The sequence below is a fragment of the Acomys minous genome (genome assembly GCF_964271855.1).
Source record: "Acomys minous genome assembly, chromosome: 3".
Taxonomy (NCBI): domain Eukaryota; kingdom Metazoa; phylum Chordata; class Mammalia; order Rodentia; family Muridae; genus Acomys; species Acomys minous.
This window is the reverse complement of record NC_140485.1, coordinates 70,520,849-70,664,121: the sequence shown is the minus strand read 5'-3', so window position 1 is coordinate 70,664,121 and position 143,273 is coordinate 70,520,849. Positions and strand designations below refer to the sequence as shown.

At 47.1% G+C, this 143,273-nt stretch overlaps 4 protein-coding genes across 5 annotated transcripts; 1 reads left to right on the top strand and 3 right to left on the bottom strand.

Moving 5' to 3' along the window:
- Nucleotides 1-24,330: 24,330 nt before the first annotated feature.
- Nucleotides 24,331-26,679, bottom strand: SLPI (secretory leukocyte peptidase inhibitor). The gene is made up of 4 exons (XM_084775169.1): nt 26,520-26,679; nt 25,761-25,922; nt 25,141-25,290; nt 24,331-24,580 (listed from the first exon to the last, which is right to left on the bottom strand). Exons 1-3 carry the CDS (start codon nt 26,641-26,643, stop codon nt 25,142-25,144), a joined length of 435 nt encoding a protein of 144 aa, XP_084631295.1. The 5' UTR covers nt 26,644-26,679; the 3' UTR covers nt 24,331-24,580; nt 25,141.
- Nucleotides 26,680-70,188: 43,509 nt separating this feature from the next.
- On the bottom strand, nt 70,189-85,718 carry MATN4 (matrilin 4). The gene is made up of 10 exons (XM_084774423.1): nt 85,350-85,718; nt 82,524-82,637; nt 81,262-81,831; nt 80,731-80,853; nt 77,381-77,503; nt 77,132-77,254; nt 76,917-77,039; nt 73,044-73,457; nt 72,797-72,949; nt 70,189-70,390 (listed from the first exon to the last, which is right to left on the bottom strand). Exons 2-10 carry the CDS (start codon nt 82,600-82,602, stop codon nt 70,212-70,214), a joined length of 1,887 nt encoding a protein of 628 aa, XP_084630549.1. The 5' UTR covers nt 82,603-82,637; nt 85,350-85,718; the 3' UTR covers nt 70,189-70,211.
- RBPJL (recombination signal binding protein for immunoglobulin kappa J region like) lies at nt 83,924-97,442 on the top strand (the record flags this gene model as incomplete). The annotated part of the gene is made up of 12 exons (XM_084775212.1): nt 83,924-84,066; nt 85,318-85,420; nt 86,603-86,805; nt 89,622-89,692; nt 89,870-89,985; nt 90,226-90,400; nt 91,988-92,125; nt 92,658-92,767; nt 93,009-93,161; nt 94,611-94,766; nt 94,905-95,008; nt 95,110-97,442. The coding sequence occupies 12 exons, from the start codon at nt 83,924-83,926 to the stop codon at nt 95,384-95,386; spliced, it is 1,749 nt and encodes a 582-aa protein (XP_084631338.1). The 3' UTR covers nt 95,387-97,442.
- A 9,008-nt stretch (nt 97,443-106,450) lies between these two features.
- SDC4 (syndecan 4) lies at nt 106,451-126,768 on the bottom strand. Of its 2 annotated transcripts, XR_014778070.1 has the most exons (6): nt 126,618-126,768; nt 113,994-114,132; nt 112,385-112,431; nt 111,374-111,569; nt 107,155-108,383; nt 106,451-107,121 (listed from the first exon to the last, which is right to left on the bottom strand). XR_014778070.1 is itself a non-coding variant. In XM_084775981.1 (5 exons), exons 1-5 carry the CDS (start codon nt 126,690-126,692, stop codon nt 108,232-108,234), a joined length of 609 nt encoding a protein of 202 aa, XP_084632107.1. In that variant the 5' UTR covers nt 126,693-126,768; the 3' UTR covers nt 106,451-108,231. The 2 variants fall into 2 exon arrangements, 1 of the variants encoding a protein (XP_084632107.1); XM_084775981.1 differs by having other exon boundaries at nt 106,451-108,383.
- Nucleotides 126,769-143,273: the final 16,505 nt, after the last annotated feature.

Genomic DNA, 143,273 nt, shown 5'->3' with positions numbered 1-143,273 from the left:
TCTTGGAGGGTCTTCCTTGTTGAAGAATGGAGGCATGGTCAAGTCCTAAAAACTTTTGCGGCCTCAATTCTCTTCCCAACTCTGGACTGGAGTGTCTTCTGGAAGTAGACCAATCACTGTGGTGATCTCAAAGTAAAAGGAGAGATTGTTGAGAGTGCTCTGATGTCATCGTGTCCTTGGAGAATTCCAGGGAACAGAACCAAGACTCCTACTGAGCAGGGAGAAGGAAGCTGGCACTGGCAGATAAGAAAGGCCGTGGCCCCTCATGAAGCAGGCAAAGCCATTTAGGAGCTATATAAGGGAGAAGCTCAGCTCAGCTCTCAGCCAAGGCCCTTCCTGGCAAGATGAATCCCAACAGCTTCTTCCTCCTTACTTTGCTCCTCGTTCTGGTGACAGAAGCAGCTGCAAGGAGACCCTTTCGTGAGTGGCAATTTTGTTCTGGGGGAAACGTATTTGGGGAAAATATTCTCAAATTGGTCCCAGCAGTATACAGAATCCTGTGTTTCCAGGGCTTCTGTCCCTGATGGAAACTCACTCTTTTCAAGCCTTAAGCATAAGCCTTGTGTGGATGTCTGTAACTTGATGAGCAAAATGTTGGTAATGAGGGCTCCAGGGGAATGTTGGACATCAGGTGACACAATCATCCTTACTGTCACTTGGAAAGGGCCATTATACAAGTAGATCATTCCACTTTCTAGCGAGATGCAAGGGCCAATGGCTTTACAGATGAAACAGCAACAGATGCATCCAACCACAGGTCCATAACTAGAGCTGCAGCACAGGCCCCTGGTAGTGTTCTGATGCACAAGTAACCAGAAACCCTGGAAAGACAGACATGGAGAATGACACAGGCTTTTCCCTCAACAGAAAAATTCCCACAAGCATCTGAAGATTCCAGTGAAAACTTTGATGTAAAGATAAGGGGTGGCAGCGGCGGATCAAGTTCTACCAATAAAAAATACAACCGAATTGAGAGCTCATGGGGTACCTTTAAGGCAAAAAGTCCAAGAAGTACCATGAATGAAGAAGTCTATGAGGAAAGGAAGCATAGAAAAAATATGGGTGGCATGGGTGATAGCAGTTCTATCTACAAAACAAAAGAAGGAATGAGCTCTTTTAAAAGTAGGATGAAAACCCGGAGAGGACGTAAATAATGTGTTTACCTGAAGACATGGACCAATACGAAGGTACGTAAGTCAGTTATCAGGTGATGGTCTAGAAGTTACACATGGCTATTCCCTGTGTTATTGTGGGACTGTGCACACCAGGGCCTCTGGTGTGAGGGAAGGTGAGGAAAGCATCTGGCAGAGCAGAGAAAGCTGTGACTGTGTCCTGAATCCCTGCCCTTAGTGTGTATCATCAACTGTGGTCTGCACAGTCCAGCAAGTGATAAAGTCAAGTGTGCACCATAAGCACAAGCATATGGGGAAGCCTGTAATAGAATCGTGTCATTTCTTCTGTTGTGCTTAGTGAAAGTTAGTTTCATGCTTATTGTGGTACAAAGTATTGTAGTATATGCAATCCCCTTTTGTCCACACAGCAAAATAAGGAGCAATTATCTCTTTCAGAGACCATAGCTCCAAAAATTATTTTATTCTTCCCTCCTAACAGTCGGGAGGGGGAGGAGAGGAGGGAGGAGAAGAGGAGGAGGAAGAGGGAGAAGCCCCTACTTGGGACACACCAGAGATGAAAAATAGCAGTAACCTGCAGTAAAGGGACTTACACGGAATATTCTCTCTGCCCTCCCTTCCTACTTCACAGATTGTCTTCTCTTTCCTTCGGTGTCACTGAACTGAATGACTTCTGTGATGTCTGCAGACTCTCATGGGGTCCTAGAAACAGCCCATGCATCTCTTGGAGTCTTAGAAACAGCCCATGCATCTCTTAGTGTCTTAGAAACAGCCCATGCATCTCTTAGTGTCTTAGAAACAGCCCATGCATCTCTTAGTGTCTTAGAAACAGCCTATGCATCTCATTTCCCCCTCACACTTGTTTTTCTTAACATTTCTAAACCTAATAATGTTCAAATTCAATCATTTCAATAAAAAAGATACTGCTCTGCATCATTATGTCCTGAAATCTCTTCAATCTGCAGCATAAGGCTGGTCAAGATTCCTAAAGTTAGCAGTTCCACAGTTGAAAGAAACAACCTTCTAGTGCCAGTATGATGAATCATATTCAAAGACATTTTTCCTAAACTCTGAGTAGAAACTTGTCTTTCAATAGAAGACACTATAGCTCTGCCAGTCACTGGATGTACCATTAACCCTCATCCTTGTTTGACCTTCCTTTTAGTGGGGCTTCGTACTGGTAACCTAGGAAATATCAGAGACTGTATGGTCCAATGGGACATAGCAAATACCCCATCTGCCAATGCCCCCAGCTCCATCAGACCACAGCAGCACACTGTGATACAGGTTCCTTTAGGATTCAGTTTCCCTAAGTGTAATATATCAAGTACCTACAGTGCCACAGACCAGCTCAGTGAGGGAAGCTTAGAGGTAGGCTGTGCCATAAGTCAGCAGGGACATACAAAGCTGTGGCACTGGATGGGACCCCAGCTAGCACTGGTGGGTTGGAAGGAAGGTGAAGAAGGGGAGGTTCAGAAAGACTCATGAGGGCAGACCTTGAGTAGGGGTGTGGAAAACCTGGCTGAGTGGCTCATGCTTTCTTTTTTCATTCACTATGATTTTTTGCCTATGTTGATCACCTTGAAGTGTCTGGAAAGTATTCCTAGTGTGCTTACCTTAAAAACTGACATTATAGCTGGCCAGTAGTAGTGCACCCCTTTAATACCAGCACTTAGGAGCCAGGAGGAGGTGGATCTCTGCATTCAGGGCCAGCCTCATCTGCAGAGTGAGTTCCAGGACAGCCAGGGCTGCACAGAGAACCCTTATTTGAAAAAAACAAAAACTTGAACTTATGAACAGGAAGGGAAATGAAAAAGGGCAGGGGTAAAAAGGTTGGAATTAATCTTACACTAATAGGCTTGGATGAAAAACCCAGGGTCATGAGACCCATAGACATGGATAGAAGAACTTGTTCATGAGGATTTGGGAGAGAAGTGATATGGTGTTAAGTTCATGGATAAAATGGGCTTGTAATGATGAAATATTAGAAGCAACTTTAGGAATATGTCACTGTGGACTGGTGGACTAGAAGGAATCAGTTGATGAGAGATTTCCTCATAGCCTTCTGGAAAACATCATCTCTGACACTGGATTCTAAGCAGATGATAAGCAGGTGGCAGCCTGAATGTGCCTAATGACACTGGTTGTAAAGTAAAAACTATTACTATGGTAAATTCTATCCAACATATACTATGGAAGGAGAGAGAAAGAGAGGGGGAAATATACACCAATATCACTGATGAACTTAGACACAAAAGTTCTCAAAAAATAAAAATATAACCCATCATCACCAAATGGCTTCACACTAGAGATGCATGAACATTCAACATGTGTAAATCAATAAACACAATCCACCACATGAACAGACTCAAGGGTAGAAACAACCTGATCATGTCATTAGATGCAGGATATGATAGGGAAGACACAATGACAAGGAAAGCCCACTGCTGGAGATGTAGGAGAGATGAAAAGTAGACACAAGAGGTAGAAACCATAAGTGTCCATAGGACATTTACACTGTCAGGTGAGAAAGTAAAAGCCATGCAGAAGGAAAAGAATATTCCCTCCAGGTGTGAAGCGAATTACACTCATCTAAAGAGAAAGCAAGCAACAGGAGCAACGGGAGGCGGTCTACTACTGGTTAACCTCACCTTCTGACTTGGGATGGTTGACCCAGCTGGAACCAACCTCGCATGCCCACCCTGACCCTTTACAGCACTCAAACTACCAATTATCCTCTTTGGCAGGGAACCATTTCCTTGAGTGAAGTCTGTAATAGTCTAAAAATATAGGCTCCCATATGGTCCCAGACCTTGACCCCATAAACAACAACTCCTATTCATAATTGCTTTCCGTGGACTTCCTAAACTTCCTCACACACTTCATTTCTAATAAAGAAACAACCCTCTGCATGAATTTCTTCTTTGCTTCTGTAATTTCCTCCAGGGTGAAAAGTTCTGAGGTACAATGGACCATTGCAGAATAAAAGTCATATTCTTGAAGCACAGTGGCAAAGACCAATCAAGGACATATTCCTAAATTTCTGGCTAGAAATCTAACAGTCGAGATTTTACCAGTTATCATATCACCTGAGGCCAAGCCTAAAGGAGGCCCCACAATGCTTTTCCTAGTGGGGCTCCCCAGAAATGTCAGAGAGGATGTTTCCCAGCAGGCTATGAGAAAATCTCCTGCAGACAGGTTCCTTCTGTCCCATAAATCCATGGTGACATTTCCTGAAGTGGCTTCTAATATTCTGATCTTCCTCCAACATCCTTTAAGATGCAAACATTTCAGGGAGTGACATGATAAGGCTTCTACCACTTCAGCAAGAAGGAGAACATGGGCTAAATAATATCATCGGTGCAGAGGCAGGCCAACGTGACAGCTATAAGAGTTGAGGAGGTGATCTAGGATGTAAGATTTGGTGTTCAAATATCATCCTTCACATTATCTGAGAAAGACTCCAGAGGAAGTCAGTCCTCCACAAACATAAACCATCATGGGGAAATAAAAAACACTGGCCAACGAATAAATGTCTGTTTTCCAGATACATCTACATCACAAACGTGTCTGTCTTCAGTCCAGGCTTTTAAGTACTCTGTTTCTACATGGAAAAGCTAATATAGTAATAATGGTCCTTCCTTTCTAGACACTAGAAGAAGTAAGGCTGTCACACCTCTCCAAGTCAACAGGCAAGACCTGAGACAACAGAGTCACTTAGATTTGCTGTTTGCATGAGAATGTCCCCCATAGGCTCAGACATTTGCCTGCTTTGCCCTGGTTAGTAAACAAGGAGGTGTGGCCTTGTTGGAGGAGGTATGTAGCTGGTAGTGGACCTTGAGGTATCAAAAGCCCATGCCAGATCCAGTTTCTGTTTCTGTTTCTGTCTCTTTCTCTGTGTGTCTCTCTGTGTCTCTGCATGTGTGTGTATGTCTGTCTTTTTCCCTGTCTCTGTCTCTCTCTGTATTTCTATCTCTCTGTGCCTCTTTATCTACCTATCTCTCTGTCTTTGCCTCTCCCTGTCTTTCTCTGTCTGTCTATCTGTCTGTTCTCCCTCTCTCTCTCTCTGTCTCTCTCTCTGTCTCTCTCTCTGTCTCTCTCTCTGTCTCTCTCTCTGTCTCTCTCTGTCTCTCTGTCTCTCTCTCTGTCTCTCTGTCACTTTCTCTCTGTCTCTCTGTCTCTCCCTGTCTCTCTCTCTCTCTCTCTCTCTCTCTCTCTCTCTCTCTCTCTCTCTCTGTGTCTCTCTCTCTCTGTAAAGCTCTCAGCTACTGCTCCAGCACCGTACCTGCCTGCTTCCCACTATAATCATCAGGGACTATAAAACTAAAAGCAAATCCCCAAGTAAAGGCTTTCTTTTGTAAGAGTTGCTATGACCATTGTGTCTTTTCATAGCCATGGTGCAGGGACCAAGACATTAGTGCATAGAATATCTGATGCTAGAGGATAAAAGAATCATGGCTGAATGGGAGAAATGACAGAAGCCAAGTCCTTCTCAAAATATTTGAGAGATGTTTTGTGTAACTGAAGGTCGGTGGTAATGGAGGTGAATACTTGGGCAACATACACTCCTCCCCAGATGATTTTAAATACCTGTATTGCAGAGGAACCTATAAGTAAACTCCCACACCCTTCATGGCCTAAAAACAGAGAATGTCAAAAGTACAAATGGCCCAACAGTGAAAACACAAAAGGTACACTCTCCTGCCCTGTCCCTGCTCCAATAAGAGCTCAAAATATTGCAAAAATAAAATCAACAAAAATTCTGATCTTAATGAATAACACATTCACTGACCAGCTAAAGACCAAGTCTAGTTATGACATAAATGTCTTACTGAAGTTTAAAAGCAGACTGTGAGGATTCTTTTGAGTCATTTTAAGCCTTATACCCAATACCCACATGAATGGAAATGCTATGTTACAGACTTTGTGAAGATAGAAGAAATTCTCTGGTGAGGTGAGCACCTTGTAGGGAAAAAGAAAACTACCTGGCTCCTTGCCATGTTCTGAATTCCTACCCTTGGTGTTTTCAGTGGTCTCCATTTGCATCTACTTATTAGGTAAAAATGTATTTGTATGTCATCTAAAAAAATTGTAAATTTGTTGTACAATGTGTTATTGCTTATATCGTGAATTAGTATAACTCAATTTCTTATTTACATTGCTGTAAAGTATAATTGTAGCAAGTGGAGGAAGCCACAAGTGAATGAAGCCTGAATGAACAGAGAGACGGTATCCAAATTAACAAAATTAGAACAGAAAAGGTCTGTACCTTCCTCTCATGGATTTATTACAAAAGCCTCTATCCTTTCTTCCCCCATTCTCCCATACTTCTCTCACCTAGAGTCCCAATAGCAAGTCCTCACATCTATCCCAATCTCCTGGTAAGTAAAGACTTTCATTGGACATCCCTTTTGGGCTAGTGTTCAATTATAAGTGAGTATATACCATGTGAGTGTTTCTGCATCTGGGTTAACTCACTCAGTATGATCATTTCTAGTTCCATCTGTTTGTCTGAAAATTTTGGGATTTTCTTCTTTTTAATAGCTGAGTAGTATTCCATAGTGTAATTGTACCATATTTGAACACTTTCCCTTGGTGGGAGGCCTGGTGGCAATGAGAGAAAGGATAAGCAGGCTACTAAGATGACACTTCATAGTATATGACCATATGGTGGGGGGAGGCAATCCCCTTAAGCCACAGACCTAGGGGAGGGGAATAGAGTGAAAGTGGGAGAGAAGGAGGAATGGGAGAATACAAGGGAGGGGAAATTGAGATGTAGTCTGAATTAATTAATTAATTCAAACAAAAAACAAAGGCCTTTATCCCACAGCCTAGCTTCCATGGTTCCAGAAAACACTATGCAAGCTGCCAAGGGCAGGAAGCAACTAAGCAGACGTACTGGATGCAGCACCTATACCACAGCATTAACCAGCTTAGAAGTATAGCTGTAAAGGTGCATGCAGTAAGTGGCACCCACATGTCAGTGGCATTCAACAGCTGTCTAAATGGATATAAGGCTCACTTAGCAAGAGAGAAATCATTTCTGCTACTAGAGTCCTAGCCAGCCTTCCAGGGCTAATGAAGTCATGGACTTTAAAAAGCAATCCACTGCCATTGCTTTTTAAGACCAGCATAATTTCTCTAATGCTTATGCTCATACCCACAGAGGAGTGTAGCTACCCTTTCTCATCAAATGAGCTTCTCTTCACAACAAATGGAAATCATCACAGAAAACCACACTACTCAAAGCAGAGATCCACAGACCACGAGGATCCAGCCCCAACAGATACATTTGCATCACAGTTCCTTCCTCCATAGATCAAGGAACATGCCAGAAGAAAGAGTGCAAAAATTGTAAGAGCCAAAACACCAGGAAGTCTGCAGTGAAGCAGTCTGTCCTAGAAACAGCTGCACAGACAAGACCAGAATGAGAGCAATATCAGTAGACATTTTGATGTAGAAAGAGGAAATATTTTGTGGAGTTACACTCCTAAAGGAAGACTCTAAAGGGAGAAGCTCATTTATTGTTTGTCCAATACACAGTGGTCCTCCCTTGAAACCATATGTACCAATGAACAAAAATTCATTCTGCATGCATATATGTGTATGTATGTATGACACAGAAAGAGAGACAGACAGACAGACAGACAGACAGACAGAGACAGAGAGAGGCAGAGATTGGGATTACAATGCCCCTTTTGCCTTTTGGACTCATGATAATATTAGCCATAATGCTTTCCAGGGGCTAACACTGACAGCTCCCCAGGCCTGCACTCTGACAAATGTTACTAGCTCTGATTTCTCTAAAAATAATAGGTTTGTAAACAAATTATCTGATTTCATTAATGATTTATACTTTGCCATACATCCAAATAGCAGTTGCCTTTTACAAATAATAAATTTAAAAAGGACAACAATTCCTGGTTTGATTGGAATCCATGCCTGACCACTTGACTCATGTATTTGTACATGCACATGTATGTGTTTGTATATGTGTAACAAATATAATTAGATAAAGAGGTTATCAGTTTGAAAGTGGGGAGCACGGGAAGGGCTCAAGGTAGAGTACCTGAGATGGGCTGGGTAGAGGAAAGGGAGGGAGAAGTGATGTAACTCTATTTCAATTAAAAACATTTAATAAGAAAATCCCAATAATGAAAGCAATTTTTTAAATTAGATAAATGTGAGAAAGAAATTAGAAGTAAAAATAGGACTACTTAACTTTTTAAACCAGTGCAAAGGCCAGGTGTGGTTACACTTTTCTTTACCTCCGAAGGCAGAGTCAGGTGAATCTGTGTAAGGGCAAAGTCATGTGGTCTGCATAGTGAGCTCCAGAACAGCCAGAGATCTACAGTGAGATCTGTCTCAACAGAAAAAGTGGAGGACTGGGGAAATGGCCCAATAATTAAGAGCAATCACCATTCTAACAGAGGTTCCAGGTTCTGTTCCCACACACACACCAAGGGCAGCTCACAGCCACCTTTAACTCCAATTTTTGGGTTTCTGGCACCCTCTTCTCTCTTCTAGAACACTAAATACATGCAGGCACTTAGGTCCATGGAGATAAAACACACATTAAAAATAAAGACAGGTAAATCTTTTTTTTAAACAGTAAGGTGAAGTCAAAATATTGCACAATATTAAAAGATGTAAACAAGATTAGACATATGTGTGAAAGAATAGCAAATAACGTATTTTTTAAATACTGCTAAAATTTGAGTAACAGAGGGAATCACAGGGTCTGGAAAGAAAGAAAGAAAGAAAGAAAGAAAGAAAGAAAGAAAGAAAGAAAGAAAGAAAGAAAAGAAAGGAAGGCATAGAGAGGAGAGGAAGAGGGTTTTGGAGAAGTTCCTTTTTAGTTCTCAAAAATTGGACAATACTAGTTTTGGGCATGGAGTGGGGAGGGCTAGTCAAATATGTGGACCAAGTCCCATGATTAACTCTGTTGCCAAGTCTGTACAAACTGAAAGTCTGACATTTACCAGAGCCATCTTCACCCAAGTATAGTTCCTTCCTTGCACACTGGAGGCTCTGTCACTTAAATTTACAGTCTGTGACCTGTATATCAGCAGAGAGAAAATATATGTAAACCATGTATTCATTGAAATATTGATATTCAAACACATAAGTGATTTAAATGAAGCAACAGGAAAAATTGGTCTAATTTGGGACTGTATTTTATAACTTAATATATAAGGTAATATCAGTATTAATATAAGAACATGGGACTAAACAAAAAAGGAAAGGTTATGGTTTAATAGTGATGTGTTTCATGTCAACTTGACAAAAGATTCACTTTTTGTTAGCTTGACACAGCATAAAGTCATATGGGAAGAGGAAAATTCCACTGAGAAGATACCGCTATCATACTGGCACATCTGTAGAATATTTTCTTAATTAGTGATTGATGTGGGAGCACCCCTGGGCAAGTGGTCCTTCACTGTAGAAAAAGGCAAGCTGAGCAAGTCATGGAGAGCAAGCCAGTAAGCAGCAGTCCTCCATGCTTTCTGCTTCCATTCCTACATTCCTGCCTTGAGTTTCCCTTCTGTCCTTCCTTAGTGATGGACTGTCAGCCAAGACATATAATCCAAATATACCCTTGGCTCCCCTTGCTCAACAAAAATCAAACATAAACAAAATATCAGATTGTGTATACCTCCCAGAATTATATATGAATACAGGGTTTAAAAATATGAAGAAAATATCCACTAGCAATAATGATTATGGAAATACAAAGTAAAATACCAATCCCATTGCACATGCACTGTAGTGAATACTGGCTACAGAATGAACCAAGCACTGGTAAGGAGGTAGAAAATGGGACGTTTGCTTTTTTAGCACCATGTGTTCACGGTGCTGCTTCCCTCTCCTCCTGCTGCTGCCCTGAGTCACTGCTACCAGGCTCTGAGTCTGAGTCTCCTGGAAAGATTTTTGGAGGTCTTATAAGATGGCAGACATTGACAAAATATCTCGGCACTGTATCTGATCTACTGCACGGAAACCAGGGACCTGAATGGGAGCCACAGACTACAAGAACTGAAGAACACTAGGTGAGTGGTGTCCGGCACAATGCACACTACAGGAGGGTCTGATCCTGGGTCAAGCAACAGCCCACAGAGGTCTTGAACCCACTCTCCAGACTTTGGAACTGAACCCACTGCAGACTGCAGCTGGCCTCTATAGCCCAGGTGCACTATGTGGGACAATGGAACATATGGGGAATTCTCAGGGAAACAGGTGAATCCGTCCTCAGACACCCCCATCCACCCCACTCCAGTCCACAGAGAGCCCTGGAGGGCATGGGGAAGCCCATGGTGCCAGCCACAGCATACGGTTTGAATGGGTCCACACCAGAGCCAGGCAGCTGGACTCAGTGGACCAAGCCTGCAAAATTGGGCTGATAGAACCCAGGCAGGACAGTCCCCATGGTCCAGCAGGATCTCCCACACTCGGGGGAGAAGCTGGACAACCCTGAAGGGTCCAGAAGGGGGTCTGAGTTGTGGCCAAATCTCAATGGGACTGAACTACCAAAGGTGGACAATATAGACTCATCTGCTATCTAGACTGGTCTGGGCAGAAACCTAACTGAGGGCCACAGCGTTCCGGGCCCGGACAATGGGGCAAATAAATCCCAGCCCAGACAGTCTCCTACGGCCCGGCAGGGACTCCCACAATCTTGTGAGAAGCTGGACAACCCTGAGGGGTCTGGATGGGTCTGAACTGTGGCCACAACTCAGTGGGACAGAACCACCACAGTCCTGCTGTCTGAACAGGTCAGGGTGGGAACCTATCTACCCACCACAGCAGTCCATGCCTGCACAGTTAGGCAGTTAAAACCTGGCCTGGCCAGTCTCCACAGCCTGGCAGGGTCACCCACATGCTTGGGAGCAGCTGGACTGCCCTGAGGGGTCAGGACAGAAAATTAAACAGTGGCCCCCAACACAGCTGGTCTAAATCTCCTCAGTAGCATGAATGAGATCTGGCAGAAGACTACCTCTGCTGACTCAGTCAGGAGCTTAAGGTATAGAGCAAAGTATCCTGGAGCAGAAACCAGGTCACCTGCTGGTTCCAGGGAAGAACTCCCGATCCTCACAGGCAAGAGCACATGACCTATAATCACTCACCAACTATCCACTCTCAATGACCAGTGAAGGACACCAGAAGCTACCACCTAACAATAGAGATAGCAAGATGACTAAAGGACAGGTTTAGAATGCAAACAACAAAAACCAAAACAACTCAGCATCTCCAGATTCCAGCTATCCCAACAAAAGCAACCCTGAGAACTCAAACACAATTGAGATGCAAGAAAATGACCTCAAATCCTTAGTAATGAAGATGATAATGGAGGGAACAAATAAAATCTGTAAACAAATGCAGGAAGACACAGCCAAACAGGTAGAAGACATAAAAGAGGCCTATAGACAAGTACTAGAAAAATTCAGGAATATACAAACAAGATGAAAGAAATCAATAAAACAGTTCAAGATCTGAAGATGAAAATGGAAACAGTGATAAAATCACAGACAGAAGAAAAATGGGAACAAGAGACCTTAGAGAAGAAAGTAAGAAATAGAGGTGAGCTTCTTGAACAAAATCGAAGAAATGGAAGAAAGAATATGACAACTAGAAGATACAATTGTAGAACTCGAAGCAACCATCAAAGAAAATGCTAAATCTGAAAAAATGCCTGACACAAAATATCCAAGAAATCAAAGATACCATGAAAAGACAAAACCTGAGAATAATAGGCATTGAAGAGAAGACACCCATGTCCAAGGCCCAGAAAATATCTTCAATAACATCATAGAAGAAATTTTCTCCAACTTAAAGAAAGAGATGCATATAAACATACAAGAGTCCTACAGAACATCAAATAGAATAGACCAGAAAAGAAAATCTTCCTGCCACATAATAATAAAAACACAAAATATACAGAACAAAGAAAAAATATTAAAAGCGGCAAGGGAAAAGGCCAAGTAACTTACAATGGCAAACCTATCAGAATTACACCCAAATTCTCAGCAGAGATCACAAAAGCCAGAAGGGCCTGGACAGAAGTCCTGCAAACCCTAATAGACCATGCATGTCAGACCAGACTCCTATACTCAGTGAAATTATCAATAACCATTGATGGAGAAAATAAGATATTCCATGACAAAAACCAATTCAAACAGTTCCTTTCCACAAAACTGGCTTTATAGAAGTACTAGAAGGAAAACTCTGCCCCAAAGAGATAAGCCACAAGCAAAACTACACAAGAAATAGATAACTACACCATCACAAAAACACAACCACACAAACTCTCTACTGTAACCAACATCAAAAATTAAGGGACTTAACAGTCACTAGTCTCTCAACATCAATGGTCTCAATTCTCCAATAAAAGGACACAGACTAACTGAATGCATGCATAAACAAGATACAACATTCTTCTGCATTCAAGGAACACAAATCACTCACAAGGGCAAAAGGCTGGGAAAATATTTAAGGCAAACAGTCACAAGAAGCAAGCTGCTGGAGCCATTTTAATACCTAATAAAAATAGACTTTCAACCAAAATTACTCAAAAGGGATGAGGAAGGACACTTCATATTCATCAAAGGTAAAATCAACCAAGATGACATCACAATTCTAAACACCTATGCTCCAAATACAAGAGCACCCACATTTGTAAAAGAAATATTAACAAACCTTAAACCACACATCAATCCTCACACATTAATAGTAGGAGACTTCAACACCCCACTTTCACTGAAGAATAGGTCATTGAAACAGAAACTACGCCAAGAAATAACAATATTAATGAATATCATGAATCAAACGGATCTAACAGATATCTACAGAACTTTTCACCCAGATAAAAAGGATTACAGCTTCTTCTCAGCACCCCATGGAACCTTCTCCAAAATTGGTCACATCATAGGTCACAAAGCAAGCCTCAACAGATACAAGAAGGTTGAAATAATACCCTGTATCCTATCAGATAATCATGGTCTAAGACTGGGCTTCAACAACAACAGAAATAACAAAAAGCCTACACACACATGGAAACTAAACAACTCTCTACTTAATGACACCTGGGTCAGAGAAGAGATAAAGAAAGAAATTAAGGACTTCATGAAATTCAATGAAAATGAAGAAACAACATACTCAAATTTGTAGGACACATTGAAAGCAGTGCTAAGAGGAAAGTTCATAGCATTAAGTGCCTTTATAAAGAAATTGAAAATATCCCACATAAACAACTTAACGACACATCTGGAAGCCCTAGGGGGAAAAAGAAGCAAAAACATGCAAAAGAAGTAGACATCTGGAAATAATCAAACCCAGGGCTGAAATCAATAAATTAGAAACAAAGAGAACAATTTAAAGAATCAACAAAACCAAGAGCTGGTTCTTTGAGAAAATCAATAAGATTATGAAACCTTTAGCCAAACTAGCTAAAAGGCAGAGAGACTCTATCCAAATCAACAGAAATGAAAAAAGAGACATAACAGCAGACACTGAAGAATCATAAGATCCTACTTCAAAGACATATATGCCACAAAATTTGAAAATCTAAGGGAAGTGGACAATTCTCTTGATCGATTCCACTTGCCAAAATTGAATTAAGATCAGATAAACAAATTAAATAGTTCTATTTCTCCTATAGAAATAAAAGCAATCACTGATAGCCTCCCAACCAAAAAAAAAAACCCAGGACCAGATGGTTTAAGTACAGAATTCTACCAGACCTTCAAAGAAGAGCTAATACCAATACTCTACAAGTTACTCCAAAAGATAGAAATCAATGGAACATTACCAAATTCATTCTATGAGGCCACAGTCACATTGATACCTAAACCCCACAAAGACTCAACAAAAAAGGGAACTTCAGACCAATCTCTTTTATGAATATTGACACAAAAATACTCAATAAATACCTGCAAAACAATTATAATAACATATCAAAGATATCATTCACCATGAACAGGTAGGCTTCATTCCAAGAATGAAAGGATGGCTTAGTGTATGGAAATCCATCAATGTAGTCCACCATATAAACAAACTGAAAGAAAAAAACACATGATCATCTCCTTAGATGCAGAAAAAGCATTTGACAAAATCCAATACCCATTCATGTTTAAAGTTTTAGAAAGATTGGGAATACAAAGCACATACCTAAACATAATAAAGGCTATATACAGCAAGCCAATATCCAATATCAAATTGAATGGAGAGATAATCAAGGAAATTCCTGTAAAATCCAGGACCAGACAAGGCTGCACACTTTCTCCATATCTCTTCAATATAGTTTTTGAAGTTCCAGCCAGAGCAATAAGACAACAAAGGGAGATCAATGATATCCAAAAGCGAAAGGAGGAAGTCAACTTATCCCTATTTGCAGATGATATGATAGTGTACATAAATGACCCCCAAAATTCCACCAGAGAATTCCCACAGCTGATAAACAAGTTCAGTAAATTGACTGGATACAAAATTAACTCAAAAAAGTCAGTAGCCTTCCTATATAAAAGGACAATCATGCAGGGGAAGAAATTAGGAACACTACACCCTTCATGTAGCCACAAACAATATAAAATAATCTAGGAGTAACTCTAACCAAGCAAGTAAAGGACTTGTTTGAAAAAATTTTAAGTCTCTGAAGAAAGAGATTAAAGATTATATAAGAAGATAGAAAGATATCCCTTGTTCATGTCAGGAGAATTAACATAGTAAAAATGGACATCTTGTCAAAAGCAATGTACAGATTCAATGCAATACCTATCAAAATACCCACACAATTCTTTAAAGACATTGAAAGATCAATTCTCTACTTCATATGGAAAAACCAAAAACCCAGAATAGCTAAAAACAATCCTATACAATAAAAGATCCTCTGGAGGAATCACCATACATGATCTCAAGCTGTACTATAGAGCAACAGTAATTAAAACGGCATGGTACTAGCACAGCAATAGGCTGGTTGATCAATGGAATCGAATTGAAGACCCAGAAATTAATTCACACACATATAGTCACTTGATTTTTGACAAAGAAGCTTAATCTATTCAATGGAGAAAGGATAGCATATTCAACAAATGGAGCTGGTCTAACTGGATGTCTACATGAAGAAAATGTAATTAGAGTCACTTTGTCACCATACAAAACACTCAAGTCCAAATGGATTAAAGAACTCAACATAAAACTAGAGACACTAAGTCGGTTAGAAGAAAAAGTGGGGAAGAGCCTGAAACACATTGGCACAGGAGACATCTTCCTGAACAGAACACCAACAGCCCAGGCCTTAAGGTCAACAATCAATAAATGGGACCTCATGAGGCTGAGAAGCTTCTGTAAGACAGGAGACACTGTCAACAGAACAAAGCAACAGCCCACAGAACTGGGAAAAGATCTTCACCAGTCCTACATCTGACAAAGGGCTAATATCCAAAATATATAAAGAACTCAAGAAATTAAACACCACCAAACCAAATAACCCAATGGAGAAATGGGGCTCAGAACTAAACAGAATTCTCATCAGAGTAATATCGAATGGCTCAAAAACACTTAAAGAAATGTTCAACATCTTTACTCATTGGAGAAATGCAAATCAAAATGACTCTGAGATTCCATCTTTCACCTATCAGAATGGCTAAGATCAAAAATAAAAATGACACCACATGCTGGCGAAGATGTGGAGAGAGAGAAACATTCCTTCATTGCTGGTGGGAATGCAAACTAGTATAGCCACTTTGGAAATCTATCTGGTGCTATCTCAGAAAACTGGAAATAGGGGTTCATCAAGACCCAGATATTCTACCTCTTGGAATATATGCAGAAAATGCTTCACCACACAACAAGGACATCTGCTCAAGCATGTTCATTGCAGCCTCATTCATAATAGCCAGAACTTGGAAACAGCCTAAATGTCCCTCAGTTGAAGAATGGATTAAAAAAAAACTATGGTATATTTATACTATGGAATGCTACTCAGCTACTAAAAACAAGGAGCTCCTGAAATTTATGGACAAATGGATAGAATTAGAAATGATCATACTGAGTGAGTTAATCCAGAAGCAGAAAGACTCACATAGTATAGACTCACATAACTGAGCATTGGCCAAAAGGCAAGTCCCATGAAAGTCTTCACTTACCAGGAGATTGGGATAAATGTGAGGACATCCTACTGGGACTCTAGGTAAGAGAAATATAGGAGATGGGGAAATAGAAGGATCCAGAGGGTCCTATAAACCTACAAGAAGAACATCATGATGGGTGGATCAGGGTCCAGGGGGTTCTGTTCAAACCATTACACTTACAAAGGACAATACGAGTAGTAAACATCAAACCCTTACTCTGAGCTAGCCAATGAACAGGACATTTTCCACAGTTAAGTGGAGAGCAGGGACTGACTCTGACATGAACCCTGATGCCCCATATTTGACCACCTCCCCTTGGTGGAGAGGCCTGGTAGCACTCAAAGAAAGAATAAGCAGGCTACCAAGAGGAGACTTGATAGCCTATGACCATATAGTGGGGGAGTAGGCCCCCTCGGTCATATATGTAGGGGAGGGGAATAGGGTGAAAATGGGAGGGAGGAACAGGAGGATACAAGTGATGGGATAACAATTTAGTTGTAATCTGAATAAATTAATTAAATAAAATACTATATCTCTTAAATGGAAAAAGGAAAACAGAACATTTCCACAATGGAATACTACTCAACTGCTAAAAATAAGGACATCATGAAATGTGCAGGCAAATGGATGGAACTAGAAAAGATCATCCTGAGTGAGCTAACCTAGACCCAGAAAGGCATGCATAATGGGTACTCACTTATAATTGGACATTAGCCATAAAGTACAGGATAACCACATTACAATCCACAGACTTGAAGAAGCCAAGGAGGGACCAAGAAAGGATGTTTTAATCTCATTCAGAAGAGGAAATAAAGTAGACCTCTGAAGTAGATGGAGGGAGGGAACTAGATGGGAGAGAAAGTGTGGAGGGTAAAGAGGGGTAGAAGTCAGGGAGAGGACTGGGAGAGAGAATGCAAATTGTGAGGAGGGCATCTCTGGGACAGGGGAGGCTCCTGGAGTCTATGAGGGTGACCCTAGCTGAGACTTCAGCAGTGGGAGTTAAGGAGCCTGAAGTGGTTACCTCCTATAGTCAAGTAGGACTTTCCATGGAGGGAGGGGGACAACAGTCTACCCACAAAACCTTTGACCCACAATTGGCTTGCCTACAAGAAGGGTAGGGATAAAGATGGAGCAGAGACTGAGGGAATGGAAAACCTGTGATTGGCTCAACTTGACACCCACCCCATGGGAGAGAGGCAACCCTTGGCACTATTAATGATATTCTGCTATGCTTGCAGATAGGACCCGAGAATAACTGTCTTCTGAGAGCCTTCATCCAGCAGCTCATGCAAACAGATTCAGAGACCCACAGCCAAACAATAGGTTGAGCTCAGGGAGTTTTGTGGGAGAGTAGGAGGAAGGGTTGAGGGAGCTGGAGGGATCAAGGACACAACAGGAAGTAAACTACGCTGGGCCCATGGGAGCTCACAGAGACTGAACCACCAATGAAAGGGCATGATAGGCTGAACCTTAACCCCCAACACATATGCAGCAGATGTGCACCCTAGTCAACATGCAGATCCCCTTACAATGGGAGTAGAGCCTGTCTCTGACTCTGTTGCCTACCACTGGCTGCCTTTCTCCTAGCTATGCTGCCATGTCTGGACTCAGTGGGAGAGAATATGCTTAGCCCTGCTGCGACTTGATGTGCCAGGGTCGATTGGTACCCATGTGGTGTTTCTGCTTCTCAGAAGAGGAAAGGGAAGAGAGGAGACATAAGAGTAGGGCTGGGAGGAAAGGAGGGAAGGGGCTACAATCAGGCTGCAAATTTATTAGATAGATGATAGATACATAGATGGATAGATAGATAGGTAGATAGACAGATAGATAGATAGATAGACAGACAGGGAAAAAAGAGAGAAAATGAGCGTCCTCGTTCATAGCACTGACAAAGATGTAACTTAGTACAACCAGTTTCAAAAACTGTGTACAGGGTTCTCCAGAAGTCAAAAACAAATTTAAAAACTCAGCTGTGGTGGCACATCCCTTTAAATCTAGCACTTGGGAGGCAGAGACATATAGTTCTCTATTAATTTGAGGTTAGTTAGTCTACATAGCAAGTCTAGGCCAGCCAGTGCTACAGAGTGAGACTTTGATGATGATGATGATGATGATGATGATGATGATGATGATGATGATGATAATAATAATAATAATAATAATAATAATTTTAAAAGCACACACTCATAAAAAGTTACGAACAGAACTATCATTAGGTCTGGTAGTCCTAGGTTTTCATATGTATGGAAATGGATGCAAAGTCAGTATGCTGAAGAGCTGTCTATACATATATTTGTTATAGCACTAGGCATGGGATCAAGGTTGTCCGTCGGCAGGAGAAAAGACAAAGATATGTGGCATTTAAAATTAAATACTATGCAAACTTTTAAAAGAATAAAATTCTGTTAGTGCAATAATATAAATAAACCTAGAGGGGATTATAAGTGGAGAAGCTAGCTATCTACAGAAAGACAAACACCAAATCCTCTCACTCACACGCACTTGTTGAAGTAGAAAAAAATGATGGCTACAGAGTCTGAAGAATGGGAAGACACTGGTCATGACAGAACAGCTTCTGTTAGACAGAAGGAATGCATTTTTGAGGTACCATCTACAGCATGGGTGATGGGCAGCCTTGGTCATATAGGAAGGCTACTGACTTTTTTAGTTAATTTTGTATCCAGCCATTTTTCTGAAGGTGTTTATTAGCTGTAGGAGTTCTCTGGTGGAATTTTGGGTGTCACTTATGTACACTATCATATCATCTTCAAATAGGGATAATTTGACTTCCTCCTTTCCCATTTGGGTCCCCTAGATTTCCTTTTGTTGTCTTATTGCTCTGGCTAGAACTTCAAGTACTATATTATTGAAGAGCTATGGAGAAAGTGGGCAGCCTTGCCTCATCTCCGGTTTTAGAGAAATTTCCTTGAGTATCTCTGCATTTAATTTGATTTTGGATATTGGCTTGTGTATATAGCCTTTATTTTGTTGAGGTATGTGTCTTGTCTATTTCCCTTAGATTTTTAAATTTTGCGGCATACATGCCTTTAAAGTAGAATCTTATGATTCTTTGTATTTCTTCAGTGTCTGTTGTTATGTCTCCCTTTTCATTTCTGATTCCCTAGACAACCCTGACAATGGATATGCTTATTAGCGTAATTTAATTATTCCGTATTGTGTACAGATGTTAAAACACCACCTCATCCTCATTAAAATGCACAATTCCAACTTATCAATTTAAAAATTAGAAATATATTGTGCCAGGAGGTAGTAGTAAATGCCTTTAATCCTCGCACTCAGGAGGCAGGGGCAGGTAGATCTCTGTGAAATCGAAGCCAGCCTGGTATACAAAGTTAGTCCAGAATATACAAGGCTACACAGAGGAGCCCTGTCTTGAAAAAACCAAAAATAAAAAATAAAAATAAAAAAAGAAAAGAACAAAGAAATATCACATTGTAGCCCATAAATACACAAAATTATGATTTTCCAATTTTAAAAGAGCAGATACAAATCAAGCAATTAATTATGTGGGAAAAATAAAACCCAAAGAACAGCTAGAGATTAGTCTTTGATTCAGTAAACATTGTCAGAACTTTATTGGTTAGGGTTTTTTGTTTTGTTTTGTTTTGTTTACAATTTGTCTGTTATTTCTGATTGATGATTTAAATGCTCTAAAAGTCGATATAGGCTATGTGCCCAGAAACTTTGATGAATCTTAGTTAACTAGTGTTATTGAGTGTTACAAATTACCATATGAGAATGATAATACTGAAGATAAGCGTGGTGGCACACATACACCTGTAATCCCAGGGGCTAGGACATAGACACAGGAGCATCACAAGTTTGAGGCCAACCTCAGCTACATTAAACTTTGTTGCACGCGCATGCACACACACACATTAAAAATTAAATAGAAGTAAAAACATGACAGTTTTGTAGCCTTTTTCCTTATCTTATATGCCCCATTGGCACAGCATCCTGTTTCGCTTTAGATATCTTTTACATTGCAGGAGAACAGGGTTTTTGTTGTTCAAGTTTCTATGCTGGCTTTTAGCCATCTTGCTGTGTCTCGTCTTGGGAGGTATCTTCTGGAGTCCTTCACTGGCCATTGAGAGCAGTTTGTTGGTGAGTAATTGTAGGTGAATGTCCTTTGCCCATAGTGGTCAGGAAACTCTTCCCTGGGACAGGCAGGCACCCTGGTTTTGGCTCCTGAAGACTTTGCTCAACACCCTGGGCTCCCCACTGGGTCAGCAGGGGTAGGTGCTGGTGCTGTGCAGCTCCAGTATAGGTTTGAGGTGGTGTGTGTAGAGCTGGTTTTCCTATCTTTGGCTGAACTTTGAATACCCTGCCCTTGGGCCATGGGGCTTTGTGTCCTTGGCTCAGATCACTCTAGAGTGCCTGAACCGCTGTTGGCTTCTAGAAGATGTTTGAATTTCTGCCTGCTCCAACCAGGTAGTAGGGCCTAGGTTCTGCCTGCCAGGAAGAGAGCAGCTACTGACTTTTAATTGTTGTTGGTTGGCTAGATTTTTGCTGTATCTCCTGTGACCTGCCCAGCCACTCACAAGAGTGTGAGAATCCCAACGAGGCTGTGGAGCCTGGCTGGGCTGGGTCTGTTGTGACCAGTTGTGCTAGGGTAGTCCTCTGGGGCTGGCCATTTGGCTTCTGCCCAGCCCTGCTCAGAGGGCTGCTGTGGTCCTTGACTCCTGGCAGTGTCTCTGGTCTCAGATCACGCTGCTGTGGCTGTGTATCCCTGGTTTCTGCAGCTTGCGGCTTGCAGGCAGGGTCCTCACCAGGTGCTGGGGACAGGATTGCAGTCTGCAGAGTCTCCTCCTCAGAGCGCACAGCAGCTGGGGAACATACCCACTGCCATCTGGCACCCTTGTGGCACCTGGGCTTTCCATGGACTGGCATGGGGTCAGTGGGTGGGTAGGGGTCTGAGGCCTCAATCCACAAAAAACAATCATGCAGAGGAAGAGATTAGGGAAACTACACCATTCACAGTAACCATAAGCAATATAAAATATCTAGGAGTAACTCTAACCAAGCAAGTAAAGGACTTGTTTGAAAAAAAACTTCAAATCTCTGAAGAAAGATCAAAGATGACATCAGAAGATGGAAAGATATCCTTTGTTCGTGGATCGGGAGAATTATCATAATAAAAATGGCCATCTTGCCAAAAGCAATGTACAGATTCAATGCAATACCTATCAAAATACCCACACAATTCTTTAAAGATATTGAAAGATCAATTCTCAACTTCATATGAAAAAAAAAAACCAGAATAGCTAAAATAATCCTGTACAATAAATGATCCTCTGGAGGAATCTCCATACCTGATGTCAAGCTGTACTATAGAGCAACAGTAATTAAAACGGCATGGTACTGGCACAGCAATAGGTTGGTTGATAAATGGAATCAAATCGAAGACCCAGAGATGAGTCCACACACATACAGTCACTTGATTTTTGATAAAGAAGCCAAATCTATTCAATGGAAAACGGATAGCATCTTCAACAAATGGTGCTGGTCTAACTGGATGCCTACATGCAGAAAAATGCAATTAGACTCACTTTGTCACCATACACAAAACTCAAGTCCAAATGGATTAAAGACCTCAACATAAAACCAGAGACACTAAATCGGTTAGAAGAAAAAGTGGGGAAGAGCCTGGAACACATTGGCACAGGAGAAAACTTCCTGAACAGAACACCAACAGCCCGGGCCTTAAGGTCAACAATCAATAAATGGGCCCTCATGAGGCTGAGAAGCTTCTGTAAGGCAGGAGACACTGTCAACAGAACAAAGCAACAGCCCACAGAACTGGGAAAAGATCTTCACCAACCCTACATCTGACAAAGGGCTAATATCCAAAATATATAAAGAACTCAAGAAATTAAACACCACCAAACCAAATAACCCAATGGAGAAACGGGGCTCAGAACTAAACAGAGAGTTCTCATCAGAGGAATATCAACTGGCTGAAAAACACTTAAAGAAATGTTCAACGTCTTTACTCATCAGAAAATGCAAATCAAAACGACTCTGAGAGTCCATCTTACACTCATCAGAATGGCTAAGACCAAAAATTCAAGTGACACCACATGCTGGCGAGGATGTGGAGAAAGAGGAGCACTCCTTCATTACTGGTGAGAATTCCTGAAATTTGTAGACAAATAGGTTGAACTAGAAATGATCATAATGAGTGAGTTAACCCAGAAGCAGAAAGACTCAAATGGTATATACTCACTTATATCTGCATACTAGCCCAAGGGGCATGTCCCATGAACATCTTCACTTACCAGGAAAGTAGGACAGAGGGGAGTACATACTATTGGGACTCTAGATGAGAGAAGCATGGGAGAATGGGGAAATAGAAGGATCCAGAGGGTCCTAGAAATCTACACAAACATTATGATGGGCGGATCTCAGCCCAGGGGTCCTGCTCAAATTATGGCACCAGCCATGGACAGTAGGTGCAGTAAACTTCAAACCCTACCCAGATCTAGCCAATGGACAGAACATTCTTCACAGTCGAGTGAAGAGTGGGGACTGACTTTCACACGAAGTCTAGTGCCCCATATTTGACCACCTACCCTCGATGGGGAGGCCTGATGGCACTCAGAGGAAGGATAGCAGGCTACCAAGAAGAGACTTGATACTCTATGAACCTATACAGGGGGAAGAGGTCCCCCTCATACACAGTCATAAGGGAGGGTAGTAAGGAGAAAATTGGAGAGAAGGAGGGAGGAATGGGAGGATACAAGGGATGAGATAACAATTGAGATGTAATATGAATAAATTAATAAAATATATTTTTAAAAAATAATAAAAAATAATTCAAGTGACACCACATGCTGGTGAGGATGTGGAGAAGAGAAATACTCCTTCATTACTGGTGGGAATGCAAACTTGTACAACCACTTTGGAAATCTATCTGATGCTATCTCAGAAAACTGGGAATAGGGCTTCATCAAGACCCAGCTATTCCACTCCTTGGAATATAACCAGAAGACACTCCACCACACAACAAGGACATATGTTCAACCATATTCATAGAGGCCTTATTCATAATAGCCAGAACATGGAAACAACCTAAATGTCCCTCAATCAAAGAATGAACAAAGAAACTGTGGTGCTTTTACACTATGGAGTACTACTCAGCTTTTAAAAACAAGGAAATCGAGAAATTTTTGGACAAATGGATTGAACTAGAAATGATCATACTGAGTTAACCCAGAAGCAGAAAGTCTCACTGGGTATATACTCATTTATAATTGGACACTAGCCCAAGAGGCATGTCCCATGAACATCTTCACTTACCAGGAGATTGGGATAGATGTAAGGACACACTATTGGGACTCTAGATGAAAGAAATATGGGAGAACGGAGAGATATAAGTATCCAGTGGGTCCTAGAAACCTACAGGAAGAACATCAGGACAGGCAGAACTGGGCCCAGGAGTTCTGCGCCAACCATGGACAATACATGCATTAAACAGTGAACCCCTACTCAGATCTAGCCAATGGACAGGACATTCTCCATACTTGAGTTGAGAGCAGGAACTGACTCTGACACAAACTCTGCTGCCCCACATTTGACCACTTCCCCTTGGTGGGGAGGCCTGGTGGCATTCAGAGAAAGGATAGACAGGCTACCAAGATGAGACTTGATAGCCTATGATCATATAGTGGGGGAGGAGGTCCTCCTCGGTCACTGGCATAGGGGAGAGGAATAGGGTAAAAGCGAGAAGGAGGGAGGAACAGGTGGATTCAAGGGACAGGATAACAATTGAGATGTAATCTGAATAAATTAATTAATCTTTTAAAAAAAAGAAAGTGACTTCTATTGCCACTTTGCAGATAAACACTTGGTATTTACAGGTAAAGTAACTTTTCCGAATGTCACAGAATCAGTACTGCCAGATCCATACTGTAAATTCAAGACTGCCCGAGACTGGAATCCTCATCCCTCTCCTTCATGAATGTATGAAGGAGGTCTCACTGCTCCCCCCCCCCGCCCCCGCCTTCCCTTGATTCTTGCCACATTCATCCTTTTAGTAAATCACAGAGGCAGGGTGTGCTTAGAGAAATCAATGAGTTGATTTATTTGCTCTCCAACAGTATTCCCTTAAAGACTCCTGAATGCTGAGCACGTGTCAAACGGGGATGTTGGTGGCAGAAGTAAACCCTCTCCACAGGATCTAAGTGTGGAAGCCTGGGAGCCTGGGATCTGGAGAGCGGAGAGCTGGGAAGCCAGGGAGTAGAGAAGTCGTTTCCAGACCACACAGAGTGAGTCCAGCGCCGTCTCCAAATGTCAGGGATCAGGCTATAAGAGAAAATAAGATAAAAACCTTCAACCCAGGAACCACTAAATCATTCCCATGTGGTCCTCGGTAAGGAAGCTGAGAGAGCTCGAACAACAAAGTTGGGCTCTGATTGCGAGGATTTAGAATTTCGGGAGAACGAGCCCGAGTCTCATTTTCAATGTGAAACTTGAAACTCAGAGCACTGAAGTAGACATTCCTCAGATTATTCCTATCCTTTGTGCTTCTGCCAGAGCCAGCATGAAGGAAGTAACTTGGAGAATAAAGAATGCATACAGCGCCTTGCAAAACATTTCAACTTCAGTATTTCCATTCTGCAGATAGAGAAACCCAGAAAGCCGCTGGCCCGTGGCCCTTACCCAGACAGGCTGCAGTGGAATCAAAGCCTCAGGCAAGCTTAAGTATTTCCCGAAGAAATAGGGGGACAGTGTCCCTTAAGGGACAAGCAGTCAGAGGCTCTTGAGTAAAGTCTCCCAGCCCATAAGCCTTGACCTCCAGAGCCTTGAAAAGCAGAAAGGGGCTGGAGAGAAATGAGATCCATCTCCCCGAGCCCACTCCTTACCTTACGCTGGGGGTACGCAGATTTTCCCGCACATGCCAGGACAACACTTATAGTTGCCATCACACTGGCCATCCCTTTCACACTTATTGGGAGGGTTAAGCATCAGACACCTCCCTTTTGTCTTGAGGCATTTCCCAGGCTTCTTCATCACTGGCGTGAAAAGAATCACAGATCAGATGTCTTAAACTTTAGGCACCACACCTCTGCCTCTTTAACCCAAGCAAAGAAGCTCATCCCTATCCACCCTCACCTCCACCACCTCCTCCTAAATATGTATCCTGAATAACACCTGGGTCCTCCCTAACATCTGGCCTCCGGATGCAGGTGACACGACCGATCTAGTCCTGAAATGGTGGAATGGCCTCCATCAAGCTATTTGAGTGTCCAATGTCTAGGTGATTACTTGCAAAGCCATCATCCTTACAGAGTAGCTGCTTCAGAGAAGTGGCTCTCCCTGCCCCGGGCAGCATGATGCCTTGGCTGACTGAAATGTTGTACTCAACAGCTGTTAGAAGCAAGGATACCCAGGAGGACCCCTTCATTCATCCATTAAACCCCATCCCCTTCAGTGCTGGGTCTTGAGGTTCATTCTTCTCCACCCACTTCCTTTGCTGGCTCACCTGGTCTGCGAATGGGAACAGGATCGATGCACTTCGTACTACATCTGTCTTGGCAGCACCTCTTCTTCCCTGGACATTCCCAGTCAGTATTGCACTGTGGTTTCTCTGGCCTAAGGCATTTGGCAGGCTTTCTAGAAGGGCAGGCTCCGATTTTGATAGCATCTGAAAAGAAAGATGAAGATGTTGGGAGAACATGGAACATCTATCATAAATCCTAAACAAAGGACCACTTTCCAGAATATAGACCCTCCTGGCCGTGGCCTGTAACTTCAAAAAAAAAATGCCTGACTGACCTGCAGGTGGAAGGGTGGGGGGAGACAGAATTGACAAATAAGACATATAACCAGGAGATGTCACAGACTAAGGAGAAAAGGCACAGGGTTCCCAGTCAAGTTTTTCCACCTCAGAGGTAAACTAGACTACACAAAGACAGAAAAGGAGAATAGAAGTAACGGAGAACAAGAGAAATAAACATGTGAAATGGTGAGAGCTAAAGCCAGAGGCAGAAAGAGGAAGGTTAGCAGACAGGGACAGAAACAGAGTGAGCCTGATATGATAGGAGGCTGTGTAATGAGCAGAGCATTTCTACATGCCTTGAAGCCTCATTGAGACCTCAGACCCCAGCAAGACACCAATGCACCCAGGAGGTCCCAGAGTAAGCTGAGAACCAGCTTTATCAGAGGAAACACACCCAAAACATTCAGGAGCCTTCATCTCTGATACTCCACATAGTTTTGGACCAAAGTAACTTCTACTCACCGTTTTTACCTCCTTCCACAGTCCAGGAGGCCAAGATCCCCAGAGCAAGGAGCACCATGAAAGGGAAGAAACCACTGGACTTCATGGTGAAGGCAGAATGGCTCCGATGTCTAGTCCCAAGCATCACTATTTATATCTTTTCCAGGAGGTGTGGCCCCAGTGGAATGTATTTGGCCCCTCCCAGCTGCTATTGCATAGGCAGGAAGCTTAGCCACAGAACAGAAGTCTTGATGCTACAGAGGTGGGTGGTAGACTTTCTGCTTCAGGCAGGACCAGGAGGCCAGCAGAGTTATTACCAGAGAGTTGAAAACGAAAGAAATTGGTTTGGAAGCTCTCACCAGAGGAACATTCCAGACCATGAGCCCTGAACATTATGATGTCCCCAAGCCTAATGCTCTTGCTGGTAGAAAAGAACAGGAAGGTCCAGTCACAAAAGGGCTACCAGGACCTGAGGCTGAAACATCAGACGTGGACTCTCAGCTGGGACTGTAAGATACTCCTCTATTTCTCACGTTGCTGGACTTTCTGGGATTTTGAAACTCTAAGCTATTGCTCAATGCAGATTCCTTCTCGAGATGCAGGTGACTCATGGTTCGACCAACTGCTCTTTATTTCTGCCAAATCATTTGCACCGCTGTTTGCCCAGTGCCTATTCCATGACTAAAACGTGGAAAGCAATCCTTAAACAAATGAAAGTTGTACGTGGAAGGGCCTTGCCTTCAGCAAATCTCTTTGGAGCTCAGTGTCTTAGGCATGAAACGACTTAGGGCTGGTCCTGCCTGAGATTAAGGGTTTGAAGTGACCCTTAAGATAATGAATGGATTGCATTGCTTGCTACTTGAGTTCATTGACGTGGATTAAAGAAAAAGAGGCAAGGTCCCTTACTCATCATCATCAGTGTAGTCAGCGTTGAGCTGTGGCGCCATTTGAGTGGGTAAAGGAATTCTTCCTACCCCTAAATTCTCCACAGGCACCAGATGTCAGCAAAAACTATGGCTGCCGTGTGCTCGGCCCGTTGTGTGTGCTACCCACACACACTTCTGTGCTTCTGATTATTAAAAGAAACACCCTTCTTTCTAGTATTCAGCCCAAACTTCCCTACCTGCAAAGTTTGAGCCTTGCCCCAGCATCCTGGGACCTTCATTTTAGATTTCATATACATGTACTGTATTTATAGCATCTAGCTCCTCACTCTACTCCCTCCAACCTCATCCTCCACTCAACTCCCTCTCAAATTCTTAGCCTCTTTTTCTTTAATTGTTATTGCTCTATGTGTTTACCAATAGCCATATTAATACAATCTGCTGCCTCCAGTTGGTGTCGTTCATGTGTATGTGTTCAGGGCTGACCGCTTGGTATCGGATAGCCAATTGGGCTCACCCATAGGCAAGACTCCCTCCCTCAGCACTCCTTGTCTATATCTCATCAGTGAGGGGTGGCACCCCATAAATTCGTCCCCCCCCCTTTCACAGTGGCATATCAACTGGTATTTTCATTGTCCGCGATCTTATTTAGGCAGCCAAACTGTTGAGATTTGATGGTCCTTGTAATTTTCCCATTCATTCCTCAAAGGGTAGACATTCAAACATACATGAAAAGGCTATGAATTAAGTGCTGGGCTCCACAAAGCACTCTCTAGTCCAGAAGCCAGCTGTTAACAGATCCGTTTATACAGAAATTATTCAGGATCTTGGATTTTGATGCCCAAGAAAAGGGGAAGGAAATTTAACATGCACTGAGCAACTTGGGCCAGCAATATGCATTGGTGTGTAACTAGCAAACTTGTAGCGATGTAAGAGAGAAATGGACAGCCTGGCTTCCATGCGTGGACCACCTTGCTGGCCGCTTCAGAGTTTGCTCTCACTTCCTCCCACACAACCCCTGCCCTTCCCCTTCTCTGTTTCTGTCTATCTTCCTCCGTGCAAAGAGAGTTTCCAGAATTTTCTAAATTTGTGTTTCTTAAAGAGTCAAAATGAGGATCCCCCATCTAGATCTTTCTGTTTGTGATTAATGACTGACTGACTGACTGACTGACTGACTGACTGACTGTTTGAAAACAGCTGCTTTCATCATCATCATTCCTGTAACCAAGCAACAGTATTTCCATCGAAGAACGCAAGCAGGATAATGATGCCTGGCAAATTCCTAACTCTCCGTATAATGGATTCTAAATCATTAAGTCATGCAACATCAAGGTTAAAGGGAGTCACTGAAGCTGTCTAGATCAAGGATTATAACTAAAATCCCTGAGCCAAATCCAGGAGGCATTTATTTTAGGTTTATTTACTTTATTATACATGGGTGTTCTGCTTGCATGTATGTCTGTATATGGCTTATGTGCCTGGTACCTGAGGATGCCAGGAAGAGGGAAGCATATCCCTGGAACTGGAGTTTCAGACAATATGAGCCACTGTGTGCATGCTGAGAACTAAACCGAGGCCCTCTGGAAGAGCAGCTGGTGCAGGCTAATTTTTTATTAAATGGGGGATTATTGGAATGTTTATAAACTGTCTGTAGCTATTTGTCTGCTCCAATGACAATGTGAAGTAGTTGCAACAGAACCTGAAATATTTACTACAAAATCTAAAATATATAATGTTTGGTACTTCTGGCCTCTGATTCAGGTCAAACTCTCAGCTAAAGAAACAGGGGAAGCTATAAGCCCCAAGTTACATAATGAGCTGATTCTAGAACTTAAGACAGCTTTTCTACAGCAACTGAGTCATACCGAAAACCTGCTTGGTTACAGACACATACTCATAACCGTATCTTAACTACAGCTGATTCACTGAATTGAATTCACACCCTCTCTTGGCATCTATTAAATTCTATATAGATCCATTCATTCATTCGTTTGTACAAAACTTACGTAACATCTGCTTACCACATGCCAGGTGCTGTTCTAGGTCCTGAGCTTACACTGAACAAGACACACTGGACAATGCCACAGTCATCGAGAGCCTCAACTTTCAAGTCAGGCATACCTGACATGTGAAATGGCTGCACCTCTTTTGGCTCCTGTTACTCAGCTCTAAACGAGAACGTTGCTTTCTCCTGTGTAGGACAGATGTGATGCATAGCTGGAAAACCCACAAGAGTAAGCATTGTTTTACAGCTGATAGTCTTCAGACACTAGGCACACAGGAAGCTGTCAGTTTCTAAGTAGAGATTCAATACGCAGATGTGGACTTGAGACTATAGCCCATCTTGCTCTGACCATTAGATGCTTGACAAAATCCAGTTCCATCAATATTCTGGTTCTGTCTTTCTGGGGAACCCTTACTATCATAACCTTTGTGGCCCCACAGTTCCTATCCTGGTAGCATTTATTCAGTTACATATGTACATGTATATATATGGTGATTTTAGATCTATATAATCACTGAATATATATATTTATAATAAAATTTTATATATATATCCTCATGAGACACCTTATCCTTTGGGCCTCAGGACTCTGGCTTCAAAAGAATATTTCCATGGTCAGTCATTTGGTTCTTCCTCATGGTCTATCAATGTCAATGCCAAGACAGGAAGAGGAACCCGCAGCATGTGGTGCCTAGAGTAAAAGAGGTCAGTGAGCAGTCTTCACTCTTCTGCAAGTGTTCACACACCTTTGGGGGAGCAATGTTAAATGTGCTTTTAAAACTCCATGGAAGAGCTGGGTATGATGGCACAGCCTGCAATCCCATAACTCAAGAGGGTGATAGTGAGCTGTAGATCAGTCTGGGTTATATAACAAGACTCTGTATCCAAGAAAACAAATAATCCAGGTGGCTCACAGCTGTAATCTCAGCACCTGGGAGGCTGAGACAGGAGGATCATGTGAGTTGACCAGCCACAAGCCACATAATAAATTTCAGGTTAAGGCTACAGAGTGAAACTTTGTCTCAATAAATAAGTAATAAACCTAAATAGGAAACTAAAGTAAAGAACTTAATTTCTTTTTTCTTTTTTCTTTTCTTTCTTTTTTTTTTTTAATTTATTTTTGTTTTTCAAGACAGGATTTATCTGTGTAGCCCTGGCTGTCCTGGACTCTATTTGTAGACCAGCCTGACCTTGAGCTCACAGAGATCCACCTGCCTCTGCCCCTCTGAGTGCTGGGATTAAAGGAATGCACCACTGCACTAGGGAAAGAAAACTTAATTTCAATTTTTTCTTTTCTACAGGGGGTGTCACATTTTCATGTTACACTGGGTGTTGCTGTGGCAAATTATGAAGCCAGTAAAAGGGCTTTATGTATAAAGGAAGAAAAGCATTTCATTTATATAAGTAATGCCCATGCCTCATTCATCACAGCTCAAGACTGACCCTGACATGTCAATCAAAGACAAAACACATGAGTGCCAGTGAAAGAAAACAGGGAAAATAAAAACTGAACGACTGACCTCTGGAACAAACTAGAGGCAACCTTGAGAAATGCCTTCCCAAATCACTAGAATCCAAACCCTTCTGCCTGAATGCCATGTTATTTGTCAGAGAGAGAGAGAGAGAGAGAGAGAGAGAGAGAGAGAGAGAGAGAGAGAGAGAGAGAGTTAGAAAGGCCTGAGGATTGAAGTGCTATAATTGTTTGGTCTGGGTAGAAGGTAGGAGAAGCTACACACACACACACACACAAGCAATGCGTTGAAGGGACGACCACTCACAGCGCCAGCACAGGACGCCAGCACATGAGATTCAGTAGAGCGGGATAAATAAATGCTGCACTGACGATCAAAGCCCAGGACTCATACAGAGCAGAGATCCATACAGAGATCTCAGAGCAGGCTCTGCCCCAAAGACACTGGCAGTCCTGGTTGGGTGCAGATGCTGGAAAGGAACATAAATCTTTGAGGAACTAGATATAAGTTGTTCTTTCCGATAAATGACCTTATCTTTACAGATGAGGTTACACCTAGAAGTTGAAGCACTTCCGGTGTGCCCAGTGTGAAATGTAGAATGCACACTACAGTGGGGGGGGGGAATCTTCTTCTCAAAAGGGAAACATGAAAAGTAGATACATGTGGCCCCTGACCCTGGGAACACTGTATATCTTACTAAGTCGAGGATATTAACACTCCCTCTCTGGTGACAAAGGGACTTCCTGATCATGACAACCTGGAAAGTCCAGTCCTGCTCTCAGAAGCTTTTATCTTGCCCACGTACTGCCTTCTATGGCCACACCTCTGAGTACAGCAAAGAATACACCTTTGCTGAGGGAGACAGACAAGGATGCACCTTTTCAGGAACTCATTTCTTACAGGTGAGTAGGAAGTAGGAGACAATCAGCAGCCACTGTTGGTGAAGCCTGAACTGCCTGTGTAGTTGGATCCTGGTCAGTTTAAGTCAAGTAAAACATGAGCTAACAGCCACATCCTGAAATTGTGCTAAGTCAGATTGTGCTATTTCATCCTATTCAACCATGAATGTGCACTTTTAACCTGAACATGCACTTAATTCTGAAAGTTGCCTTCCTTTGTCTCATTGGAAATCACTTCTCAGCCATTTTCTCCATTCCCTTTCTGAAAGTTTCAGGGACTGTGTATTAAGCCTTCTATTTCTATTGCCCTTGGTTTGTTGCTGTTGCTGTTGCTGCTGCTGCTGCTGCTGCTGCTGCTGCTGCTGCTGTTGCTGTTGTTTTTGTCTTTCCTTGAATGATTTTCTTCTTCATCTCTCTGTGTTATGACCAGACGAGTTTCTCAGTACTATCTTCCAATGCGCTAATTTTACTTTCAGCTTAATCTAGTCAAGATTTCTTTTTATTTGTTTACAGGAATTTTTAATATCAACTTGGAAATTTTAATATATATCTCTCTACTTTTTTAATGAATTAAGACTAGCAATCATTTGACCAATTGTTAGGAATACTTCTGCCTTGAAAATTCAGCCTCTTTGTTTATTATTTCTTTGCTTCTTTTTTTTTTTTTTTTTTTTTACTCAATTTTTAAGGCAAGGTCTCACTCTGCAGCCCTGGATCACTGAGAACTCATTATTGTAGATTAAACTTGCCTCTAACTCATGGAGATTCCCTCATCTCTTCTTCCCAAGTTCTGGAATTCAAGGCGTGAGTGACCTCACTTAGCTCATTATTCATTTAAAAAAATATGGAGTTCGTCCTCGTGCCTCGGTCTCCCCAGCGCTGAAACTACTGGCATGAATCTCAGCAGCTGTTTTGTCTCAACCACTCTGTAGTCCTCCCTGGTCACCTGTGCCCTGTTTCTTCCACCAGGCCCCATCCACGTGTCAGGGACATGCCTGTGCCTTTAGAATATTGTCAAACTCCTGTTGCTGGGATGGGTTTGAGGTTGGTGCATTTGCCCGTGTTTAGAATCTGTCTGTAGATTGTGACTAATCTGAGAGAAACATTCGATCATGGGTAGAGTGCCCCACAAGAGTGGTGGAAGTCGTCTGGGGAGGTATTAGAACGATGAAGAAGAAAAAACAAAAAACAAAAAACAAAAACCACCTGCATCTGATGATGGCTTTTGTGTTTGCTGTTACTCTTCCTCCTGTGATTAAGAATAAAATTCTCAACCAGAATATATCCTATGTGAATATATTTTAATAATATCTTCTCCAATCAGGCAACAACCCAGGTGGCAATTCCCCCACAGTAAAAATGCATACATTGTATGTGGTTGGGGAAGGAAGGAAGCACAGTCTGTGAGCCAATTATATGTCCGATTTCACACAGGAAGTGAGGAGTAGCCTCTCTGCCCTCTTTCTTCCATTCCTTGGGTGGGGCGGGAGAGATGAGTTGGCCTTCGTACTTCCTGGTTCTCACGTCTCTCGAGAGTGAGGGCCAGAGGTGCTCTAACTCCACCCCTGCTGACTCACGGAACTGCTCATCCTGCGCCTTCCAAGACACTCAGGGGCAACTCATTGTCTCCAGCTGTTTATGTGCCAGCTTCTCAGTAAGAGCTGTGTTGACGCACACAGTCTTAGACACTCCGAGTTCTCTGACACTGAACAGTGCGTTGGCAATGGCTCCTGAACGTCTTTGGAGAACTCGTGAGAAGGACTGTGTTTGACTAGTCACCCCTGTACATAGACACAGTAGAATGGGATGTACTGCCCACCATCTACAGCCTAGTTATAATTGGCTCTCACCTTAAAAATCATACATGTTTTACTAAAGCATGCTTCAGAAGAGGTTTAGATAGACTTGTCTCACTGAGAATACCCATCTAAAATCACACAGTAGGTAAGTTGGCTTTACGAGTTTCTCTGAACTCACTATGTAGTAACCCCAAGGTACCTGTTTGGCCACACCCCTCCTAAACTAAATTAGAGGTCAAATTCTAGCCTTTTCTTTTCCATCCTGTGTACATTTGTACATGCAATCACTCAAAACACATCATTGAGTATCTCCTGTAAACTAAGCATTCACACACACACACACACACACACACACACACACACACACACACACACACGGCTCGTGGAGCGTGCCTGAAGAGGAAGTGACACAGAACTGCTGACATGGAGCGTGTTAAAAGCTGGGAAACCTCAAACTTGAGATTTAAAATCTCATCCTAGGAATGGAAGTTGTGGGACAAAGTTCCGTGCCTGCCTCAGGAGCATGTGACACAACCCCCAGGAGGCTACAGATGGTCACTCACGTAGGCTTGTCACCTGTTACCTTTCCCTCTTGCAATCAGAGTAACACCAGCATCCTAGTCCCAGACAATCAAAAGCATTAGCCCCTCCAAACCCCTACCCTACTGCCTAAGGTTTATAATGTCCCTATTCTCCCTGAAGTAGAAGCTCACCACCCACTTCATCAAAAATCATCCGAGACCTGCTGTTTACTCTGGGCTGCAACACTGTGGAAAGCAGGGCTCCCCTTTTCCTCGAAGAATTCACTGTTTGACCCCCTGGACTTGATCGCAGGTCAAGGGGTCACTTCAGCACCACCATGACCACCAACCACCATAGAAGCTCACCCGCCTGGTGGCCTCAGGCATCTGCTGTTCATCTGTATTGATGCTGCCTCCCAATCAGCTGGAGTGCGGCTTGACTTGGCTCTGGAACAGAGTTCTGGCTATAACCTGGTCAGGTGGGGGTGAACATTCACCTGCCACATCAGCTGCTAAGGCAGCAGTTTAGCCAAAGAGTTGTTAACACTGCTGTTCCTGAAATAGCTGTTCCATTTGCCCAAATCAGGTCAGGCTTCCGCAACCACCTGCTTCAGCTTCGGAGCCCTGAGCTTTCACTGCTCTTTCCTGTCAGTGGTCTGACTAAAAGAGCCGTAACCCTTTCCTGTGGAGAAAATCGTTTCTCCCTCATCTCTGGCCAGACTGGATGTCCTGTGACGTGGATCTCGATTCATGTTCTACCATGTTCTATCCTTCCCCGCCAGGACACCCATGGCAGTCTGGGCCTTCCAAGGAACACAGAACTACAAATACACACACACACACACACACACACACACACACACACACACACACGCGAATGCACTCAGGCACAAACACACACTGCAGCTCACAGGAAGACATCTATCAACTTAGATTATTGCATCTCAAAAGATGTTACGCGGTCCATTTAACCTTTAAAACCTTCTACTTCTAGATTCTAGGGCTTTTCTTTACCATTGCGTAACTTTGTGACCTTGGTCGGGTCACCACCAATTTCCCTAGCCATGCAATAAGAGTCTTAAACTAGGAGAAGAAGGGAACCCACATCTCAGAGTCCCCAGCGCTAGGAGAGCTGTCAGGCTGGTGCTGAGAAGCCAGCTATAGTCGTTAAAGACATAAACGCCACCCAAGAGAAACACCCTGTGAGGTAGCAGATGAAATTTTTTTTTTAAATGATGCCCTAATAGGTTCTCCATGGGGACCTGTGTCCTGTCTAGTCACATGTTCTTGGCCCCAAGAACTGTGTCAAGTATGGGTTTCAGATTGTGAAGGGGTCTTAGTTACTTTTCTATTGCTATGGTGATAAGATTACCATGGCCAAGGCAACTTATAAAAGAAAGTGTTTATTGGGGTTCATGGTTCCAGAGAGTCAGAGTCCATGAACATCATGGCAGGGAGCATGGTGGAAGCAGACAGGTATGGCGCTGAGTCAGCAGCTGAGAGGTTCGGTCTGATCCACAGGCATGAGTCAGAGTGAGGCAGAGGCCTACCTGGAAACAGTGTGGGTTTTTGAACCTCAAGCCCCAATCCCCAGTGACATGCCTTCTTCGAGAAGGCCAACCTTCCTAATCCTTTCCCAACAGTTCCACCAATTAGGTACTAAGTATTCAGATACAGGAGCCCATGAGGGGCATTTCACTTAAACTATCATATGGAATGTGCTTTAAATCCAATCAAAAAGTGTTGGGTACTACCGTGACATCCATGCCACTAGCACAACAGTGGACATGTCTTGCCAGGCCAGTTGTTACTGTAGCTCACTGTAGTTCAAACTTGGGTAAGACTGATGACTACTTTTCTCCTCTGATAGCATGACAGCACCTTCCAGCACTATGAAAGCTAGTCAATAGGAGGAGTAAAGCTTTCAGGGGAGTAAAAATTTATTTCTCCGTGTTAAACTGATTCCTGATGGCTTATCTTTATACCCATAGGTTTATGCATCGCTCATCTCTCATCAGAGGAGATTCTCTTTGCAGTAGGTGATGAATTACAAGTAGACCCACAACTGGTTAAGAATAAGGTATAAATAAGCCTGTGAATGCTTATCCATAAATAGAGCATCTACATCACACCCCCTACTCCCAAGGCTCAGGAACCACAGAGGAAGAGGGGACAGAAAGAACATACGAACCAGAGGTAGGGGATGACTAAAAAGAATCAGTGTCTTCTGGATAAAGCAGCTCACCAGCCATTTGAACTCACGGTAGTTATGACAGCATGGATAAGACCTGCACAATAGCAATCCGTACACAATCTCAGAATGGGGAAGGAAGATGCACACAAAGCCCCACTCCCTAGCTAAGGAGTCACTGGCAACGAATAGCTGCTAGAAGAGAGAGAATCATTCTCCTTAAAGAAGAGGTCCCTGGTATGTCAACCATACTCCAATGGAAACCAGCACATCCAATAGTTTATGGGCAGCACAAAGTGTACTTGATGAGCGTTTTAAGTCATAGGGGAGAGGAATAAGAGGAAAATGGGAGGGAGGGAAGAATGGGAGGATACAAGGGGTGGGATAACAATTGAGATGTAACAAGAATAAATTAATAAAGAAAAAAAGAAAAGAAAAAAATTTTTAAAAATTAAAAAAAAGAAAACTCAAAGGTAGGTGAATATGTTATAAGGGATTGATCTGGAGGGAGTTTGGGTATGGGAAGTGAATATGGTCAAAATGCCTTTTGCATTAAATACTCGACTAATAAAAAAATGAGGGAAGAATATGTGTCCTGAGGGCCACATTCCACGATTTGGAGGATCTACTCTTAAAAAGATCCAAATTGTTTTAAAGGAAAATGGCCTAGGATGAATCAGCTTCTTGCTCCTCCAAAGCAACTGCCCAGGAAAGTGGTTCTCCAGGTACACCACACAGAAACTGGATCCACGGACATCGATCTACACTGCAAGCTTGTGGCAAAACCTTGCAGGATCGCCCACGTGGAATTGGTTTTGAAGACATTAAGGACGCAAGATAGAGGAGTCGTGGGAGTCTGTCCCATAGTTTAGAGAGAAAGTAGGGCCAGTCAATGTGCTGCAGGGTCAGAGGCCCTGCAAGGAAGGAGGCCCTGGGACACCACTCTGTGAGGCTGAAACCTAACGCGCAATGGGGACCCCAGGACACTGGAGATACCTGGCTCATGAAACATCTGTCAAGTAGGCCTATGGTCATGGAGTTGAGCCAACCCAAGAGACAGGCTAGTATGCTACTGGGGTGCAGACCTGGTGGGTGGGGCTCCCCAAATCCTTAAGAGCCCAGCCGATTTAACTTAAGTTCCAGATGTCAGACATGATCAGGAGGATCTCACATTTGCTTTGGGCTAATTATTCTTTGCCATGCCCAGGTTCTTCTGTTTTTTTGGTTTTGTTTTGTTTTGTTTTGTTTTGTTTTTTGAATGATGATGTTTATTCTGTGTCATTAAATGTTGGAAGTCTGCCACTTGTCTTTTATTTTATAGGAGCTCACAATTAAGAAACTTTGGATTTTTAAATCATTGGAACTGCTAATGACTGCAAAGACTGTATATTATTTGACTGAAAGCATTTTTCATGAGCCTGTGAAATCAAGCGGTGGAGAACTACGATTTAAAAGTGGTCTGTGTCCTTGGCTGGTGCCATAGTTTGAGCAGGACCCCTGGGCCCAAATCTGCCTATCATAATTTTCTTCTTGTAGGTTTCTAGGATCCTCTGGATCCTTCAACTTTGCCATTCTCCCATGCTTCTCTCATCTAGAGTCCCAATAGGATGTCCTCCCCTCTGTCCCACTTTTCTGGTAAGTGAAGACGTTCATGGGACATGCCCCTTGGGCTAGTATGCAGATGTAAGTGAGTATATACCATTTAACTCTTTCTGCTTCCGGGTTAACATTATGATCATTTCTAGTTCAATCCATTTGTCCACAAATTTCGGGAATTCCTTGTTTTTAATAGCTGAGTAGTATTCCACAGTGTATATGTACCACAGTTTCTTTATCCATTCCTTCAAACCCCTACCCAGATCTAGCCAATGGACAGGACATTCTCCACAGTTGAGTGGAGAGTGGGGACTGACTTTCACAGTACTCTGGTGCCTCGTATTTGACCACGTCCCCTGGATGGGGAGACCTGGAGGCACTCAGAGGAAGGGTAGCAGGCTACCAAGAAGAGACTTGATACCCTATGAGCATATACAAGAGGAAGAGGTCCCCCTCAGTCACAGTCATAGGGGAGGGGAGTAAGGGGAAAATGGGAGGGAGGGAGGAATGGGGGGTACAAGGGATCGGATAACAATTGAGATGTAATATGAATAAATTAATAAAATAACATTTTTTAATTAAAAAATAAATAAATAAATAAATAAAAGTGGTCTATATTAAGCCAGCTGTGGTGGCACACGCCTTTAATCCCAGCACTTGGGAGGCAGAGGCAGGCAGATCACTGTGAATTCAAAGCCAGCCTGGTCTACAAAGTGAGTCTAGAACAGTCAGGGCTACACAGAGAAACCCTGTCTCGAAAAAAATAATAATAAAGTGGTCTGTTTTCTTGTCAAGTTGACAAGGACCCTAGTTGTGATAGTGGTGGCAATTTGACAGGATCTGGGCTTGCTCGCTACACACCTGTAAGGGGGTTTTTTTTTGGCCTCTGGGTATACATAGCAGAGATTATCTTGATTAAGTTTAATTGATTTGGGAAGACCCATCTTAAATGTGAGCGGGGCAGCCATTGCCTGGGTGATATACTGTATAAGATGGGGAAATGAGGATCAACCCCCACTGCTCTGTTCCTTCACTGTGGGTGCAGTGTGATCAGCTGCATCAGACTTCCAGCATGCTTTAGTTTCCCCAACATGAGCCAACACAGACTTTTTCTCTCCTCGGTGGATTTGCAGGATACTTTATCACAACAGGAAGCGCTTAGGACATCCCTTTATTCTTTGCATCCACGTGCTGAGAGAGGAAGACCAACAAACCCTATTACCTCTCTCATATTTCTTCCCTCGCCCCCTTGTCCTCTACATCCCAGATCACGTGCGACGGACTTACACGCAACGTGAATCTCACTTCACATCGATAAAGTCGATGTGATGAAAGACTGGCCACTGGGAAAGAAAGAAATACAGACATTGGTGGGTATAATTTTTTAAAAAAGCACTTCCTAGTCAACCTCTAAAAAAGGCATTAGGATACAAGTCTCAGCTTGGCTTTATGCAGAAATCCCATATCCATCCCTGATGTCCTTGGGATGCCAGCAATCTGTTACTGCACCCAAGTGCGTGAGCTTTACTACTTGAAAGGAGATGAGAATTGGTAGGAAAGAAGTCACTTTATTCAAGGACCAGCTCCCTGAGGGATGGAGGAAGACTATCATCACCAGAACAATAGCATGTTAGAGAGCTCAGAAACACGGAAGACTTTACAGATAGAAAAAGTGGTGCACAGGACAGTGGGCAGAAAGGCTACATGCTGGCCATGGTTTTCATCTTCTAAGTTGTATGTTTTCCTCTTCTTTGCCTAAAATTCACTTGAAATGGTTCATAGGACAATACCCATGATTCTTTAGACAAACATATTATCGCCCTAAAAGTTAAACATCCTTCCAGTTTTAAGAGTGAGATTTGCAAATCTTTGCCCTGTGCCTTGATATTATCTGAAGATCATTAAATGTACCAGATGAAGAAAAACTAAAAAGATTACTGGTTAGAGACATTTTTGGACCAGTGTTTACTTAGGGTTTTGATATAGTCATCTCCAGAAATTAGTGTCTGAGTCATTCCAAAGTTTTGTTTAGAACCTACAACACTAGGCAAAGGGGGGATAAGAAGAGTGAATTGGTAACTTTACATGGGACAGTTTGTAATGGAGAAGAGGCTGGAAATAGAGTTGTGTAGGACACTGTTTTTGCGATATCGTAAATATTTTACAATATTACCACTACTGCTGTCACAAAACTATAACCGCAATGGAAACCAGAGACTGTGGCAGAATTCATAAACTAACTCACAAAATATCCGTTTCAACCATCTCCCTGTAGCAGAGATGAGAACATTTAAAACAACATTGTCCAGACCCCATGAGGCTAGTTGGGGGGGGCTGTGATTTAGGCTTACCTGCTACATTACACTGTCACAGTCTTGAGCCAAAGCAAAGGCAGAAGGAAGCGAAGAGGCTTGATTCTGCAGGTGCACACCGTGTCAGAGGCAGCATGGCTCTGTGGCCAATAACTTCTTGAATTAAGGCCGAGGCACCATGACTCTGGGCCAGAAATTTTTACTGAAGTTTACATTTTCCTCTTATAGTCCTTTGAGTGATTTTATACAATACCTAATCCTAACAATACACCACCTTTTTGTTTAAACTGAGCCATTTTTGCCAGGCACAGTAGTGGACACCTTTAATCCCAGCACTCAAGAAGCAGAGGCAGACAGACCTCTGTGAGCCCAAAGCCAGCCTGGCCTACAGAGCCAGTTCAGAGCTTGCCAAAGGTCAGTCAGCCAGTTGATGACAGAGATGATTAAAGTTGAAACCCAGTGTTCTTTATTTAGGATGTGGTCTCCTGCTCCCCAAACCCCACCCCACCCCCCTGAGAGAGCCTCCACTCTCAGATCCCTGACCACAGGGACCAGGGGCAAACAACCTTCTTGGTAAAATCCTATGGGCTCCTGTTTTCACTGCATTGGTGAAGGAGTTATTTCCATGAGAACGCTAAAGATGACATGTGACTCCCAACACTGCACAGATGAGTCAACAGCCACTATGAATCAGTCACAAAAGCTCAAAGCCTGAGGACAAGACATCAAAGCTACAGAAGGCTTGCACTCAGAAACAAAGCAAACAGCTGGGGCTGCAAGAAGCAGTATTTACAGTAGCAAGTGTGGAATGTCCTGGTGTCGTGGCACACAACTTTAATCCCAGCACTCAGGAGGCTCTGTGAATTTTAGGGCAGCCTGGTTTATGTAGTGAGTCCAGACAGTCAGGACTACATAGACAAGCCCTGCCTGAATGAATTAATTAATTAATTAATTAATGAATATGGAGAGAGGGGGAGAAAGAGAGAGGAGAGAGAGGAGAGAGAGAGAGAGAGAGAGAGAGAGAGAGAGAGAGAGAGAGAGAGAGAGAGAGAGAGAGAGAGAGCTGTTGCCTAGTGCCCACAGGAAGAAATGATTGGCTTTCCTCAATAATATCCCAGGTGTCAGGGATAACTGGAAACAGAACCTGGTCCCTTGATCAGCAGGTTGGTTACCTGGGGAGAGGACAGGGATCTTGTCTATGAGAATGTGGTGGATAGGAAATATTGAGGCTAGAAAAGTCAGGTCGCAGGGCTGGAGAGATGTCTTGGTAGTTAAGGTTACTTTTCCAAAGAACCTGGGTCCTGTTTCCAGCACCCACATGGTAGCTCACAGGCATCTGTAACTCCAGTACACATGCACACATGCAAGCAAAACACTCATGCACGTAAAATAATTTTTTTAAAAAGAAAGTCCAGGTCCCCCTGATCTTGTCAGATGTGAAGCTAATGAATGTACTATGTTAGTCTTAGGCGCTGTACTGTCATAGAAATAATATGCCTTCCCAGTGAGAAATCAGCTCTCCACACTTAGAGATCAATAAAAGAATAAGCTCCTTAAGAATAGTTCATGTCCAGCTCTGGCCAATGCCCAAAGAAAAGCCAGCCACAGACACAAGATTTTTGCTAACTTAGATACACCTTGTGTTTTCTCATTACATATACAACGTCATCCTTAAATCTCTTTCAGGTCCCAGACCCAGGTCATACCTTGAAAAACTTAAACAGAGACAAGAGGCTGCCATTCAGCCTCCAGTGGGTGTCCTGGGTACCACATCCTGTGGGTTGGTCCAGGCCCTGCTTGTCTCCAAATGAGAACGGAGGGACCTTGAGATCAAAGGTCCCAAGGCCCTGTTTTTTGCTCAGGGGCAGATTAGATAGCTCAGAATGAGGCTTGTGGCCTGGGGTGCTAAGCCAAGTTTCCAGTCTCACCAGGGGAGGTGGAGAATGAGTTTTGCATGGAGTGTTATGGTTTAGCTCTTTCAGAAAGAGACTACAGGTCTTAGAGGGCCATGGAGATTTGGGAACTCCACAAGTCCATGATGATACCAAGGCGTTACAGCTGCTCATTTGAGCTGCTGTGCTAAGCACAACAGAGGAATCAGGCAGATGTTTGAAATCCCCTGGCAAGCAGGTCTGGTGAGACACAGGCCTGGTGGTGCTTCTCTAGGGGTCAGCACCGAGCTATTGGCAGTGATGGAGCAGGCCCCAGGAGCTGCAAAGGCAGCTCCACCATTGCTGCCTGCCTGACCACCGGGTGTCCAGCAGTGGTTCTCCCCAGAATAAAAGGAGTCTCAGATGATCATGGTGGAGGAATGCCAAACAAGCGAGCAACCTCCCTCCCCTCCCCCGCCCAAGCACGCCAGCCAGCCTTTATTTATAAACCTGGGCAATGGGGAGAGGTTTGGAGGGTGAATGTGTCTGAGTCACTAGGGCTAAAGGTGTCAGGATACTCAATCTACATGCAGTGGTATAGTATGTGCTCATTTACATGCAGTAAAATGGGGTCCTAGTACAAAAAGAAGAAAACAGTGCTTAATTATCCTACAGATGAGGGAATGCGTTCTAGGTATGATCAAAGGTCATTTGCCGTAGACTAGGATCTCCTCAGCATAAGGTGGCGTACTTTCAAGAATTCTCTGTGCTTGAACAAGTTCGTTATCAGGAAAAAGTTTGTAATCTTCCTTGAGGACTATGTGACACTCCTTACAAATTTTGGGGTCACCAGATCAGGTGGCGTGGGAACCCCAACTGAGAAAAGGGAGTCCACCTTCATGGACCCAGCACAAACTGGCTATCAGGAAATTCAGACTTCAACTTTATCCAGCAGAGTCCCGCGGGAGACTGCAAGTCTGGCTACTTGAGCAGATTGGGAGACTTACACAGCAAAGATACTGCCAGAATTATCCCAAGTACACCAGTGTCGTCTTTTTTCGGATGTTTGCTACCCAGGGTCACTTTGCTCACCTAACAGAATTACACATTTCCTAATAAGAGCACAGGGGACTTAATGATGGTTGTGACCCCTCGCTGGCCCCTTGAGCTGCCCTTTAGACACATAGTCTTTGATTTGAGGATGAAGCTGTTGTAAGTCAACCTCTATATCCTTTTGTTACGGGGATGGAGCCTAACTGGAGGTCAATCCTGGTGAATAAACATTAATGGAAACTTTTCTTAGCAACTCTAAACTTCAAGTACAGTACAAACTCATCTTTCTCACCTTTTCTGACCAGCCTGGTCAGGGCACTGCAGTGTCTCCCACTCAGCCTGGAGGCAGTGCCCCTTTAGCTGAATTCTACTTTGTGTAACAGTGTTTCCTGGTCAAGTTTGCTAGTGACTTTTTTTTTTTAATTAATTTATTCATATTACATCTTGATTGTTAGCCCTTCCCCTGTTTCCTCCCATTCCTCCCTCCCTCCCACTTCCCCCCTTCTCCCCTCCCCTATGTCTGTGATTGAGGGAGACTTCTTCCCCCTATGTATGCTCTAAGATTATTGAGTCTCTTCTTGGTAACTTGCTATCCTTCTTCTGAGTGCCACCAGGCCTCCCCATCCAGGGGACATGGTCAGAAAAGGGGCACCAGAGTTCACGTGAGAATCAGATCTCACTCTCCACTCAACAGTGGAGAATATCGTGTTCGTCGGCTAGGTCTTGGTAGGGGTTCGAAGTTTACTGCCTATTTCTCCTTGGCTGGTGCCTTAGTTTGAGGAGGACCCCAGGACCCAGATCTGCCTGTCATAAAGTTCTTCTTGTAGGTTTCCAGGACCCTGTGGGTCCTGTTATTTCCCCATTCTTCCATGCTACTCTCGCCTAAAGTCTCAATAGGATGTCCTCTCCTCTGACCCACTTTCTTGGTAAGTAAGGTTTTTCATGGGACGTATCCCTTGGACTAGTGTTTTGATATAAGTGAGTATATACCGTTTGTCTCTTTTTGCTTCTGGGTGAACTCACTCATTATGATAATTTCTAGGTCAATCCATTTGTCCACAAATTTCGGGAATTCCTCGTTTTTAATAGCTGAGTAATACTCCATAGTGTAAATGTACCATAGCTGCTTTATACACAATAGCCAGAACATGGAAACAGCCTAAGTGTCCCTCAGTAGAAGAATGGACTAAGAAGCTAGTGACTTTTTTACAGCATCGGTTTTGACACTTCATGTTTTCCCTTGCATCCTTACCACAGCAAACTGGGCGAAACTGTTGAGCTGGTAAGAGTTGGCTGGAGCCGGGCGTGGTGGCACACTCCTTTAATCCCAGCACTTGAGAGGCAGAGCCTGGTGGATCTCCGTGAGTTCGAGGCCAGCCTGGTCTACATAGCAAGTTCCAGGACAGGCAGAGCTGTTACACAGAGAAACCCTGTCTTGAAAAGCCAGGAATGATCACATGTTGCTCTTGCAAAGGACTCTGGTTCAATTCCCCGCACTCATATGGTGACTAACTGCAACTCCAGTCCCAGGGGACCTGATTCCCCCTTCTGACCTCTCTAAGCAAATTCTCATTCACGTTTTTGAAATTTATAAACCTCCCTTATTTTTTTTAAAAGGGGGATGATTTTTTAAAAGTTGAAGATAGAAATGCCAGGCAAATGCCTCCCACAGAGTGAATAAGCAGGTGGTTTGTGAGGCTACCAGAGGTGGGGGTGAGCTACATGAGGTCAGCCACCCTGCACTCTTCAGACTTGAAATACACGCCTTTCCTTGCATGGCCTCAAAGTGCTGGAAGTCACCCTGGCAAAAGCCTTTCTCCTTCTGGTTATTTAGGGGTTTGGCATCACAAGCTGACCTTTGGTGCTTTCAGGTCATCAATAACAAACATGTAACAGAAGGCCATAGGACACCCTCAGGACCACGCTCTTGCCCCACCACTTCCTCCTGTTGGAGCAACGCAACCTGAGGGCTGCCATCAGGAAAAAAGCAATCTCCCTCTTAGGCAATGTTGAACTTCCCCTGGCAATACAACCCGTAACTGATGTCATCTTCTGGCTTCTTGTTTCTAAGCAGTTTCACGGACTTGTAACCAATGCCAAGTATATTGCTGTATAAATGTTTTGCTCCAAATCTGTGGGTTTTATTGGTTGGTTGGTGGTTGGTCGGTTGGTTGGTTGGTTGGTTGGTTGGTTGGTGTTTCAAGAGAGAGTTTCTCTGTGTAACAGCCCTAGCAGTCCCAGACTCCCCTTGTAGACCAGGCTGGCCTTGAATTCACAGAAAGCCACCTGCTTCTGCCTCCTGAATGCTGAGATTAAAGGCAGGGGCAACCACACCTGACATTTGTGGGTCTTATTTAATCATTCATATTTTTTCCTCCATTCTAGAAACTTCCCCCATCATTTCTTTCAACATCACTCCTTCCACAAATCCTATTGAATGCATTTGCATCCTCTTGTTTTTCTATATTGCACTTGTTCCTGATCCATACTCACCTGGTTTATTTTACAATCTTTTATTCTCTCTTTTTATAGAGTTAGTACTTCTAGACCCATAAAATTATTGTGGTTATTTTTTAGAATTAGACAGTTAGCAATGTCTCCTCACTGTTAAAGTTTACTGTCTGCCATTTCAGGTGCTTAATCTAAATGCCTTTTCTAAGTCTGGACCCTCCTAACACTCACAAAAAAAGTAATTATCTCTGTTGGCATAAAACAGAGATAAAAAGGCATTAAAAAGGTAGCACACACCTTTAATCCTAGCACTTCAGAGGGAGAGGCAGGCAGATGGCTGTGAGCTGGAGGCCAGCCTGGTCTACAAAGGGAGTACAGTACAGCCAAGGATAACACAGAGAGACCCTGTCTCAAAGAAATAAAAGCAAAAAAATAAATAATTAAACTCAGAGGGCATCACAGTAAAGCAGACTATACTGAGATCAACATGCATTTTTATACACATAAATCTTACATGTTACAACAGATAGAACATGGAGTGATTACAAACTACCGTGGGAACCACTCATGCCAGCTGGCTGTTTGTTTAAAGCTACAGAGCTGAGAAGTGTGTGCCAATAGGATCTGCCTCGGGGAGAACAGTGGCATTAAAATAGGTTTTACCACAGCCAATCATTTGTGCACCATTAGATTAGGAAAGGGTGGCAATGCCTCCCTTCTTAAAAACAAGACTGCCAGGGGCTGGAGAGGTGCCTCGGTGTGTTTCAGAGTACTAGCTGTTCTTCCAGAAGACCAGGGTTCAATACCCCACTCCCACCCCCACATGCTGGTTTACAACCAATCCCAGAGAACCCAACACCCTCTCTTAATTAGCATCTCCGAGGTCTGAACACTAGAGATCTTTTCATCTTATCCGGGTATTTCCTCATTCTGAGGCTCGGCCTTACTGTGTAAACAAAGACTGCTGTAGGGTTAGCAAAAATAAAGCCACTGCCAGCCTTGACATCCCTGGGCATTCCTGGGAGTACTGTCTGTGAAAAATATCTATAATTACGCTACCCAAAAGCAGCAGGCCTCAACACTCCCTAAGCCAATCAGGGCTGCCGACCTGTCAACAAAAGTGAGCCTCCCTGATCACTGGTCTACACTACTAGCTCCTGACTTGCTTCTTAGAGAACAAGAAGGCTTCTTCTCATATAGAGCCATTGTAGCCATCTCTGGTCCCTCCTGGCTCTAAGATTCTACCCGGCTGCCAAAGCTCCTGTTTTTTAGGATATATTTTTGTTTTTAATATGTGTGTATCTGTATGAGATATGTGCACATGTGAATGTAGTACCTGTGGAGTCCAGAAGAGGGTGTCAGATACCCCGAGTGGAGTTGCAAGGAATTGTGGGTCACCCAATGAGAGTGCTGGGAGCCAAGCCGCGGTCCTCTGCAAAAGTGGTTTATACTCAACAGCTGGGCCATCCCTCCACTCCCTGAACGGAGACTCTTTGGGCGAGTTCCATAGTTCCTCCTGAATCCCTAAGTCTCGGGAATTGATTCTCAAGTACCATGTGAGTTTTCCAGATCAGAGCTGCAAAGCGATTCAGACACCAAGAAGGTTGAAGCCCATTGCTTGGAATCTAGTGTTCTGCCTGCATGTATACCTGCAGGCCAGAAGAGGGCACCAGATCTCATTATAGATGGTTGTGAGCCACCATGTGGTTGCTGGGAATTGAACTCAGGACCTTCAGAAGAGCAGGCAGTGCTCTTAACCTCTGAGCCATCTCTCCAGCCCCAAAAGCCCATTCTTGTTTGGTCCTTTTTTTTTTTTTAACCTTAGCTGCAGGATTCAAGACTAACACCCAGTATTCAATAAACATTAGGGGTAGAAAATAAGGGGACCACCCCACCTTGAGGTGCTGACAGTGGAAGCCAGCCAGAGCACCCTCCTCACAGTGCAGGCAGTGGGCACCACTACAGTGAACAAATATGAGGTGGGAAGATGAGAAAGATAGAGAAACAAAGCAGTCCGTGTGGAGAGAAGTGAAACTGGAGACTCAGTGGCCATGAGGACCACGCTGCCACCTGGGGCAATGCTGACCTAAGTGGCCTATGCCACCACCTGAGGCCATGGTGATGTCTGGGCCCTTGCTGCCTTTGAGGGCCGTGTCTGGGTCTGTGATCCTACTGCAGCCCGGGGTCTGTGTTACCACCGAAGGTCACACGAATGTCCACGTCCATGGTCTAGGCTGCAGCCTGAAGCTATGCTGATGTCTGCGGGCTGTGCTGCCACCAGAGCCACATTGACATGAGAAGTCTTAGATGCCACCTGAGGCCATGGTCATGTGGACGATGGTTCAGGCTGCCTCAGAGGGCCTCATCTGCGTTGTGGTCCTACTGCAGCTCGGTGTCTGTGTTTGTGGTCTGTGAAACCATGTGTAAGTCTATGATCGGTGCTTCGGCTAACTATAAAGAGCAAAGAAGCTACTTTTGCAGTGATATGATGATTGCAGACACAGAGTTGAGGAAGAGGAACATGGAAGCCTTCTGTGATAACCTCTACCCCTACCACAATCCCCACCCTCCCTCCCCCAAAAAGTAGCCATCAAAGAGAACTCTTTTAAAAGTGTGATAAGGATGCTGACGTGCAGCTCTCTACAGTTGGTGGCTTCTGGCAGGGGTGCGGGAGGGGGAAGCAGGGGTGTGGGAGGGGGAGGTAGGGGTGCGGGGGGAAGCAGGGGTGCGGGAGGGGGAGGCAGGAGTGTGGGAGGGGGAGGCAGGGTGCGGGAGGGGGAAGCAGGGGTGTGGGAGGGGGAGGCAGGGGTGCGGGAGGGGAAAGCAGGGGTGCGGGGGGAAGCAGGGGTGCGGGAGGGGGAGGCAGGGGTGCAGGAGGGGGAAGCAGGGGTGTGGGAGGGGGAGGCAGGGTGGGGGAGGGGGAAGCAGGGGTGTGGGAGGGGGAGGCAGGAGTGTGGGAGGGGGAGGCAGGGTGCGGGAGGGGGAAGCAGAGGTGCGGGAGGGGGAAGCAGGGGTGCGGGAGGGGAAAGCAGGGGTGTGGGAGGGGGAAGCAGGGATGCAGGAGGGGGAAGCAGAGGTGCGGGAGGGGGAAGCAGGGGTGCGGGAGGGGGAAGCAGGGGTGCGGGAGGGGAAAGCAGGGCTGCAAGAGGGGGAAGGACTCAGCTCTATTTCAGGGCAAGCCACTGAGAGTTTGACCATGCTCCAGGGAGTGTACAGATAACACAAATTGGATTTGGGGTGTTGTTGTTGTTGTTGTTGTTGTTGTTGTTGTTGTTGTTGTCGTTGTTGTTGTTTTCAGGAGGTCACAAGGGTGGGAGCAGGCATGGGAGGACTGGATATGAGTGTGATTGGGTGTGCATGATACAAAATTCACAAAGAATCAATAAAAATATATTTTTTAAAGGTAGAGAATATATGGAATGAGAAAATGAGAGAAAGATTGGATGCATCCAGAGAAGGGTATCCCATCCTCCATCTCTGCCCATCCCTGGGACTACAAGACTCTGTCCCAAAGTTTATGGACTTTCTAGTTCTTGATTAGAAAGGGTCTTTTTTTTTTTTTTAATGCTAACTTGAGGGCTGGAGAGATGGCTCAGTGGTTAAGACCATTTGTTGTTCTTGAAGAGTTCCTGACATGGGGGGAGCTCACAACCGTCCATAACTCAAGTTCTATGGAATCCAGTGCCCTCCTCTGTTCTCATCAGATCCAGACACAGACACGAGGTGTGAGCAAAATACCCATACACATAAAATAAATTAAATGTTTTTATTTCAATAGAAGCCTATGGGAGGAGGAAAGGGATCAGCAGAAGTCATATGGGACAAGAGAAGGTCATGGAAGGCAAATATGAGCAAAATATATTTTACATAAATGTATGAACTGTCATAGTGAAATTCATTATCACGTTTTAGTAATTCGTGCTAATAAAAAATTGTAATGCTAACTTGCGCTAAGCTGGACTAGTTGCTAGTTGGGGTTGGTAGATTGCCCTAACTGAGGTAAAAAGTTAGTGACTAGGGTCACTGAGATGGGTCAGTGGGTAATGGCACCTAATGCCAAGCCTGATGACTTTTGTTTGATGCCTGGAACCCACAGAGTGGAAGGAGAGAACCAATTCCTGCAAGTTCTTCTGACCTCCACACATGCATTGTAGTATGGGAATACCCAAAAACCACAGACACACACACACACACACACACACCACACATACATCACACATCACAAACACAGACAACTTCACACTTCTCTCACACACACGACATGCACTCACACACACATACATATCACACATCACATACACAGACAACATCACATGACACACACACATGACATGCTCACACACACATCACATACATCACACACATCACACATATCACATACACAGACAACATCACACATCTCACACACACACACACCACACACTCTCACACACACACTGCACATCACACACACAGACAACATCACACATCTCATACACACATGACATGCTCACACACATAATCACACATCACATACGTCACACACCTCACACATATCACATACACAGACAACATCACACACACTCTCTCTCACACACATATCACACACACACCGCACATCACACACACAGACATCACACATCTCACATACACACATGACACACACTCTCACACACATCACACACACATGACACACATCACATACACAAACATTACACATCTCACATACACACACGACACACAATCTCACACACCCATCACACGTCACATACACACACACACACACAATTAAATAAGTAAATTGTTTTAAAAGTCAATGACCAGATGCCCTCATGCTGCTGATGGTTGCATGAAAACATATCTGCTGATCTGAGTGAGAAAGATAATAAAGGGGAGGGGTGAGCAGTGGAGACAGGACCAATCAGGTTGTTCTGAGTCCTCCCTGATAACCCAAGTCTCTTCCCACACAGAGGACTATACTTGTGGTCAGCCATTGCCTGTCAGGGATTCCTCTGACTGGGCCACCCCTGATTTACACATGTGACTTTTGTCCTCCCCTCCCGCCCCGACCCTCACCCCCAGCTAGGCTTCCACCCGCAGCTAGGCTTCCCGGAATATGGGTTTTGAAGGCCAGGAAAGGTGTGCTTCTCTTCCAAAGCGGAATGTCCACTGCGATGCTTGGGTCTCAGGGAGGAGGGAAGCAGAGTCTTGGACAGAGGCAGACAAGGTCCACTTCTGTAGAAGATAAGGAAATGCTTACTGAAGAAGCTTAAATACCTTCCCACCACTACACGCTCCAGACTCAATCCAGGATGAAATATGCCTGGGCCTTCCCAGAAATCCCTCAAGGACTCAGGAAAACATGTCATTATGGAGTCCTTAATGGCAGACGCTCAAGCCTGATTTTTGGAAGTCTGGCGAGACCTAGAACAGTGTTTCTTAACCTCTGGGTCACAATCCCTTGGGAGTCAAATGATGGTTTTACAGGGGTTGCCTAAGACCATCGGAAAATACAGTTATGAAGTAGCAATGAAATAATTTTACGATTGGGGGGCGTCACCACAGCAGGAGGTACTGTATTAAAAGGTCACAGCGCTAGGAAGGTTGAGATCCACTGACCTAAAAGACGCCTCAATGGAAAGCAAACATCTGCCAGTCAGAGCCAAACGTTACCCTCAAGAAAGACCTGGAGCCAGGCAGGGAATCTCCGAAGCGTTAAGCAGAGAAAAAAAAATCATGCTTGATGTTTTTGTAAGAATGGTTGGCATCAAATGGATGGAACTGGAAAAGACCGTCCTAAGGTAACCCAGACCCAGGAAGACACGCATGGTGTGCACTCACTTATAAGTGGATAATAGCCATGTAGCACAGGATAACCATACTATAGTTCACAGACCCAAAGAAGATAAGGAACAAGGAGGATCTAAGGGGGGAGGGGATGCTTAAATCTCACCCAGAAGGGGAAATGGAATAGACAGAGGAAGTGGTTAAAGAGAGGGAACATGGAGAGAAGTGAGGGCTGATGTCAGACCTGGGGAGAGTGAGGTTGAGAGCACAGAGGGCTTGCAGAGAAAGGAGAAACCATGGGCGAAGGCATCTCTGTGATGAGCTGGAGACCTAGGACAGGGTAGGCTCCTGGAAGGATATGAGGGCGACTCTAGCTGAGACTCCTAGTAGCAGGGGTCATGGAGACTCAAGAGGACACCCTCTAACTAGACACGACTCCTAGTGGAAGGAGGGGAACCCCAACTCACCCACAGAACCTTCAACCAAAAACCTACCCTGCCTTCAAGATGTGCAGGGACACAAATAAATCAGAGATTGAGGAAATGTCCAACAACTCCCTGGCCCAACCTGAGACCCACCCTGTGGGAGACAGCCTACCCCTGACACTATTAGCAATACTCTGCTGTGCTTGCAGATGGGAGCCTAGCATAGCTCTTCTCTGAGTGGCTCCACCCAGCAGCTGATAGAAACAAATGCAGGGACCCACAGACAAACATTGTGGGGAGCTCAAGGAGTCTTCTGGAAGAGTGGGGGCAATCGTGGAAGGACTCAGAAGGGACAGGAGCTCCACAAGAAGACCAACAGAGCCAACTAAGCAGCGCCCAGAGGGGTCTGTGGAGACTGAGGCTCCAACCAAGGACTATGCATAGACTGCACCTAGGCCCCCTGCACACACATAGCCGATGGACAGCTCGGTCCTCATATGGGTCCCCTAGCAAGAGGAACGTGGGCTGACTCTGACATGGACTCTGTTGCCTGCTTCCCAATCACTTCCTCCTAGCAGGGCTACCTCTCCAGGCCACAGGGGAAGAGGATGTGCTCAGTCTTAATGGACGTGATATGCTGGGGTGGGTGGGTAGTTGTGGGGGGGGGGTAATCCCCCTCTCTGAGGAGTAAGGGAGGGGGCAAAGGGGAGACAGGGAAGGAAGGAAGGTGGAACTGGAAGGAGAGGAGAGAGGGTGCTATGACTGAGATGTAATGTGAATAATTAATTTTTTAAAAATGGTTGTGGCCTCAACAAAATGCACAGATAAAATTTATTATTTGATGAGACAAATGAATGCACACCTAAACTCATTTTCCCAACAAAATACAGAATATTTCCCTTGCACTTATGTCATTTCCTTTGGTGTTTCTTTATAATTAATTGTATGGTTTGCTTTCTTCCATTATGGATCTTTTTTTAAAACTTTTTATTGATTCCTTGTGAGTTTCGCATCATACACCCAGTTCCACTCATCTCCCCGTCCCTTCATATTTACCCTTCACCCTTGCAACTTCCCCTCCAAAATAACACACACACACACACACATACACACACACACATACACATACACACATACACACACACACACACACACACACACACACACACACACACACACACACACACACACCAAAACAAAGCATTAAAAGCCTGTAATCCCAGCACTCAGGGAGGCATCCGCAGGCGGACCTCTGTGAGTTCGAGACCAGACTAGTCCACAAAGAGAGTCCAGGACAGCCAAGGCTACACACAGAGAAACCTTGTCTTGAAAAAAAAAACAAAAAACAAAAACAGCCCCCAACTCATTGTGGGAGCTGCAGTATGTCACAGTGTGTTTGTGTCCCACAGTATATCCTTTTGTCCACACATCTTCACTTGGAAATGCTCATTGCAGTGAGTCATTGGTCTGGTTTAAAATCTCTGGCATGTGTGACACCATCAATATTGGATCCTCATCAAGACTCTGCCCGGTTATCCTGTTGTTGCCCTGTGTCATGGAGATTCTGTAGCTTTGGAACAACAGGACTGGCTCTCTGACGTGTTCCCAGCTGTACAGATTTTGGGGGTGATTCCAATTCAGAGACCCGGATTTGGACCTGTGTGGTAGCTGAGCTGGTCAGCCTGCAGTCTCCCCCTTATCCACCAAATGCCACCATTTGCAGGAGGCAGGGTCAGCTCTCCTGCTCTCATGTCCTCAGGGCCAGCTCACCTGAACCCACACCTCCAGAGCCAGCTCTTCTGTGCTGTCCAATTAAGATGCAGGGCCCACTCTCCAAAGTGCTGCAGCCTGTAAGGAGCTGGACCAGCTCTCCTGCTTTCACACCCTCCCCTCCAGGCTGGCTCACTCTTGCTTTCACCATCAGGGCTGGCTCCACTGTGCTGCCCAGGTGAGGTGCAGGGCCCTCTCTCCTGAGTGCTACAACCAATGAGGGGGCAGAGCCAGCTCTCCTGCTCTTGTGACCCCAGGGCTAGCTCTCCCAACTGCTGCAGGTAGTAAGGGGCAAGGGGGTAAGGCAACTTTTAATCAACATGTTGTTGAGCCTTATTCATGCTGCCTGTGTTGAAAGACTGTCACTTTTAATCCTATGTAATATTCCACTGTGTGTATATACCATTCTCCATTAGTGGGCACATGGATTGTTCCTACTTTGGACATTCTGAGTACAGATTTAATAGAACTCTGTGTATGTCCTTGCACATACACTCCTAAGAGACGAACTGCTGCCCGTAGAGTAGGCACATATTTAAATGTATTATAAACTACCAAATGTCTTCCAAAGCAGTTGTGCAGTACTGCACCATATGCATGGAAGGGTGAGCCTATTATACCATTAGCTGTGTGCAAGAGTCCCAAGAACTGGACATGGTGACACACACTGGCAATCCTGGGGCTGAAGCAGGAGGATCATGAGTTTAAGGCAGTCCTATATATCTTAAGGCTCAAGGGTCAACGGATGCCTCAGTTTGCTTGCCTCGAACGTGTGAGGCCCTGGATTGAGTCCCCAGAATTGCATAAACAGGAACATTTTCCCACATTCTCATCAACATTTCATATGTTTCATCTTAAACATTCCAGTGGGCGTGAAATGATATCTTATTGTGGATTAACTTTGTGTTTTCTGATGGTTAATGATATCATCTTCCCCTGTATAGGCCCTTTCTTGTGTGGTCCTTGGCCAGCTTTGAGGTGTGTGACCGTCTGTGTTTTGTCTTCATCTGACTGACTTGTAGGTGTTCTTCGCATACTGTGACTTTAAGCACACACTTTGTCAGACACAAGCAACCACGGTCGCATGCTTGTACTGTGAATGTTTTCTTCAGGTCCCAGGGGTGAACTTTCACTTTCTCACCAGTTTATTTAAAGTATAGAAGTTTTAAATCTTGAATTGTTTTCAAAGCACCATTGATGCTTAAAAACATCAGCTCTCTGTCCCAGGCACAAAAAGGACAGGCTCTGGCACCATGCCAACCTGGGGTCCAGCTCCAAATGCCTTCATCACATTTGGTCTTCGTAGCTTGTTGGGTTTTTTTTTTTCTTTTTTAGTTTTTCAAGGCAGGGTTTCTCTGTGTAGCCTTGGCTGTCCTGGAGTCACTTTGTAGACCAGGCTGGCCTCAAACTCACAGAGATCTGCCTGCCTCTGTCTCCCAGAATGCTGGGATCACAGGCGTGCATCACTGTGCCTGGCTCCTCCTAATAATCTTTTTTTGTTTTGTTTTATTTTGTTTTGGGTTTTTTTTTGGGTTTTTTTTGTTTGTTTGTTTGGTTTTGGTTTTAGTTTGGGGGTTTTGTTTGTTTGTTAGTTTGTTTCTTGGTTTGGTTTGGTTTGGTTTGGTATTTCAAGACAGAGTTCCTCTGTGTAGCCCTGGCTGCCTTGGACTCACTTTGTAGACCAGGCTGGCCTCGAACTCACAGTGATCCACCTGCTTCTGCCTCCCGAGTGCTGGGATTAAAGGGGTGCACCAGCACGCCCAGCTCCCTCCTAGTAGTAATCTTAAGGGCTTGGTCTTGTTAAGTTGTCATCACCCAGATGAAAAAGTTGAGGTGTAGAGATATGTCTGAGACCCTAATCCAAAAGACAGACACCTCAGACCAGGAGGACAGTAAAGTTTTCTGCATCCTTCTCTGGTGTCAAAGGAAAAGACACTGGGAAGCTGTTGCCCGTGGTCTTCCTGAGGGAGATCACATAGGACGCCACCTGTACTACTTGCCCAGGAAGACATCAGCCAGAGGTTGATTCTGCTCTGAGGAGTCTTAAAGGTCTTTTGACTATTGTAAGACTCCAGTGGAAACAGCAGCGTGTGCATCAGCGGGCAGGGTGCATACAAAAAAAAAAAAAACAGTGGAAACACTGCTCATACCCAGATAGTATATAGAGGAAAAAAGCCTTCCATGTTGCCCTGACTGGGTATTCCCCATAGTTATTTTGAACTACTGCGCGGTGATGTTGCATCCAGTGAAAACATGGGCCCCAGCTCTCTTAGCCAGGTTCTTACTACGGAATGGTTGAGTGGCTGTGAATGTCCTCTCACCGTACACAAGCATTTTCCGTGTTTTGTGTATATCTGTTAGCCCAGAGTTCCTGGGTAGATGTGTTCAAAGGTGAAAATGTAAATTTCTTTCCTTTTTTGGGGTGGGGGTGGGGGTGGGGGCGGGGGTTATTTTTTTTTTGGTTAGGTTTGGTTTGGGTTTCTTGAGACTCAGTTTCTCTGTGTAACTTTGGACCTCTGTAGACCAGGCCAGCTTCGAACTCACAGAGATCTGTCTGCCTCTGCCTCCCAAGTGCTGGGATTAAAGGAGTGCACTACCACTGCCTAGCCAGGATATAAGTTTCTTTTTTGTTTGTTTGTTTTTTGTTTTTTTGTTTTGTTTTTTTGGGTTTTTGTTTTGTTTTGTTTTGTTTTGTTGGATATATATATATATATATATATATATATATATATATATATATATATATATATATGTTTCTTAATGCTTATGGCAAAGCTTGTTTCCAAGAAACAAATACATTAATAAGTACTCTCTCATTTGTATGTCTGAAACAGACTTAGTCTTTCCGGTGACTAACTGGGTTTTGTGCATACATAAACAGCAGGAAGGGCAGAGAACAGGCTCCAGGCCTCATACCTGAGGGCTGAGAACACTGGCCAAGTAGATTCTCCCTCAAATACATTATTAGATGCATATGACAAGCTAAGCCATCTCTCCAGTGGTGGCAAGAACTCTAAGCTTGATTTACACTGGCCTTAAATCTAGGTCCCTACTCTGTCACTTGCCAGGTGTGTCCCCAAGCAAGTCACTTCCCCTTTTCCACCTCCCTTTAATGCATCTGCCAATTGGAGGCCATGATTATTAGTAATCGGGCAATGACGTGACTACCCCAGGGGGCTTGACAATAATACAGGACAATAGGCATCTTTGAGGCCACCTCAGAAACTCGGCGAGCGACATTGGAACTTCACCAACCACCAGAATGTGCCAGTCCCTTAAGCCACGTGTGGTTTTTCTGCATGTGCACTGGGTCACCTTATAAAGGGATTTGTTCCCATTCCTCCCCCTTCTTGCATCCCCCAGAGACAGTCTCTGTAACCCCCCTCCCTAATAAAACCTCTCAGGTACATCTATGACGCGGCGTGATTTGTGAACCACGTTAGGATTTGTGCTGCATAAATCCTAACGTTCCGTGGCCTGTACAGGGAGGGGCTCTTCTGTTAGCTACACCGCTTAACGCTGCTGGAATCCCTTTATCCTGTTCCGCTCCGGACCCTCCCGATGGCATATCCATTTCCAGATATCCGATTGCCCGCTTTCTGCACCCAACACTGCCTCTTCCTTTCCTAGATGGTGTAAACACTTCCCTTTGTCTGAGAGACTACCAGCACCTCTCTGGTTCACTAGAGAGACGAGGTACCCCAAACACAGTCTTCACAATTATGGCTCGTCCTTTTCACTGAGTACCTTTCTCTTTGGGATTTCCTCTCCGGCATGTTTTTGTTTTGTTTTGTTTTGTTTTGTGTTTTCCTGCTGCTGAAAATCATAGCACTGGGTGAACTGTGTCATCTGGCCTAAGCCCACTCCTGTTTGGGCTACGCTCTTGATCTCTGACCAGCGCTGACAAGTTGCTGAGACAAGATTGCACCAGTTTTTTTAGTTAAACCCTCCTCTTGGGACACCCTGATGGGTCACTGACTCCTACTCTCCCCATGGGAAGTCCATTCGCCTGTCCCTCCAGGTTCCCCTATAGGACGCCTTCCAGAGAATAACAAATCCGTATGCCTGTATTAAGGGCTACTAGGCTTACACGCCTCTGCAACCAAACTTGGACAGATCCTAAAACGAGAACTTTTTAATTACTGTCAGCAAGTAGGTAAATGGGAGGAGCCCCTGCCATGTTCAAGCTTTTCTCTTCTTCGCTCCAAAACTTCCATCTCTGCTCACTCTCTCAAAAGTTTCAGATGTACACTTAAAGGGAGTTTTTCCCCCCAAGCCTACTTAACTTTGACGTCTGCCCATATATATGCTCCAGTATCCTTGAAGATTTCCTACATCCAGGACAGCGCCAAAGCAGCTACCCACAGGTGCTCCAGGCCAACCTCACAGACTGCGCCAGCTGGACCTGCACTTTCCCTCCTGCCGCAGATGTCCTCAGACCCTGGAGAGCAAACCCAACAGCGTGCTCTTCCTGGACTTGGCCAACATTTCAGCCTTTTGGCCCCCATTGCCACCCCAATGTCAAAGGAAGCACCTAAAGACAATTGATTTCTTTACCCCTTATCCAATTATTATCAACAAAGACCAGAATGCTGTGCTTCAAACCTGGGACAAACAGCTCCAGGTTCTCCCAGCACCCCCTGGTCTCTATCTGCTGCAGGACACAACTGGCATACCCTGTCCTGAACTTTCTAGGGCCCCTTCCTTCCCCTTGGCCATACAATCCATACATTTTGCTTCTCTCTCTCTCTCTCTCTCTCTCTCTCTCTCTCTCTCTCTCTCTCTCTCTCTCTCTCTCTGTCTCTGTCTCTCTCTGTCTCTCTCTCTCTGTCTCTCTCTCTCTCTGTCTCTCTCTCTCTCTGTCTCTCTCTCTCTCTCTCTTCCCCTTGCATGGCAGCCAAAAGCTGCTTCCAATGAACCTCCATTTATATACTTACCTCACATGAAAAGCAGTCCAACATCCCAATTTTTTTTTAATTATAAGAAAAAGAAGGAATGTTAGCATGTAGGCAGCCTGCCTCTAGGTTGCTTAGCAACCTCTGACGTCATCACCTTCTGCTGTCAGGTATGTGTGCTTCAGCTGCATCACAGATATAAAAGATCAACCCATCATTGTGCTCCACCCCCCCTCTCTCTCTCTACCTGCCCCCCTGGGGTACTCCTTCCCCCTTTTTCTCTCCCCATGTGTCTACAATAAATCCTCCGTATTAGAACTGTTGAGTCTCTATTTTTTTAATAATTTATTTATTCACATTGGTGTTTTACCTGCATGTATGTCTGTGAAATGATGTCGCACCCTCTGAAACTGGAGTTACAGACAGTTGCGAGCAGCTATGTGGGTGCCGGGGAATTGAACTCAGGACCTCTAGAAGAGTAGCAAGTGCTCTTAACCACTGAGCCATCTCTCCAGCCCCCCTCTCTATTTAATTGTAATGATAACAATGATGCCTGTGGACAATCTGCTCTTCTGTGAAGATGGAATGCCTCGGCTTGTTCTCACTATTTCAAAACTGCAAGCTCCTGTGCAAGGTTTGTCTTCTCCCTGTTCTGTTGGTGAACTTAGTTCTTGGAACATAATAAACACCCAAGGAAGCCTATAAGACCAAAGGTGGAAACCAAGAAAGCTGGAGATTCAGCCTTGTCCTCAGGGCTGATGTCAACAAAGGCTCAACATTGTCTGCCCTAAGAACAAACATTTCAGAAAGCCAAGCTCACCTCTTCCTATATTTTCTTGGTTTGCAGAGCTCGGCCCTCCTCCACACCACCTGGGATGCCCATCCCTTAGAGTTACTGTTTCAAGCATGTGACTTTAGAGTGCTGTACTGGGCTTCAGCCGTCTCCTAACATTATCCCTCAGCCCCAGTACCACCTAGCTCGGAGTTTTTAAGTTATCTCCTGTAATGGCACTCTCACCACCCTGGCCTGCCTCATAAAATCCCATAATTCACTTTTAACCATGAAAAACACCATATGAACCTAGGAAACACCGACTCACACTCCCCAGAATTATCAAAATCAGGCCAGAGAGAAAGCTCCGTGGATGAATGCACTTACCATCAATACTTGATGAAGTAACTGGGCATGGTGATGCACACCTGTTGTTTTTAATTATATGTATTATTATTATCCCCACCACATTGGGCACCACTTGTTGTTGTTAAATTATCTGTATTATAAGTATGCCCAGCTAGCAATCAATCAAGACACAGACACTTGTTATATTTTAAATTAGCCTTAGTTAACAAGGGGCAGGGCAGACATTAATCCTCTAAACTACTTCCTACAGTGGGGCAGGCATCCCATACCTGCCCAATCTCATGCCATCTGGCTTCTAATTACTTCTATCAAGCTACCTCCCATCCATAATCCCAAATACTTGCTAGTGTTCTTCACCTGAACCAAATCGTCTATCCATGCCAGCCGCATGCTTTTCTTCCATCTAACCCATGGTGGCCTTCTTCTCTCTTCTCTGGTCTTTTTCCCCTTCTTCTCCCTTCCCAGCATTCCTCTCTGTCTCTAAGCCTGGGGACCCTTAGCCACACCTATCTCATCTGCCCTACCCAGATGGGATGGCTTTTTATTGATTAGCATCAAAATACAACATACCAACCTCCAACACACACACTTTTAATCCCAGCACTCTGGAGGCAGAGGCCGGTGGATCTCTGTGGCTTTGAAGCCAGCCTGGTCTACAGGGTGAGTTCCGGAACAGTCAGAGTTACATAGAGAGGCCCTGTCTCAAAACAAACAATAAGACTTGATGACCTGAGTTTACTCCCTGAGAGTCACACAGTAGGAGAGAATGGATTCAGTGGATTTGCACAGATTATCCCCTGACCTCTACCACTGCACCCTGGTATATGCTCCCACATACACACACAATAAGCAGATAAACGTCATTTTTATATGGCCAAGGCTATTGGAAAAAAGGAACGTCACGAAAACAGTCTGGAAGAGTCTAAGGAGACACAAGGATAGATCCCAGGTACACTCATATAATAGTGGGGAGAAAATAAGAAAATATAAAAAAAATATTAGCTGGAAAAACAATAAGAGTCCACATGGTGCATCTGTGTGGTGAATACATCACACTAAGAGAGGCGCTCATTAGAGGACAAAGGCTTCTTGCTGACTCCACATCTCTGAAAGCGTTTGGCAAATTTAAAACTATTCCTTAAGAAAAACGTGCGGGTGTTTTGTCTGCATGTCTGTCTGTGCACCACGCACACTCAGTGCTGCAGGAGCCCAGAGGAAGCATCCGATAAGGATCTCCTGGAACAGTAGCACCTTGTGGGTGCTGGGACCTGAGCTCTGAGCTTCCGGAAGAACACCTCCAGGAGTGCTCTTACCTGCTGAGCCGTCTCTCCATTTCCCTGACACATACATTAAGTTTACCTCGACAGTTAAATTTCCTAGCCAAAGTGATACTTATTTACAGCAAAATGGGTACATGAGAAGGGTTGGCAGGAGAAGAGAATAGGGGAAATGATGTAATTAAATTATAGTCTCTAAAACTGCACAACCACTTTGAAAATCAATCTGGTGCTTTCTCAGAAAATTGGGGGTAATGCTACCTCGAGACCCAGCTATATCACTGCCGGGCATATACCCAGGAGATGCTCCACCATACAACAAGGACATTTGTTCAACTATATTCAGAGCAGCCTTATTCATAATAGCTAGAATCTGCAAACAACCTAGATGCCCCTCAACCAAAGAATGGATAAAGAAACCATGATACATTTACACAATGGAATACTATTCAGCCGTCAAAAACAAGGAAATCTTGAAATTCTCAGGGATGGAACTAGAGATGATCACTATAAGTGATGTAACCCAGACCTAGAAAGACATGCATGGTACACACTCAGTTATAAATAGAAAGCAGCCCAACATAAATGTTCTCTGAAAGACACCACCCAGCAGGGGACCAGGAGAGATAATGGGACTCACAGCCAGACTCTGGGCGAAGTACTGCAAGTTGCATGGAAGAGTTGAGGGATGGAAGGCTAGGGGCAGGGGTTGCCAGGAGCTCAACAAGGAGACTATCACGGCTGGTGGATCTGGATGGGGGCTGCACAAACTGATGCACCAACCAAGGGAGAGGACCTAGGCACCCCTGGTCAGATGTAGCCAACGGACAGCTGATTCTTCATCTGGGAAAGCATGGGAAGAGCATGGGACTGCCTCTGACACAAACTCTGGTGCCCGCGGATTGATCACTGGCCCTTGGCAAAAAGGCCCTGTGGGAACACAGAGGAAGGGGATGCAGGCGATCCAGATAAGACCTGATAGGCTACAGTCAGACGGTGGGGGAGGAGGACCCCACCTGTCAGAGGTCTAAGGGGAGAGGAATAGGGAAGAAGAGGGAGGGAGGGTGGGAACAGGAAGATAAGAGCGAGGGGGTTATAATCGGGATGGTTTTTGTTTTTTAATTTTTGTTTTTCGAGACAGAGTTTCTCTGTGTAGCCCTGGCTATCCTGGACTCGCTTGGTAGACCAGGCTGGCCTCGAACTCAGCGATCCACCTGCCTTAGCCTCCCGAGTGCTGGGATTAAAGACATGCGCCACCACGCTTGACCTATAATCATGATGTAATGTGAAAAAATTATAATAAAAATTGAAAAATATATATAATCTCAACAAATAAATAATTATTTTTAAAACTCCATCCATGCCCACCAAATATGATGGTTAATCCCAGGCCGAGGCAGGTGGATGTCTCTAAGCCGAAGTCTACAAAGGAGTTCTAGGCCAAGCAGAACTACATGCTGAGACTCTGTCTCTAGAAAAAAGGAAAGAAAGAAAGACAAAAAAAAAACTCCTCTGTATATATAACATATACATTATATATAGTATATATGATTTATAACCTCTATATATTGTATAAAATATATTATAAAATAAAAATAAAAAATACATATAATATATATAAACCTCTCCCTATATAAAATGCCATATATAGCTGGGCACGGTGGCACATGCCTAGAATCCTAGGGAGGCAGAGGCAGGCAGATCTCTGTGAGTTCAAGGCCAGCCTGGTCTACAAAGCAAGTCCAGGACAGCCAGGGCTACACAGAGAAACCCGGTCTTGAAAACAAAAACAAAACCATATATATCATGTACCACATATAATCTCCGTCTATGCTATATGTGATCTATATAATCATGTCTTATATGTTTAGATACATATATGTAACCTCTAATTCTTTTCCTCCCACCCTCTTTCTTTCTTATGGCTACTCCAATCAGCTCACAGAACTACCAACTTCGAATCACTCCACTATGTCCCCGTCGTAAAAGTTACTACTGACTTCCTGGTTGCTAAGTACAATGCCCAGCGGCCATCATTACGCTAAGTCTCCCTGGATCTGTTTCCTCCACGGTTGTTCCTAGGACACCTTAATGTCATGATTTGACCCCTTCACCTCCAGTCTCCAGTTGCTGCTTGCATTTTCCCTCCCCCCATCCCCCCCCCTCCCCAGCCTCTGGGTTCAGGGGAACAGGGAGAACAAGCATAGGTTTGGGTCTTGTGGATCCACAAGCATTCCCCTCCCTTCTGATCTCATCCAACACAGCACAGCTCTATACATCAGCTACACGGTGGAGGCTTGCTTCTTTCTCCTAGTCTCTCACTTAACTTCCAGCTCACAAATCCAACTGACTCCTGGCGTCTTAACTTGAATGCTTCCTGCACATCTCCAGTTTAACAGTTCTAACACCGAAAACCCTGGTCTTGGCTGCCAAAACTGCTTTACCTGTCCCTGATGTTGCCGTCATCCTCGAGTCATTCAGACCCAGAATCTTGACGTCATCTGACTCATTTACTTTCAGATGGTGTGTGTAATCCACGGGGAAATCCGACTCGTGCTACCCTTAAATGGGATTGTGAAATTGACTTTGATGTACCTGCGGTTTCCCAAATTAAATGGCTTGCAACATGGAGGTGGGAAAGTTCTGCCTTCACATCCATTTCTTAATATTAAGATCTAACACAGCCTGGCCTGCAGAGCCTCCCGGGTGCATGGTTGCCAAGCATTATTCTCCAACACGCGGAACTTGTAGCTCCCGCCACCCAACTCTTATTTCCTATCCTTACACTCTCTCTGTGTGTGTGTGTGTGTGTGTGTGTGTGTGTGTGTGTGTGTGTGTGTCGGTTTTTCAAGACAGGGTTTCTCTGTGTAGCCTTGGCTGTCCTGGACTCACTTTATAGACCAGGCTGGCCTTGAACTCACAGCGACCAGCCTCTCTCTGCCTCCCGAGTGCTGGGATTAAAGGCATGCGCCGCCACACCTGGCTATATTCCTTCTCTTAAGACATCTTCCACCATGGTGATATGCACACCTTAAGTTCCAGCGCTCAGGAGACAGAGGCAGGCAGATCTCTGTGAGTTCAAGGCCAGCTTGGTCTACAGCTAAGTTCCAGGACAGCCAGGAGTAGACAGAGAAACCCTGTCTGCGGGAGGGTGTGGGTTGGGGGAAGACTTCCTTGCTATGCTTCTCTCCCCACTCATTTGGTGTGCCTCCCGTGCCCACAAAAATGTACCTATCTCATCTACTTTATCTCAGAATCGGGAGGTGTGCCTAGCTTCCTCCTTTGTCCCAGATTGCAAGTTAAAGCTAGTCAAGTTCCCTTGACTCTTTCAGAGGCCTCAGGAAATCTCTCTTTTAAGGCTCCATAAAGCTAGGGAAAGTGGTGACTGCCTCCCTGTAGTCCTAGCACTGGGGATACAGAGGCTGAAAGAAATGAGGGCCAATGGAACCTGAGTAAAACTCTGTCAGGAAGAGAGAGAGGAGAGAGAGACAGACAGACACACAGATACAAACAGACAGAGAGAGAGGCGGGGCGGGGGGGGGGGGGGGAGGAGCTCTCAAGCTCCTGGTCTCTTCTATTCGGCTGCCACTCACTGGCACAGCACCAAGTGATGAGTTAGGACTAATTTTATCCCTTCCTGGATGTGCAATGAGGGGAATTACAACATCTCCTCTGTGAGCCAATTCCAAGATTAACGAAGATGACGGATGTCTAGGGCCTGGCACACAGCAAGCACGCAAATGATGGTTCTTGTCATCCCTGTTATTACTGTCATCGTGCGAACAGTGCTCCGCAGGCACGCTCTGATTGAATCCCTGCACTCAGGCTTGGGGTGTGCACATGGGGACGTGCTGTCATTGTCTTACAGAGAAGCTAAAGGTCAAAGGGTTGAGAGTGATTTTTTTCCCCCTAACATTATACAGCTTTCGAAAAGCTGTAGAGAAGTAATCCAAACTCTGTTAGGTCTGGCCCTAAAAGTTTGTTCTTGCTATGAGATACATGTCTCCTTGAAAACATTCAGCACGCACAGTCCCCCTAGAAAGTAACATGGAAATGTACCAGACCCTTATAAAATGTCTTCACAAGATGGCTGCAATTATGAAGGCTGAAATATTATTATTTGTCTTTGGACTATAGATGTGCAGATAGTTAGATGAGCAGATAGCATCTCTTGTCACTTATAAGTTCCATTTCTGTGGTCTGAAAGTCACCCCTTTCTAGACTGCAGAGTGTAAGAAAGAGCAATGGGGTTACAGAACATTGGAGACCGGAGAGATCCAAGAACCCTTGACTTCTCTGTTCTCCTCCAAGGTACAACCAGGTCCTTGGGCCCAGATAGGATCTTCCTGAAAGATGTGAATGGTTTCTGCTACAGTATGTAACAGGGGCTTGATCTAGTTTTTATTGATCATTGTTGGCATCCAATTCACCTCACATATTTTAAAGGTGGCTTTTTTTTTTGTCTGTCATTTCTTTTTCTGTCATTTCTTCCTCATCCTCCTTGCATTTCTCACATTTGAGATAATATATAATCACGATGGATGGTACACAGGAGGGGTTCTATTTCCCTTAGCATTGACATCTGAGGCCCAGATGCAGGCTCTTGAAGAGCAACACAAGCGTGTTCTAGATAATAGGTTGTTTTTAGGTTTTTTTGTTCATTTGGGGTTTTCAAGACAGGGTTTCTCTGTGTAGCCCTGGCTGTCTTAGACTCACTTTGTAAACCAGGCTGGCCTCAAAGTCACAGTGATCAGCCTGCCTCTGCTTCTCGAGTGCTGGGATTAAAAAGCACATGCCACCAGGCCTGGGAAGAATAGGTTTTTTTTTTTTATTGTTAAATTTTTAATAAGAGAATCTCTGGTTAAAGATGGCAAACTCACAGTGCTATCCACCACCACCCAGGCATTTCCTTTGCTGAAAACCACGGCACACTGATGAAACTTAGCAAGAAATTTCCACCCTGGATCACAATTCATTTTGAACATGGGATAAGAAGGTAACAGAGAAATTTTTTTTAAAAATCCATCACAAAGGGTGGAGGTGCAGCACAAAATGAGACTACACAGGTAAACGGGCCTGGCAGAGACCTGGCGTCCAGTAGGAACTCGGTGGCCATGACTCACAAAGAGGGCTCATTTTCTTTGAGCAGAAGGATGGCAAAGTTTGAGTCAGGTTAGAAAGGACAGCATGAGTGAAGAGAAGGTCTTCGTTAAGTGAGGGAGAGAGATAGAAGGGCGTACAACGAGAACGGACAGAGTCCCGGCCAAAGCCATGGGACTCAGACATTGAGGCAGGATCAGCTAGCACAAGGCGTGAAGGAAGCCTCAGTCACATACATAGGTCATGTAAGGATCCAGCTCCTCACCCTAACTAGATCCTTCTGCCCCCTCATACCCGAAGCCTCCCACGCAAACCATCTCCCTGGGCCTCCATCCAAGGCTGCAGAAGGGGGAGCTCTGACAAAGGCCCCATTCTCTCTGACTAGCCACAGCTGGAGCCCACGTGTGGCAGCTCACGTGTGGCTGGAAGCCAGGAGGCCCCCATCCAACCCTGCAAGGGCAGTAATCTGACGGATAAACTTTAGCAAGGCATGATCCCCTCTGCAGCCTTGTGTTTCCCTTCGAGAAAATAGCAGCAACCACACTGCCCTGTCACACACACACACACACACACACACACACACACACACCTTGGGTGGCATGCGGCTCTGCTGAGTTGCAATTGATGGGAAATTTCCTTGTCGATCACCATAAACACAAATCAGTGTGGCTGTTAGTACCATTAGCAGCAGCAGTTCTTCCGAGACTCACATGCCAACGGCCCTCCACCCTTTCTCCCCTCCTCCTGCCCTTCTGGAACATGACTTTAAAGACTAGAAGGCTCCCAGCAACCATGCTTTCCTTTTCCCAGTTCCTCTCTCTCTCCTCTAAGATACCCAGCCTTTTGGCACCCGGTACTGACTGACCCCTTGCTTTCACTCCAATTCTGACCACTCCCTATTTCTGGCCCTCTGACGAAGTAGCAACACCTCTGGACATCAAGGGCTCGGTGAATGATTTGGGACACCTGTCTTCCCCTCCCTCGCCTCGGTTGCCTCCTCTGACAACGCAAATGAAGATGCTACAAATGACGATGAGGCTCACAGTGTTGCCTTGAGAATCAGCTGAGATCCTGTCGAGATCCAGTCCCTGAAAACAAGACAAGCCCAGGACACTCATGAAGCCTCGGCTGGCTGAAGCCCTTCCGTGCATTCTCTCTGCATCAGCCATTGCTCTCTCTTCCCTCTTGAGTCCTCTTAAACTTTAAGTGCTCCTAGGAAAGGGAACACATACCATCAGGCCCACAAGTTAGCACAGGCCGAACTGATGGTGCCTCCCAGTCCAAAGAGAAATGGTAAAGATCAACACTGAGAAAATGAGTTTGCTTAGGGGGGACATGGATCAAGAGTCTTCCAGCTCAGTTACCTGCGACTTCCTCCCTGGCTCACTGACCTCTTTGCAGTTCTAAAACTGGTGTGAAAAGAAAGGGCCATTATACCTGGCTCTAGATGCCAGTGGCCTCCAGCTAGGGCTCATATACGGCTCCAGTTCAGAGCCTCCGGCGCCATCCTGTGGCCACTAGGGAAAATGCAGAACCAAATAAAGGGTGAGACAGGGAAGCAGAGAGATGCCGGCTGCATCCCAGAAAGAAGCATGGGTCTAACATCCGCCTGAGGCTCTTCCTGGGGACAGGTCGCCTTCAGGAAGTGCCCTACTCCAGTCTCCCACCCACACAAGTTTTCTGTCCGGCCCTACTGTTTTCTCACTGTGCGCTCTCTCTCAGACAAGAACCTATGTCTTCTAGGACTCACTTTCTTTAACTTTAAACTTGAAGGATTGGGCAAGGTGAGATCTCATGCCAGGTGCTACTCACGGCATGCTTAGTTTGCCTGATCATGATATCTAAGTAAGGTCCATGATATCTAAGTAAGGTCCAGATCACCTCAGCTCCTGTGCCCAGCCACTCCTGACCCACAGGGCAAATCCCAGAAAGCACAGCCATATTGTTTAACATTTGGCTCCAAGCTCCCCTCCGTCCCTCCTTTCCTGCTCCCTGCACTATGCTCTCTCCTGACACGCCCTTCTTCTGTACAGTCACGCACAGGCTGACTTCACTCCCCTCCAGCCCAAAGCTCCCCCAGCACAAGTGCTTTTCTCAGTGACACAGTCTCCCTCTCCACCCCACCTTAGCAGTACAGAAAAGCACCCACTCCGGAAATCAGACAGCCTAGCTTCCGCCCTGTGTGGTAGCAGAGCCGTGTTGCCCTCAACAACTTCCACGTCTGAATCCTGGGAACCTGTGGATAAATCTAGGGTCCTACAGGACAAAGGAGACTTCTACAGATTTTTTGAAGAAGCACATCTGCAGAGAAAGGAGTGTCAAGATTGGAGGGCTATGAGACCATGAGCCAAGGGATTTAGGAGGCTTCTAGAAGGTACAAAAGAAAGCAGCCCCCTCCAGAGAGAATGCAGTCCTGCCAACCCATCTTGAAGTTCTGAATTCCAACTCCTCTCACCTTCGAGGCCCTCTATTTGTTATAGCAGCAACAGGAAACTGATAACATGCCACGAGATAAGCAACTTTGGGGAACTGCATGCCTCCATTTCCTCTTGCGTAAAATGGGAAGGATGAAGGCAATAATTATATTTAGTATTTATTTTTACATGTATTTATTTACAGTGGGGTGGGGCGTGGGGGTCAGAGGACAACCTGCCTGAGTGGGTTCTCTCCTTTTACCATGTGCGTCCTGAGGACTGAACTCAGGTTCTAAGGCTTGACGGGTAAATGTGTTTGCCGGCTGAGGCATTTTGTTGTCTAAGGTAGTAGTCATCACACAAGCTTGTCCGGATTAAAAAAAAAAAAGATACAATGAAACTGGGCATGGTGGCCCACGCCTTTAATCCCAGCACTTGGGAGGCAGAGGCAGGCAGATTTCTGTGAGTTCGAGGCCAGCCTGGTCTACAAATCGAGTTCAGGACAGCTTGGACTACAAAAGAAACCCTGTCTTGGGAGAAATTTTAAAAAGGATACAATGACAATACTTAGAAATCACTTAAAACCGTGTCCAAGACTAAATGTGATCCCTATCGAGAGGCAGAGGCGGGCGGATCGCTGTGAGTTCAAGGCCAGCCTGGTCTACAAAGTGAGTCTAGGACAGCCAAGGCTAACACAGAGAAACCCTGTCTCGAAAATCCAAAAAAAAAAAAAAAAGAATTGCTAACGACCCTTAACGAAGGACCTAAAATGTCACAATGTCCAATACCTTAGCATAACTTCCTCTAACCCCAGCAACTCTTTGCGGGTAGCGATTTCTACCCCAGCTTCAACAATGGCAAAACAAACCCAAAGGAATTTACCTGAAGCTCACTCTGAAACTGAAAGCATTTTAAGCTTTAGTTTCCCCGCATGTATTTGGCGAGTTTGTGTTGCTTGCTGCTAGAGATGCTTGCTCATCTTTGTTCTTCGGGGCGGGGGGCGGGGGGGGGGGGCGAGTAGCAGAGAGACAGCCACAGACTCAGAAGATCCGGGTAGAGCGCATCTCTCATCCCCACCCCCAGAACTCGGGTCTGTTCAGGGGCTCTAGTCGAGGCTCCCACTTCCCCAGCCAGGTCCTAAGCGGCCTTTGAGCCACATTTTTGGCGCCAGAAGACAGGAACAGCAAGAGAACCAAGAGCTAGAGGATGGGAGACTCAAACTTGCTCAGACCCAAGGGTTCTTGGGGCACCCCTTCCTTCCCCCACGTACTGCATAAACGGGCCATCTGTTCTGGGCTGAATAAACAGGGAACGGGAAGCAGCGGTCGGCCCCCTACCCCCAGCCCCAGTACTGCACAATGCGCCTTTCTCCAAAAGGACGCCGTCTGGGCGCCTGCAAGCACGCTCCTTTCGAACCCCTCCCCCTGGCAGAACAGCAATAGCCACAAACCGACCCCTTGGAAACCTGTGTAGGTTTTTTGTTTGTTTGTTTGTGTTTTTTTTTGTTTGTTTGTTTTTTGGGTTTTGGTTTTTGTTTTTGTTTTTGTTTTTTAGAAAAGGAAAACAAAAAAAATAACTGGGCACAGCACGTGGCCAGGACGTGCGAGTGTAGCATTCCTTCCCCACCAGCACCTCCCCCATCCCCTCGCCCCTAAGTCTGCCTCCTGGTCCAGTCGAGGCCAGCTCGAAGGCAAAGCTTGCCACCTTCCCCCCCCCCGCCCCCCCCCCGCAAGCGCTCCCTCCCGGACGGCCCAAGCTGCGGGGCTCCGGCTCTGCCTCGCGTGGATGCTCAGGAATGCGACCTTCACTTCCGGCTAGCCAGCTGGTTCTCCAGCTCCTCCAGGCGCTCTGTCAGATGGACCAGTGAGCAGTTAAGGAAATTTGGGTTTAGAGACTCCTTCACCTGCCCCGCAGCCCACGCCTCCAGGCCTCCAAAGGATATGGCTCTGCGTCAGGTTCTCGAGCGCCCCCAGCGTGCGGCCCTGGAACTCCACGAGGTTTTCGCATTCGCAGGGACTCCGTAGCTCGGTCCCGGCGCCGATACCCTCCTCTGAAAGCAGAGCACCAAGAGTCAAGGGAACGAGAAGTTCTGAGAAAAATTCAGCCCTTCTAAGCCTCAATTCCCGCATCCGTAGAATGGATATAATGAAAGAAGCTACCCATCGGTGGTTGTGAGGATTAGACGATTTGTGTATGTGTACACACTTGCAGGAGTAAGTCTCAAATCCCGACGCTTGCTTGCTCGGATCACCACAGAGCTTGCTAGAATACAGATTCTGATTCAAAATGGGGATGTGTTTTTCAATAAGCTCCTAAAAACGTGTTGCTATTGAAAAGTCCATGGGTTTCATTGTGATTAGAAGAGTCCAGAGTGTCTCCAAATGAGACATAACAACGGAAGTGCCGTACCTCTGACCTGCCCCTATTCAACAGCCAAAAGCCACCTGGAGCTATTTAGCCCTTGAAATGTGCCTGGCGCAACTGAAGAACTCGGTTTTATTTTGTTTTACTGAGATCGGTTGTAATTCATTATACACATGTAGCAACTGAACACCATACTGGCTCAATATCTAGAGCTGCTAGGCACAGCTCAACCCTGTAGTGTGTACCTCAAGTAAACTGGCATTCCTCAAGCTGTGCTCTCTGGGCAAGCAGTATTAGCTTGTTATAAAGGCAAATTATCAAACCTCAGACCTACTGAGTTGGGATGAGGGACAGCAACATGTCATTCTATTGATGCCAATGAAATAATGTTTAAATTATGAATCTAAGCCATGGGGTGGTGGCACATGCCTTTAACCCCAGCGCTTGGGAGGTGAGAGGTACGGTTGCTGGGGTACATCTGTGAGCCGTCACATGGGGCTTTTTGTGAATGTTTACTGGCACCAAACGCAAGTCACCAGGCTTGCGTGGCAACTGCTTTTACATGCTGTGCCGTCTCACCAGCTCCCACTTAGTATCACAGGTAACAGTACAGTTCTTGGCACTCAGCCTTCAGGATGAAGCTGCTCTTCTGAGTCAAACGCTAATCCTTGGCAATCTCATCCTTGCGTCATATCACTCGTGGGCTCATTAACACTCCCAAAGTGTTCGCCTCTGACTTCCAAATGGTAGCAAGAAGTTAAGAGGATCTTCCTGAGCCTGTATAGTTGGCCAGTGAAAAGCCTTAACCAGAGAGCCCCAACTTGCCTCAGAAATCTAAAATTCATGGTAACTTAGCATCCTTAGCATCCTTCCTCTTACAGAAGAGGGTAAGGGGGGGGAGGGGAGGAGGATGGTAAGTGAGTTATCCAGAGTCCATTGGAGACGAATAGGATCCTAAAGCCCAATGCTTCCAAAACACTTTAGTTAATGGTTAGAGTTGGGGGTGAGGCAGGAAGCGCATTCAACTAAAGATTCTTTGCTCTGGACACAGCCCTGCTGACCTACCTCCACTGGCAGTGCCCCACACACTGGAAGAGAAGTCACATCTTAGGTCTGTGGTAGACTCTAAGGACCCTGTGGCCAAAATCAATGCCCCCCCCATCCCCCGCAGGAAACTCTGTCACATATAAGGCCCAGTTGCCACCCCCAGGCACATCTGGATCTCTTGCCCTGCCCCTCAGCTGAAGACCAGGTGCATTAAGTGGTGGCGTTTATGGTCTATGCCACCCACCCACACACCCCAGACAGCACAAGCCACTGTGTTAAAACCCTGTCCCATCACTTTGCCATAAAGTTGAATCCCAACCAGTTGGAGTATTACAGTTGGTTCTGCTTATGGATGCTACATTTGGCTTGCTTTTTGAAGTTTACTTCCAGGCTGGAGTGATGGCTCAGTGGTTAAATGCACTGGCCGCTCTTCCAGAGGACCCAGGTTCAATGCCCAGCACCCACATGGTGGTTCATAGCTATCTGTGACTCCAGTCCCAGGGGATCTGACTCCCACTTTTGGCCTCCCCAGGCACCAGGCACTTCTGTCGTGCGCAGACATACATGCAGACAAAAGATGTCTATAAAATACAAATTTAAAAATTTTTAAATAATAAAATTTTGTCAAATTATTCCAGACACTGCTAATTTGAGTGACAAATCCAGCACTCTGTTGACTCTGATGTGAACACAAAGCATTTGAGAGGGATGCCAGGTGCAGTGGCACGTGTCTGTAATCCCAGCACTCAGGGAGGCAGAGGCAGACGGAGCTCTGTGAGTGTTCGAGGCCAACCTGGTCTACAAAGAGAGTCCAGGACAGCCAAGGCTACACAGAGAAACCCTGTCTCAAAAATTCAAAAAAAAAATTGTCTGAGGACTGCATTTCTGACAAATCGATGGTAAGGTCACAGACCTGCTCTGCTCTGGGCTTTAAATAACAAGTTCTATGTAGACAGCCATAACTGCTGACGGGTGTGTGAAATGCTGAAGACCAGGAGGCTAGGCAATAGGAAGACAATAGAAGCCCCAGGAGAGATGCGCTCACCTGGGCAAATGCTCCCTTTCAGATTCTCCAGCAGGTGTGTCATGGTGCTAAAGTCCGGAGAGTAGGACACGTGCAGCTCCGAAGGTTCAGATGCGATCTCACGCAGCTCTTCCTCCACTGCCTTGCCCACGCCCACGGCATACATGACGATGCCTGTAGGGCCCAGGCACTCAAAAAGCCTCTCAAGAAAAGCGCTTCCCAGCCTCCACTCCAACCCCATACCAGTCCATCCCTTGCCAAAACCTACCTTCTTCTTTAGCGCGAGCTGCCCACACTGAAATGTCGTCCTGAGAGCGGCCGTCGGTGAACACCAGGCCCACACGAGGCACGTTGAGATCGCGAGGCCGCGCGCCCTGCGCCTCTGAGAAGCTGTGCTCCACCATGTGACGCAGCGCCAGCCCTGTCATGGTGCCGCGCTCCATGTACTCCACGGCCAAAACTGCCTGCTTCACCTCAGCCGCGGTGCCATAGCGGCCCAGAGGGAACTCCGTGCGCACCCGGCTGGAGAACTGCACCAGCCCGACACGTGTGCCCTCGGGGGACACGTCGAGGAAGTCCACGATCTGATTCACGAAGCGCTTCACCAGCTCGAAGTTCTGTGGACGCACACTCTTGGAGCCATCCACCAGGAGAACAAGATCCACGTGGCCCTCCCGGCACCCTGCCAAGGAGAAGGCTTGAATGGAGGCGTCAAGTTCTTGCCCAGTAGAGCCACATACTCATCTAGTTGTTCGTCGCCAATAGTTATTACATAATAATGTATATGAGTTATGTGTCCTAGTTGTGTGTGCCCGGTCACCATTATCACATTCACTATTCTCTCTTTTTTTTTTATGACACTTTTGATGGTTAAGTGCTTAGCACTAACCAAATGCTCTGTTAAAAGATTTTTCCCCCTAAGACAAGAGTTAGTTTTTCTGTGTAATCCTTGGCTGTCCTGGAACTCACTATGTAGACCAGGCTGACCTCAGACTCACAGAGATCTACCTGCCTCTGCCTCCCGAGTGCAGGGATTGAAGGCATGCGCCTCCACCACCTGGTTCACTTTTAAATAACCAACAGCAACAATACCACCAATAGTTAGCATTCATTGATCACCCAGTATGAACCTGTCACAATTCTAAGGATCTTATTAGCATTAGTAACAATGACAAAAGCACCGTTTATTGATGTGTACCATGTGTCTGACATTGAGACACACACTTTTATACATTTTCTCCTTGAGTGTTGTCCCTATTTCCTATAAACTTGGTTGCGGGGGTAAAGGGATTTGCTCCCACAGTTAATAGAGCCAAGATGTGAAGGCAGGATTATCTAAACCACCACTGCTGGACCTGGTCACTACAACACTGCCTCCTTTGTCCTGACCCAGGGGTTTCAGGAGTACCAGAAGGGGGCTCAACGACAAAACATAGCCCTGACCCATCAAAGCAGGACAGAATGCAGCAAGGCAGACATGCCATCTGCCACAGTTAAGGGACATGCAATAGGCCAGGGCAGAAAAGGAGCCCAAGAAAGGAATAAATCATTTTCCTTGGAGGGGCTGAGAAAGCATGAAGTTGGTGAGATCCAATCTAGTCTTTGATTTGGACTGAATAACTGTATGATTCAAAAATGCATATACCAGAACCCTTTCCCCTAATGTAATCATCTTTAAGAGGAAACTGGGATTAGACACAGACGTGAGGGTTGAGAGCCCGTTTCTGCCACCCATGCATCAAAGGAGAACACAGAGAAAACTGTCCCCTATAAGCCAGGAAGCATAGCCTCGAGAGACACCGTATCTGCCAGCACCTTGGTCTCAGTCTTTCCAGAACGAAGAAATAAACATGTAAGAAAGACACTGTTTGTGGCCAAGAGTCCATGTACTAAAAGCTTGGTCCTCGGTGTGACAGAGCTGAGAGGTGACTGAGACTTGGGGGCCTTGTGATATATTTCCATTGCAGTGACAGAATTCCTGTCATAAGTAGCTTAAGAGTGGGAGGATGTGTTTTAGCTCACTACTCTGGAGATTGCAGCCCATGGCTGTCTGGCTCTGACTGCTTTTGACCTCGGGTGACATCGGACATTATCTCGGCAGGAAAATGGTGGAGGAAAGCAACACCCTTCGTTATAGAAGGAAACAGAGACAGACAAGAAGGGGCCAAGGCATGACAGTCTTCAAACAGGACACGGTGGCATATGCCCGTAATCTCAGCAGTGGAGAGACTGAGACAGGAGGATTTCTGTGAGTTTAAGGCCAGCCGTTGGTATTTACTGAACTCAACGGCAGCCTGGAATACACATCTAAACCCCTCTTCAGGAGCTGGAAACCTAGTTCAGTTGGCAGAGTGGTTGCCTAGCAAGCACCATGCCCTCAGTTAGATCCCTAACACCACAGAAAACGAGTCACGGTAACACCTGGAGGCAGTAGGATTAAGAAGCTCAAGGCCGACCTGGGCGTGGTGCTGCACACCTCTAATCCCAGAATTTGGGAGAAAGAGGCAGGTGGATTGCTGTGAGTTTGAGTCCAGCCTGGTCTGGTCTGCAGAGTGAGTCCAGGATAGCCAAGGCTACACAGAGAAACTCAGTCTCGAAATACAAAAAGAAAGAAAGAAAGAAAGAAAGAGGAAAAAGACTAAAGAAAGAGAAAAAGAAGAAGCTCAAGGTCTTTATCAATTATATAGCTAGTAGATGGCCAGCCTAGGCTATGTAAAACCCTGTCTCAAAAAACAAAAACAACAACAACAACAAAAAAGATAACCCTAGTGACTTGACACTTGTGATCCAATCACTTCCCAGAAGCCCAGACTCTGACAGTTTTTAATTAAGGGCCAAGCCTTTGATGAACCTTGAAAGGGAGCACTTTATATCCGAACTGTATCAGGCCTTCTGGGAGACAGTTAGGTCATGGAGAACCACCCTAGGAAGAAATTAATGCCTATATCAAAGAATTGAGTAGATCTTGAGAGATTAATAACCTTGCTTGTGAATGATTACAAAAGTCAGCCGCCTCCTGTATCGGATCCCTTGCACACACATATTCTTCACTCTCAAGCACTCTCTCTTGTCATGCACCCATCACCAATGCTGAGATGCGAGACTGCGCTCAGATCTCCACACTGTGAGCCCCATATGCTCTATTCCTTATCAATCACCCAGATTTGCACATTTTCATTATAGCAACACACAACAGTACTATGACATAGCAACCTACAAGGAAGCATGACTAGGAATTTCCCAAGGCAAGAAAGGGCATTCTAGGGCTGGAGAGATGGCTCAGAGGTTAAGAGCATCGACTGCTCTTCCAAAGGTCCTGAGTTCAATTCCCAGAAACCACATGGTGGCTCACGACCACGTCTGTAATGAGATCTGGTGCCTTCTTGTGGCAAGCAGGCATACATATAGTCAGAGTACTGAATAAATAATAAATAAATCTGAGAGAGAGAGAGAGAGAGAGAGAGAGAGAGAGAGAGAGAGAGAGAGAAGAGAGAGGGCATTCTAGGGCAAGTATGTACAAAGGAATGGGATCTGGGAAGGTCATGACACATTTGGGAAGGGACAGGCCAGTGTGACTAAAATGTTCAAGTGTGGCAAGAGGTGGGCTAAAGAGTTGGCTAGAGGTGATTGTGATGAGCTTAAGTGATGGTTTCAAAACTGACCGCAGCCCATGACGAAAAATGAGAGTAATGATATATCATGGTGCGTTTCACATGCTTGCACGTAGCTAAACTTCCGCTTCATGAAGCAATGTTTGCTTTCCTAAATGCGGGAACCCACATTCTCGGCTTTTCCTTAAATGCTGGTTGTAACCCCCTAGTTTGGTTTCATTATCCACTAATGTGGTTGGGCCCAGCACTGGAAAAAACTCAAGAGGAAGGCATTTGATCTTCATTTTGTAGACACTGGTGAGCCACAGGAGGATTTTGAGTGAAGGAGGAATGCCATCAGATACGGGTTTTGAAATCAGTCTTGGCAGCCCCGTAGAGGAGTGACTGGAACAGACGTTGGGCACAGGCATATCCCCCCAACCCCCCAACATACGCACAGCCACACCACGCCTCTGAGGCTGTAACAAGGGCAGGAAGAGGTCCCCACTGTAGACAATGGGGCAGGAGCTGACCCTCTGCCTATAACTCACGGTCACAGCTTTTGCCATCAGCCCGAAGTCGCCTTCCCTCAGGGCACAGGCATCGGAAGGAAAGGCCCTCACTCACACACTGGAACTCGCAGCCGTGATCCACACCGTTGCAGAGGTCCCTGACTTAAAAGAGACACCGCATAGGACAAGTCAGGTTAGACCCCAGCAGCTACAATCCTTACTATTTCCTGCCAACATGAGAGACGCCTCCTCACCCCGACAGCTCCTCCCATCGGGCAGCAGGTCGTGGCCCTCTCTGCAGCGACACTGTGGCCCCACTAGCGTGCTCACACACTCGTGCTGGCAGCTATGGTTTCCAAAGCTGCAGTAGTCGATGGCTGAAGGAAGGAAGAAATGGCAAGATGTCATTTCTCAGTGTAGCCATCAGGGGCATCAGTCTACAAAGCTCACCGAGAGGAGTGGGGAGGGGGCGGGGCACGGGGCGGGGGGCGGAGCTTACTTACCCTTGCAGCTCCTCTGGTCCTGCTGGAGTGCAAAGCCAGCTCGGCAGCGACAGAAATAGGAATCCAAGGAATTGACACAGAGGTGTTCACAGCCATGGGTTCCTTCCGCACAGAGGTCCATGGCTGGGAAAAAGATGAAGTCAGCCTTTGCTCGGGGGCTGTGCTTCCCAGCCTAGCCACAAAACCCTCTGAGGAGCTCTTTAAGAAAACCTGGGCCGAGGTCCAGAAAGGTGCTCGGCCTGTATAACCTGTATAACGTCCGCAGCACAAGCATGGGGACCTGAGTTTGGATCCACTGCATCCATTTAAAGCCCAAGTGTGGTAGCTGTAGCCCTAGCCCTGAAATGGGCAGACACAGGCAGCTCTCCAAAGACCACTGGCTAACTATACTAGCCCGATGATGAGTGTTGGGTCCGGTGAGAGTGTTCCAGGAGATGGCACGTGGGCAGCACAATACTTGCCTTAGTTCAATCCCCAAAACCCATTTAAAGGAAGGGAATTGTCCTCTGACTGCCACATGTGACATGTGACACGTACACACCACCTGCACTCATAGACCATGCATACCCACTAATAATAATAAAATAAATTGTTAAGTAATAGCAAGATTGGGAATGGTAGAGACAGATATTTGACATCAGCCTCTGTCCTCCACTGGTATTCACATATACATGCATATACCATTTTCTTTTTAAGATTTATTTATTTAATTTTTGTTTTCCAAAACAGGGTTTCTCTAACGGGCCTGGCTGTCCTGGACTCACTTTGTAGACCAGGTTCGCCTCGAACTCACAGAGATCCGCCTGCTTCTGCCTCCCCAAGTGTTGGGATTACAGATGTGCGCCACCATGCCAGGTTATTTATTTATTTATTATGTACACAACATTCTGCCTGCAGGTGTGCCTACCCACCAGAAGAGGGCACCAGATCTCATTATAGATGGTTGAGAGCCACCAAGAATTGAACTCTGAAAGAACAGCCAGCACTCTTAGCCTCTGAGCTAACACTGTGCCTCGCCCCTCCCCCAAAGGTCATAATTAATTAGTCTGATGTGCTACCCAGACATCTGTGAGTCTTCTTTAAGTCTTCTTTCTACAGGGTGAAGTGACATTTCCCATTCAAACCCTGGACACATGCCAGAGCTAAAGGACCCACCGCTGAGTCCTGCATATGGTGGAGAGGAGCCTCATCCTCCACCGTCTCACAGGCAAGTGTGAGGAATGGCAGCTCCACCTGTCTCAGCTTTTCCCTGTCTGCAAAGCAGGAACAAAATAGGAAAAAGCAATTGCTGTTCACTACTTCCTCCTGAAGAGGTGGCAGGGAGCGAGACCTGCTGCTGGACCAAATATTTTGAGGGTTTGGATAGGTGAAGATGGCCTAGACCTGAACTGAGGAAAGTTGTGAGAAAAAAAAAAAGTGGGATTCCTGGAAAAGGGTGTGGTGGAGAGGGGGGAAAGAAGTGTAACAGACAGGATTAAGCTGCATAGCCCTGTGGCTAAAGATGGCAATGGGGGTGGGGGTGGGGAGGCTGGAGAGATGGCTCAGTGGTTAAGAGCGCCACCTGCTCTTCCAGAGGTCCTGAGTTCAATTCCCAGTAACCACACGGTGGCTCACAGCCATCTATAATGTAACCTGATGCCCACTTCTGGCCTGCAGGTGTACATGCAGGCACAGCACTGTATAAATAATAATAAATAAATCTTTTTATAAAAATATGGCAATGGGGAAACCCCATTATTGGACAATTGAGGGGTTCTAGGAACAAGAGTATCTAATAGCAATTACAAGTAATGGGGTTTTTTTTCCTTTGTATGTTTGATTTTTACAATAATCAGATCCCTGCCCTCTTCCACCTTTAACAAAATATATGGGCTAGAGAGATGGCTCAGAGGTTAAGGAGCACTGTCTGCTTTTCCAAAGGCCCTGAGTCCAATTCCCAGCAGCCACATGGTGGTTCACACTCATCTATAATGAGATGTGGTTCCTTCTTCTGGCTAGCAGGAATACATGCAGGCAGAACACTAAATAAATAAATAGAAAAAAAACAAAAATGGGCATATGTCCATGTACATTTGAAGTGTGGCCTCTGTGCACATGTGTGTAAACCAAACACTGTAACAAGGTGGCCATGTGGGACTGAAAAGAAAAATGAGGAAAGATCACGAGTATAAAGAATGCAGCGAGGTGAGGCACGGTGCGTGTTTCAGTTATCTCAGCACTCTGAAGGTTAAGGCTGGAGGACGGTGAGTTTGAGGCCAGCATTCAGCACAGAACAAGAAGCGGGTAGGAGAGGGAAGGGAAGAGAGGAGAATAGAAAAGAGAAGGAGAAAAGACAAAGAAAGGAAGGGAAGAGGGGAGGAAAAGGAAGGGAAAGAAAGGGGAAGGACAGTGAACGGGAAGTGCAGAGCAAGATACAGCTACCACAACGCAGTTTCCAGATATCTTAGGATAATATTATTATTAATATTAGCCTAATATTCACAGTAATCAAATGGGGGTGCATACCAAACCACTTTAAGTTTGACTTCTGAATATTTATTCGTTTATATGAGAATGTGTCTGTGTGAGTGTGCCGATGTGTACGGCTAAGGTGTTGGAAGTCTTCCTCGTCGCTCTCCACATGTTCCTTTGAGACAGGATCTCTCCCTGGACTTGGAGCTCCTCTTCTCTTGGCTATGCTGGAAACCAGCAAGCCCCAGTGATCTTCCTGTCTCTGCCTACCTCAGAGCTGGAGCCTCAGGCATTTGCCAGATGCCTGCTGAGATCCAAATTCCAGTCCTTATGATAGTGTGGTAAGTGCCCTTCATCACTGACCATTTCTCCGGCCCCCTTCAGCCTTTCCAAGTGTCTGAAGGCAGAAGACCCAGGTCGCATCTGAGCTGTTGGCATCACACAACCTCTTCTTCCAGATTGTGAAGCTGAAACTGTGGCTCCTAACACAGGGTCTGATATAACTGGCATTCTGCGAGTGGTAGGAAATACAGTCACAGGAATGGAGCCATATACTCCCCAAAATGGAAAAAAAAAACCCAACTAATCATCTAAGCAAAGCATCACACAGCATAGCTTTTCAGAAGATCTAAAGGGAAAAAAAAGATTTGCAGAGAGAAGGCAGCACAGAGAGAGCTGAGGCGCAGAGGTAAGAATGAAAAATATTTAACACTGGGAGGTCAAGACTCCTAGCTCTGGTTCACCAAAGATTTGTGTGGCCTCAAGTAACAGTTTCTGTGGCTTGTAAGGTAAAGGGTTACAGCTTTTACTTCTGAAGAACTTGCCAGATCTTTGTCGTGATGCTGGGAAGCCAAAGAAGGTTCGGGAACAATGAAACCGCAATATGGGGTGGTACTCACCCCAGCAGCTCTTGTTGTCTGGTGCTAACTTGTAGCCAGAGTTGCAGGCACAGTAGAATGTTCCAGGTGCACTGACACACAGGTGTTGGCAGCCATGACCCAACTCAGCACAAAGGTCCTTCCCTGAGGACACACAAGGCGAGAGTCAGCAGAGAACAGATGGGCAGGCGCCTCCAAGGAGAGGCCTGCACATTATGGTAGGGTGGGGCTGAAGCTAATACCATAACTCTTGACAGGCAATACTCTCAATTTTGAGGGTTGGTGATTCTTGTTTAAAAGACATTTGGTGCTTGAGTTTGACATTTAGCTTGTAAGCAAGAGACGAAGCCAGTCCCCGACAGAGCACAACTGCTGCTCAGTGTTGTGGGTGGAGCCAGGAATGTGATCTATGGCTCTGCAAGCCCGGAACAGAGCTATCGTAACTGGAGAGCGAAGTAAAGCTGAAGTACACAGGGCCACCCCTTAGGGAGGGATCGCCTGTGGTGGTGCAAACTACAATGGAGCATCTGCCAAGCCCGAGCTCTAACTCACCGCACAGCCGGCCCTGGAACTGCAGGCCAAACTCCTGGATGAGATCGAAGGACTCCACCAAGAAGACGTGCTGGTCTAACGGCGGCGAAGCCATGGCGCGTAAAGAGCCCACGTCCGCTCGCTGCACCCCTACCGCGTAGATCTCAATGCCTCGGGCGCGCGCCTGCGCGGCCACTTCGGCCACTCGGTCTTGAGGTCGCCCGTCCGTCACGATGACCAAGACGCGAGGTACTCTCTCCTCCGGTGGGCGCGCGCCTTCGGCCTCGCTGAAGGCCACGTTCATGGCATACTGGATTGCCAGCCCGGTCATGGTGCCCTGTGCCAGAGGCACCACGGCACGGATAGCGCGCTCCATGTCCTCGCGGCGCGAGAAGGCGCCCAGGGGAAACACGCTCTGAACTTGGCTAGAATACTGGATCACACCAACGCGCGTGGCGTTCAGCCCTATGTCCAGGCTACGCAGGAGGCCCACTAAGAACTGCCTCATGGTCTCGAACTCGAAGGGGCGCACGCTGCGGGAGCTATCAATCACGAACACCAGATCCAGGGGCCCAGTATAGCACCTAGGACCTGTGGGGAGATGGGGAAGAGCTCTCTAGGGTCAACTAAAGCTGTTATCTCAGGAAAAGGCAGAAGAAATGCTGTTGTCCGAATGGAACATCACCCAGCACAATATTAACCTGACAAACATGCCTTGGATACACTCGCGCATCCATCATTTGGGAGGACCTGAGCAAGGAAATCGCACAAGTTCCCTGCATAACAGTTTCTGGGAGCTGTTCTGACTCTGCGCTGTATATTGACTGAGGAGTGAGCAAAGAGATGTCACAGTCTCAAATGCCTACACAGACTAGCCAAACATTAATGAATAAATGAATAAATGAACTGCTTGAATTATGCCTATGAAACCACAAGCCCCTCAATCACTCCTTGCTAATGTGGGTTTTCCCAGCAAGTAGATCCTTGGGGTTTTTTTTCCCAAGAAAATTCTCAAATAGGGGTTTTTATGTGACATCTGATTTTTTTCATAATTTCAATAAGACTCAACACCAAACGAGTAGCTCTGAATGAACCCGAAACGATGCCACATACTGCCTATGAGGAAACAACACCAGAGAGGTGAAGTGGGAAACCCACATCCAGCCTAGAGTGTTCCAAGGTCCTTGCTTTTCTTTCCCCAGCAATGTTGGCTCACGGTAGATGGGGAAATTGGCTCCCACTCTCTCTCTTCCTCCCAAGGTGAGGGCTGGGCCCCAGCTCACCTGCAGACTGAAGCTGGATTTCCCAGGGCTGCAGAAAGAGCAGCAACAGAGGCAGAGACCAACCAAAAAGGCCCCTCATGGTGCTTGTAGGGTGAAGAACCAAAGTGTCACAGCCTGCCGGGAGAAAGGACGTTAATAAAGCCACAATTCTGACTGCACTTTTCTTTCGGGGGATGTACACTTCGCGCGCGCGCACGTGTGTGTGTGTGTGTGTGTGTGTGTGTGTGTGTGTGTGTATGTGTGTGTGTGTGTGTTCAAAATGTCTCTCCAGGAATGGCTGCACACTCAAAAGGCAGAGGCAGGCAGATCTCTGGGAGTTTGAGGCCAGTCTGGTCTACAAAGTGAGTCCAAGAAAGCCAGGGCTACACAGAGAAACCCCGCCTCAGGGAAAAAAAGGGGGATAGAAAATGGCATTTTGCAGAACTACAGGACACCAAGTAAATAAGGAGTAGACCAAAACATAAAACTCAAAAGGGAATAAATGCTTTTATAAAGGAGATGTTTTAGGGCTGGAGAGATAGCTCAGAGGTTCGGAGCATTGTGTGCTCTCCCAAAAATCCTGAGTTCAATTCCTAGCAACCACGCGGTGGCTCACAACCATCTATAATGATATCTGGTGCCCTCTTCTGGCCTGCAGGCCTACACACAGGCAGAATACTGTATAAATAATAAATAAATCCTTAACTATGTCTTATATGATTGTGTGTATGCGCACACTAGGCACACACATGTGGAAGTCAGAGGGCAGTTCTCTGAAGTCAGTCCTCTCCTTCCACAGTGTGGGTCACAGGATTAGACAGGACTTGGGTGGTCAGTCCTGGCAGCAAGCACCTCTACCCACTGAGCCATCCTGCCAGTCCCCAAAAGAAATGTTCTCATTCATTATGGCATTAACCCTCTATGCAACTGCGACACTTTAGGCTGTCGTTGGTTCAGTTGTACCTATTCAGAAAGAGAGGCTTACAGAAAGTAAATGCTGAGCCGGGCATGGTGGTGCATGCCTTTAATCCCAGCACCCGGGAGGCAGAGGCTGGTGGATCATTGTGAGTTCAAGGCCAGCCTGGTCTACAAAGAGAGTCCAGGACAGCCAGAGACCCTGTCTCAAAAAACCAAAATAGATAGATAGATAGATAGATAGATAGATAGATAGATAGATAGATAGATAGATAGATAGATAGATAGATACTGCTAGCCAATGTTGGGTAGCAGGAAAGTAAGTGTGCTGTGTGCTGAGACAGAATGCTGTCTGTCTGATGTGAGTCAGCTAAGGAGCTCCACACTTTCTTCTTCTGCAGACAGAAGCCACTGCCCTTCTTCCCCTCAGCCCTCTACCCCTCCTCCCTGATAAAAGCAGCTCTTTAGTGGGGTTAAGGTCTTAGAGATAGGTCAGTGAGTAGGCCATGCACAAGACATCCCTCAGCGGCTGTTACTCGCCTGCTCTTAAGAGAGGCCGCCAGGGGGCGCCTGCTGGGCCTGGCGTCTATTGCCGTGGGAAACCCACATCTGCCCAGCAGGTGTCCCTGCCTAGAGCAAACAAGCGGCAGTGAGTGCCAGGACCTTGGAGATAAAGTTTGGCCGAGATATATCCAGTGCGAGGGGGTGCGCAGAGGTGTGAAGGGTATCGAAGACAGTGGCACTAGACGTGCCCAGAGGGTAGCAACAAGAAAGCAGCCCTGGCCTCGCCGAGCAGCCATGGACCCCGTGAGGACAACAGGTGAGCCTTCCCCCTCCTGTGTAGCCTAACGAGGTCCCCAGAGAACCACGAAGGACACACGCGCGCGCACACACACACGCACACGCGCACTATACAAATGGAAAATGTGGGGGTCGACAAGGCAACCAGCTGGACTCCAGGCTCAGAACTAAACCTGGCCGCCGCCCCCCTCCCCTTCCTCCAGAGCTGCCTGGTTCCCTGGCACCTAGGAATCACTGAACCCTTTCTTCCGTTCCCTACCCCACCCCCACGAGGCACGCTGAGCCTGCTCTATCCATTTTTCTGTCGCTGTTTCTTGGCAAAGCAGGCCAGCGCCCCCTAACCCACAGCAGCCCCGCCCCCCAGTTCCTTGAATGGACCCATTCTGAGCAAGGCCCGTGCGTGCCTCCGGCTCCAGACCGCCTTCCCATCCGGGATTCTTCTCGGTTCTGGCTTTCCAGACAGGGTAAAACAAATATCCCTTTGGCGGGGAGGTGACTGAGCTCGCTAGATGTGCCAGCTGCTTGCTGGTAGAGGTCGGAGGTAAGGGATGCCTTTTCATAACTGAGGCAGCACCCCCGGAGGGAGCATCTGAGTAAAGGTCCACGGGGCCTTTGAGACACAGTACTGGCTCTTGACTAAGGTCCCCCTTATCCTGTTCTTGGTCAGTCAATACGCACTTTGGTATCACCTCACTTGCACCCCGGGAATCTTAGAAAGTCAAAATAGCTAAGGGATCCCTCAAGGGCTTGCTTTGAAGTGGAGGCCCACTACAGACAGTCAGTGGAACTCAGGTCTCCTAGATCTACGAAGTCAAGCCTTGCATTGAAGAGGAAGTTTTTCTGTCCTTAGGGAAGGGAAAGTGCATTCCCAAGAAAGGGGGTGGGGGTGGGGGAGGTAGTCTATGAGTTCAAGGGCTGACCCGAAGTGGACACCTTGGAAGGTACAAGAACGTAGAGGGAGGAGATTAAGAAAGAGGGGCAGGGCTGCATATGGTGGGCCTTGCTGGAGGGAAATCGGAAAAGGTACTGCAGGTTAGACGTGGACACGTAGGCGGTTAAGCGCTGCCCTTCTACAGTTTTTCCGCTGGCTTCCCGGCAGATTCCCCGATGCCCCCGGGCCCTTTGACTCACCTGAGCCTGCCCGACAGCTCGGAGGCGCGGCTACAGAGCGACGGGCCAAGCCTCCTGGGGAGTTGGACGAGGTAAAGGAGGCTTGGGCAGCTTCGCCCTAGGTGGGGAACGTCAGACAGCTAGAGCAAACCCAAGCCGCAGCTGCATTTAACCTGGAGTGGGCGGGTGGGGAGGGGGAGGGCGGGCTGCGACCCCTCCCACTGGCAGGGAGCGATCTCCCCCTTCCTCTGAGCACCCGGCCCCGGCAAGAGCGGCGCCCCCCTTCTCCTGCCACTCTCAGAGCTGCAGGCGTGAGCAGCGGGCCGGAATTCAGCTATAGCTGAGGTCGGGCAGCGACACTCCCAACAGCCGGAATGCTCTGGAATCCTACATGAGACTCTTCCCAGAGGAGAGCCCCAAGAGGCGGAGCGGTCCTGGCAGCCGCCTGCCTGGTCTGGCTAGGCTTCGGTGGACGCGCCCGGCTCTTGCCCTCCGCTGTCCTTTCCAGGAGTGATGAAAGGCCGGGGATTCGGTTCTGCTGTGCGACTAAAAGGACTTAAAAGGACAGCCTCAGAGTTCTCAGCTCTCTTCAGGGCCCCAATTTCCCAAGTATCTCTCGCCACAGACTCCTTTGCACGCTCTTTTTAACGCTGCAAGCTTTAAGAAAATTCACCCTCACCCGTAAAACTCTCAGATTGACAAGCAACAGACCCCAGAGAGCTGACTTAGCTCACCTTACAAGCCCAATGTCTTGATACCCTCATTCAAAGAAAGGAACTCCCCACCCCGCCAAACATTTAAGCCACGGGTGTTGTTTGGGCAGCCGAGACATCAGATCCACCCCCATCCTGGTCATGCTGTTTGGGGCCTCGAACTAAGAGTGTGCTCTGGACCTGAAGCCGGCAAAGGCTGTTTCCCCTTATGTGTTCTCGTGGATTGAAGGCTTACTTAGCACTTCCACAAAGCCCACCTCCTCCATCTGAAGACCAAATGGAGGCCTTTTAAACACAGCTCGTCTTCCACTATGGCCCCAAGCTACAACAGCAAGGAAGCCACCCAGATAGCGTAGCACCTGGGTGATCTGTGGTCTCTGTGCAGGCTTCACGGAACACACACACACATTCTCCCCACCCACCCACCCCACACCCCACCCCACCCCAGCCCCCACCCCCACCCCATGACCCCTGTCCTCCTCCGTGCCTAACCCTTCTTCCCCAGATTCCCTAGGGAAATGTAAATCAACTTCATCTCCCACTTCAAGCCACTCACCCTGAGCAGCGCCGCCTTTGTGCCAACTCAACCCTTCCTTGCCTCTCCTTCCCGTGGCCGGTTGGCCTCACCCCATTCCTAGGTCACCCCCAGAGCACGCCACCATCCTAAGGGAAGGAGTGCGTGCATGCCTGCAGCAAAGATGTGAGCAGACTGTGTGGATCCTGCATGCCAAGGTGGCTCAGAAATCCTACGGGAATGAGAAACGGTAGGTGACCCCATACTCCCCCTCCCCGTGCCCCCCCCAGCCCCCCACCCCCACCCCCCCAGCCCCCCACCCCCACCCCCCTTCCCCCTTCCCCCTCCCCCCACCCCCCTTCCCCCTCCCCCCAGCCCCCCTCCCCCTGCCCCCCTCCCCCCAGCCCCCCACCCCCACCCCCCTTCCCCCTCCCCCCACCCCCCCATCCCCCCTCCCCCGCCGCAGCCTTCAGCCCCGAGCACCCCTCCAAATCTCCCACCGGTTAGCTTCTTTTCCTTCCTGGAGGCCTCAGGGCCGACACCTTGGCTATTGTCCAACTCGGGTCCTGTTGCCCAGCAAACAATAGCCGCCTACTGGGCTCTACAGCAGAGCTTGAGAGTGACTCTCAGATCCCCCACGTCCTCACTCATTATCCATCCATTCGGTCACTTACTAAGGTCATGCACCAGGCCCCAGGCCCCGTGGCCACTGTTGGGCACTAAGCATCCAGGTGGACAAGACAAATAGTCTCCACATCCTCGCTCGGGTGTGAAAGAAGCAGTTGCCTCCCCACCAATCAGCAGGCAGGATGCTCCAGATTGTGATGAGAGCTAGAAGGAAAGCAGCGCAAGGTCACATAGTGGGGGGGGGGGGCGGTATCTTAGCTTGAAAGGTCGTGGAGGTCAAAGGGCTCTTTAGGAAGCGGCATGGGAACTGAAGTGACAGTACTGAAGTGGAGCCGGCCATGAAAACAATCTCCAGGAGGCATTCCAACTAGAAGGGACCGAAAGACGCAAGCACCCGTAAGGCTCTACAACTAGTCCAGTCGGAGGATAAAAGGGAGAGACTGGACAGAGGAGGGGACGTTAGAGGAAACAAGCAGACGGAGAAGAGTGTCCAGGTCACGTGGGAAATTGGGATTTGAAATCACTAAAGGGTCTTAATAGGAGAGTATCATAATTTGACTCTTGTTTTCATTATTGTTAATAATATCATGGAGGGTGTGGTGGCGCACGCCTTTAATCCCAGCACTCAGGAGGTAGAGGCAGGCGGATCGCTGTGAGTTCGAGGCCAGCCTGGTCTACAAAACAAGTCCAGGACAGCCAAGCCTATACAGAGAAATCCTGTCTCAGAAAACAAAACAAAACAAAATAATATCATATATATGCATATGTGTGTGTGTGTGTATATATATGGGGGGAATAATACAGACTCAAGCTGGAATCTGCCACAGTAATCCTCCTGCCTCAGGCCCCATCCCCTCCAGTGCTGGGATTGGGATTACAGGCAGAAGTAACCATACACAATTTAATTTAAATGGTTTGGGGTTTTGTGGTGTTTTTGTTTTTTAGTTGGTTGGTTGATTTTTGTTTGTTTGTTTTGTTTTTAATTTGGTTTGGGTTTTTTGTTTGTTTGGTTGATTGGTTTCTCAAGACATGGCTTCTCTGTGTAGCCTTGGTTGTACTGGAGCTTTCTCTGTAGACTAGGGTAGCCTCAAACAGAGATCTCTGGCCTCATAGAGATCAGCTTGTCTCTGCCTCCCAAGTGCTGGGATTAAAGGCTTGCGCTACCACACCCAGCTTAATTGTTATTTTTTTTAAAGATTTATTTATCATGTGTGTGTGTGTGTGTGTGTGTGTGTGTGTGTGTGTGTGGTTTGTCCTACATGCACGTCTGCACACCAGAAGAGGGCACCAGATCTCATTATAGACGGCTATGGTGCTGGGAATTGAACTCAAGACCTCTGGAAAAGCAGTCAGTGCTCTTAGCTGCTGAGCGATCGATCTCTCCTGCCTCTTGACTACTATTTCATGATTGTGTGGGTGCCACAACTCCTGTGGAGGCCAGAGGATAATTTTGTATCATTGGTTCCCTCCTTCCACCTTTTAGTGGGATCTGAGGATTGAACTCGGGTTATCACACTTGCTCTGGCAAGCATTTTACCTGCTGAGCCAACAGTCATTTAAGAAGTAATCTGGTTGCTGTGTGAAAAACATATTCAAAGAGGGAGCAGCAATACCGGAGAGAGGCCGAGAGTGGGGAAGGCAAGCGGTGTTGGTTAGGACCAAGGTGGAGGTTGTAGGAGGCCAACGGATTCCAGATAGGCTTTGAAGATGGAGTGGGCAGGACTTACTGGTGGGGTCTAATAAGTAAAAGAACGGGGCTATAGAGATGGCTCAGAGGTTAAGAGCACTGTGTGTGCTCTTCCAAAGGTCCTGAGTTCAATTCCGAGCAACCACATGGTGGCTCACAACCATCTATAATGAGACCCTGTCCCCTCTCCTGGCATTCAGGCATACACCAGGCAGAACATGGAACACATAATAAATAAATACTTTTTAAAAAAAAAAAGCAAAAGAATGTACTGTGTTAATGAGGTTCGCTCAAGGAGAGAGGAGAGCGAATCATGACTCTTTGGCTGTATGCGACCGTGAAACACTTTGTCGTTGTTTTGTTTTTGTTTCTTCGAGACAGGGTGTCTCTGTGTCGCCTTGGCTGTCCTTGACTCGTTTTGTAGACCAGGCTGGCCTCAAATTCACAGAGATCTGCCTGCCTCTGCCTCTTAGAGTGCTGGGATTACAGGTGTGAGCACCACACCCGGCGTCACTTTGAGACGCTTTTAAAACAGTAAAAATGAAAGTAGGGGAAGAAAAAAAAAGCCAGATGCGTGGAATCCCCAGCACTTTGGGCGACAGAGGCAGGCGGATCTCTGTGAGTTCGAGGCCCTGGTCTACAAAGCGAGTCCAGAACAGTCAGGGCTACACAGAGAAACCCTGTCTCGGAAAAAACAGAAAACAAAAACAAAAACAAAACAAAAGCAGTGAGAATGATCTACGTGTTCCCAGGTTCTTCTGCCCTCCACCCTGTGTCTACCTGGCTGGTCCCGGCTGGAGGGTGAAGCCAATACAAGACCAAGGTGAGAGCGCCCTCAGGGGCTGTCCGCAGAGAACCGACCAACAACTGCACCAGGGCCTGGGAACCCGGCCGTTTGCTGGCGCAGTGTTCCTGCGCCCTCTGGCGGCAAGAACTAAGTTTGACTGGCACCTGAGTCTCTTCCCAAGTCCTTCCAGAGTTAACTCCCGCACTTTCCCAGGCCCCCAGTCTGCGGAGGTCGGGCCCATAGTCTGCGGCTACATGGGACTGGACGGCGCGTCCGGCAGCGCTCCTGAGACGCAAAAGTTGAATTTCGAAGAGCAGTCAGACTCCAGGGTGAGACTGCGTGAGAGAACATCCGATTCCTGCCCTTTTTCTTTACAGAGGAGGACTCCCCAAGTCCCCCTCCAGAAGCCGAGAGGCAAGAGGGAGGCCAGAGGGTGGGTTCTGACCCAGAGCCTAGCTAGCGCGGCTTTTTGTCACCTCTGATGGATGTCCTAACTGCAGAAGGTTGGCTTATCCGCTGGCAAAAAGTTGAGTTAAGTAAGACGTGTCCCATTCCCATGCGCCTCCTAGGAATTTGGTTGTGCCAAGACCCTGTACATCTCCGACGCCGACAAGAGGAAGCACTTCCGCTTGGTGCTGCGACTCGTGCTGCGTGGAGGCCAGGAGCTGGGCACCTTCTACAGTCGCCTCATCAAGGTGATCTCCAAGCCCTCACAGAAGAAGCAGTCGCTGAAAAACACAGACCGTGAGAGGGGCTGGAGCGGAAGGGTGCAATTCAACTCTAGAGCTGGGAGGAGCGTGTAGGGGTGGGGTCAGGGTGAGAGGTGGAGCCTAAGCAGAAAGAAGGGAGGAGTCTGGGTGAGCGGCTGACCTGGAGCAAGGGCTCTCTAGCTGGGCCAGCCTAGGAGGGAGGGCAAGAGGGAGGAAAGGAAAAAAGAACAGAGGAAGAAGGAGAAAGAAAGAGATGGGGTGAGTTGTTTGGGTGACTCGAGCCTACCATGCCATGTGGCTTGCTTGAGAGTGTCTGCGTAGAACTTGTCCCCTAGCCTGGAAATGGCCATAAGTCAGAGCCCAGCTCCTGCAGGGCGTGGTGGCGAAGGCAGGAGGATCGCTGTAAGTTCGAGTCCAGCCTAGTTTACAAAGCGAGTCCAGGATAGCCAAGGATACACAGAGAGACCCTGTCTTGGGAAGGAAAAAAAAAAAACAAGGAAGAAAAACAGAACCCAGCGCCTTGGTTTTATTTTAAAATCTTGTGGAATGTCCTAGATACAAATGGTGTTCTAGTTGGCCCTTGGTATTCGGTGACATAGTGTAATGGTTAAATGGAGAGTCCAGCAGTCTGGCTCCGAGTCCTACCCTGAAGCTTGCTAGTTGCCTGGTCTTGGGCAAACCGATCTCTTACATAGGAATAGGAGCCCGGCATGGTGGCGCACGCCTTTAATCCCAGCACTTCAAGAGGCAGAGGCAGGCGGATCACTATGAGTTCGAGGCCAGCCTGGTTGACAGCGTGAGTCCAGGACAGCCAAGGCTACACAGAGAAACTCTGTCTCGAAAAACCAAAAACCAAACAAACAAGAAAACATGGGAATAGGAGAATCAATGAAGCTGATATGTGTATTTAGGAAAGTAAAGGATGGGGAGATGGCTTGACGCCTAAAGAGCTTGCGTTTGGGTGCCCATAAAACCTGAATGTAGCTGCTGGCACCAGTGACCCCAGCACTGAGCAAATAGACAGGGTGATCCTCAGGCTCCCTGGCCAGAAAGTTCTAGCCCAAGTGGCGAGCTCTCCGTCAATGAGAGCCTCTACCTCCTAAAATAAGACGGAGAGTAATAGAGGAAGATGCCCGGAGTCAAGCACACACATGTATGGAGAAAGGGAGGGAAGGACCTATTATATAATAAATGGGATTTAATGGAAGGGGCTTGGCCAAAGGTACATGGAATGCATCCGTTTGTCCTACACTAAGAGATGAGCAGCACTCCGCCCAGTTCCTTATTCCCAACTGGTCCACAAAGTCCATTGGGGGGTGGGGTGGGGAATGAAACTGTGACTCTTAGCACGTGCCATAGGCTGGAAACCATGTCAATCTCTAGAAAAGCCCCAGGGGTTTTTGTTGTTGTTGTTTGGTTGGTTTGTTTTGTTTTGTTTTGTTTTTTTAGATTTGGTTTCTGTTTTCGCCCTGTCTGTCCTGGAACTCACTCTGTAGACCAGGCTGGCTGCCTCTGCCTTCCGAGTGCTGGGATTAAAGGCGTGCGCCACCACGCCCCGGCTTGTCTGGGGAGTCTTAAGGGACCACATGAGGGCAGGACACTGACTCCAGTCCCCTCACAGTGTGCATCTCCTCCGGCTCAAAGATCTCCCTTTTCAACCGCCTGCGCTCGCAGACAGTGTCCACCCGATACCTCTCTGTAGAAGATGGGGCCTTTGTGGCCAGTGCAAAACAATGGGCTGCCTTCACGCTCCACCTAGGTAATCTCCTGAGCAGCTGCAGGCCAGGGGCTCCTTGCGTATTAGCTTGTTTGTCTGTTTGTTTTGTTTTTTGTTTTGTTTTGTGAAATAGGGTTTCTCTGTATTATCTTGTCTGTCCCGGACTTGCTTTGTAGACCAGGCTGATCCTCACAGGGATCCGCCTGCCTCTGCTTTCGGAGAGCTGGGATTAAAGTTGTGCGCCACCATGCCCAGCTGTGTATTAGCATATTTAATTAACACTACAGGAAGGTAACCCAGTGTAACTGGCCCTTGGGGAGGAGGATGAAGGTTTGCCCCTGGCCCTAGTGAGTTAGCGACTAACCCAATCTATTCTGATCCCCGTGGCAATGCCCTCTCTCTGTAAGCCAATACCTGGCTGCCCCAGAGAGCACACACCTCTGTGGGGATGACCACAGATTACCCCTCCTGGATTAGAGTGTTTGCCAGCTGTGGTGTGAGGTAAAGCCAGATGTGAAGAAGCAGGGATTGAGGAGAAGCAATGAAGCCTCTTGTTCCTTTCTGTCTTCTCCAGCTGATGACCAATGTTCCCAAGGGGACTTCCCACCTCAGGAAGGTTACATCCGATATGGCTCCCTGGTGCGGCTTGTCTGCACAGTCACGGGCATCACGCTGCCTCCCATGGTATGAGGAAGGACTTTGTATCCACTTTGTAACCACAGACCAGTACAGAAGCATAACCTCTGTGGGCAGGGCTTAAAGAGTGAGGCCCTCGAGGCACACAGACAGCTACACTCTCTTAGTGCTTAATGAGAGTGTGCCCTGTGGCCTCGTGGCTATCGGGATAGAGCTGCCTGGCTGGGCGAGCAGTCTCCGGGGGACCCTGCACCCCGATATCTCTTTTCCCACCACCCTTCTGCCTCAGATCATCCGCAAAGTAGCCAAACAGTGTGCCCTCCTCGACGTGGACGAACCCATATCCCAGCTGCACAAGTGTGCATTCCAGTTTCCGGGCGACACTCCAGGAGGGGGTGGCACCTACTTATGCCTTGCCACAGAGAAGGTGGTGCAATTCCAGGTGAGAAGCAGAGACGAAGAACCCAGAGAGCACAGAATGTAAGATCTTGGCCACAAAGGCTGCCACCGCGGGAGATCAAAGTCGTAGAATGTAGGGGGGAAAGCGATGTAACTGCTATCATTAAACAATATCCCTTCCCAGGGGCTTTTAGACGTTGCAATACGAAACTGCGGAGTATAGGGACTGGAGAGAGAGCCCTGTAGTGAAGAGTACTTGTTGCTCTTCCGGAGGATCCAAGTTCAATTCCCACAACGGCACATCCACCTGTAGCTCCAGCGTTAGGGGGATCAGACACTCCCTTCCATCCTCTGAAGGTCCACACATATGACATAAATCCACATATACATAAATAAAAACAAAAAATTGCAGAGTATAAAGAAAATCACACCAGGCGTGGTGGCGCACGCCTTTAATTCAAGCACTCGGGAGGCAGAGGCAGGCAGATTGCTGTGAGTTCGAGGCCAGCCTGGTCTACAAAGTGAGTCCAGGACAGCAAGGCTACACAGAGAAACACTGTCTCGGAAAAAAAATCACAGTAGGAAATAGTATTGAATATTATTAAACAAAGTTATAAGATGTCAAAGCATAAAAATCAGTGTAGAAAACAATAATTAAGTAATATTCCTCCCAAAAACATTATTCTGGAATGTTAGTAGATAGAATCATAAAATATACAAAATAATAATTATAGCCAGGTGGTGGTGACACACACCTGTAGTCCTAGCACTCGGCACACAGAGGCAGGCAGATCTCTGAGTTTGAGGTGAGCCTGATCTACAGAGTGAATTCCAGGACATCCAGGGTTACACAGAGAAACCTTGTCTCAAAAAAAAGACAGACAGAGGAAAAGAGGCAAGTCAGATAGTGATGGTGCATGTCTTTAACCCCAGCACTCAGGAGGCAGAGGCGCATGGATCTCTGTGAGTTTGAGCCCAGCCTGATCTACAAAGTGAGTTCAGGACAGCCAAGGCCACACAGGGAAACCCTGACTCGAAAAACACCAATTTGATAGCCACCTCTGGCTATCAAATTACACACACACACACACACACACTTATACATACATATAAATATACACTAAAAAGTATTGTTGCTAAAAGAGAATGAGTTTGGTTTTACACACCACACACACGCGCGCGCGCACGCGCACATGTGTGCATATATGACGCATACAGTGTGAGGATATCACTCAAGCTCCCTGAAGCAGATAAACTGCAAAGCTAGAAGGGAACTTGATAAGACTGGGCCACAAGCGAAGCTTCCGGTCCATCCCTTGCCTGGCGTGGTGGCGCACTCCTTTAATCCCGTCACACAGAAGGCAGAGAAAGGCGGATCTCTGTGGGGACGAGGCCAGCTTGGTGTACAAAGTGAGTCCAGGACAGCCAGGACAAGAGAAAGCCTGTCTCAAAAAAACAACAAAGCAGTTCCATCCCTTGAATTTCTTGCCAGGCTTCCCTCTGCCCTAAGGAGGCCAACAGAGCGCTGCTCAACGACAGCTCCTGCTGGACCATTATCGGAACAGAGTCGGTGGAATTCTCCTTCAGCACCAGCCTGGCCTGTACCCGAGAGCCTGTCACTCCAGTGCCCCACATTAGCACTCTGGAGGTGAATCCGCAGGGTGCTGTGCCCCCGGCCAACCTGCTTGCTCTGGGAAGCGGGAGGTTGTCGAGGAAGGGTAGGAGCCTCCTCCTACCCGCCCCCACCACTCCCCAGTCACCTATACCTGGTCCCATCCAACCCCAGCTGAGCGGCGGAGGTGACGTGGCCACACTGGAGCTTCACGGAGAAAATTTCCACGCTGGGCTCAAGGTGTGGTTCGGAGATGTGGAGGCAGAAACCATGTACAGGTACGGATTGGATCGTGGTGGGGAGGGGCATCTTTGAGCCTAGGGGATCAGAGACTGAAGTGTTTGCCAATCGTGTCCCAACCTCTACGCCCCACCCGCAGGAGCCCGCGGTCCTTGGTATGCGTGGTGCCAGACGTGGCGGCCTTCGGCAGCGACTGGCGTTGGCTGCGTACTCCCATCACCGTGCCGGTGAGCCTGCTGCGCGGGGATGCGCTCTTCTATCCCAGCGCCTTCTCCTTCACCTACACCCCGGAATACAGCGCGAGGCCTCGGCCGCCCGACAACGCTCGCGAGCCCACCCCCGACGCAGACGAGCTTCTCGAGAGCATTCACCACGAGTTCACACGCACCAACTTCCACCTCTTCTGCCCCAGCTAGGCACCACCACCACCTGCGCCGCCCGCAGCTGTCCCTAGGGGCTTACATCCAACTTCCTTGCCCCTGTGCTAAGAAAGGGCAGGAGGAAGAGAGATTTCTCACCCATCGTCAGACCACACATTGTCCTCAGTCGTACAGTAACTGTCAATCACGAGTGATATTCCAATGTCTTTATGGTGTGGGGGTGCTTCCTGTTTTTTGCAATCTTGTTCATCCATCTTTCTGTCTTTGTCACTTTCTGATTCTACCTGCATCTTTGCCCCACTCTGAGGGTCCAAGCCTAAGGGATTTGCCCTCCAGACATCTGCGTCCCCAATGAGGTCCCTCTAAGAGCTAGTCATCACCGACTATGGCACCCTCGCCTGGGTTTGATCTTCGGCCCACTGGTCAGGTTTTGGCCCTTTTCACTGTACCCACAGCCTCGTCTCCTTCAGGCCCAAAAGGAAGAGCCCGTGGATAAAGATCCTTCTATATCCAGATATAGGTGACCCAGAACGTACTATGGGGGGATGAAGGAGGGTGCTGGGTGCTCCCCAATTCTGTCCAAGTCAGGGTGTGATGGATCAGGCACCATCATGACTCTGTAGAGAAGCCATGGGATTCTGAGCCGTCAGACCTCCTAAGCCTAGGGGCCGCCTGGCAGCTCTGGCAGCCAGCAACCAGCTATAACCCTATGCCAAGCAAGAAGTCAGAGGCATGACTTCAGACCATGCCTTTCCCAAGACAAGGCAGACAGAAGTCATGAGGCAACCGGGCAACTGAGAACTGGGTCTCTTCATAAGGGGCCCATGACGGAACTACAGCCCACCTCCGGTCACCCTTACCCTGTCTACTCTGTGCTTATATGGGAAAGAAAGTGGGTAGGATTCTGGCTTGGGCTATGAAAACCAAACACACAGTATAGTTGGTGTCAGTGTCTGGTCTTGCCTGGTAGGGAGAACTGATTTGAAGTATGCGTTCAGTCTACATTCATAACACCCTGAGCATGCCAGGTCTCGTGTGAAATGTGAGTTCAAAGCTCTAATGATCTGGAACTTTCCTTAACCTTCAGAGGAAGAGCTCGTTTCCTGTAAGCCTACCCATCCACCCCCACCCCACCCACCTACCCACCTGATCCGGCCCCCAAATTTGGAAAGTCCCATATGAAAGCAGCAAGAAGATTTTTTTCATAAGACCCCACAGAGTTGCAGGGCAGTGGTGGCGCATGCCTTGAATCCCAGCACTTGGCACAGAGGCAGGGGAATCTCTGAGTTTCAGGACAGCCTGGTCTACAAAGTGAGCTTCAGGACAGCCAGGGCTACACAGAGAAACCTTGTCTCCGAGCAAACAAAAAGACTTCCTAGCATATTCACTGATTTATTTTTTCTGGTTTTGTTTTGTTTTCTTGTTTGTTCTGTTTTGCTGTCTTCCACTGATTTCTGTTGTCTGCTAGGTGGAATTCACAATGCAAGGCAAGGTAGAAGCTCGCTCACGTGGCCCCAAACAGTGAATCTTGGCTAAGAAATTCAGGGCACATTTTCAATTGAGCTATGTCCCCGCCATGAAGTACCCAGCCTCAAAGAGTTTGTGTCACTGTCCCATGGTGATGTTGACACAAGGAGGAAGCAAGGGAGAGTTCATAGAGCACTGAGAGGAGAACTGGGCTCCAGGGCCACTCAGTCACCCTCTGGCCTTCCTCAGCTGCATTCCAAGGCAAGTGTGAGTGCAAGTCCAGGTACACAGCTCTGCCCTCTTCTTTGCTTCTCTCAGGAGACTTTACTACCAATGATCCCACCTGGAAGTCTGACCCCCAGAGCTCCAGGTCTGCCCTGTTTTGAGTTCCAGCTGTGGGACTCCTTTATGGGCGTCTCAAACATCTGGCATCAGATCCTTCCCTGTCCATCCTTTTTCCAGGACTAGATTTTCTATCTGCTTGTCCAGCATGAAATCCTGTCATCTAGGCTTGGGAGGGACCCTATCTCTTCTTCCACAGCAAAATGGTCTCTTCTCTCTCTCTCTCTCTCTCTCTCTCTCTCTCTCTCTCTCTCTCTCTCTCTCTCTCTCTCCCCCCTTCTCTGCCTTCCAGATCCAGGGAAATGCCATAGGAATTCCCAGTTTTCTAGTGTGAAAGTTCATGAGCCCCTTGTTCAGATCTTACTAGTAATTTCAAGGATATGATGAACTCAGGGCCAGAGCTATTCTAAAGGCTCTACACACTCATAAAGTCAACCCTGGTCACAGGCTTCCATCTTGTATTTTACCAAGTTGTCTCCTGTATTGGATTGTCTGTCCCCTCTAGGCTCATATGGAAATAAGATTATCATTTACTTGTTTTTGTTTATCTCTCTGCAACACAATGCCTTGTGCAATAAGCCGGAGCTCCTTGTTAAAGAAATTGCGTTGCATGAAGGATAATGGTTTGCAAATGCAAAGAATAACCACCAGATGGCACTGTTCCCCTTCCATACGTAAAGTGGGGCTGTTAAAAAAGCTATTGGAATCCTTTAAGATAATCTTTTTCATGACGTTGGGGCTCTTTGGAAGTTTATATGTTCAGTTTTGCATAGCTCCAAGAAATTTACAAAGTCCCTAAAGTCCACTTGTGGGTCCACTGACTTCACTATACTCAGCAAATTAGTTGTAAAAATTAGCTGTCTTTGGGGCTGAGAAGATGCCTCTGAGGTTAAGAAGTCTGGCTGTTCTTCTAAAGGTCCTGAGTTCAATTCTCAGCAACCACATGGTGGCTCATAACCATCTATAATGAGGTGTGTTGCCTTCTTCTGGCTTGCTGGCACACATACAGGCAGGATACTGTATAAATAAATAAATAAATAAATAAATAAATAAATAAATGCGGTCTTTAATAGGCATAGTGACATACACATTTAGTCCCAGGACTCCAAAGGCAGAGGACAGTTTGAGACTAGCCTGTTGGTCTACATAATAAATTCCAGGAAAGTCAGAACTACATAGAGATAGAGAGACCCTGTCTAAAAAAAAAAAAAAACTTTCCAAGCCACACCACAGACCAAAGGGATGAGATTTCTGTGTAGAGGGGCCATTTGTACCTTTGTCAAACAATCCTGTATGAATCTAACAACAACAGGAAAAAAAATTGGGAATCACCACCCTAGTACACATTATTTCCCCCTTTTGCAGATGAGTAAACTGAGGCTCCAGGAGAGGAGAGGTTGATGATGACACAGCCTGTCAGTGATTTGAGTCCTGCACCCTTGACACAAATTCGTGGACTCTGAGGTTCTCCTAGGCTACAGGCAGAATGTTTGTGTTGCAGGCAGGACAGAGTGAGGGGACACAGAACAAAAGTGAAGATGAGATGGGGTTTGTTCAGCCGGGCGTGGTGGCGCACGCCTTTAGTCCCAGCACTCAGGAGGCAGAGGCAGGCAGATCGCTGTGAGTTCGTGGCCAGCCTGGTCTACAAAGAGAGTCCAGGACAGCCAAGGCTACACAGAGAAACCTTGCCTTGAAAATACAATTTAAAAAAAAAGATTGAGTCTGTTCCCTGAATCCCAGTTTACCATCCCTCACACAGCCGGAAGTCCTGCCACTGAGGAAAGTCGTGGTTTAGGAACTGACCCTAAGCTGCTCCTTTGGCTTTTGTTTCTGTTAAATGAGGTTTTCTACAAAGAGAATTTAGTTTTGTTTTGTTTTTTTGAGACAAGGTTTCTCTGTGTAGCCTTGGCTATCCTAGACTCGCTTTGTAGACCAGGCTGGCCTCGAACTCACAGCGATCCTCCTGCCTCTGCCTCCCGAGTGCTGGGATTAAAGGCGTGCGCCACCACGCCCGGCCTTGAGAATTTAGTTTTTAAAACAATAGCGCGGTGCGATTTTCAGACAGTTCCCTCCCTGGGGAGGATGTGGATGGCTGGCAGCATAGACCATGAAGATGTCAAAAGAGAAAGAATGGGAAGTGAAACTGTTCTCTAAACACGCTCTCCCTCCCCTCCCTCCCTCCGGTCCCCCTCCCCCACCGCACCCCAGTCAGGTTTGGCTCTGTTCCAGACCGCAAGAGACAAAGTAAGGGTAGCGGTGGCGGTGCAATAATACTTTCAGTAAATGAAGCGGCAAACACCTGCTGCTTGCTGTGGTGGCTGGAGGATCGGGGTGCGAGCGAGCGAAGTTCTGGGGAAGGCTGAGCCTTGTGACCAAATTCCTCTCAGATTAACCCTCGCTAAAGAGTGTTTTAGCAGGGGCTTCGAGGTGTAGCTCAGTTGGTAGAGTAACGGCCTGGCCTGCACAAAGCCTCTGCTGAGTTCATTCCCCGGCTACATAAAACAGGCGTGATGATGTATACTTGTAATCCTAGCATTTAAGAGGTGGAATCGGGGATTAGAAATTCAGCATCAGCCTGGCATGGCGTGGTGGCGCATCCTTTAATCCCAGCCCTTGGGAGGCAGAGGCAGGTGGATCTCTGTGAGTTCAAAGCCAGCCTAGTCTACAAAGCAAGTCTAAGACAACCAGGGCTGCCGGGCGTGGTGGCGCACTCCTTTAATCCCAGCACTCGGGAGGTAGAGGCTGGCGGATCGCTGTGAGTTCGAGGCCAGCCTGGTCTACAAAGTGAGTCCAGGACAGCCAAGGCTACACAGAGAAACCCTGTCTCGAAAAAAAAAACCAAAAACAAAGACAACCAGAGCTACACAGAGAAACTCTGTCTCAAAAAGGAAGGAAGGAAGGAAGGAAGGAAGAAAGGAAGGAAGGGTGAGTTAATCTCAGCATTCAGGAGGCAGAGGCAGGTGGATCTCTGCGAGTTTGAGGCCAGCCTGGTCTTTGGTACTAGTTCCAGGACAGCTAGGGCTACAAAGAGAAAACCTGTTCTTAAAATAAGTAAAAAAAAAACAAACAAACAAAAAATCCACAAATAAACATAACTAAAGGTCACCCTCTAGATACATAGTGAGTTCAAGGTCAGGTTGAGCTAAGAGATGCCCTGTCAAAGTAAAAGGAGAAGGATACTAGGGTGAAGCCCGTCCCCCCTAAATTCATCCTTCATCCACTGCTCTCTGACCTTGGCTGGTAGTCTGATGGGGGTACTCTGCACAGTTTTCCAGGTTCACATACACTGTATGCATTTAATATGTACTTGAATTTATAGTCTCTCACACTCCCACGTGCATTTTCAGAGGTGTCTTGTTTTATTTTTGGTTGGTTGGTTTTTCGAGACACAGTCTCTCTGTGTAGCCTTGGCTGTCCTGGACTCCCTTTGTAGACCAGGCTGGCCTCGAACTCAGAGATCCGCCTGTTTCTGCCTCCCATGTGCTGAGATTAAAGGTGTGTGCTACCACCCCACCACCCCCGGCCAGAGGTGTCCTGAAGTGAAGAAAAGCAGTTCTAGTCGTAGCTAGATCCAGTAAAAGGAAGCAGTCTTGGAGCCACGTGTGTCCTCTAGGTGAGCTCTAGGCAAGCCTAAGTTACTTAAGATCTCTGTGCCTTGGTGCTGGAGCGATGGTTGGGTGGTTAAGAACACTGGCTACTCTTCCAGTGGACCTGCATGGCAGCTCACAACTGTTTGCAACTCCAGTTCCAGGGGATCTGACACCCTCACACAGCTATACATGCAGGCAAAATACTGCTGCACATAAATGAAAGAAGACCTCTCTGCCTCATTTTCTACTTCTGTAAATGGGGATGGTAGCATTTACTTCATAAAGGTTTGTGAAGAATAACAATCAATGTAGCCGAAGGCCTTTCTACAGGACCCGACCTAGAGCAATCACATGCTGTTGCCACTGCTCTTAGGTTTGTTTTTTTTTTTTTAGAAGCGGGGGGGGGGGGGGGGGGGGTCAGGGGGGGGAGATGTTGTCATGGAGGCAGGGTCTCACTTCTTATCCCTGACTGTCTTGCAATCATACCATTAGAGATCAACCTACTTCTGCCTTTCCAGTGCTAGGATTATAGGTATGTGCCACCATGCTGACCAACACAACCACCTTTCAACGTGGAAAATATTCTCCTATTTGCAAGCTGGGGAAATTAATAGCCCAGGAAATGACCCTTCTGTTACATAACGAATCACTGCCAAAGTATCTGGTTACAACAACACATATACGTTGTCTGGCGTTTCCATGGAGTCCAACCTCAGCCGAACTGGTCTGCTCAGGATCTCCTGTGGCTGTAATCAAGGTCTCTTTGAGGCAGAGGTCCTGTCCTGTGCTCACAAGACTGCTGGCAAGATTAATCTCTTGAAGCTACTGAGCTTGTGGCACCTGACTTTGTTGAAGCCTGGGTGGGTCAGGCCTCCCAGGATACTCTCTTCTTTGCTAACTCACAAGTCAACCAATTGTGAACTCACAAGTCAACTAATTGTGGACATTAATACAATTGCAGAATCTTTTTACCTGTACAATGTCATGTAACCTACTATGAGCCCGGTGACATTCTGCATGGTTTACAGGTCCTACCCACATCAAGAGAGGAGAACTGGGAGGCCTGGAAAGACACACGGTGGTTAAGAGCACTAGCTGCTCTTGCAGGGGACTCAGGTTCAGAGTCCAGTAGCCATTTCAGATAGCTCACGATTGCCTAGGACTCCAGTTGTGGGGAATGTGATGCCTCAGGCCTTCGAGGGTACTAACACTCATGTATACACACTCACGCACAGTCCCACACACATACATATAACAAACTGATAAAAAAATAGGAGGCTGGAGAGATGGCTTAGAGGTTAAAAGCACTGGATGCTCTTCCAGAGGGCCTGGGTTCAATTCCCAGCACCCACATGGAAGCTCCCAATCGTCTGTAACTCCAGTTCCAAAAAGATCCAACACCCTCACACACACATACATGCAGGCAAGACACCAATGGGCATGAGATAACGTTTTAAATAATAAAATAAATATCTTGAGAGAGAACGTGGGAAGCTTATAAAAAGCTCTTATGTCATGGAAGAGGGAAGAACTCTTGGGGCCATCTTGGAATCCTGCCATCTTGGAGTTCTGCCTTCTCCCAAAGCGTCACAGCAAATATTGGCAGGGATCCGTTTGACTTGTAAGCTTTTCCATGCCTTGAGAAGCAACAGTCCGGTGGAGAGGTCAGTGCTCCCAAAGTTTCTGGAAACTGGCAGACTGTGAGTTAAGGGTGGTCCAATACTATAATGCTTGTTCGGTTCTCAGAAATGATGTCTATTGGGTGATGGTCTTGTCCGCTGTGTATTCAGGTGCTGATTTCTGTGCCCCAAGAACTGGTTACAACCAGATCTGGACATTGTCTTTTTTTTTTTTTTTTTTTTTTTTTTTTTTTTTTTAGGTAGCCTTGGCTGTCCTGGACTCACTTTGAAGACCAGGCTGGCCTCAAACTCACAGCGATCTGCCTGCCTCTGCCTCCCAAGTGATGGAATTAAGGCGCATGCCACTGCACCCAGCCTGGTATTGTCATTTTTATGAAGAATCCCCTTTATTAATGTTGTTTAAACGATGCTTCCCATTATCTCTGATTAGTTAATAAGCTGATCAGCCTATAGCTGGGTGAGAGAACAGGAGGTGGGACTTCCATTCCCAGTGAAGGGGAGGATGTCTCAATAGAAACCAGGAGGGCACAGAGATACAACAGATGGCCAAGAGGAGACCGAGATGACAAGTAACAAAAGGTCACATGACTGAGAGGTAGCCAGACTAGCATTAATTGGTTAGAACAGATGAATGTCTGTCCAGTTATGGTGCTTAAAGCTTCTTGAATAAATCTAACAGGTCTCTGTGCCAATTATTTGGGAATTAGAACAGATAATGGGGGGGGAGCATTATAAGCCGGTCATGGTGGCATGGTAGCACACGCCTTTAATCCCAGCACTCAGGGAGGCAGAGGCAGGCAGATCGCTGTGAGTTTGAGGCCAGTCTGGTCTAGAAAGCAAGTCCACAACAGCCAAGGCTACACAAAGAAACCTTGTCTCAGGGGTGGGGGGGTAGGGGGAACCAACAACAAAAAAAGATGTAACAATTCAAAAGATGCTCCTGTCGGTGTTAGCTTGCCAAATAAACCTCAGTGTAGAGTTGACAGGGAGTGAAGTACACAGTCACCAACCTGTATTTTGGTTTGGACATGAAGTGCCCACCTAAGACTTAGATTCAAAAGGTTTGGTTATCAACAATTTTGGGGAAGTGACTGAATCCTAAGGCCTCTGACCTAATCAGAGTATTAACCTCTCCCTTAAAAAGATTTATACTATGGCATTATTGGGAGATGGTAAAGAGTTAGAGGCAGGGCCTAGTTTGAAGTAGGTCACTGGAGGTGTGTCCTGAAAATTTATACTTGTCCCCAATTCCTTGTCTCTCGATGTTTCCTGCATACCCCGAGGTGAGCAACTTTGCTCTAGCATGCCCCCACACCGTATTTTGTCTCAATCCCAGGCCCAGAAACAGAGCCAGGTGAGCCTCAAGTCAAAGTAAGGCCCTTCCTCCTTACGCCTTTCTCTCAGGTTATCTTGCCAGGCATGAAAGTGTGAGTAACAGACTGAGCCTTGCTCTCCTGGCATCCCTGCCTTTGTGCAGTTCACTTTGACAGTCAATAGGACTGACCTGTATGCATGACTAATGAGACGTTATGAAAGGGAGAGTGTGTGACTTCCAAAGTGAGGACATAAAAGGCCTTGTAGCTCCTACCTGGCTCTCTTGGATCGCTGACTCTGGGGAGCCAGCTGCCATGTCATGAGGACACACATTTCTATGTTAATCCGTGAGGTGAGCCACGGAGGCCCCTTGCCAACATCTAGAGCCAAGTTTCCAAGCATGTGAACACACCCTATTGGAAACAGATCCTCCTGCCCTGTCAGCCTTTCAGATGACTAACGTAGCCCATACCTTGATCGCAGCTTTGTGACACTGGCCACCAACTCCAGAGCCATCCACCTCAGCTGCTCCTGAGATTCTGACTCACAGAAGCCGTGAGATGTTGTCATTTTAAGCCCCTGAATTACATAGCAATAGTTAACAAATACTTCTGGAGCTAATATCTTAGCCAAAGGAGGACACTTCTGATGACTGTGCCACTTGGTACAGAGTCAAGTTCTGGTCTTCCCCTCCACAGGCTGTGGGAAAGCAAGGCAACACTGGATGGATTCTGAGATTGCAAAGCAGAGGTGTCAACCTCCACTTTTAACACAAAAATTTCTTACATATTGTGCCCACATCATCCTGTTCAAGCCACTAGCTATATGTAGCTGCATATAGCCTTTTCTTTTTCTTTTTTTCTTTTTGGAGACAGGGTTTCTCTGTGTAACAGTCCTGACTAGCCTGGACTCGCTTTTGTAAACCAGGCTGGCCTCGAACTTGCAGCGATCCATCTGCCTCTGCCTCCCAAGTGCTGGGATTAAAGGCATGCACCACACCTGGCAACTTTTATTTATAGGTTTGTTTTAAGTATATGAATGCTCTATCTGCATGTAGTCGCGCATACCAGAAGAGGGCATCAGGTCACATATAGATAGTTGTGAGGCCCCATGTGGTTGCTGGGAATTCAACTCAGGACCTCTGGAAGAGCAGCAGTCTTAACCACTAAGCCATCTCTCCAGTCCCACAATTTTTTAAGTTTTACATTAAACTGAAAGAGCCACAGTAGATGGTAGCCATTGTGTTGAACAAGCAGATCCAACAGATAAGTGAATGCTACAGGGAAGGTAATGATTTACAAGAAGCAGAAACCCACCCAAAGAAACACTGTAAGATCCCTAGAGATAGAGGAGACCGAAGCTACTGCTTCAGAGGGGCTGTGAGTGCTGAGCATTGTCCAGTGAAGGGACTGTGGGCAACATAAACCCTCTGATAGGCACTACGGTTATGAGTAGACTCCAGAGGCTCCTTTGTGAGTTCAAATCCCACCTCTGCCACTCATAAACTGTAAAAATTTGGACAAGATATTAACCTCTTAGATGAAGCTTTTCCATTTTTAGTAACATCTGTTCATACTGTTGCGGTAAGTAATGGGCTCAAACAAGAAGCACCAAGTTCCTGGGGTGTTCTGTAATGTGATGTGAGGGTCCAATGTGATGACTACTTCCTCTTGTGATGACTACGGTGGTGCCAAACCCAACCACCAATGCCGATGGACCACAACCTGAGGCTCCACTCAGTGGAGACAAACTAAGGAAAAGTTGTCCCCTTGGTGAAAGGCTCTTGACTGCTTGTGAAGACAAGACTCACCATAATTTTTTTTGTTTTGTATTTTCGAGACACGGTTTCTCTGTATTACAGCTCTGGCTGCCCTGGAACTCCTCTGTAGTCCAGGCCGGCCTCAAACTCATGGAGATCCAACTGCCTCTGCCTCTGCCTCCCAAGTGCTGGGATTAAAGGCATGTGCCACCACCACCCGTCAAGACTCACCATGTTTTAGTGTAACAACTACAGCAATGCCTACAGAGACAAGGCAAGTGACAGGGAAATAGGTGGGAACTGGGACAGTGTTTCTTCTCAGACATGGTTACTCACCAGAGTACAGGTGGCAAAGCATCATTTTCTCCGTCCCTAGGACTTTTATGAGAATTATCACGATTTCTACACAGTGACTCGTTCAAGGGTGACTTTTCACGATTTTGACTTAGGAGTAGTATGTGGCGAGCAGGTGTGCGTGCCCGCCACAGTACACTTGTGGACGTCAGAGGATGACTTCAGGAGATGGTTCTCTCCTTCGGTGCTGGAATCCAGGAATCACACTCGGGTCCCCTGGGCTGACTTGACGAGTGCACTTACCCTCTGAGCCATCTCAAAGGCTTCAGGAATTCTTGTGTTTGTTCTTAAGCTTGGTGCTGCTTAATTAAAACGCGGAGAGAAGACAGGATGTGCTGTTCAGACCATCAGGGTGTATATACTGGCATCTTTCCATCCTCCTTCCGACCGTCCCTATGTCTGGGACAGTCAAGGAGTTCAAGGAGTACAGATCCCAAAAGGAATGACTTAATAAAATCCTTAACATGTTACTGGGCATGGTGGCACACACCTTTAACTCAGGAGGCAGAGGCCAGAGAATCTCTTGAGTTCAAAGGTCACTCTAGCCTACAGAGTGAGTTCCAGGACAGCCAGGGCTACACAGACAAACTGTCTTGAAAAAACAAAATAAAAATAAAACGACAAGCGAACAATCTAGAAAGTACCAGGTTTTATTATCTTTTTATCAAAAAAAAAAAAATCAGTAACAGACGACAGTGTGAGAGAGTACAGAAAAGGTGCAGGCACCAAGGCTAGAAGAGGACCCAGCCAGCTGGGACCCTGCACTGAGGTGGTGATGGGGGCTTACAGGCACAGGGTACGGTGGAGGGAGTGGTTTTGATTTCCCCAAACCCACACCCCCCCTAGATCTTCTAAGTCAGTAGATCTCTCCTCTAAGAGGGAAAGAGCATCAGACGATAGGACTCAATGGGGCCTCCTCCCCCTCCTCCTCCTGGTCCCCTTCCCTTGCCCCAGGAGCCAAGCAAAGCTGAGTAGGAACATTCTAAACCAGCTTCCATCTATTTGCAATGTGCCCAGCAGACGGTGACTGGGCACTCAAACTGTGGCTGACCCATGCAGCTGAGGAGTGGGTTTCTGTGTGGTTTTAAGTGGGCCAATTGATACAACAACAGGTCACTGTATTGGATCGTGCATCGAGAGAAGAGTCTGGAAAAAGCAGACCCAGGAACTCCTCCTGCTGTCCCACCCTACCCCTCCATCCACGCCAGAAAACAGAGTGACAGTTAGAGCCCGGTACCCTCAACTACTCCAGCTCAGTCACAAGAAGGCACCAGGGACAGGACAAGAGAAGAGGACACCGCCCTCCTCAGCCACAAGAAAATTCAGTCACATAGCCACCCAGCCAACAAGAAACCTGTAATGTCATTCTACAGCCTAAAAAAATATATTTATCTATTCTTCTAGAACCAAGTCAGGATAATAATATATTACAAGAACACATACACAAATATCCCACAACCCCCTACATTATATTCTGGAATCTGCTAGAACACTGCAGCTACTTCTCAGACAAAGCAACTTCAGAAAGGGCCAAGGTCATAAACAAAAAGAGTGCAGAACATTAAAAAAAAAAAACCGGTGGGGGACAGTATAGAAAGGAAGGTGAAAAAGAGCCCTGTCTGAAGCTATAAATAATAAAAAATTAATAAAAATCTTATCAACCAACTTTTCTCTCATTTCAAAAAACAAACGAAACGTAAAAACCATGAAACACAAACTTAGCTGGTGCAATGGCAACATTCTAGTCAGAACATCTGCACACACCTCCCCCCACACACACACACATACGCTCTTAGCCCAGGCACCAACACTTGCATAGAGGAATGAACCATTAAAAAATTAGTTTTACAAATTGTCTACAAATGCATTTTCAGCATGAGCCTTCAGCACGTCGCCCCACCCTCCCCAGATTTAAAAAAAAAAAAGGGTTGAGCTCCAAAAGTCACGGAGCCTAGAATGTCCCCAAGGTAATTACCACAGACTCCGTAGTGTGAACAAGCACTCGTGGGTGGACACATCTCAAGGCACAGAGAGTTCTAGCTCTTTGTACCCTGACAGACAGACGGGGGTAGCCTGTGGAAGTTGGCCAGGATTCACACAGTAACCCCTTTGCCTCTAGAATCAAGGCAGTCATAGATGAGGCATGCTCAGTACAGGCTGTAAACTGTTGCTATATTCTACTCTAGAAATTTGGGAGTGGAGGGGAAAGACTTAATCCCAGGCTTGCTTTCACAAAGGGCAAGTTTAGGCCCCATCTTTCTGCCAGGGCAAATCAACGCAAGGCTGCACAGTAGAAGACCGTATCTCTTCTGAGACCAGAAAGGTGACTAGCGATATAGATACTGACAAAGTCAGTGCCCTCCCCTCTGCCGATGCCTCTCCCCCAGGTAGTCCAAGCGGCACTGAAGGGAAGCTTCACGCGTAGAACTCGTTGGTGGGGGCTTTCTTGTAGATGGGTTTCTTGCCCAAGTCGTAACTGCCTTCGTCTTTCTTCTTCATGCGGTACACCAGCAGCAGGGTCAGGAAGACGGCGAAGAGGATGCCAACCACTCCGCCCACGATCAGAGCTGGAGAGGGAGAGAGGGAGAGGTGAGGGTGAGACGCAATTCCCTGGGACCTCAGGGTCCTTGTGTGCTCTTTCGCCTACCGTCAGACGATCTCACCGTGACCCACCCCCACCCCCCCACCCCACCCCCACCCCCCCACCCCACCCCCACCCCCGCCCAACGCCAAGCCAGATGACATTCATTAGCTTTGGAGGGGACGACTAAGTCATAAGGCCACTGTCCATCCTACACTGACCCTAGTCCAAAGCCCGGGCCCATGCCTGAGAACTCTCCAGCAACAGCTTAGCATTATGCCAGGAACAAGGAAAATGGCAGGAAGCAGCAAGTGACGTCGACACTTTCGACCTTGTCTTGAGGTACTCCCTTGCTCCCTTGTCTTTCCCTGCGTGCACAGGTCCCACCTAGACCCACACATCCAGACAGGCATTATATTCTGCAAACGTGCAGAGCACACTAATGTCCACACTGTCATAGCACAAATAATTACCAATTAGCATGGTTTGTGCCCCCCCCACCTTTGGATTTTTTTTTTTAAGAGCCAGGGTTTCTCTGTGTAGCCTTGGCTGTGCTGAACTTGCTTTGTAGACCAGGCTGGCTTTGAACTCACAGCGGTCCTCCTGCTTCTGTTTCCCTGAGTGATGGCATTACAGGCGTGCGCCACTGCCCCCAATTGAGTCCCCATGTCGCCTTATACAGTGCTTCCCACCAGTTTCTCCTTGAACCTTGAACCTTTCTCCTTGAACCTTGCTCACCTCACTGTGGACACTTGTGGTGCCTAACGTGACGCGTGAGCTCAGCCTCTGTTTTTCCCTTGGTTCCTCACCACCCCGACCTGGACAACAGTTAAGTGCTTAGTAAGCAAGCACTCACAGTCCCGCTCAATGAAAGCGCCGGGCTGGGGGCAGGCGGAGGTAGGTATCTCCACTTGGGTGAGCATCTGGCCATTCCCCATCATACCAGGTGGCCTGAATGACTCATTTCTGTTTTGTTTGGGGCAGGGACAGAATCCTTCTCGTGGCAGATTGGATCTCCTAATTCGGTCTTACCCAGGCTAAGAAGATTAACTTCCCATCTCTGCACACACTACAGACCTACAGAGACTGGAGCAGAGCAGCCAGAAGAACCAGTAAGAGGCTGTTCTAACAACAGCAGTCGCCAACAACAAAATGCTGCGGGGGGGGGGGGGGGGATTGGTACCAGAAAAAAAGCATAGGTAGTAACCATGAGGCAGCTCCCTGTTTTCTGCCTCTAACACCTTTCCCTCCACTCCTCCCCTTCAGGCCCTTATCTGTCTGTGCTGGGAGACCCTGCAGGGCAAAGGACCAGCCACAGGTTCAGAAGCCAACTGTGCTCCAGGTCCAAACACCCCCCCCCCCATCACATCCTGGTTCTGCAACCTGGGCAGGTTATTCAGGTTCCGTGTCAGGTTGCTTGGGAGGTGTGGGGGGGGGGTGTGGGGGGAGAGATGCTCCACACAACACACACTCCTAGGTGTTATTTAACCGCTACTGGACCCAAGGGTACAGGCTCTCAGCAGCTGACTTCGGGCCCCCACTGTCCTGTCAATGGTGAGGTCGCAGGGAGGGGCTAGGAAAGCTCTTACGCTGGTGTGAAAGTGATGGCCAAACACTAGTCCTTCCCTTGCTGCGTGACCCAGAGCAAGGAACACAAGTCTCCCCACGAATAAGAAGAATCACTGAGAGCTGGGCGTGGTGGCGCACGCCTTTAATCCCAGCATTCGGGAGGCAGAGGCAGGCGGATCGCTGTGAGTTCGAGGCCAGCCTGGTCTACAAAGTGAGTCCAGGACGGCCAAGGCTACACAGAGAGACCCTGTCTCAAAAAAAAAAACAAAAAAGAAGAAGAAGAAGAAGAAGAAGAAGAAGAAGAAGAAGAAGAAGAAGAAGAAGAAGAATCACCGCTTTTCTAAGTTTTGAGAAACAAAAAAAAAAAAAAAAAAAAAAACCCACTGAACCGATCTAAAAACTCCACAAATGTAAATAAAACCTGCAGCCAGCAGGTCTAAAATATGCCGAAAAATGAAACCCTGTGGTTGAAAGGAGACAGAACAGTCTTTCCACAAACAAAGCTAGAAGCTGCAACAGCCTAACGGTTTCTAAGGGCCCTCACTTACAACAGCCACCAACACACAGACCAATGAAGGAAAAGGAGAGAAAGAGTAAGATCCTGAAGGAAGGAGACAGGACTGTGAGATTCGGGCACAGGGCTCCTTATTTTACAGCTCAGCCTCCTCCAGCCCAGCTGGTTCCCAGGAGTCAGTAAGGACCTAGCATGGGCCTGAGGCACCAACACTTCTTTATCAGCCAGTCCATCCAGACCGCCTGCCTAACTGGGAAGTTTGCTACTTCCTGACACCCCAGAAGCCGAACTACCCCTAGCTGATGCCCCCAGCCAAGCTTGGCACAGCCCCTCCTAAAGCCTAAAGCCTTGTGCAGAGCAGCACACTTTCTGTCGTGGGGCCTATTCCTATCTACTAAGGGACAACAAGAGCCCTAAAGACACCACGAACGGAACAGCTCTTCTCAGTTTACGAAAGCACGTTTCATTAGTTCGTCTTTCATGAACCAGCTCAAGGAGGCATCTCCATTCCCACTTTACAGAGGCGCAAACGGAGGCAGACCCCTTCAAAAGCGTCCTGGGCCAAGGTCAGAAGGCTGTCAAGAGATAAGCAAGTGAGGGGGAAAGGCTAATCTAATTCCGCCAGGCCCTCCAGGCTTCCAAGGGAAATTAACCCTTAAATAATTAACTCCGGATGCCAAACTCTATCAGGGGGAAAGGCTTTTGAAAAATACCTGGGCCTGGGGGTGTGGGGGAGGCTTAAGGAAACAATTCCTTTTCTATTCTTTAGAAGCCTTTGATATGCACGGTTCTCCCTCCCAAGCACCCCTAAAGGGAGATAAAGCCCTCGGCCCCAGACAACAGTAATAGGCTAAAGAGACTCCTGTCTGCTTCCCTCTTCCCTAAGGCCTTACCTGCCAAGACCTCGGTTCTCTCAAAAATGCTGCTGTCCTGCGCGGTGCTGGACATGGACACTTTGTTGGATATATCATTCTCCGTGCCGGAGGGGACTCTCTTGGGAATGACTTCATTCTCCTCCAGTTCCTTGGGTTCTGAGGGGACACGGATGCCAGGCTGTGGCTTCTCGGGGATGTGGTTGTTTAGTGGTACCTAAAAGGGAAAGGAGAGGGAAGGGACACTGAGCACATCTGAAGAGGAAATGACACGTGGAGAATCACATCTGCCCCCAACGAGGAAAGGAACCTCAGGCAGGGTGGGGAGGGGCAGGCAGCTTTCTGGCTGGAGTAACTATTACCGAGGATGTGGCACTGCCCACTTGCCCTTCAGGATGGCAATTCTGCTCCTGGGACTCTAAGGCACAGGGTGTGTGTCAAGCACACTGGAGTGTTTAACGTGTAGGATAGCCAAGGTTTAGGGACAACTATTTCATCAATGAGAGGAAGAGAATATACAGCTGTAAAAGTGAGAGATGATCGATGAGGCAGGAAAACAGGACCACTCTGGGGGCACAGAAATAACATGTGCAACCTGAGAAACAGCGCTGGCAAACAGCTGCAAATGGACAAGAAAGAGGCTGGGGTCCACAGTGCCCATCTTCTCCCAGGAGGATGGCCTACATGCCCTGCCCATTCCTGTCCCCAAGTAAGCCCAGTGCTCCAATAAAAAAAGCTTTCTAACAGCCAGACACCACTAGTGGCGCATGCCTGTAATCCCAGCACTTGGGGAGTAGAAGCAGGTGGATCTCTGTGAGTTCGAGGCCAGCCTGGTCTACAAAGTGAGTCCAGGACAGCCAAGGCTACACAGAGAAACCCTGGCTCAAAAAACAAAACAAACAAACAAACAAAAAAGCCTTCTTACAAAATGGAGTCAGCGTCTGTTATTTACTCACAGGGCTGTATTTTCTGCCCATTTCAGTGTGTTTTGGAAGAGAAAAGGGGGTAGATACAGAGGGGCGCAGCACTCACCAAAGGCTGGATCACTTCAGGGAAGGTCCTGGGCGCCTCTGTGTCATCTGCAAGGTTAGAACAATGGCTGTGTGAACACAAGGTCCATGGCGCCTCCCAAGCCACTTATTCTGAACGCTGGGAGTCGTGGACCACCCGGCCCTTTTGCAGCGGTAGTGACTGGACTGGCAATACACAAAGCTGCCCGGTGCTTTCCTAGACAACAGCGTTACATGGAAACCGGTTGGAAAGGTGGCGCACACCTGTAGTCTCAGCACTCAGGGAGGTTGATCCATACAGATGGATGTCTGTGAGTTCAAGGCCAGCCTGATCTACAGAATCTACAGAGGGATTTCCAGGACAGCCAGGGCTACACCGAGAAACCCTGTCTCGAAAAACCCAAAAAAGAAGAGGAGGAGGAGAAGGAGGAAGGCAAAATGTCCCTGGACTAAGGGGTGCACATCTGAAGTCCCAGACCACCAGAGACTTAGACTATTTGATGGGGGCTTGAAGATCCTGTCTCAAATGCTGAAGGCTTGAGAGGAAGCTCGGTAGAGCACTCAGCACAAGGCCCTAGGAGCAATCTCTATCTGGGAGGACTGACCAGCCTAGAGGCAAACTAACTAAAATTTGCATTTGAACAAGCTCCCCAGGGAGCTTCCTTTGGGAAGGAAGCCATTAATTGTAATTCTAAATACATGTGACAACTTAAAAGTTAACCACAGGAGGCAAAGAGTTAAGCTTCCTTGTCTGGGGTAACCGTCTGTGGATGGTCCCAGAACGTAAACGGGCATCAGTTTACTCGGCAAAATCCTAAAAATACGAGTTTCCCAGAGCTCGGTAAGTGCCAGGCGTTGTGACTTGGTTCTTCGGTCCACAACAAGAATTCACAACCCTCACCCATTCTACGTAGTAATAAGATAACCACAGTCCAGGGAGGGTGAGGCTGGGAGGACAGGAAGGGGGGGGGGACACAACCCGGATGCAAGGTGAATTAATAAAAATTAAAAAATTTTAAAATAGCACTTGAAAAAAAGAAAAAGAAAACCCAAGGTTCTGGGTTAGGAGGAAAGGCTGGAAAATCTGCACTTATGTGACATCTCTGAGTGGAGAGGAACACACTCAGCAGCTGTCTGACCCAGAGACCGGAAAGTCAAAGCCCACTGACAGACAGCCTTGACACCTGATCACACCCCCAAGAAACCTCCGTCCCTACATCTAATCTGAAACTAGGGCTTATTTCCGGCTCCCTTCTCCACACCTCAGCTCACACATGCGCCTCCCACTCCACCCCCTTTTTGGAGCCAGTACTTTTCCTTTCCAAAGGAAAGGGCAGGGCACCTTCTGGGTCTTTCCCCACACTCCTTCCACCCTCCACGGCAGGGAGGAGTCTAGCGGACAGGTTCAGGCTAGTGCTCGCAAACTCAAAGAGAAAAATGAATTCAAAGTTGTTTACAACTCACTCCAGAGACCCGGGGGGTGGGAAAAATGTTACTTTTTGTTTCCCCTTTTGAAGTGGAGGAGGAAACATTGTAGGAAAATCTCCACTACAAGCCAGGTCTCTCACTGTTAGGGCTACAGTTCCCTGCAGCCCAGGCTCCCCAAGCCTGCCCAAAGTACACCCCCATACCCAGATCTCCGGAGCCGGACAGCTCAAAGTCATCGTACTCCTGCCCAGGGCTCCCAGCATCTTCATCATCAGGCAGGTCTCCAGAAAAGTATCTGCCTTCCAGGAGGTCCTGGGGGTCTATGACCGCAGTCTCGCGAATCTAGGAAGAAAGATAAGACTGTCATCCCACAGCTCCACCCCCTCCCCTGTGGACACTGGAGACCCAGGGCGCCCCCAGAACCAAATGGGAAGCAGGATTACGGGGGCAGGGCAGAAGCCTTCGGTCCTGCACCCCCCATCTACTGTGTACCCCAATTCAAGTCCCTTTACCATTCTTTGTTAATGAGAATATTTCAAGTGTTAACAAGTAAGTATTAGTATTTCTAGGTGTCGTTTGCTGAGCTGCCGCCTGTAGTATCTCATGCTGCTTATAATAACTTGTTTATTCGCTTTACAACTAGGGACACTGGGCACAAAAGACTATACACATCATTCTCTTTTGGTGGCACACAGTGGCAGGCAGGAGGGAGGACTGCACTTGGGGGCCACCTGCAGTTGGTGCCACAAGGTTCCCATGCACATAGGCAGGCCCAGGCTAGGGTCCTATGATGACAGCAGCTTATTTCCAGATGGAAGGGAGTAGGCTGCTGGCTCTGGGCCTGCCAAGTCGCAACAAGTTCCCCAGCTGAGTCAGACTACACTGAGACAGGCAAGGTAGGCTCACTCACACCCCAAGACTGCCATAGACCTGGGGACTCAAAGGAGCACACTCCTGAGTTTGTAGACTTCTATCAAATGTCCATTCTTATGCCAGCTCCGGGCAGGACACAAAGATGGAGATCCTTGCTCCCACGGAGACCCAGCTAGGCACCCCAGAGCCTGTGGCTTTAAGGAAAGTATCCAAAAAGCCCCCTCAAACATTCTCTGCCCGCTCCTCAACCTTGTTTCTCTTTCTCGGGCCGCAGGATGCATTGAGGTGCACACTGCCCTGCCACTAGTCTCTGTACACAACAACCAGGTCCAAGGGTCACTATTCCTCTCTTTCCAAGCCTGCCTTCCTCCAGGGCCTGGGACTACCCGGCATGAGGCCCTTCTTAAAAACTCAAGAGTTTGGGCTAAGCATTCAGGCCCGGGGAGACCAAGTTCTTTCATAGAATTCGTAAGAGAATTCAAACCAGAAACAAGATAGTAAGTACTTTAAAGCCACCCACAGAATTAACCACACAAAACCGTAGGGTAGAAAAGTGGCTGGGTCTCTTTTCTGGCAGTCCCTGAATGTCCTTCATCCAACCAAGGACACAGTGAAACAGTGGGACAGGGGTGGGGGAGGGAGAGAGCCGGCAAAGGGTATAGTGAGAAAGTCAGTCTACCCCTAAGCACACGAGATTGAAAGGCAGGAGAGCCCCTTAGAGAACAGGCTCCTCCTCTATCCCACAGGCTTGGGGGCGGGGGAAAGGTGGCAGGAGCGAACCTTGCCCTTTATCCACCCCCTCCCCCCGCCCCCGCCCCGTGGTGTTCAGGAAACTAGATTCTGGGAAGGAAATTGGGAAGGCATCCCTTTCTCTCTCGGCCTGGGAAATCAATGCAGAGTGCTTGGTACGTGTGGGAGTGGGGAGCCAGCAGGGGTTAAGCCCTGCTCAGGGGATGACTTCATGACTCCGGAATTGGGAGCTGTGGGGCTGCTGGTACTGGAATTCCAGCCCCCGCACAGGGCCCGTGTCTGTGGCTTCGGCTTGGCAGCACAGCAAGAGGGCTTTCTCCATGGTTGTACAAGCGCCCTAGACGTTAGGCAAGGTCTCGGCAACCCCTCCCTCCGCCCCTCGCTACAAATCCCCTAGGGCTCAAAATCGCCAACAGCAAGGCCTCCATGGCTTACAGTGTTGTGCCAGACCTTAACATGCACGAATCTGGGGTGACGCAGAGCCTTCTGGCAAGGGTGGGAACCAAGGCTCGGAAAGGCGAATCCTTTCTCAAAGGTCACACAAGCAGAAAGTGACCAACAGGACCAGCAGCCGGAGCATGAGATCACCTGGATGCACAGACACAGAAATCTTATGTGCTTAGGGCTACCAGCCTGCTCTAGGCTAGACAGGAACTCTAAGTGGGTGTGTCTAATCCAGCCAGGGGTCAGGGTAAGAGGAGATGCACGGAAGGGAAAACACGGAAGCAGGAAGGCAGATTTAGATACTTTGACCACCAAAGCCTGAAAGGCTAGTCACAGGATGCTAAAGTCCAAACTGCTCAGGACACAAACAGGTTCTTTTTAACCTGGGGCTTGGATTCCAGCTCAGGTCTCTGACCTACCCCACCTCGCCCCTAGGAGTGTTAGTCATAGGTAGAACCTCCTTAAAATGGGAAAGCGGTCCAGGGTGTTTCAAACAGCCCAGGAGACTGGAGATAAGGTATTCCAGTCTTCCAACAGAGACACGAGGACCAAGAAAACTGTACGGATCTGACTGAGGTAACACTGGGGCTCAACCCGATGTATTCCTGGCTCACCCCCTTTGGAACATCTAGTCTCCTCTACCCCTTCTTTATGAGATAAGAGTTTCTCACTATCTAGCGTTGGCTGGCCTGGCACACTCTTTATAGCCAACCAAGAATCTGGCCTCTGCCTCTGCCGTACTGGGATTAAAGGACACCTTTTTTTCTTTTCTAGCTTTTGGTTTTTGGAGATAGGGTTTCTCTGTGTTAGCCGTTAGCCTTGGCTGTCCTGGACTTTCTTTGTGGACCAGGCTGGCCTCAAACTCACAACGATATATGCCTGCCTCGGGATGCCTCCCAAGTGCTGGGATTAAAGGCATGTGCCACCACACCAGGCACTTCAAGATCTGTTTATTTGTTATGTATACAGTGCTCTTCCTGCAGGTACCATCCGATTACATTATAGATGGTTCTGAGCCACCATGTGGTTGCTGGGAATTGAACTCAGTCAGGACCTCTGGAAGAGCAGCCAGTGCTGTTAACCCTAGAGCCATCCTTCCAGCCCTTTTTCCTCTCTTTTTTTAAAAATGAGACAAGGTCTCTCTGTGTAGCCTTGGCTGTCCTGGACTTGCTTTGTAGACCAGACTGGCCTCGAACTCACAGAGATCCTCTTGCCTCTCTGCCTCCCACGCCCCGCCCCACTGAGATTACAGGAGTGCACCCACTTATCTTTATGTTAAATCCCAGAGGTCAGAAACAACTAGTCAGGATCAGACCAGATCAGCTCCAGAGGGTTGGGAAGCTCTTCAAAGGTGGTACAAAGTCTTAGGGGATGGAAAAATTAACCTCTTCAGCAAGGCAGAACCTGAAGGGATTGTTAGCAACCGAGCAACCATTTACTTGTTTGTAAGGCTCAGTAGGTACCAACAGCCTTTTCCTTCCCCCACTTTCTTTTCAAACAAGGTCCATTCAGTAGTCTGGAGCGGCTTTGAAAAAACCAGGCCACCCAGCAGGCCGACCCAGCCCTGACCAGAGGGGGACCCAGCCCAGCTCCTGACTACAGATGTGGTCTGTTTGCCTCAGCTCACCCCAACCCTGCCCAGAAACTTGCGTCCTCCGCGTGTATATGCACGCACAGGCACGCCCTCTCTGGGTCCTCAGGTCTCATCTTTGTCCCTTTCACAAACACAACAGGAAGCTGGATGAATAAAGGCAGTGTGGGCCTGAGTGCAAAGGCTCTTGCTGGCCCTGTATGTAGCTGGTGGATTATCTGAGTTCAAGCTGACAGCTAGAGAGCCTGGGTTCTTCCTCAAACCAACCAGGGAAACAGGTAGAGATAGGTACATTTTTTTTTTTTATGGGAGTTAACACCTGCTAGCAGAAGGCACCTGAGGCCACTGAGCCCAACCGTCTAGTTTTATGACCTCTGAAACATTACTTTGCCAAGGTCAGCCAGGCAGCTAGCAGCAGACCTTGGCTTACAACCTAGGTTTCTCACCAGTTGGGGAGGTTAAGTGGCCCCCTTGCCCCTTCCCAGAGTCTTGGCTATCCCCAGGGCTCTCAGCACATACACAGGCTGTTGCAGGAAACCAGGATTAGAACCAACTGACCATATCTCGAAGTCCTACAATGCCTGTCACCTCAGGAAAAGCACGGAGACTGGGGTGACAAAGGAAGCACCCACTATATATCAAGGCTCCTCTTCCCTGTGTAAGGTCAGGTATCTTATGCAGCAGCACAGCTTCGTGAGGTGTTCTACCTGGTCTACAGGTGAATCATAATCCAAGTGTCACACTGGGCAGGAACCCAGGATTCAAACCCAGCTCCTTTATCTACACCATGCCCTAAACACAAGCCAGGTCCCTCACCGTCTCCCCTTCTTCACCCGTTCAGCCTATGCAGAAGACCCACAGAATGTTGGCCAAGCTGGGGCTCCAGGGCACCCCACCTTCCCTTGCCCAGAAATAAACAAAGGTGAAAGTGATATTGCTTAAAACCAAGGAACAGAAACTTGGCTGGAGCACCAGGGAGGGGCTCAGTCAGGGTCAGGGCTTGGTTAGCTGTGAACTAATGAGAGCCTCCTTCCTAACCTATCTCCTCCCCGGAGAAGGCAGGATCAAGGCCACACCTGATCATGCTTTGAGGAAGAGACTATAAGATAGTGGGACAAATCAGTTTAGGGGCAAGGGGACACCACGAGACACCAACCGCTGCCCCCCGCCCCAGTGGTTCTGCAACCTTATTTCCTACTGTGGGCAAGAGCTACACACAAACCCTAATCCTATCACTTCCTGGGAGTCTAGGAGTTTACTCTGGCTTTTAAGTCTCACTTTCCTCTTCTGTAATGAGAGCTGGTAAGCACCCAGCGGAGTGATGAAGATCAAGGTGTAAGGTAGCCACGCGCACACGGTGACATGGGCATAGCACAGCAGGTGTTCAGTACATGACGATCCCCCATTAAACGCCTTCTGAATGGGAGAGGTGAATGCTCAATGGATCAGAGAGGAAACTTCCAGAAGCAGCTGCAGAGCTGCTGATGGTGGTCCTGGCCATCAGATCGGAAGTACTTTGGCAAGCTCGAGAGGGGTCTGACAGCTATGCTTCTCCTGTTGAGACCACAGATGCCCACGTGAACGGTCAGCTTCTTCAGACTCGGAGATAGGTAGACACCAGCTCAGTTTAAATTCTGAGCACACAGTGGCACATGCCTGTAATCCCAGCACTCAGGAGGCAGAGGCAGGCGGATCTCTGTGAGTTCAGGGCCAGCCTTGGTCAACGAAGTGAGTCCAGGATAGCCAAGGCTACACAAAGAAACCCTGTCTCAAAAAACTAAAGAGGGGAAAAAACCCAAAATATTCTGAGCACATTATCCTAAGCAAACAGAGACAGAGGAAATCTCTATTTTTCTAAGGAGTAGTGGAAGGCACTAACCAAAGACATCTTAAGTTCTTCTTCTGACCTAGATCCTCTATTTTCTGGCTGGTCTTGGGGGGAACAACTACAACAACAAATAACAACAAATCTGGAAGACAAGAAGAAATCATGCACCAATGTTCAGTCAATGCCGTAGTACCTGAAAGGGTTAATTAAGCAAGGGCTGGGGGGGGGGGGTGGAGTGAGGGTTCAAATGTCGGCTCTGCCAACTTCAAGGTCAAGTTACTCTAAACACAATCACCCTGTGGAGAGCCAGGCCTGGCACAGTCAGCAGCCAGCTTTTCACTAAGCCCCAGTCAGCCCATCCCCACCAGAACTCTAGGATCATGGGGTGCCAGCCAGGAATGAAGGTGGGATTGGTCAGGAGCCTCTGGACAAACTTCTCCCAGGGACCAACGCAGTACTCGTGTCATTATCTACCTAGGTGGTCCTGGGTGGTGGATTCCCTTTCTGGGCCTTGGTTTCCCCCACCTGTAAAAGGTCTCTAACAGACAAGCCTCCCTCTGTCCTGAGGCCTGGTTACCGAATTGGGCATTGCTCCTATTACCAGTGGAGACAGCTGGGAGGAACTGGCTCCCTCAAGGCCTCAGAGACAGAGGTGCATTGAAGCTTCGGCTTGTAATCTAGGCAGCAGATCCAAAATCCCTGCTGGATCTGTGGCTGGCCAGCAGACTCTCAGGATGCAAACAAGCCTCCTGTGTTCTGAGGGCAGAGTCCAGGGCCCACTCTGCAGCCATGTTGCAATGGATTACATTTACCAGAACCTGGCTTATGGGGGGGGGGATGCCTGCACCTCCTCCCCGATCTCCCCCCCCCCAACCCCCAAACACTGAGGAGGCCAGCACTCTAGACCAGATCAGCCTTTCTCAATCATCTCACAGCTGGGCTTCCCCAGAGGCAAGGAGTGTTCCCCACTCTAAGTGCCCAGCCCAGCAATTTGTTTACGGCCCAGAGGCTGGAGTGGTGGAGCCAGTCCCCACAGGTTAGGCCATTACAGCCCGGCTTCACCCAGTCACTGCTTCCATGTGCGGCCTCTCCCTGCCTGCCTTTCCATTACCCTGGGTGTCACCTGACCGGCAGCCTCTCCTTTGCCAGGGAAAACTGGGGCAGCCAACTCCCTGTACTAGGAAAACAGAGGAAGGGGTAGGCATAGAGCAAAGGGTGGGGGACCTTCAAGAAGAGGGTATAAAACTCAAGGTAGGGCTGGAAAGAAACCAGACAAGTGACAGCTGTAAAAGGTCAAAGGTGGCTGTAATGCCAATACTTAGAAGCAGAGGCACAAGCCGGGGCATGGTGGTGCAAGCCTTTGATCCCAGCCCTTGGGAGGCAGAGGCAGGTGGATAGCTGTGAGTTCAAGGCCAACCTGGTCTACAAAGTGAGTCCACGACAGCCAAGGCTACACAGAGGAACCCTGTCTCGAAACAAGCAACGCCCCCACCCTCACCCCCCCCTAAAAAAAAGTAAAGGCAGGAGGATCAGGAATTCAAGGCCAACCTCAGTTACACAGGAAATTCATCAGTCAGTGATCGTTTGAATCCTAGAGGCCTCTGAGATAAAGGTTCTGAACTCCAGGAACCATATAAGCCCATTTGCATTTCCTGCACGCACTCAGACACCAAGATAGGAGACCTTGTCTAGTCGCTAATAATCAATTCAACTGAAGCCAGCGCTTTACAAGTTTGCTCAACAATTGGTACAGCCCTCAGGTGACACAGGTGTTTTACAGAGGACACCAGGGCTCTCACATCAACAAAGTGATCGATTAACTCACTGTGTCCCTGGGTGAGTGGCAGAGGTGGGCGCAGAGACACAAAGGGTTTTTTTTCTGGCTGCACAATGCACCTACATTTCCAGTTTCCCAGCCTCTAACAGACAACACCAAAGAGGTCTGCAAAGGGTGGACATGTGCCCAAAGGTCATCAGTGGGTTAACAATAAACCAGCTCTACAAGCCCAGTTTCTCCTAGGGTTAAATCAGGCCCCAATGAGTCTGTAATCCTAGCACTCACTCAGGCAGGCAGAGGCAAAGGGATCTCTGTAAGTTGGAGGCCAGCGTGGCCTAAAAACCAAGTCCAGGACAGCCAACGCTACATAGAGAAACCCAGTCTTAAAGACAAACAATGCAGCTGGGCATGGTGGCGCACATCTTTAATCCCAGCACTTGGGAGGCAGAGGTAGGTGGATTGCTGTGAGTTCGACGAGGCTAGCCTGGTCTGCAAAGTGAGTCAGGACAGTCAAGGTTACACAGAGAAACTCTTGTCTTCAGAAACAAAAACCAAGCCGGTAGAGGAAAGGGAGGATACAAGGGATGGGATAACGATTGAGATGTAGTATGAATAAATTAATAAAATATATTTTTAAAAAATAAATAAAATAAACAAACAATAAAAATTTTAAAACTAAAAAAACCAAGCCGGGCAGTGGTGGCGCATGCCTTTAATCCCAGCACTCAGGAAGCAGAGGCAGGTGGATCGCTTGAGAGTGTGAGGCCAGCCTGGTCTACAAAGCAAGTCCAGGACAGTCAAGGCTACCCAGAGAAATCCTGTCTCAAACATAAAACAAACAAACAAACAAACACAGACCCATTAATGGTCCACCTGCATATTCTCCCTGTCTCTAGTGCTTGATACAGAGAAAATGCCTTCTAAGAACACTGTCTTTGCTTGTCCTCTTGTCGAGAACAGTGTCCTGAGATCTGGTACCCTTGTAAACTGACCCCCCCCACACACACTCACACACACACCCCCAAGCAGCCTGGGACACCTGCAAATCCTGGCAGGAGAGGTGGGGCTGCCAGGAACTGGTTCTTGTTTAAATATAAACCCATCTGATAACTTGCAAACAGCCCACTTCGAAGATAAACAAATATAAGATTTGGACTCCATTGGCCCCACCCCTGGGTTTGTCCCTTCTTACCTAGCAGCTGCAGGCAGGACTGCATGTGGGGGAGGAGAGGTCCTAGGCAAGTCAGAGAATGGTCACTGAGGGACATCTCCTGTTCCACTACTTGGGGGCTATGCTCAGAGTCTGGTTTGCAAGCTCATCAACTTCCAAGCCTCTCCACAGTGTCTTTTCAATTATTTATTTTTTATTTTTTGGTGCTAGGCAATCGAATTCAGAGCCGTAAGAGACCAGAAAGCTAAAAGCATGCCCAATGTCACAATCCTAGTGCAAACCAAACCTGAATGATACAGATTGGCTCTGTGAATTCAGACCAACTGAAGCCTCAATGCTGCTTACACACACTTCGCAGCTCATTACCCAAGAGACTGATGGGAAGCGGGTGACTCAGGCAGGCTGTAGTAACACACAGTGACTCACAGAGCCCAGTCCATCCCATTCCCCTTACTTCTCTGAATATTCAATTTGGAAATCACACCAACTCATCTCATCCAGAAGGTTGAGAGAACAGCTGGGTCCAAGCCCTTGCAGCAAGGAGCCGGGCTCCCCAGTTCCTCAGCCAACCCGATCAGCACTCCAAGTCCTTGGAAAGGCCTCCTGTTTCTAGGCACTGGGGAAGGCAGGGGCTGAATGTCCACCCCACTTCTCTTCTGAGACAGGGACTTGTTTAGAGTCTACCCAAAGAAGCCAAGAGAACTCCCTTTCCCCTTCTCACTGGGCTGAGGAGCGGCAAGGACGCTGAGATGGCCATAGTCCAGTCTCACTTTGGAGATAGGACACTGAGCTCTAGACGCAAGGTATTTTTTTTTTGCTAGCAGCGCAGAAGTAGGTCCCAAGGTTATCTAATGTCACCATCACCTAGAATGTTCTCCGAAGGACAATCTAAACAGATACCTAGCATTCTCAGTCACACCAGACCTAGTTCCTCATCTTGGCAAAACGCTACATTCCTTTGAGTATCAGCCTTCTGTGAAAAGAGAGATAAAAATGTCTCTAAGTATCAAACTATAGTCAATACTAGCAGTAAGTGGCTTCAAGAGCTCCACGTGTGCGTGAGCTCATTCACACAATCACTGCCCATGGCAAAGGCAGGTGTTTCACTAGAAGGAACAAAGCAGAGTTCCGGCCCCAGACGTGGCTGGGTGGGGCTCTCTCCCTTTCCAGAATTTGGTGCTGTGTTTTCATTTCCTGGAGGGGATGCCTTAGATGTCTTGAAGTCTCCAATAGCCCCTTTTGAACAGTTAGTGTTTAATTATTAATCAAGTATCAGAGGGCTGGAGAGGTGGCTCAGAGAAAGGACCCAGGTTCAATTCCCAGCACCCACTTAGCATCTCCCAACTGTCTGTAGCTCCAGTACTGGAGGAACTGATGGCCTCTCCTTGCCTCCCTGGGCATCAGACACAAACATTCAAGCAGAACACCCATACCCAATAAGGTAGTAAAAGCAACAACCAAGTATAAGTCCTGGGAACAGTCCTTAAGACCTCCTAGGGTCCATTTTTTTTTATTTTTGCAGAAGACTCAAGAGGTCAAAGGTCAATGGGACCCTCCCCTCGCCTTCCCAACCCCGCGGAGCTCTCCAGAGCATGGTCCAAATACTTTCCCGGATGTGTGGTAACTCTATGGGCTCCCAAGAAGTTCCAGAGAGTTCTCACCAGCCACTCATGGGTGCTAGAACCCCCAAAGGCTTCCGCACCCAGCCTCTACTTCTGTGCTATCAAGGAGGGAGTTCTCAGGTAGACTAGAAATGCCTTTAAGTTGAAGTACACCTGGTGGGTGGGAGACACTTCCTCAGAACCGGCTGGGATTGGTGCCAAGTCAGTGGGCTGTGCCCCTGGGCAGCAACACCTTGGCCCACATCCCTTGAGCACCCCCCCCACACACACACACACACTTCCATCCCAAAACAAGGCTGCCTTTAATTGGCCAGGGAGGGAGTGGCAGGAAGGCAGAGCAGGGAATGCTCCCAGCTGGACGGGAAGAACTGGTTTAGGATGGCAATCCCGCCAAACAGAGGAGAGGGCAGCTGGGTGTTTAGCCTGGGCTCCCTTCCCCAAATCTGTGTTTGGACTAAACCTAAAATATGGAGAAAGGCCCTCGTCGCACGCCCGAGGACGGCTCCTCTTTTGGAGAGCGGGTGGCTTACCCACATACTCCGTATTTAAAAGTCCCTCATTTAATCTGTGTCTCTACACTCCATCAGGAAGAGAGGACATAGTAACGTAATCGCCGTGTACTTTCGTGTTTTTCGTGAGGGCCTAAATTACTCAGTTATCGGGAAGCACTCAATCAATCATAACAGGTTTTCTTCGCCAAACCCTCTCCCCAGGCTGCCGCTACTGCTGCTTCTTTTTAAAAGGCAGATATGTATGTTCATTTCTCCAGGAAAAAAAAAAAGTATGATTCGGTCTGATTTTTTCCGGCCACAATCTAAGGGGGAACCCCGGTGCCCCAGTTAAGAGGCAAGATAAGATGCCAGCCAGAAAGGAGAGAGGGCTGAGGTCAGGGCAAGAGCCTGAGACGGGAGGAGGCCTCCGGAAGCAGCTGTTTTACGTTGGCTTCTCCCCCTTGCTAGATCGGGTGACCCAACCTTCCCCCAAACCACATCCTTCTGATGAATCTGGGGGACACTGTGGTCTACTCCTCCCCCTAAAGCACCTGCTAGCTTAGCAGCACTAAGGGACATCGATGGCATGTGACTGGCCACGTGGTGACCTCAGCCACCTCCTAGGTCCTTTTTCCTCACACTGCCTAGCCAACATTCCTTAGGATGCCTCCCCAAGGCTCAACTTCACGACACACCCTTTAGCAGCTCATCTGGAGTCCCTGTAAACTGGAAGGTGTGAGGTGTGGGTTCCAGTCTGGGTTGGCCACAACCCTGCTGCTGCCTTTGCTTTAGGGGAAAGTCATTCCCCTTCATACTCTGACCGACCCCTTCCACTCACAGTTCCTTGAGGCTTTCCAGCCCCAAAATATCAACAGGTGTTAAACCAGTCTTGAATCATGGGGAAAACGGCACCCAACAGCAGCCGAGTACTGGGACTGAAAGATAAAAGTAGGCATTTCTGAGCCTGGCTGCCTAACTCCAGTCTGACTCAGCTGGTTGTTAGCTGTGTGACCTTCAGCAAGTTACCTAACCTCTCCAGCCTCAGGACTAGTTTAAGAAGAGTAAACAGTGAGGCTTTTCTGGAATGAAGCGCATTTCATTCCGAAGCCATCAGAAGTCTATTAGAGCAGAAACCACCATGCAATGGCTTCACAATTTGACTGCAAATTTGTGCTGGATGTTGCACAGGCTCTCACACATTACTCACCTAGAGGCTCCGGGACAGAATCAACTGTCCCCTAAGTAAGCCCAGAGAGAAAGTGGCTTTCTAAAGAAAAGCCTCACTCCCCCCACCTCAAAACTTGGACTAAAGGTACAAATGGCCCAAGTTCCTAGCACGGATCCCAGAACAGTCTCCCAAAAACTGTCATGCCCCGCAACTTCCCGTATTGAGTTTGCCTTCTAAACTCCTACTAGGACGGAGATGAATGTGGCCCAGGGCCTTCTGGGCTCTGATAGGGGCCCTGAAAAGGCAACATTTCTCCAGGCTCCCTGGGAGCCTTCTCCTCTCCAGTTCTGTCACCCCACTCAGGTGGGTGTCTCAATTTCCCCCTGTGCAGTTTCAACAGACACACTTCCAAAGAGCTCTAACTCAACCTCTAGCCGTAAGCTGAGCGTAAGCTGTGCCTTGAGTCTGCTCTGGAAAAATAAGGGACCCAGCTTTCTAGGCACCCTAAAGCAGGAACGGTCACCTCTTGATCCTTTTTGCAGATAGGTAAGGTGACACTTGGAAGGAGCTGGTCAGTGGCAAGGCTGTGGCCACAACTAAGGTCAGGACTCAGTTCTCTCCGCTCCCCCCACCCCCGGTATGTGAAACCGGGTCGCCCCCCCCTACCGCCGGCCCCCCCCCCGCAGATCCCTAAAGTTCGCCCACTCTCAAACTCACGCCGCCCACCTCGTTCCTGGGCCATCTCGGCCTCGAGCCGCCTGCTCTGGACACCCAGAGCCTGCGCTGGGATCACAGAGGAGGGGGTGAGGATGTGGGAGAAGAGTTGACACCAACTTAGTCACGTCCCACCCGTGAGCCCCGCGACAAGGCTGAGGCCAGGACAAGAGCGAAGAGTAACAGGCTAGGGGCGCGCGGAGCGTGGAGGCAGCCTTCCCGCGACCGCGGAGTAAAGTTTCTCTACAAAGTTTTCCCCCACCTCGGAGTCTAGAGGTAGGGCACAACTCACGGAGCACCCACCCCACCACTCCCTTCGGATCCCGGAATTTCGGGGAACAAAGGAGGCACCACCACAACCACCACCCCGCGCCCTAAGGCATCCCTCAAACACCTACCGATTCGGCGGGAGCTGCGGGGAAGCCTCCGAGGAGCAACAGCAGCAGCGGCGCGAGCAGGGAAGCAGGCCCCATGGTACCACAACTGCACAGACCAGTGTGGCCCCAAGCCGGCTCGCAGCCCTTCTTAAAGCTAGTAGCCCCGCCCCGCCCCGCCCCCAGTGCCCGCCCGCACCGCCCGGAATTCCCCGGGGAAAGCTTAGGCCTGCGGGGCGCAGCGCCTGGCGACCTGGAAACCCCTGGTAGGACCCGCCCACAGCGCGCCCGCCCTCCCGCTCCGGCCTGACCCTGATCTACCGCTCCCGGAGCTGCAGCCCGGATTGGTAGCAGATCTACTGTAAGGCAGTCCCCCAAAAGCCTGGGGATCACTGCCTAAACCCACTTTATAGCTGGGGAAACTCAGGTCCAGAAACGGGACAGACTGACGCAGGGTCTTCTGTTTATACCAGCCCTCAAACCGGGTGCGCTCCTCTCTGAAGTCAGGGAAGATGTCCCAAGTGGGGCTTGAATTCAGCTAGTTTTGATTAGGCTTTTCCCGGCCTGCTGTCGAAACTATTCCAACCCCAGGGCGCCAGCGCAAAAGCAGCTGGAAAGACAAAGCGGTGAGCCAGCCTGTGCACTAAACAGTATAATTTATGAACTGAAATGTGGATTTTTTGTGTGTGTGTAATTGTCACGTGCCACAGTCTAATACTTCTGACTTGTCCTCTCTCCCACTTAAAAAATGGAAAGCTGCATCTTTAGCAGTGGGCCAAACACAAACACCAAGACAGGGCCTCTGTTTTAAGGGATTTTTCATCTCTCCCGGAAACTGGTTTGCTAGTTTATCTCTTTTCTCAAGTCGGCTTCCACACTTGATCAAAGAACTCTGCTTCTAACATCATCCTACCGAAGTGGGGAATGGTAAGAATCTTACGCCCCAAGCATAGGTTCTGTTGGAATTAATCATAGAGGATTGGCCGGGCGTGGTGGTGCATGCCTTTAATCCTAGCACTCGGGAGGCAGAGGCAGGCGGATAACTGAGTTCGACGCCAGCCTGGTCTACAAAGCAAGTCCAGGACAGCCAAGGCTACATAGAGAAACCCTGTCTCGAAAAACCAAAAAAAAAAAAAAAAAAAAAAAAAAAAAAATAGAGGATTGGAGGGCATCCTCGCCCATGTAATGGGGGAAGGGCTGTCATCCTTGCATTTCAGATACCGAGGTAAGAGAACAGACAGTCAGAGTTTACAGTGTGAGACCCTGTCTTTAAAAGGGCATGGTGAAGCTGAGCATGGTGGCGCTCGCCTTTAATCCCAGCACTCGGGGAGGCAGAAGCAGGCAGATCTCTGTGGGTTCGAGGCCAGCCTGGTCTATAAAGCGAGTCCAGGACAGTGAGGACCACAAGAGAAACCCTGTCTGGAAAATAAACAAGCAAAAATTTTTTTAAAAGATCGGTATCAGGGGGTTATGCTAGAACCATCAAAGTATCCATCTTTGACATTACAGATACATTGTGCTAAGAGTTTAATGTGATTTTGGAATGAGGGCATTTTGGCCTGTCTTGGCATATTATGAATTCACATACTTTTTGTTTGTTTCTTTGTTTGTTTGTTTGTTTGTTTGAGAGAGGCAGTCTTGTATTTTTGCTTTGTAGACTAGGCTGGCCTCAAACTCACAGACATCAACCTGTCTCTGCCTCCAGTGCTGGGATTAAAGGCATGCACTTCCAGGCCCAGCAAATTCACCTACTTTTAGAGGTAAAAATGACTGCACCTTCCCCTCTTTGAATTGTCTAAGCTAACCCCTAACTCACAGTGTCCCAACTCAACCCACCTCCCAACTAGACGGGATTACAGGCAGGGCACACTACGTCCTGTTCCTTGACTTCCCTTATCCTATTTCTTAATTATTTTCCAAGAATGAAAGTCTCTCGTGGCAGAAAACCTCGAGAGAAAAACAATTTTCAAATACTAACCGCGTTTTCCCCCCACAGACTTAATGGTGAGCAATTGTCTTCAACTGTTTTAATATACTTCCCTAAAAGTTGGGCACTGAGAAAATAAATGATTCACCCTAGCTAAAATAAGAAATCCTTTCTCGTGACCTGGGTGTGGTGGCACATGCATTTCTTCCAAGCCCTTGAGAGGCAGAAGCCTGTGAGTTCAAGACCAGCCTGGTCTACATAGTGAGCTCTAGGACAGCCAGGACTATTTAGAGAGATCTAGCCATCAGGCAATAACTCCTAAAAGTAGATTTTGGTCACAGACCATGTGCTCTCAGATACCTGTCATCCTGTTAATGTAACAAAACTTTGAGAGAGAACTTCTCCACACTTGCAGCTCACCCAGCAGTAGAAGAGGTGATAATGCTGCTGTGTGCCTTCTGTCCATTTCTGTGGTGTAAATCCTCCCACCATAGTTGATTTCAACCCACTAATGAAATCTTACTGAGTGTGGAATTTGAAAGTGATCTGCAGTGTTTATATCACACAATAGGTATTAACATTTCAAACTTGCATTTACTTATTTGTTTATTTTTCACTTCAAGACAGACAGGATCTGGCTAAATTGGCCCAGGCTAACCTTAAAACTCCTTACACTCCTGCCTCAGCTGGTAGTAGAGTCCTAGGCCACACCAGGCTGGTGTAAACTATTGATTTTATTTTGGTTTTTGAGACAGGGTTTCTCTGTGTAGCCTTGGCTGTCCTGTAATCACTTTGTAGACCAGACTGGCCTCGAACTCACAGAGATCCACCTCACTTGCCTCCTGAGTGCTGGGATTAAAGGTGTGAGCCACCAGGCCCGGTGGTGTAAACAGTATTAAGAACATAAATAATAAAAGTACAATGAGAAGATTCAGAAGTGATAAATTCTGGGTGGGTTTGTGTGTGTGTGTGTGTGTATATGTTTATTTTGTGATAGGTAATGTTATGTTGATGGGTAATGTTATGTTTCAAAGTTTAAATTTTACCGTGCTTGAGAGAACTATAGGGGGGCTGGAGAGATGGCTCAGTGGTTAAGGGCACTGACTGCTCTTCCAAAGGACCCAGGTTCAATTCCCAGCATCCACATAGCAGCTCACACCTGTCTGTAACTGACATCCTCACACAGACATACATGCAGGCAAAACACCAATGCACATAAAATAAAAATAAATTATTAAGAGAGAGAGAGAGAGAGAGAGAGAGAGAGAGAGAGAGAGAGAGAGAGAACACTATAGAGAAGCTGGGCATGGTGGCGCACACCTTTAATCCCAGCACTTGGGAGGCAGAGGCAGACGGATCTCTGTGAGGTTGAGGCCAGCCTGGTCTACAAAGTGAGTCCAGGACAGTCAGGGCTACACAGAGAAACCCTGTCTCAAAAAACCAAAACCCAAAACCCAACCCCCCCCCAAAAAAAACTTCAAAACAAAAACAAAACCGAGAGAGAGAGACAGAGAGAGAGAGACATAAGAACTATAGGGAAGTTTTAAAAAAACAAAAACAAAAACCTCTAAGGCCAGGCATGGTCTCACAAGCACCGGGCTGTGAGCCCAGCACTGGTGGAGGCAGAAGTAGGCGGGTCACTGTGAGTTGGAGACCAGCCTGGTCTGCAAAACAGTGCCAGACAGCCAAGGCTACACAGAGAAACCCTGTCTCGATCACCTCCTCACTCTCTACCCCACCCCCCACCCCCTACCCCCAAAAAGAGAGAGAGAACTGTAAAGCAAAACTGGACCATCAAATGCTAAGGGATGTTAAGGGGTCATTTTGTAGTTGCCTGGTCTTGTATAACTTTAACAAAACTGTTGTTTATGTAAGATAATGGGGTCACAGGGTCAACCTGTGTAAACAGGAGCTTGTTTTTGCTGAACATACCCAGAGCACCTGCGAGGCTGTCTGTTTAAAAAATAGAATGTAACTTCATGTTCTTTGCCTTTATAAACCCCTGACTAATGTGGCTAGGTGCTACACTTGGCAGACTGGCGCCACTAGCTGACTAAAAATAAGTGTCCTCCGGGCATGGTGGCACTTGCTTTTAATCCCAGCCCTTGGGAGGCAGAGGCAGGCGGATCTCTGTGAGTTCGAGGCCAACCTGGTCTACAAAGTGAGTCTAGGACAGCCAAGGCTTCACAGGGAAACCCTGTCTCAAAACAAAAACAAAAATAAAAACAAGTGTCCTACTACTGAGAAGTACTGCCAACCCCCGCTTCCCCCCCCCCCCCCCCGCCTCCATTTGTTTGGTTTTTGAGACAGTGGTTTCTCTGTGTAGCCTTAGCTGTCCTGGACTCGCTTTGTACATCAGCCTATCCTCAAACTCACAAAGAACTTTCTGCCTCTTTCTTCCTGAGTGATCTTTTTTGGGTTTTGTTTTGTTTTTTGTTTGTTTGTTTGTTTTTGTTTTTGGTTTTTGTTTTGCTTTTTCAAGACAGGATTTCTCTGTGTAACCTTGGCTGTCCTGGACTCCCTTTGTAGACCAGGCTAGCCTCAAAGTTACAGCAATCCACCTGCCTTTGCCTCCAGAGTGCTGAGATTAAAGGCATGCGCCACCACGCCTGGTTTAAGATTATTTTTTGAACGGTGGCTGCTTTTGGCACAGCCCACATATGGAAGTCAGGGGACAGCCTGCAGGAGATGGCTCTCTCTACTCTGTGGCTCCCAAGGATTATCTCAGGTCTGGAGATGGCAAGTACATTACCCACTGAGCCATCTTGCCTGCTCTTTTCAAAATGAACAAAAAACCAAAAATACACATACATAAAATTTATTTATTTACTTACTTATTTTGGTTCATCAAGACATGGTTTCTCTGTGTATCCTTGGCTGTCCTGAAACTCAGAGATCTGCTTGCCTCTGCCTCCCAAGTGCCGGGATTAAAGGTATACGCCACCACCACTGCCAGCGTATAATTAATTTTTTTTTTTTAAAGACTAGTCAAGTGCAGTAGTGAGAAGGGGGGAAAGTGTAGAACAGGAGTTCAATCTGTAACTGACTGTGAACAATCAATTGTGATAACTCACTACCTTCGGACCAGCCTTTTTTTTTTTTTTTTGAGACAGGGTTTCTCTGTGTAGCCTTGGCTGTCCTGGACTCACTTTGTAGACCAGGCTGGCCTCGAACTCACAGTGATCCGCCTGCCTCTGCCTCCCGAGTGCTGGGATTAAAGGCGTGCACCACGACGCCCGGCTGCATATAATTAATTTAATTAAAGTTTATGTAATTTAACTTATAGTAGTAGTTAGGTTTAACAAATAGCTCACAAAGTTCCCCAGACATGATTTTTCTGAAGCATTTCCTGATGCTAATATATCTGGGAAACATCAAAATAAGAAACAGGGGTAAAGTTATAGCTAAAATCTATCCCATTATGACATAAGTAGTATCTATCCAGGCTTAAATGATCAAGTTAGGAGGGAAGAAAATGACCCACTCAGCAGTAAAACATACTGCTCCCAACAAAATTTCACTTTTCCTGTGTAATAAGTGTTGCTTAAACTCATTAGAACTGGTTTTAGGACCATATAGTTACTTAATTTAGTATTAACTTTGCTGTGCTGGGGAATCAAACCCAGGGCTTTATGTGTACTAAGCAAGTGCTCTACCACTGAGCTACAGCCTCAGCCCTTGACTGTATATGTCAAAGTGCATATTTTAAACCTTGTGTGCCTCATTTTACATTAGTTCTACCTTAAGAGTGCTGCTTATAACTGGTGTTGGCAATCCCAGCACTCGGGAGGCAGAGGCAGGCGTATCTCTGTGAGTGAGTTCCAGACTAGCCTGGTCTACAAAGCGAGTCCAGGACAGCCAGGCTACACACAGAGAAATCCTGTCTCAAAAAACAAAAACAGCCAGGCAGTGGTGGTGCATGCCTCTAATCCCAGCACTTGGGAAGCAGAGGCAGGAGGATCGCTGTGAGTTCCAGGCCAGCCTGGTCTACAAAGCGAGTCCAGGATAGTGAAGGTTACACAGAGAAACCCTGATTCCAAAACAAAAACAAAATAAAAAACCACCACACCCACAAAAAACAAACAAACAGTACCACTTAGCTTAAGTGTAATGGGATAATATTGTCTTGATAATTGCATTCTAACAAGAGTTATAATGATGGAAAATCTCATACCTAGGCCTATGCTCTAGAAAGGTAGTGAGTAACTATAATCCAGCACTGAGGCAGGAGGATGCCAAGTTTGAGAGCAGCCTGATGTATATATGGAAGCTGTTTCAGGCAGCAAATAGAGGGCCTACAGAGATAGAGTACTCACATGGTGAACATACATACATTTGAGCGCACACACATAAACTTATAAAAAGTCATCAATAAGTCTCTTTCTTTTTCTTTTTCTTTCTTTTTTTTTTGGGGGGTGGGGTTTTTTTTGTTGTTGTTTTTGTTTTTTTGGTTTTTCTTTTTCTTTTTTTTAAGATTTATTTATTATCATGTATACAGTGCTCTGCTTGCATGTACTCCTGCAAGCCAGAAGAGGGCACCATATCACATTACAGATGGTTATGAGCCACCATGTGGTTGCTGGGAATTGAACTCTGACCTTTGGAAGAGCAGGCAGCTCTCTTAACCACTGAGTCATCTCTCCAGCCCCCTTTTTTTGGTTTTTCAAGACAGAATTTCTCTGTGTAGCCTTGGCTGTCCTGGACTCACTTTGTAGATTTGTAGACCAGGCCAGCCTCAAGCTCACAGCAATCCACCTGCCTCTGCCTCCCGAGTGCTGGGATTAAAGGCATGCGCCACCATGCCCGGCTTCTTTCTTTCTTTTTTAAGATTGACTGTTGAAAATAGCCAACTGCGCTGGGCATTGGTGGTGCACGTCTTTAATCCCAGCACTTGGGAGGCAGAAGCAGGAGGATCGCTGTGAGTTCCAGGTCAGCCTGGTCTACAAAGCGAGTCCAGGACAGCCAAGGTTACATAGAGAAACACTGTCTCAAAAAAAAAAAAACAAATGAAAGAGAAAAAAGAAAATAGACAACTGCTAGGGCATTTGATTCAACTAGATACATGTAAAAGAACAATGCAAACAATTTGTGTGAATTTACAATAAACTGGGAAGTACAATCTTTGCAACTATTTTAAACATCTATGAAAAATGTTACCTACTAACCTTAAAATGATAGTAATTTGAGGAAAATACAGCCAGAAGCTGGGCGTGGTAGCGCATGCCTTTAATCCCAGCACTTGGGAGGCGGAGGCAGGTGGGTCGCTGTGAGTTCCAGGCCAGCCTGGTCTACAAAGTGAGTCCAGATGGTTAAGATAACATAGAGAAACCTTGTCTCTTAAAAACCGGAAAAAAAACAAAAATCCATGTTCTGAGAATCTTTCGAAAGGATGCAAGTGTGTTCTGATGCAGTTATCCATAGGTTTATGGAATTTGAACCTGAGATTCTTGGCCTGGGAGCAAAGAGTGTACAGGGAAAGTCCTAATGAGGGCTGGGAAGCTTCAGCAGAAACAGCTCTGGGAGGCAGAGACTGTTGTGTTACCTAAGCCTTGCTGCCAGCCAGTCTAAGCTGTTCATCCAATTCCTGAGCAAAGAGAGACTCAAAAAAACAAAACAAAACAAAACAAAACAAAGCATGTGTATGGTGATGATGAAGACTGTGGGAGTCACAGGGTGAGTATGTGCACTTGGTTCTCTCCTTCCTCCTTTGCTTTCTTGGGTTTTTGAATTTTTGTTTTGGTTGGTTCATTGGGTTTTTGTTTTTCATTTTTGTTATTTTTGTTTTTGTTTTTTTGCGTGTGTGTGTGTGTGTGTGTGTGTGTGTGTGTGTGTGTGTGTGTGAATGGGGGTTGAGACAGAGTTTCTCTGTGTAGCTTTGCCTGTCCTGGACTTGCTTTGTAGACCAGGCTGGCCTCGAACTCACAGAGATCCGCCTGCCTCCGGAGGGCTGGGATTAAAGGCGTGCGCCACCACGCCCAGCCGCTCCTACCTTTAAGTAGGTTTCTGGATGGAATTCTTCAGTCATCGGGCTTGTCCTACAAGTGCTTTCCCCACTGAACCATCCGGTCAGTCCTTTGACACAGTTCTTATCGTCAGAAGCTGGTTCCAGGAATTGCTAGCAGGAGGAAAATTTGCAAGCCAGTCTGTTTCTCGGCTCCTGGGGCAACAGGAGAACTAGAATGCGGCGGCAGGCACAGAGGACACACTCAGCTGTGCTGGTTTCTGTCACCCTTGGAGGGAGGTCACAGGAAATCATGATGCGACACACGCTTACATCATCTCCCAGCTTTATTTCCAGCAAATGAAAGTGATTTGGAGCAGGCCAGAGTTAACTGAGCCTGGGTGCTACCTGGAACACCGGACATACCAAGCTCGGGGTTCTCCAAACTGTCATTAGATGCTCCCTCTCCTGCGGGTCTCGGATCCCTCACCTTCTAACTTTCATCTCTCTCCCCCCGCGATGTCTAATGTTCCTCCCTTCGGGCAAGTGCCCCTTTCCTTTGTCATAGAAGCACAGTCTCTTCAGTCAGAGAAAATGGGGCTACATTCCTGGCTGTGTGACCTGGAGTAAGACACTACCTCTCTGTGCCTCCACGCGTGCCACTTCCGGGTCATCAGGAGAATGTTGACAGTCTGGTACTTAACCCAATACCTTGCCCACCAGCCACTTACAATCAAGGAAGTCTCCCTTGTAAGCACACTGAGATATTCCGCTCCCCAGGAGCATCCCACACACAACAAATAGGTAGTTCCAAGTTTTTCATATTCCTCACTCCATGCAAAACATCTCCTCAAGTCCACGTACTGTCAGCCTGGACTTTCCAGAGCTTGTGGAATGTCCAGCCGCTGCCTTGCATAACCACAGAAACTGGAAACACTGGCCAGAGGGATCCTCCCAGACTACTTAGTCCAACAGTACCCTCATTGTGAGATAGGCAAACCAAGGCCACTTCTTGGAGTCAGCAGCCACTAGAGGTATTTGCAGGTTCTGAAAATAGGTCCTCTGGTTACTCTGTGTGCTTTGCCTAATTTCTTTCTCATAACATTTTCCTCATCTGACATCATGGATTTATTTTTTTTTCACTTGTCATCTGTTTTGCCTGTTGAATATAAGTTCCATGAGGCAGGGATATTGCCTTGCCTGTGGATGTGTGTGTGTGTGTGTGTGTGTGTGTGTGTGTGTGTGTGTGTGTGTGTGTGTGTGTGTGTGTATAAAATCATTTGATGCTATGGTGATGCACATCTTTATTTCTAGAACTCCTGGAGTTAGAGGTGAGCAGATCTCTGAATTCAAGGCCATCCAGGTCTACACAGTGAATTCCAGGACAGCCAGGGCTAAACAGAGAAACCTTGTCTCATAATACTGAAACAAAACAAACGCACAGAATTCCATCCAGGAAGGTAAACAATCAAAATAGCTCCAGGAGGTCCCTGAAACAGACAGGATTCACTAGGCCCCCCTCCCTGTCAGAGTAAACAATGAAAGCCAAAGAGCTGTGCCAGACTGCCAGGAAGATTCTCAGGAGAGCAAAAGCTGTGAAGACAACTCTGAGACCAGCTGAGCTGCCTAGAAGAAGCAGAAACCAACCAAGGTACCTGGAAGAGGTTTAGACCAGAGTCTCTTGGAAAGGACACTCTCCAATCTGTTGAGCTGCCTGCAGGCTGTGCAGTGAGCTCCAGGTCCCCAGCTTTTGGGAGCTGTCACCCATACTGAGGTGGACCTTGGTGATGCAGCTGCCTGTGAGTCATTTCTGCTCCTGTAAGTAGCTCCTCACCTGCGTTTCTGTAAGCAACCCCAATAAACCTCATTGGCTTACTGAGTTGGCTTCGATGGTATGCATACTCTTCGTCCATCGTGGAATCCCTATTTGAGATGAACAGAGGTCTCCTCAGGAAAAAGTTTCGTCACACAACAACACTGCACACTGTACTCTCTTTCTCTTAATCCAGCTCTTGTAAATGTAAGGAATATGCCTTTTCAAACATGTTAAGAACAAATGAAGGCAGATGCAGAGATACATGCCTATGATCTATGTGAATTCAAGGCCAGCCAAGGTTACACAGAGGAACCCTGTCTCGGGGGAAAAACAAACAAACAAAAACAAGAAAGGAGAAATGACAGCAAAGCTGTAATAAAGCTCCTCCAACTGACCTACAAACTCACCATGGAGTAAATTGTGCCACTGCTCTTTGACATGAGACCTGGGGCTGTTGGTTATGCAGCAAAAGTGAACTAGTACATGATTCAAACCTGGTTTCTTTGATTCTATCTATCTGCCTTCCCATTCTGTTTGTTTTTTGTTTTGTTTTTGTTTTTTTGAGACAGGGTTTCTCTGTGTAATAACCCTGGATGTCCTAGACTCACTTTGTAGACTAGGCTGACCTCGAGCTCACCATGATCCGCCTGCCTCTGCCTCCCAAGTGCTGGGATTAAAGGCGTGCACCACCACCACTTAGATGCAGCGACACCCTCCTGGTGCTGAGTGCTTTAAAGACGCTATCACCTGGCACTTCCTGTGTGGTGGGCACAACGCCATGCCATTTGCATGTACCAGCTCCTGGAGCTGAGTGCAGGGAGGACTCTAGGCCAGTGACCGAGGTATTTGTCTGAGCTTTTCTTGGCTTTCCAGTTTTCCTCTTCCCTAATTCAACATCTGGTCAGTGCGAAGGCGGTGCACCTGTGCTCCAGATGTTACTGAAAGCAGAACAGGCTCACTACAAACAGCTGTTGCTAGAGAGAAAGGTATTAGGGAAGTGAGGTAAAGATGACAGGCAGAGAACTTGCTTACCTAGTGTGCATGAAGCCTCCGTTCATCCCTAGCATGGGGCTGCAGGAGACAGCACAGCTGTCTACAATCCTAAACTGCCTGCCTCTGCCCTTGGGCACATCCATGATGATTCTCCCATGTCTTGGGTTCCTGCTTTTTTTCCCGCCATCTATTTGCTGACAGTCGAATGTTAGAAACATTCTGATGACAACCTTTGCCTTGTGCCCTGGCTCACCTTCCTCTCCTTTCAGTATGAATTTGAAACGCCAACCTTCAGAGACATCTTTGACTAAGACCAACTTGTTTCCTGCTCAAATTCTTCTTCATGGCTTCCTTCATTATTATACTTAGTGTGGTGGGTGGGGTACATGGGGTGGCAGTGTGTGTGCCATAGCAGGCATGTGACGCTCGCTTGACCTCATCACCAGCTTTGCACAACCAGCACCTTTACCCACTGAGCCATCTCAGCAGGCCCCTCACCACACTTAAGTGTTCACAGCTGTCTGTTTGCGTCTGTGTCCTTGCTTCCTGTCGCCCTCTAAGGTCCCTAGGAGGAGGGACTACTTCTGTTTTGCATTCATGCTGTGTCCCACGGTCTAGCACAGTACCAGCCACTTGGAGGCTTTCAGAAATACTTGTAGTACATGGCAGATACATGAACACCTTTACCTCCCTCACACCCACTCTCACCTCTTCCCTTGCTTCCCCCAAACGCTGTTCCTCTGTTTATGTCCCAGTGGCTGTGGGAGCTGACAGGAGCAGGTAGGTGCCTTTACCAAGTGCCCTGCTGCTCCTCCTCCCCCCCCCCAACACCCTCCTCCTAACCCCCCACGCCCCACCCCCCATCTCACCAGACCCTTCACACTTTTCATTGCTTGGTTAACATTATTGCCTGACTTGCTTGTCTGTGGCATTCCAAGAAGCTAGGGTTTTTGCTCTTCCTTAACTTTATTCATTTACACCGTCTGAACCAGTTCCTGGCAGACAATGTATGCCCAATGAATATTTATCAAATGAATGAAGAGTTTTAAGGTTAGTTTTCTTTGTTTGCTTTGGTTTGGGTTTGGTTTTTGTTTTGGTTTGGTTTTTTGGGTTTTTGTTGTTGTTGTTGTTTTGTTTTTCGAGACAGGGTTTCTCTGTGTAGCCTTGACTATCCTGGACTCGTTTTGTAGACCAGGTTAGCCTCGAACTCACAGCGATCTGCCTGCCTCTGCCTCCCAAGTGCTGGGATTAAAGGTGTGTGCCACCACCTCCCAGTGTTTTTTTTGTTGCTGTTTGTTGTTGTTGTTGTTGTTGTTGTTGTTTTCGAGACAAGGTTTCTCTGTGTAGCCTTGGCTGTCCTGGACTAACTTTGTAGACCAGGCCATCCTTGAACTCACAGTGATCTGCTTGCCTCTGCCTCCCAAGTGCTAGGATTAAAGGCATGCGCCACCACTGCCCGGCTTAAATTTGAGTTCTTAAAGTTAAAAGCAGAAAGTCTTTTCTAGGCAGAGACAGGAAATGAGGTCTGTCATAGGGTCAGGAATCAACCAAGCTAAGAGCCAGGCAGGATAGCACATGCCTGTAATGCCCGCACCGGAGTGGCTGATCAAGACGGTGACGAGTTTGAGGTCAACCTGGACTACATAAGGAGTTCCAAGCTAGCCTGGCCTATACAGCGAGACCTTGACTCAAAAACAAAGCAACAAAACAACAACAACAACAATAGCAACAAATATCAAATAAATCATGTCATGAAGGAGGGAGCCAAATGTTTGAGAATATTCTGCCTCTTTTTTTTTCCCCCTTTTCCTTTCCAAGGTGTCTTTAGACATTGGTAACATAGGCAATGCCGGGAGTGGAGTCCTATGTTTAAGAGAAACAATACATCCAACCAGAGGCTGAGCAACCCTTTAGCATGCCCGGCATTATCCGTCATCATAGACGTTTGCAGACTACCATCAGTGATCAGGCTTAGAACATAGAGCCTCCCTGCCGCTCCTCTGCTGTACAGGGCAGAGCCGGCAGACACACCTTATGCATTTTCTTTTTTGTTTGTTTGTTTGTTTTGAGACAGGATTTCTCTGTGTATCCCTGGCTGTCCTGGACTCTCTGTGTAGACCAGGCTGGCCTCGAACTCACAGCGATCTGCCTGCCTCTGCCTCCCAAGTGCTGGGACTAAAGGCGTGCGCCACCATGCTAGCCTCTGGTTCCTTATTTTGACTATTCCTGCTGAGGAGACCCACCATACACCAGCTGGCTGTGAGTGATCTTCCCTCTCTGGGCCCCGGTCATCTGGGATGTGGGAGCCATACGTATGTTCACCTTGCTGAGGGGAGGTAGATGATGTTATGTCCAGTGCACTTTGTGGGGAAGAGGTGCTGTATAGAGTCGGACTGACTTGGGTTGGAGTTCCGGCTGGGCTCCTTTCTGGAGGTGTGGCTTTGGGTAAATAGTGCCCTCCTTTCAGCCTCAGGCTCCTTATCTGCTAAGTGTGAATACTATAAGTACTTACTACTCACAGGCTTGTTTTAGAAATCAAATAAGAACCAAATGAGATAACAGAAGCCTCTGGAATACAGTAGGCGCCCAGCAAACGTTCCTTCTCAAACACATGTGCGCTCACATAGCCCTTAGTGCAGTCAGGGTGACAAAGTGTTCTGCGTTTGGAGAAGAAAACAAGCCACCAATGAGCGCTCTCTCTCTCTCTCTCTCTCTCTCCCTCCCTCCTTCCCTCCCTCCCTCCCTCCCTCTCCCTCTCTCTCTCTTTCTCTCTCTAGTTTCCATTCTAAGAAAGGAACTCAGTGGCCCGAGTCCAGGATAGACAGTGATGTGAGGAGTAGGAAGCAATGCCAGCCTCCCACACGGAGTTTCCAAAAAGCGTGAGCCCAGTGTTGAATAATCTGCCCCAGGACGTGTCTTCGGAGAACTTCCATGGACTATTCCCCAAAAGGAAACGTGAGCAGAGCTGTGGAGCAACCTCAGCAGGGAGGAGGGGAGCCAAAGTGTGTGTGTGTGGGGTGGGGGAGTGAGACTGGGGAAAAAGAAGCCACTGGCCCCGGTGGCACGAGCCTATCATCTGAGCCACAGCAGAGGCTGACACAGGAGAATCACAAGTTCAAGGGCTGTACAGAAAGAGTGCAGAGCCAGCCTGGGCAGCTTGGCAAGACTCAGCCTTAAAATAAAAAGTGAATCCGGGTGGTGGTGGCGCATGCCTTTAATCCCAGCACTTGGGAGGCAGAGGCAAGTGGATCGATGTGAGTTCGAGGCCAGCCTGGTCTACAAAGCAAGTCTAGAAGAGTCAGGGCTACACAGAGAAACCCTGTCTAAAAAAAAAAAAAAAAGGAAAATAGGGCCAAGGAGACGACTCAACAGTAGACACATTTCCCCAGGCATGGGCAAGGGCCTAGGTCTAGTCACCAGTACTAAAAAAAGGAAGCAACTTTATTTATTTGAGCTCCTACTATGTCCCTAGACCCCAGGTTCCTTCTATCTGATACTTACTATAGTAAGAGCCTTGTCTCAGTTCTAGGAGCTTAGGTATTTCCACTCCCACATTCCAAAGGAAGAAATAACAGCAGTAATTAATACTGCCAACATTTACACAACACCGACTGCTTATCAGGCTAAGCACACATTTGATCCTCAGTTCAGCCCATGATAGGGGTGCTACTATGGTCCCTGTGTTATGGAAGAAATACCCAATAAGACAGAGGCAGAGAGGGGCGGGGAAGGGGCAGGTGTTTGTGTGAAATTAAGTTCCCCAAGCTTACCCAACAAGGCAGTAGTGGAGCCAAAATTTAACTCTAAACAATCCTCTGGGACCTGAGTGACTTCCCTGTGTGGATCAGAAGGTGACCTTAGTACCAGCTGTGCTTACGTGCTCATAGTTAGGCCCCCGTGTGGGCATGATGTAAGTGACCAAATGACCAGACACTCAGAGGACAGTTTGTCCCAGCCTTGTGGCTGTTCGCCACCTCCGCTTCTGACCCAAAGTTTGAATTTCATTCATAAGTTTGTAACCACAGACTTGGCAGTGTGGGAAGGGCCCATGGGGACCAGCTACTCTAGTCCAACTCCCTCATATTACAAATGGAAAAAAACCCCAAAGCTCAGTGAGGGCCACAGACACAGCAAGGTCACAGAGAGACTTTCTGTGGGATGGAGGAGTTGGTTCGGGGTCAACTACAGATCATCTTGTGTGGTCGTCAGATATGTGGCTCTGAGTCACTCTTTTTACAGTTGTTTTTGTTGTTGAGACAAGGTATCTCTGCATAGCCAAGCTTTCTGGAACTCATGATACTATCTCAGCCTCTGGATTCCAGAGCATAAGGATTGCATGCATGTGTCACTATGTCTAGCTTGGGATTAGCCTTAAATGTACGGCTTTTGACCAGAAGTATGGTTAAAGCACAGCGTTTATATAGTGTGTGTGAGGCCCTGGGTTTTGATCTCTAGCACTGGACACACACACACACACACACACACACACACACACGTGGAAATTCGGGAACAACTCATAAGAGTCAGGTCCCTTGCCTCACCATGTGATGCCCAGGAAGTGAACTCAGGCCTTTAGGCTTGGCAGCAAGTGCTTTAACCTGCTGAGAGCTGTCTCATTAGTCCCAAGAGACTGAGCTCTACACTCTGCCTTTTTAGAGGGAGCCAATCCACCCTGTTTCTCAGGAGGCTCAGATGCCACCCGGCATTGCATTTGGAAGTTGGAATCCAATGCCTTTATAGTTCAGAATATTAGGGCCCACCAAAGGACTTGCCCGAGGTCATACAGCAAGCCAAGGACGTTTCTAGGATCCTTTGCTCAAATTTCAAAAATAGCCTAAGAGAGCTGTCATGGTTCCCTTAGCTCTCAGTTTCCTTGTGGGAGTCTGGTTAAGACACAGGATCCTGGCCATTTCCCAGACTCAGCAAGGTAGGAACCCAAAAGCCGAACCTTCAAAAGGAAAAGCAAACAGCAGGGCAGGAAAGGCTGTGGCCAGCCAGTGGGGCTTTCCAGAGGCAAGCTCTCCACTGCAGGAATGACATCATACGCTCTCTGTCTACACAGTCCTAACGCTACCTGTGCGTCCTAATTCAGGATGACAGGGAACATTTTCCCACGGGGGATGAGAAAGGGTGAACTGAGGTCAGCTGTGACACAAAGGTGTGGATCAAAGATGGCAGGACAGACCTGCCCGGGGGAGCTAAGACAAACCTCTCCATGTTCTGCTCTTTCCTTTCCCTGGTCCCTCATTCCGAGGCTGAATGGAGGAATTTACTGTTCTTTTTCCTTTTCCTACAGTGCTACCCTTTCTTTCTGCCATTCCTTCTCCTGTCATTGGGAAAGGAATTTGGTGCTTGCAGTCAGATATTCTTTGAGTCTACCCTCCCTCCCTCTCGCTCCCTCCCTCCCTTCTCTCTCTTCTCCTCTTCTCTCTCTCTCTCTCTCTCTCTCTCTCTCTCTCTCTCTCTCTCTCTGTTTTGTAGTCCTGACTTCCTTTGCTTTGTAGACTAAGGCTGCCCTCGAACTCACAGGGGATCTGTCGGCCTCAGCTTCTTTTTTTTGTTTTGTTTTGTTTTTCGAGACAAGGTCTCTCTGTGTTAGCCTTGGCTGTCTTGGACTCACTTTGTAGACCAGGCTGGCCTCGAACTCACAGTGATCCGCCTGCCTCTGCCTCCCGAGTGCTGGGATTACAGGCGTGTGCCACCACGCCTGGCAGCCTCGGCTTCTTGAGTGCTGGGATTAAAGACATGCACCACTACACTTGGCTTCATTTTGTTTTTCAAGATAGGGTTTCTCCGTGTAGCTGTGGCTGTCCTGGAACTTGCTATGTAGACCAGGCTGGCCTCAAACTCCTGTCTGCCACTGCCTTCCGAGTGCTGGGCTTAAAGGTGTTGGCCCCCACCACTTGGCCCTCCTCAGTTTCTTTTCCACTGCCTTGGAATTTAAGACTTACGTAGCTCAAGCGTGTGCTTGACAGTCTCACAGACACTGGATTTTGCCAGTCA

Coding starts and splice junctions, on each gene's coding strand:
- SLPI (XM_084775169.1), bottom strand. CDS start 26,643: ATGCTTGGGACTAGACATCGGAGCCATTCTGCCTTCACCATGAAGTCC. Junction 25,923..26,519: donor TGTGGAAGGAGGTAAAAACG/GTGAGTAGAAGT, acceptor CTTTCTTTTCAG/ATGCTATCAAAATCGGAGCC. Junction 25,291..25,760: donor TGTTCCCATTCGCAGACCAG/GTGAGCCAGCAA, acceptor TTTTCACGCCAG/TGATGAAGAAGCCTGGGAAA.
- MATN4 (XM_084774423.1), bottom strand. CDS start 82,602: ATGAGGGGCCTTTTTGGTTGGTCTCTGCCTCTGTTGCTGCTCTTTCTG. Junction 81,832..82,523: donor AATCCAGCTTCAGTCTGCAG/GTGAGCTGGGGC, acceptor ATCTCCCCACAG/GTCCTAGGTGCTATACTGGG. Junction 70,391..72,796: donor GAAAGGGAGCATTTGCCCAG/GTGAGCGCATCT, acceptor CTCTGCTTTCAG/AGGAGGGTATCGGCGCCGGG.
- SDC4 (XM_084775981.1), bottom strand. CDS start 126,692: ATGGGGCCTGCTTCCCTGCTCGCGCCGCTGCTGCTGTTGCTCCTCGGA. Junction 114,133..126,617: donor CCGCAGCTCCCGCCGAATCG/GTAGGTGTTTGA, acceptor CTTTCTTCCTAG/ATTCGCGAGACTGCGGTCAT. Junction 108,384..111,373: donor GAGAACCGAGGTCTTGGCAG/GTAAGGCCTTAG, acceptor CTCCCTCTCCAG/CTCTGATCGTGGGCGGAGTG.